This window comes from Globicephala melas, chromosome X (genome assembly GCF_963455315.2).
Source record: "Globicephala melas chromosome X, mGloMel1.2, whole genome shotgun sequence".
NCBI classification, from domain to species: Eukaryota; Metazoa; Chordata; class Mammalia; order Artiodactyla; family Delphinidae; genus Globicephala; species Globicephala melas.
In genome coordinates, this window is record NC_083335.1 from 23890900 (window position 1) to 24016476 (window position 125577).

A 125577-nucleotide genomic window follows, 5' to 3' on the forward strand; every position below is an offset into this window, starting at 1 on the left:
AAATATTTGAGTATAAACAGATGAAGCTGAGAAAAATGCAGACTCCAAGTCCCTTTGAACTTTCCTTGCCAGTGGAAGCAGTCCTCTCTTCCTTGTCTAACAGTACCAGCCTTCCTCTGCATAAAAACCTTTTTGTGATTTCCACTGGGGTGTTTGCCTCACAAGGAACGCTGATTCTCTTTAGGACCAACTCGCACAACACTTCATTGCCTGCACTCCCATAAGAATCGTTAGATTTTAGTATAGCCTGTAATGCCCATGGAGAAGGGAATGTTGAAGCGTATCTATTACGGGTGACCTGATCAGTGCCTTGCCTACCACCGACTACACTCATAGGGAGGACTATGCAGTAGAGTTTTCTGGGTTGTAGGATTTTCAGGGGTTTTTTTTGGCTGTGCCACATGACATGTGGGATCTTAGTTCTCCGACCAGGGATCGAGCCCGTGTCCCCTGCATTGGAAGCGTGAAGTCTTAATCACTGGACCGCTGGGGAAGTCCTAGATTTTCAGTTTTAAAACCGTGACAGTCCCAGGAAAATTGGGACAAGTTTGTCACCCTACTGGGAGGACACTCTACACTAAGCCTCAAGGTATACATTGATGAGAGGAGCACTGGCTCCGTGGAATATCCTCTGTAGGTCAGAGATGATGGCGAGAGATGCTTCAGTGGAACTGGGCTCCCTGATTTCTGTAGGAATAATAGGGTCTAAGTGGTAGAGTGCAAGTCATGGCACTTAACAGGCAGAACTAAGGTGGGTGCAATTAACATAATAAAGCACAAGAATAGAATGTTGTCAGAGTGTTTTGACATTCATCTGTTGGAGTGGATGATTGTTTATGGATTTCCCTAGGGATGAAATAGATGTGACCTACAGAAGCAAAAAAAAATTCTAGTTTTTTTAAAAAATAAATTTTTTTATTTTTGGCTGTGTTGTGTCTTCATCACTGCTCGCAGGCTTTCTCTAGTTGAGGCGAACAGGGGCTACTCTTCGTTGCGGTGTGCGGGCTTCTCAATGCGGTGGCTTCTCTTGTTGCGGAGCATGGGCTCTAGTCGCATGGGCTTCAGTAGTTGTGGCATGGAGGCTCAGTAGTTGTGGCTCTCTGGCTCTAGAGTGCAGGCTCAGTAGTTGTGGTGCACGGGCTTAGTTGCTCCGCGGCATGTGGGATCTTCCTGGACCAGGGCTCAAACCCATGTCCCCTGCCTTGGCAGGTGGATTCTTAACCCTTGCTCCAGCCGGGAAGTCCAAAAAGTTCTAGTTCTGATGGGCAGAAATTTTGCAGACTCCTTAACTTTTACTATGTTCCCGGATCTACTAAGCCAGTTCACAGATCTGGAGCCCCTTGATTAAGGGGGAGGCCAGATCTCTTTGAGAAAGGACCCTGCTGCTATGCTGTCACAGATATAATCTGCACATCTTCCAAGTCCTTCCTCAGACTGGGACCATGACCAGGGAAAAGGAAATATCCAGAATCTTCTGAAGATTATCAGATTCTGGCTCTGATTTCAGGCTAATTCTTGGAGGCCCAGTATGCTACTGTGGTCCATCTCCAGAGTGGGGACATATGGAGATGGGTGATAAATTAAGTCTTGGTCTGAGCTCGTTTCAGTGGGAATCTCAGCAGAATTACCACACGTTTTTTCTGACCTGCTGATCCATGGAGGGAGGGCTTTATGATAGGAAGGGTCAAGTAGCATCCCCTGGAAGTGTACTTTCCCCTCCTTTCACCCCTACTGCTAAGAAAGTAAACGAAAGCAATACTGAATTCCTGGTACAACTGAAAAGACTAGAGCCACCACCAAGGACTTGAAAATTGGAAGTGTGATGATTCCAACCACATGCCCCTGTATAACTTGCCTGTTTGGCCTGTGGGAAAAGCCATATAAGTTTTGTGGGATGCTGGGTTATTGTTAATTTAATCAGGTAGCGACACCAATCACAACTGTGTTTCCCACTATGGTATTTTTACTGGAGCACATCGACACAGCTTCTGGCACTTGTTGCCTTAGCAAATATTATCAGTAGAGATAATCAGACATAGTTTGCTCTCACTCTTACCTCAGGGCTATCTCAAATTATGCTGTTTTCTGTCATAATCTTCTCCAGAAGGAAGTTGGTTGTCTTTTTATCCCACAGACATAATGCTGGTCCATTACATTGATGGCATTATGCTAATGAATCTGAGGGGCAGTAAGAATCAAGCACCCTAGATGCCTTATGGCCAGAGGATGGGAGATAACCCCCATGAAATTTCATGGGCCTGCTACATGGATGACATTTTTAGGGGTCCAGTGATCCAGGCAATGTCAGGCTCTCTCTTCTAAGGAGATAAGTTGTTTTTTCCTTGTACAACCCACTACAAAGAAGGAAACCAATACTTGGTGGACCCCTTTGGACTTCAGAGGCAACGTATACCATATTTGGGCATGCTGCTCTGACCCATTTACTGAGCAACCTGTAAGGCTGCCAATTTCGAGTGGGATCTGAAGCAAGAAAAGCTACTGCAGCAGATCCAGGTTTCAGTGCATGCTGTCCTGTTACCTGGACCTTAGGACTCTGCAGACCCAACGGTTTTGGAGGAGTTTGTGGCAGAGATGTTCTGGAAGCTCTCTGTTCTAGAAGCGGCACAGTATAGACCCTTAGGGTATCTAAGTAAGGCCATGCTTTCCCTACTTGACAATTATTCTCCATTTGAAAGGTAATGTCTAGATTGCTACTAGGCCCTGGTAGTCATTGAATTCCTGACCATAGGACACCAAGAGACTATGTGACTTGAACTGCCCATTATGAACTGTGTGTTTTCTAATTCACTCAATCATCACATAGTCATGTGCAGCAGCATTCCACTGTTAAATGGAAATTGTGTATGAAATCAGATCCTAGCAGGTAAAAGTAAAGTGAATGAGGAAGTGGCTCAGACGCTCATGGTGTTTGCTCCTACTGCATAGTTTCCTCTCCATCAGCCCTCACATACGGCCTCAAGGAGAGTTCTCTATGATCATTTAGCAGAACAAGAAAATGTAGGCCCAAGGGTTTATACATGGGTCTCCATGGTAGGCTGGCACCTGGCAGAGGTGGGACACAGTTGTCTGACAGCACTACTCAGAGATGGCCCCTAAAAACAGAGGTAAAGGAAAATCCTCCCAAGTACTACATCTGATTGTCTATTTGGTGGAGAGAGAAATGCCCTAATAAACTGGTGCGGATTGATTCAAGGGCAGAGGCTAATGAATTGGCTGGATGGTGAAGCGTGTGGAAAGAAAAGGATCGAAATTTGTGATAGGTAGGCCTAGTAAAGAGGTTGGTGGATAAGATGAACTTTTCTGTTGATGTTAGCCTCTTCCTTCAGCTGCCCTAGTGCTGGCTTAGTTGGCCCATGTACAAAATGGCCACGGCAGCTGGGATGGGGGATATGTAGAGGGTCTTCCCTCACCAATGCTGATGTGTCTAACACCGCTTTGAATTGGCAACCTGCTTATCAGCAGACCAAACACTGAGGCACCAACCTGGCACCATTCCCCAGGAGGACCAGATAGTCATCTGTTGGCAGATTGGTTACACTGAACCCCTTCCATCACTGAGGAAAAAGCCAGTGTCTTCACAGGAATAGAGGCATATTCTGAATATGGATTTACTTTTCATGCTTGCAGTGCTTCTGCCAGCACCACCATGCGGACTCACAGGATGCCTGATTCATCATCATAGTATCCCACCTAAGTTGCTTCCAACAAAGGAACTCAGTTCAGCATAAAGGAAGTGTGGCGATAGGCTCATCTCTATGGAATTCATTGGTCTTATCACATGTCCCATCACCCAGAAACCACTGGCTTGATAGAGTGATGAAATTTCCTGCTGAAGGCTCAGTTATGGCACCACAGCTTGCAAGTTTGGGGTAGTGTCCTATAGAACCTAGTATATGCTTCAAACCAGTGGCCAATGTATCACATCATCTCCCTTGTAGCCAGAAGGTATGGGTCCAGGATTCAAGAGGTAGAGGTGGGAATGACCCCTCTCACTGGAGAAATATTTGCTTCCCATCCCTACATCTTGGACTCAGTGGGTTAAGAGGTTCTAATGCCCAAGGGAGAATTACTTCCACCAGGATTCCTATGTTTTAGAAGTTGATACTGCTCTCTGGCCATTTTGTGTTCCTCGTGTTTTTGAACTAACAGGCAGACAGGGGGTCACTTTATAGACCAGGGTGGTCTATCCTGATTACCAAAGGCAAATTAGGTCGCTGCTACACAACGGAGGCAAGGATGACTATGTCTAGAACCTAGGGGCTTCACTGGAGTGCCTCGTATCACTCCCTTGGCCAATGAAAACTGGTAACTCAGTCAAGCTAAGATTATAAGAATTCAGATCCTGTGGAGATGAAGGTTTAGGTCACTCCACCAGGTAATGTATCTTGTCCTACTGAGATGCTGACAGAGGGCAAGGGAAACATGGAGTGGGTGGCAGAAAAAGGAGGCTATGATTATCAACTTAGAGCTCGCTTCCAGCCACAGAAGCAGGGGCTACAGCAGCTATGTTTTCTCTTCTACTTTATATGCAAAGCACTGGTGGTGGCTAATATTTTAGATTTCATGTAGGAGTATGAATGAATCGACATCACCCTGCACTGATACAGTAGCTGATGGGGCTTTGTACATTTCTTTTGAGGGCATGGGTTTTTCATCTGGACAAAGGGCAAGAGTGGTGTGGAGGGGCAAAAGAAATGGTCAGTGCCGGAAATTCTATTTTCCCTTTCAAAATCCACTTTCTATCCTTCTCCATCCTGCTCTGTCCCCTGACCCATACTAAATGCATTTTCCAGGCTCCCTTGAATTATGGCTTGCAGTAGTCATCAGCCAATGGGAGGTATCAGCAGGAGATAAAATGGTAAAAGGAGAGAAAGGTCAGGGCATTTATTCCCCAGCCTCCTCCCTGCTGGGATGTGAGTTGGCAGTTATTCTTCTACAGAAGGCCACAGTTCCTGTTGAATGTTCCTTTCCTTATTATTTCATTTTTCCTTATTTCCTTAGTTTTTGGGAACCACTCCCTCCACTTGCCTCCTCAGGCTTAGGGCTGCTAATGTCTCTCAGTATCGCTGGCCCTGAGGTGCTTCACCATCCATTTTTGGTTTTCCTTAATCCTGCCCACACTCCTGTGCATGGTTCCTTTATTAAACTCTCTTTAATTATCCCCTATGAGTATGTCATCTGTCTCCTGTCATGAGCCCAACTGATACAATCCCTAATATTTGTTTATATGTACCTCTCTCTCTTTTATTTATAATCAGTTCTTGCCAGAGGTTTGTCAGTCTTATTAGACTTTTCAACCAAACAATTTTAGGTTCTATTGATTTTCTTTTGGATAGTTTCTTTTGATTAATATTTTCTATTTAAAAATGTCATTATTTCTGCTTTCTTTCATTTATTCTGTATTGTTTTTTGGAACTTCTTAAATTAGATGCTTAGCTTTTTAATTTCCAGTCTTGTTTCTTTAATAATACAAAGGTTGAAGAGCATAAATTTCTTTCTAAATACCACTTTAGCTGCAATGCATCATTTTTTCATTAGTTTTGATATGTAATATTTTCATTATTGCTCTGTTCTAAATATTTTCTAATTTTTAGTATGACTTTTTTCCTTGACCTGTGATTTACTTCAAAGTTTGTTTTTACATTTTCAAACATAGGGGTTTTCTTTATCTTTTTGTTATTGATTTCCAATTTAATTGCATTGTGGTCAGTAAATGTGAACTATATGAGACGAATTATTTAAAATTTGTTGTCATTTGCTTTTTTAAATCTAGTATATGTTTAACTTTCATAAATGTTCCGTGTGCTGGACCACCACTCGATGACACATTGCCTTTTTGTGAATTAGGAAACTGTGCCCTTTCTTCCAGGTAGATACAGCAGCACACCTGAGCATGTGGTCTGGCAAGTGGAGCATGGGATAAATTTTTGATCCCCACTTGTCCCTCTGGCTAGGTGTTTTGATCAGTGTGCAATCTGTACATGGTGCCCCATTCATGTGTTATTATAAAGGATATTTATTTTCCAGTTGCTAGGTACAGCGTTCTATGTATATCTACTAGATCAAACTTGTTCATTTGATGTTCAAATTTTCTACATCTTTACAGATTCTTTTTTGTCTGTTTCATCTATCAATATCTAGGAGAGATGAATTAAAGACTCACTGTGGTAGTGGATTTGTCTATTTCTCTTTGTAGTTCTGTTATATGCTTCATATATTTCAAAGTGGTTGATTACATTCAAGATTAGAATGGTTACATTTTCTTGGTGAATTGAAATTTTTATCAATATATGGTAACCGTCTTTAAATTTGGTAATTTTTTCCTCCCGTAAAGTCTAGTTTGCCTGATATTAATCTAGCTATAACAACTTAATTTTTGTTGATCTTAGTATTTGCCTGGTGTATTTTCCCCATTGTTTTTACTTTCAAACTTTCTGTGTCCCTGTGTTTTAGAGATGTCTCTTAAAAATAGCTAGCCTTCTTTAAACCCAGACTGATAATCTTTACTTTTAACTGGAGCATTTAGTTCATTTACATTTTATGCAATTTTTGATATAATTAAATTTAAATTGGTAGGTTTAAACTTCTTCCTCTATTCTCTCTGTTCCGCTTTTCCAAAAAATTTCCCTACCTTTCTTGCCTTTTTGGGATTGATTTTTTTCCTCTTTCTCTTTCAATTTTTTTCCCCCTCAGATAGTTTGGAAGATATATAATATCCTTATATATTTGTAGTGGTTATCGTAGAAATTTAATATGTATATTTAACATAACTAAGTCTTTGGTTAATAAAAACCCATTACCAATACTCAGCATTCACGAGACAGTCCCACAAAATGTACGGCTTTCGCATTCATTATTTATTTTATTTATTTTGTCTTGTTTTGCTATTATGTGCTTCCTTCTTGGTCCCATTATCTGTTGTCACTGAGATAATAAAAAGATTGCTTGACCTTACAATTACCTAGAATCAACCAATCACTCCATGCATCAGGCTGTCAATATTGAAACTACCCAATCCCTAGCCTTCACCACAGACCTCAGTCCCTGCCTAGTCCTTTGGTACCTGTGAGCCAGTGAAATCATCAGGGAACAGTACCCCCAGCTGCTGAGACAATACCAGATGCTGATAGCAAAGAAAAGGCAAGCCAACAAGGATGCGAAAGATATGATAGCTTTGCAATCTTATGGAGCAAAAAGCAATTAGCTGTGAGCAATTCCTAAAGGAGTTATCATACCATGTAAAAATAGTTCTGCAGGCTCTGGGAGAGGGGAAGAGCAAGGCCTCAAAGGGCATTACTGCAGTCAGGTCATACCACATTTGTGGCATACTGAGTAGCATGCATACTGCACACAGTTCAGTGTTTGGAAGAAGAAATCACTGTGATACAGTGGCAAGGTAAGCCACAATACAGCAGAATATTATAGCTCACTAGCTCTCAACAGGGGGCTATTTTACACTCCAGGAGACATTTAGCAATGTCTGGAGATACTGTTGTAACAACTGGTGTGGGAGGTGCTACCGACATCTAGTGGGTCCAGGCCAGGGATGTTGCTAAACATCCTACAGTGCACTGGATTCCCCCTGCCTTCTGCAAAGAATTATCTGATCCCAAATGTGGATAGTGCTCACTGCTGTAGATTATACAGTGAAGTATACATAAGCATCAGGATAGTTCTTCTTGTATCACAGAGGCCATCCTGTAACAATGATTTCAAACTCTTTAGGGAGGATGATGGTACAATGAAGATTCGCTATACCATTCTGTTCACTTTAAAAATATTTCATAATAAGAAAAATGAAAAGATCAGAGGGAACTCATCTCTCTGAACCTCCTTGAAGTGGCAAAAGATTTTTTTTGAGATGTCACTGAAACTGAACGGTGTATATTTTCTAATGGGTGGCTTTAGAATTTCAGAATCAGACAGGACATTAGACTAGATATAGCTGATGAAAAACAATCATAAACAATGTAGCATTTTCCCCAACTGATTCTAAATACAGCCTATCCCCTGAACAGTTTTTCAATGCAAATAAACCTGGTCCATTTGGTAAAACTTGCCAAATTTAGATATTAGTTCTAAAGTTCATACATTAATATATGTGTGGTAGGATTTCTTCATTTCATTTGTCTGTATTTTCTAAATTTTCAGCCAAACATGTATTTTTAAAACCTCTTTATTTTGAAAAGTTGCACAAATAGAACAGTTTTGAAAAGTTGCACAAATAGAACAGAGAATCTGTCAGTCCTTCACCCAGATTCCTAAAATGTTAATATTTTACATTTGCCTCATCATCCTATCGTTTTTTTCTGAAATATTTTAAAGTTGCAACATGGTTCACCATTATCTCTAAATACTTCATATTTTCTTAAATAAGGACTTTCACATAACCACAAAACGAGTATTAAACTCAAGAAATTAACATTGATACAATATTATTACTTAATCTACAGATATTCAAATTTGGTCAACTGTCCCAAGAATGCCCTTTTCAGCAAAATAAAAAAAATTTTTTTTTTTCTGGCTGGGGATCAGTTGTTCTGTTGTTTTCATTAATCTGGAAGAGTTCCTCAATCTCTCTTTGTCTTTAGTGACCTTGATGATTTTGAAGAGTGCAAGCCAGTAATTTTGTAGACTGTCTCTTAATATGGGCTTGTCTGATGTTCCCTCGTGATTAAATTCAGGTTATGCGAATTTTGGCATGATGAATACTACAAAATTGGTTAGTGTTTTTCTTAGCACCTCATCAGGAGGCATATGACGCCTATTTGTTTAATACATAAGGATGCTTATATTCATCAGAGTTAGGAGGGTGTCGGCCATGTTTTCCGACCGTAAAGTTTCTATTTCGCCCTTTGAAATACGAAGTTATCTCGTCGGGAGATACTTTCAGACTATGTAGTGTAAACAACTCGTTTCTCTTCATACTTGCGCCCCCTAGTTTTGCCTAAGGTTACAATGACAGCCGCAGACACAGTAGCTGTCAGCCCTGATGGTTGCAAGCGTTTCCCAGGGCCGATTTATCTTTCTCGTAAGATTGTATCCTTCGGATTAGCAGAATGCCTGGCACACAGTAATCGGCTGCCTCTTCCCCAATTTCTTTGATCTCAGCGGGGTGTATTGTAATTGATCTGTTTATATGTTTGTCTTCCCCACGGACTGAGCTCGTTGAGGGTAGGCATCATGGCTTATTATTTCTCTGTCCCCAGTGTCTAGCACATATTAGGTGCTTTAAAAAACACAATTTTGAATTAGCGGTCTGGAGTAGATGCTACGGAAGAAGATAAAGGCTACGAGTTGGCCTGGGGATGGCATTTTTCCTGTTCTAAAGGGAAGGGGGGGCAAGGTTTGCAGAGGGCCCGGCCAGCGTAGTCACTCTGCGATGGGACCCACGGGTCCCAGCCACCTGGTTAGCAACAGGGCCTCGGCCTTCCGCAGGGTGGGGTGGAAAGTGGGGCGGGAAATCGAAAACCGAACTCGCGACTCCCGGCATTCCTCGTGGGCGGTGCTCCCCTTTGACCCCTCGCTCGCGTGCTACACATCCGGGTTTCTGCTACTAGTGAGGGGAAGATGGCGGCCGCGACTGTCTTGGTTCCCGTAGAGTGGATAAAGAACTGGGAGAAATCAGGGAGAGGCGAATTGTGAGTGTCCGGGCTGGAGGCGGACGCACGGCCGGGCTGGGCTCGGGCGTCAGCCTTGCTCTCATATTTGTGGGGAGGTGGTGGTGGGGAAGAGGTGTCCCCTCCCCCATCCGGGTGGCGGGTGTGGATGGTTGTCTAGGAGTTTCGAACTCGGGGATGAGAGGTGCTGGTAGTCGCCGCCGACCTCCTGCCTTCCCCGGCTTCCCAGAAAGCCCCGCTGCCCGCCGGAGCTTGTCTTTTTTAGCCTCTTAGCGGAACTCTCGTTTTGTCCCTACGGGTCCCTGCGCTTTCGTTCCGTCTCTTTTTGTCCCCCTCATCGCTTGAGCTCACTTGGCTCCTTTCTCTTCACGGGGCCGCGCCGGGAGGGTTCGGAGTTTCAGTCTGTCCCATTTCTTTACTCTGCACCCGTTCGACTCCGCAGTTTGGAGCCCGGCGCCTCCTCTGCCCGAAGTCCGAACCGTCCCGGACTCCCTCCCCTCCTCTCCGCCCGCCGCCGCGAAGCCCGGGGCTTCGGGAAGAACCCCGCTTGGCACCTCTCGTCCTCTCCGGGAGCTGTCTCTCGGACTGTCCCGGCCTCGCGCGGCGCCGCTGCCCGTGGGCGAAGTGTAGCAAGGATTGCCGCTTTCCCCGAAGACCTACCGGCATTTCTTTGCTCCGTTTTTTCACCTTAGAGCCGTTTCGGGTTGGAATCAACTTTCATCATTAAATGTTCCTAAACCCCATTTTGTCCTGGGACTGCAACTAATTTTGGCAACTCTCCAAGGTTCTCGTGTACCTAGAATAACGCGTTTCCTGTAGACCCAAAACTTGGGTTTTTTTTTTTTTTTCCTTTCAGTAATACAGAAAACAGTAATTTGCTATAACCGCGGTTTCCTTGCCCCGAATTTCAGCTCTCCCTGTCTCGGGGGGAAAATTCTCTTAAGCGGCGGAACAAACCCCAGATTTTAAAACAAATAACTTACTGCAATTTTTTTCCTCTGAATCGCTTTATTAATTAAAGCTCAGCCCCGTCTTAGATTAACTCCTGTTAGCCGTTTTTGCCGTGGTTGCGCGCCGATCCCCGTAGTCAGTTTACGGTTGCTGGCGCGAGATACGGATCTTTGAAACTTCGTTACTTGGAACGAAACGTGGGGAATGCGTCGGCCGATCTTGCGCGTGTAATAGCGCCGGCCTATATGGCCCTCCCCACCCCGCTGCCGCGCTCGCGCTGCCTTATGAAGTCTTAGTGTGAGCGCTAGACTTGGATTGCCTGGGTAAGCGGCAGTTTTAGCCACTTAACTAGCCGAGTGACCTTGGGTAAGTTCCTTAACCACTTTGACCGTTTCCCCTTGAGTAAATTGGGAATAATAAGTACTCAAAGCATTGTTGTGAAGACTAAATAACGCCTGTAAAGCACTTGCCTTATAGTAAGTACTCAAGTGATAGCTATTAAAAGTAATATTATTATTCCAATCTTTAGATATTTAAACTTCTTTGGACAGCTCTTACACTTAAAGTCTGTACCACTCAGGTTAGCAATTAATTAGTCTCTGACTCTTTCATGTATACTCTTGTACTCTAACGAATTGAGAGACCCTTGAAGAGTGGGGACTGTCTCACGTTTTCTTTTGGTTCAACCCTCCCGTCCCCGTCCTTCCCCCACCCCCCATAGCCTTTCTAGCATATGCTTAGAGAGCTTATTTTGTTAACTGCCAGAGAAGTCTGTTTGATAAGCATTCATTTTTAACTGTTAGGAACATTTTCCAAATCCTTGTACTTGCTAGTTAACAAATAGCTATTAAGTCTCTTGTGTGCAAGGAAGGCAGGATGGGAAGTTACCAAACCAAACCATCATTTTCATCTATATTCGATTAGGATAACCCCCCAAAACGGATAAATCAGTTCATTGTTGTTTTGTTTACTTTTAAAGCCAACAGTTATTTAGGGACTGTCATCTGTAGATTGCTCAGCTTCCTCCTTCTAGCTAACTGTTTTTGACAGTTTTACTATGACTCCCACCTTAGAATGAGTGGTATTCAGGGTAGGAAATTCTGCTTGGCTTCTCACTGGCAGTGGTTGGAGAAAAAGTCATGTAGGAAGTCGAAATACCTAGTCAAAATGGAATTTTGGATTCACTTTATGTATATTTACATGATCCATGCTACCCATCATAATTTCTGTGTTTGAAGAGCTGCTTCAAAACTGCTATTAGGACTTAACGTTTATGTAGTTAGTGCATGGCTTGTGGAATGTAGTTTGAACTATAGTAGATCCAGATCAGTTTAGTCAGTTTTATAACTCTGTTCTGTTACATGAAGAGAGTTGTGTGACAATAATGAAATAGTGTAAATAGTTGTTAGATGTATGAAATAGTCAAACAAATCACCATCCAGTGCTTAGTCTTCATTTACTGGACCTCTTTTCCCTCTTTGAAAACTTTGTTGCATATAGTCTAACTTTGGAATTTTTGTATCTTGCTAAAGATAGAGTTAGCATTTTCATTTTATTAGAAAAAATGGTATTATAAATATATTACAAAAAATCCTTTCTTTTGTCTGAAAAACAGCTTCTTAAAATATAAACCAGCAGCTGGAAATGTTAAAAAAAAAGTGCCACCAAATTATTAATGAATCCATTTATATATTTGGCTTTTAAGGTATGACCAGTATTTAAAATTATATCTTGGGTGGATTTTTCCTTTTTAATGAGATAAATTAGCAGATGAGCTTTAACTTGACTGAAAGTTACCTTTTTAAAAAACTGCATGATATGTTTCATGAGGTATTAGTTCATTTCTTGTCTGTCTCAGCAGTGTAAGTCTGTATTCTGGGAGTTGTAGTCAACTTCAGCAGCATAGTGAACATATGCAATGTATGGGATATTTTATAACTTTGAGAGGGCAAATTCTTAATTGTGCCTCATGAAAAGCAACTGTCTATTAAGATGGAAAGTCTTGGCTTTGAAGAATAAATTTTGTTAAGTAACTAGGGAGAAAAGAAAAACTGTATTTTGCCTATCTGAATGGTCCATCACATACTTAGCTAATCTGTTGTTTCCAGAGATACTGATTATGTTTTTCATGGTAAATTACAGAATTCTTAAAATGATCTTTTCCAAGAGATAGCAAAAGGACAGAGGAGGACTACCAAAACATAATTGTCCTTTCCAGCAACACTTAGATCTGCTCTTCAGAGTTTCACATCTTAATACAAACTCTTTGAAATTCTGCGACATATGCAAGATATGGATTTAATCACTTTAATTTTGGAATTAGAGCTCTAGTTTCTTGATGATTTCATATTAGCATAGGGTTTGCCACGATTAAGCTAATAAACTTGCATGTACTGGTAGATCCAGGGGAGAATTTTGTTTTTAGTAGGCATGATTAACACAGTGAGCTCAGCATTTCTTTGTGTCACAAGCAACCTTAATGGAGGATTTATATTCCAAGCTCTTAATCTGAAGATGTTAGCCTCATGTCAATACTTAGTTTAATTTTGAAATACTTGTATTTGTTGAATATCATCTATTTGTCTGTTTAAAGAACTTAATTCTTTCTTTTAAAAAAATTATACATCAATTAGAAATTTTTGTTGGGTGTTACCTTATTAATTACTGGTAGTTAAAATAAAGTTTTAAAATTTAATCGCCAAATGTTTTGGTGCCATTCTTTTTCTTCTTCTGCTACTAGATGACATATTCCAGAACTTATGGAAGTACATTTGGATGTTCATTAAATGTTGTCTGTCCTGAATTTTTTGGAGGGAAGTTGGAGGAGGGAGTTTATAGCAAATAATAATTCTAAGAAACTTCAGTGTTAGTATTTAAGTCTTTTTTTTTCTTCAAAAGGTGCTCTAAGTTCAGCTGAAGCTTTATCTGAAACCATTTCTTTATGTCTTACTTTTCATTTGGCATTTGTTTTCTCATTTGACCTGTGTTCATAAGTCTTGGTCTTATTTCCCTGGTAAGAGAAATTCATTCTTCAGAAAATGTTATAGCAGTATCAGAACATTTTTCCAGGCTACTGCTTTCTTTGTTTGCTAGAAAAATTAAATTATTCTTTAGTTAAGGTAGTGTGAGTGCTATTAATGTACTTGTGAGCAGGAACTTCTGTTGTCTTTTTTAAGATTTCCTGTTCCCTTTCCTCCTCATAAGTGCATATTTTCATTTTCTTAAATGCATCTTTCAATATAAAACTACATGTCCCAATATTCATTTTTGTGGGTTATGTCTCTCTTCTATCAATGATAATAGAGGTAGCACTTGCTTAACAAAATGCAGCCTTTTCTGTTGTTTTGTTTTTAAAAATTAATTGAAGCACAGATTGACATCAATTTTTTATATGTAGAGCCAACTTTGAGATGTTGAACATAATCAAGTAGTGCAGGTTGTGTTGTGCTTTTTTTTTACTGGAAAATAGGACCAAGTAAGACGGAAAGCCAAATACTCATGTTAAAGAGTATTTGCAAAATAACATTAAGTTCTTGGAAGAACTTAAGACATTTTATTCAGTTTAAGATTCACAGGAATTTGACAGAAAGTATATTCTTTGTTCTCAGGGGCCTGAGATAGCATCTCCACAGTAGCACCAAACTGTTATAAAAGTGGAAAAAATGGTAAACTCAATTATTTGGAGGTTATTAAAGGACTAAAATAATCATTTGAATTTGTACCGAGGCAGAATATTTGATTATTTTTAAAACCACATTAAAATGGGCAACTGTTGGAGGTAGTTTTGTTTTCCTCCCTTTAAAATTTAGGGTAGAGAACTAAAACTGTATGAGAGCTGTAGTAAGACACCCAACATTCAGAAACAATTGTTTCTTTAAGGATACTTAAAGATACTTAGGATACTTAAGGATACTTCTGTTAGTGAATTACTTAGGGGAAGAGCTGGGACAAATCTACTGATTGGGGGAAAATTCTTAGTGATTGTTTTTAGCTTCCTCCAACAACTAAGGCAGAAGTGTTTTATACTAGGGAAATAAAAGTATCTGTTATACAAGTAAGTTGCCTTATCATAATAACCCATCAGTGATTCCTTACACAATTTGAGCAAATCTTTGAGATGCTTATTAATAGTTCATGATGACATTATCATCTGCATCCTTTAATGAATATGTTTGTGGCCTTGTGACTGACAAGATGAAATTACATTTCAATGATTTTTAAAAATTATGTAACAATGACTGTACCATTAGATTAAGTGGGATTTGGAACACTGACATTCCCCCCTCCCCACTGGAAGGATTATAACAAAAGACATTTGCATTAAGCTTATTAAAACAAATAGAAAATGAAGCTATTGAAAATGTGAATAAGCAAACACATTCATTGTAAGAAGGAATATTTGACCTTGCTTTTTAGTAGCCTGGGTACGAAGGGAAAGATGAGTTACTTGATGTCCCTTGCATTCTTCTGTCAAAGATACAGTATTTCCTGCTACTACATTCTAAAGGGAAACGAACCTCTGGGGACAGTGAGAACCACAAGGGGGAATTGTTTCAGTACTTTATAGCAAATATTGAAGCAGCCTTGATGCACCTTCTTATATATTTACTCTTAACAAAAAAGGAGCTAAGTATCAGACATTTTTAGGTTATATTCTCTGATGATAGTCTTGAAGCAGATATTTTTGTATTGCCTAATGTAATGAAGATTGATTTTTTTTTATCTGAGGTAAGTTTGTGGTAGATTTAACTTATTTTGAGAAATTAAAAGCTTACCCACTGTCTTAACACATTGGAAGGCCTATCTGGTTCTCAGAAGTAGTTGAAAGTACTTGGGGTCAAACTTAAATCAGCTTATTTAACCATTTCTAAGGTGCTGTCTGAAAAGTTTTTTTTTGTTCTTTTAATAGGAATTGGTTAAAAACTAATAACTAAATGAGATTTTCAAACTATGCAGATTTAATTTAGTAATTGTTCTTCAGTGGCAAGGTATTTTTGTTCTTTGGTTTTGAAAATAATTTTGTGAGACCTACAAATGAATTGTTGACTGGGAAAAGTTTATTGAACCGTACCCTGCTCATTCTGATGAAGAAGTATTGAAATAATCAAGACACGGAGAGGTGAACTGCAAGGGCATGCATAATCTGCAAAGTCGATAATCTCTCTGTGGATGATTGTCATGTGGCATCATATTTCACCTTAGATGTGATATATAAGCATATTCTGTAAGTCTTAAAGTTACTTGTTTTATTGACTATGGAAAGAGCATTGCTAGACATAAAAGAGTGAGAAACATGCGCATTCATTGGTTCTCTTCTTTTTCGTTAGAGCTTTGTACAGCTTGTAATAAGAATATTTCTTTTTCTGAAATGTGAAATTAAAAAAATACAGAAAAGTACATAAAATCTAAATAGAGCTTAAAGAATCACTGTAAGATGCACACCCATGTAACTCATATCCAGCTCTAGTCAACATAATCCCCCTTCCTGATTGCACCCTCTTTATCTCCCCTGTGGTAACTGACATTTATGGCTTTCTCTAGTTTTTATTTACAGTTTTGCTACCCAAATAAGTTTAAGTTTGCTCTTCTTGAATTTCATATAAATGGAATCATAGAGGGTGTATTCTATTGTATCTGGCTGCTTTTGCTCAACATTATGTCTTTAGGAATCATTCATATTTTTGCAAGTATTTGCAGTTCTTTGATTTTCATAGTTAAAAGATACTCCATTGTATAACTATACCACAATTTATCTCTTAGGCTACCAATGAACAATTTTGTTGTTTTGAGCTTTTGGCTGTTACCAACAGTGCCAATAGAACCATTCTTATACAGGTATCTTAGTGTACACAGCATGTGTTCTTGTGGGATATATACTGAACTGTAGAATACATACATTGTATGTGTGGCTAGGTTCTAGATTGTGATTAACTTTAGCTCTGCTAGATACTGCCAAACTATTTTAAAATATACTCCCACCAGCAGTGTATGAGAGTTCACCTTCACATCCTGGCTAACATTTAATATTGTCAGACTGTAAATTTTTGGTCAATATAATATGTATCTAATGTTATTTTCTTGGGGCTCATATTTTCATAGGCATTTTTCCCAATTTTTAAAATTGAAGTGTAGTTTATTTACAATATTATATTAGTTTTGGGGGTACAGCATAGTGATTCAGTATTTTTGCAGATTATACTCCATTACAGGTTATTATGAGGTAATGGCTATAATTCCCTGTGCTATACAGTATATCATTGTTGCTTATCTATTTTATACGTATTAGTTTGTATCTGTTAATCCCATACTCCTAAATTGTCTCCCCCTTCCCTCGCCCCCCGTCCCTCTCCCCTTTGGTAACCACAGTTTGTTTTCTATATCTGTGAGTCTGTTTGTTTTGCATATGCGTTCATTTGTAGTAGCATAGGCGTCTTTTTCTGTGTTATTGGCCATTTGGATTTCTGGTTTTTTGTGAAATGCCTCTTTATATCTTTTCCCCATTTTTCTGTTGGATTGTTTGCACTTCTTTCATTGATTTGTGGGAGTTCTTTCTGTAGTCTGTATTTGTCCCCTTTGTGGGTTACATTGTATGTGTGGCAAATATCTTTTGTTATTCTTAGGCTTGTACTTCCACTCTTATGGTGGTGACTTTTGATGAGCAGAAGTTGTTCATTTTAATGTAGTTAAATTTATCAATCTTTTACTTTTTGATTAGTACTTTTTTGGGTTTACTAGTTTCTCTCCATTTTCAGGTTAATGAACTTATCCTATGATTTTCTGGAAACATTATTTTGCTCTCCCTTTTTAAGTCTTATCTAACTGGAGTTGATTTTTATGTGTGCTGTGAAGTAGGGGTTGCAATATATTGTTGTGGTTGACGTATATGAAGAAAGTTCAGCCTCACACATAAATAGTTGGCAAAAGGAGGAGAATTTTAGTAACCTTTTCAGATAATTGTAGATATTCTTTGATATCATGTCAAAATTTGTCAGGTGGTAGTTTGTTAATGGTTTGTTGCAATGCCAAATCCAAAACCATATCAGTGTACTTTTTGTACTTTGTTAAATTGAAATCCAATTGTCTCTCTTTTACTTGGAATCTGTCTTTTACCCATGCATTATTTTGCAACATCATGCATTGGTCATTTGGAAAATATTGGTTCACTGAATGATGCAGCACTTCCAAATATTGACACAATACATTGTATAATATAAAAACCCCCCACATTCTTTAGTATCATCACTGAACTTATCGGGAAAGTTTTTATGAATTGGGAACTAGCCAAGTCCATGGTGCCAGATAAAAGTTTTCCAAAATTCTAATTTTTGTTTGAAACCTTACATTTTCTCATTGGCAACAAATACTCTCAGTTGTTTTTCTTGAAGTGACTGGCTCTCTTGGTTCATTTTTGAGAAAATGCCTGCCAAAGACCCAAATCCGAATAACCATAGTTTGTCATTTCTTTCAAGTAAAAATGGTGTTCTGTGAAAAAGCAGCTAGTTCAGCTCAGAATTCAAACAGTCGTATAGGTGATTTTCCTGGAGACAACCATGGTATTTTGGTGTGTGACAGAAATGTTTTATGTATACTTTCCAATTTGTCACATAGAATATTAAAAATATGTATTTTTAAAAAAGGCATGTTCTCAGGGCTAGGATTTATTAAAATTAATTTTCACTACTTCATTAAGGACATTTTCTTTATTGTAGATACAAACACATAACATCAGATAAATCTTAACACATTTTAAAGTGTACAGTACAGTATTGTTAACGATGAGCACAGTGTAGTACAACAGATCTTTAGATCTTTTTCATCTTGCTTGACTGAAGTTTTATACCCATTAAACAGCAAGTTTCCATTTCTCTTTCCCCCTAGCCCCTGGCAACCACCGAAATTCTACTTTTTGCTTCTATGAGCTTGATTACTTTAGATACCTCATATAAGTAAAATCATGCCATATTTATCCTTCTGTGACTGATTTACTTAGCATACTATCTTCAGGGCTCATCCATGTTGTATATGACAGGATTTCTTTGTGCCTGAGTAATGTTCCATTGTATGTATACACCATGTTTTCTTTATGTATTCATCTGTTGATGGACATTTAGGTTGTTTCTATCTCTTGGCTATTGTGAATAATGCTGCAGTGAACATGGGAGTGCAAATACCTCTTTGATATCCTCTTTTCAACTCTTATGAGTAAATACCTGGAAGTGGGATTGCTAGATTGTATGATAGTTCTATTTTTAATTTTTTGAGGAACTTCCGTACTGTTTACCATTTTACATTCCCACCAACAGTGCACAGGGTTTCCAGTTTCTTCATATCCTCCCTAACACTTATTTTCTGTTGGTTTTTAAAGAATTAATTTTTTTAAACAGGTGTTTTAAGGTTCACAGAAAAATTGAGAGGAGGTTACAGAAATTTCCCTTACCCCCTGCCCCCGCACATGCACAGCCTCCCCATTATCAACATCCCCCACCAGAGTGTTACATTTGTTACAACTGATGAACCTACATTGATAGATCATAATTGCCCCAAATTCAAAGTTTACCTCTGTGTTCACTCTTGGTGTTGTACATTCTATGCATTTGGACAAAGGTGTAATGATGTGTATCCATCATTATAGTATCAGAGTATTTTTACTGCCCTAAAAATCCTCTGTGCTCTGCCTATTCATCCTTCCTCCTAACCCCTGGCAACCATTGAACTTTTTACTGTCTCCATAGTTTTGCCTTTTCCAGAATGACATTTAGTTGGAAACATATACTATGTAGTTTTTTCAGATTGGCTTCTTTGACTTATTAGTGTTCATTTAAGGTTTCTCCATGTCTTTTCATGTCTTGATAGCTCATTTCTGTTTAGTGCTGAATAATATTCTATGGGGTCAGTGTACCAATTTATGTATCCATTCACCTACTGAAGTATATCCTGGTTTCTTCCAAGTTTTGGCAGTCATGAATAAAGCTGCTATAAATCCATGTGCAGGTTTTTGTGTGGACATAAGTTTTCACCTCCTTTGGGTAAATATCAAGGAGAGTGGGATTGCTGGATTGTAAGGTAAGAGTATGTTTAATTTTGTAAGAAACCACCAAACTGTGTTCCAGTGTGGCTGTACCATTTTTCATTCCCACCAGTGATGATTGAGAGTTACGTTGCACCACATCCTCACCAGCATCTGTCGTTGGCAGTGTTCCAGATTTTGGCCATTCTGATGGGTGTGTAGTGGTATCTCATTGTTTAAATTTCCATGTCCCTGATGATATTGATGTGGAACATCTTTTCATATGCTTATTTGCCATCTGTATATCCTCTTTGATGAGGTGTCAGTTAAGGTCTTTGCTCATGTTTAAATTGGGTTGTTTGTTTTCTTATTGTTGAGTTTTAAGTGTTATTCGTATATTTTGGATAATAGTCCTTTATCAGATGTCATTTCTGGGTTTTTTTGTTTGTTTGTTCGGGGTTTTTTAATAATGACCACCCTTACAAGTGTGAGGTGATGCCTTATTGTGGTTTTGATTTGCATTTCTCTGATGATAAGTGATGTTGAGCATCTTTTAATACACCTATTGGCCATTGGTATGTCTTCTTTGGAAAAATGTCTATTCAAATTCTTTGCTCATTTTTAAATCAGATTTTTTTTCTTGCTATTGAGATGTAGACGTTTCTTAAATATTTTGGATATTAGCCCCTTATCAGATACATGGCTGGTTTGCAAACATTTTTTTTTTCCATTTCGTAGGTTGCCTTTTCATTTTTTTTTTTTTTGGCCGCACCGTGTGGCACGCAGGGTCCTAGTTCCTTGACCAGGGTTGGAACCCATGCCCCCTGCAGTGGAAGCATGGAGTCTTAACCACTGGCCCACCAGGGTAGTCCCCTGCCTTTTCATTCTGTTCATTGTTTCTTTGCTGCGCACACAAGTTTTAGTTTGATGTCCCACTTGTCTGTTTTTGCTTTCATTGTGCTTTTGGTGTCATATCCAAGAAATCATTGCCAAGACCAATGTCATGAGGCTTTCCCCCTGTGTTTTTTTCTAGGAGTTTTACAGTTTCAGGTCTTATTTTTATGTATTTGATCTATTTTGAGTTGATTTTTGTATATGATGTAAGAAGTGTCCAATTTCATTCTTTTGTATATGACTATCCATAATGCTCTTGAATTATCCATAATGCTCTCTAGTGACTTTTTCAGTTTAGTTGTTACATTCTTTAGCTCCAAAATTTGGTTCTTTTAAAATTTTCTGTCCTTTTGTTAAAATTCTCATTTTGTTCATGCATCATTTTCCTGAGCTCATTGAGCATTTTTATGATGGTTATTTTAAATTCTTTGTCAGATAATTCATATGACTCCAATTCTTTAAGATCAGTTTCTGGAGACTAATTTTGTTTCTTGTATTGGGCCATTTTACCTGTTTCTTTATGTTCTTTGTAATTTGTGTTGGTATCCTTGCATTTGAAAAAACACTCTTATCCCAGTCTTTATGGACTGCTTTAGTACAGGGGAAGGCCTTTACCAATCAGCTTGGCTATAGATTCTGGGGGCCTCTCAATTTTTTTCTCTGGATATGTCTTCTCTGGACTCATGTGTAGATTCCAGATGAGAGGGATTTTCCAGTTTCTTTTTTTCCGGAAACTGGCACTCTCTTGCATTCTCTGGTGTCCATCTGTTGTACCATGGGTCCTGTGAAGCAGCAGCACAGCACCCAGCTCTTTTTGTTCTTAGTGGCTCCCAGGCAGCTAGAGTATGCTGGGTGCCATCAGTGCCCTAAGTCAGGCTAGACAGAAACCAGTCTCTCAGGCAGTCCCCCCTCCCCAAAGGCTGGGCTATTGGACACTCTTTTTTCTCTGTTGAGGGAGAGACTGCCAAGCTGTTGCCCACTCCCCCCCCCCCCAACCAATCAGAATGTTAGAGGTATATATAGTCCAGTCTCCTCTTTCCCTCCTCAGGGAGAATTTGGGAATTGGGAATTTCCTCCCAGTTGTGTGGTGGTGTGCCAGGAGGAGGGACTATGGTGAAAGAGTGTGTTGTGTTTTCCTACGAGCTTTGATGCAGCTGGTTTAGTCCTCGCCTGGGATGCAGGAGCCTCTTAACTGGTTTCTGAATTTCTCGTAAAGGGAATTGGATATGTGTATTGTTGAGTTGTGTTTCTATGGGAGGAAGGAAGGCCTGGGGCTTCCTATTTTGCCATCTTGCTGAGGTCACTCCTATCAAGGACATTCTTAAGTGCAACTGGCTTTTGTTTGTGAATGGTCATGAAATATATAATGAAACAGTTTGGTGACATCTTACATGAGACTGGCTATATTCTTTCCTTTGATTTCTTGATAATGAAGAATTCAATGAGACAGTTTGGTGCTACTGCCTTGATAAATGTTAAGGTGCTAACCGTCTTAACCTTCCTTTGCTTTTGAATTATTAGGGCAAATGTCATTACAGCAAAAGAAGGGAAATGAAGTCTTAGTATTATTATGAATATAGTTTTGAGCTTACAGAGCTCTAGAAAGTGTCTTGGGGATCAGGGGTTTGTGAACCACACTATCAGAACTGCTACTTTATCAAATTATAAGTTTTTTTCTATTCCTGATTTTCTAAAAGTCTTTTTAAAAAATAGTGAATGGAAGTTGAATTTGGTCAAATGTCTTTTATGCATAAAAGAACTTTTAGAAAATTAGGAATAGAACCTATTCCTGAATTATTGTGTTATTTTAAAAGTCAGTTTAATGTGGTGAGTTAATTTGAACCAACTTTGTGTATTTGGGATAAACCCACGTTAGCCTTGATGTATTTCAGTGTTTTTCCATTTATATATCTATCTCTCTATATTTAATACTACACATGTTTAAATACCATAAGTCACTATTATTATTATTCAGTTAATATTAAATTAGAATTACCTATATACTTAGCACTTTTTTCCCTCATTTCTTGCTGCAACTCTAAGGTTCTTTCTGGGATCATTTTTATCCCGCCTGAAGAATGTCCTCAAGCATTTCTTTTAGTATGTGAACTCAATTTTTATTAGTCTGAAGTTCAGTCCTTATTTTGTCTTTTCTTGGAACTGTGTTTTTTGGGTATAGAATTTTAGGTTGACAGGTACTTTGTTTTAGCACCTTGAATGTATCTTCCAGCTATCAAGTGTTCTTGTTGAGAAGTCATGAAGGTAATAATTGCCTTTTTTTCCTCAGGTGCTTAAATGATTTTGTCTTTGGTTTTCTGTAGTTTTACTATTGATATAACCAGATACGGATTTCACTTCAGTTCTGGAAAACTGAATTCTTAGCTATTATTTCTTCAAATACTGCTTTTGCCCTGTTCTCTCTTCTTTCTGGAATTCCAATTAAACATACCTCTTTTCACTGTATACTGTATATCTATCCTTTGCTGTATTTAAATTAGTGAAGAAATATTCACCATACAACAAGTATTTTTTTTAATTTTATGAAAAAATTTCAACTTTTTGTTTTTAAACTTTGTTATAGGAAAAAAGTCTCAGATGAGAAAGTAGATATAATAGCTCCCCAATGAAATCATCAACCAACTTAAATATTTATCAACTGCTAACCAGTCTTGTTTCATCTATAACCCTACCCATTTTCCCATACTTTTGAAGTAAATATTTCATGTGTAGATATTTCAGCATCTATCGTTTAAAAAGTTATAAAATATTCCAGTTGACTCATAAATGTTAATTTTTAAAATATTTGTTTGAAACAGGATCCAAATAAGGAGCCATACACTGTGATCGATACATCTCTTAAGCCTTTTTCACCCTAAGGATCCCACACCATCTTTTATTTTCCCTTGTAATATATTTGTTGAAGAGACTGGGCCATTGTCCTATAGAGTTTCTCACAGTTTGAATTTAAGTTATTGCCCCCCCCCCTTTAAAGACAACTTCATAGGTGGTGGTGTATTCTTGTATATCAGGATCAGGAGGCACATAATATCTGATTGTCTTTTGTGATGTGAACAGCCATTAATAGATGCCTAGATCCTTTAATTTATTAGGGACCTTAAAATGGTGCTGTTCTAATTCTACCATTCCTTTGTTTGTTAGCTGAAATACTAACAGAGGCATTTCTTATTAACTATTCGTTCATATACAAAAGGCAGAATAAGTGCTTGATTTTCATTCTTTTATTTACCAGTTTTCAAAATAATGACTTGATTCACTAGCATCCTCCAGTTCTGACCAATTAGGGTTTATAGGTTTATTTAAATTATAAACGAATAGATTTAAAAATATCTGATACATTTCCAGATATTTTTAGTTGATATAATTTGCTCTATAAGGATTATCTATGTTAGGATTAGAAATTAATACAGATTGTTTGTTTTATTCTAGTTTGCATTTATGCCGGATCCTCAGTGAAAATAAAAGCCATGATAGTTCAACTTCTAGAGGTAAGACTTTTAAAAGTATCATAGGACTTCCCTGGTGGCACAGTGGTTAAGAATCCTCCTGCCAATGCAGGGGGCATGGGTTTGATCCCTGGTCCGGGAAGATCCCACATGCCATGGAGCAACTAAGCCCGTGCGCCACAACTACTGAGCCTGCACTCTAGAGCCCGCGAGCCACAACTACTGAAGCCCGCGCACCCTATCACCTGTGCACCACAACTACTGAGCCCACGTGCCACTACTGAAGCCTGCGCAATCTAGGGCCCATGTGCTGCAACTACTGAGCCTGCTTGCTGTAGCTACTGAAGCCTGCATGCCTAGAGCCTGTGCTCTGCAACAAGAGAAGCCACCACAATGAGAAGCCCGTGCACCCCCATGAAGAGTAGCCCCCTCTCGCCACAGCTAGAGAAAGCCTGCGCGCTGCAACAAAGACCCAACGCAGCCCAAAAAAAAATAAATAAATAAAGTATCATAGCTATTATTTTTGGCTTGGTCAAAATTAATAAATATCCTGTTTTCCATTAAATTTTATGAATAAAAGCAAAAGGTCTAAGATATTCACATTATATAAAGCTTTTATATGAATATATTAGAATTGAGATTAAAACTATAGTTATAGTAAGACTATATATCTCTTTATATGGTTGTCTTTTGACCTGCATAATAGTCATATAACGTTGCTTGGCTTTTATAATTGTAACATGGTATATTTACCTACATTTCAGCAGTGGCTAGCTGTAGTAAAACTTATACAGGCTAGGTATCAATCATAAACAGAAGAGAAGAGCTAGCACGGAAAAAAAAAACTATTCTGATCTTTTTGGCACTAGGAAACTTCCAGAAACTGAGGTTCAGTGTTTTTACTAAAGCTGGTTATGTTTAGGTGGTATCTGGGGATCTTGTTAAAGGTAGTGTCATGGAAAACATTAAAAGGAACAGAGTTGTTTACTATTGCATATCACAAATATGGTATATTAAGTAAAATGTTATTAAACAGGGTGTAAATTTTTAGTTATGTTAATTTTAAAGGACTTGCTATTTAACTTTCATTAATTTAGAATTAGGTATATGGGGCTTCCCTGGTGGCGCAGTGGTTGAGAGTCCGCCTGCCGATGCAGGGGACACAGGTTCATGCCCCGGTCTGGGAAGATCCCACATGCCGCGGAGCGGCTGGGCCCATGAGCCATGGCTGCTGAGCCTGCGCGTCCGGAGCCTGTGCTCCGCAACGGGAGAGGCTGCAACAGTGAGAGGCCCGCATAACGCAAAAAAATAAAAAATAAAAAAAATAAATAAAATTAGGTATATGGATTTAGAAAAGGAGGGGCAAAAACAAAAGCAGTAATGCCCAGTAAGTTTAAAGCATTTTCATGTGTAGCTTTCATTGGGGATAGAACCCATAACATTTTTCTTTCAAATCTGGAAAAATAATTTATAGTCAATATTCTATTTTAAATAAAAAAATATGAGATAATTTTCTGTAGATAAGTTTACTTTTATCAGAAATTAAATATTACCTTAATATGAGCCCTTGCCTACTTCCTCAGTGCATAACACTCTTTGGCTGATATCTGCCAACAATCAAGCTTTGGTCTGAGGGCCCCAGTGGGTAGTCCATGCAGGGAATTGAATGTTGTTTCTTCAGAATTTCCTTCGTCTATCTCAGGAGGATTGAGTTTGGGTGGTGTTCCTTGTGCCCTTTTTTCCCTTTGTGCCTCTCCCTCAAATTGATTTCATTTCAGGCAGGCAGTTTCCCTTGCACACGCTGCTTCTCCTTGTTCTTTTTATAAGTCTCTTTCCCACACCCCCATAAAATAACGTTGTAAGGATGGCTGATAAACATGAGTAGTCTTAGTGATATTCGACATAACCAAGAACTAGTGTCTAAAATGTTCAAATTCCACAAAGAATGTCTAGAAGTCCCTTTTACTTGTGGCTGTTCTTAAAGCTGCTTTTTCTGAAACGTTAGCATTTATTCTTTTCTGTGTAATTATAAGGGTTGTAAGTTTTCCTCCCCATTGTAAATGTAAAGTTTTTCAGCTTTAGTGTAGATTTTGCAGGGCTTTTTCAGCTTTAGTGTAGATTTTGCAGGGCTTTTTTGCAGGGCTTTCAGCTTTAGTGTAGATTCTGCAGGGCTTTGTGGATTTTGCAGGGCTAGCCACTTAAATGGGCATTTAAATAACATGTGAATTGGGGACTGTCTTTGCTACTTTGTGGATTACACTGTGATTGTTTTTATGTCACTTAGTGTCAGCAAGATGACCTGGGCCATTTGTTCTCTACTTTAATCTCCTTTGATTAAGATTAGAATTCCCTCAGCCCCTGTGAGCCCATATTCTTACGGGAATTTAGTTTATGATGCTCAGCTGTTTTGTGCTTCTAAGAGTGATTGCTTTTTAAAAAATCTTAGTTAACTGGATAACTTCAAATGGCTATTATTCGTTATAAAAGCATTTTATTAATGGAAATTGAAAGCATGAAATTGACCTCATATTCCTACTGTACTAACAAATTTTTCCTTTGCATTTTAGTTTTTATATAGTTTACTATAAGCATAATGAAGGCATATTTGTGAAAAAGATAGAATATATTTAATGGATTCTTCATAAGGAATTGGGATAATCTGGCTGTATTTCTTTTGTGAATAATTTAATGGACGAATTTACTTCATTGTAAAATACTATTTTCATTGTTTAAAAGGGGATTGATAAACGTTTTGATTTCTGTTATGTTCCTTTTTTGTGGCTAGTAGTAGACCAAAGGAGAAGATTTTTAAATATTTGATTTCTCTTTTAACTTTTTATTTTTTGGCCGCGCTGCACAGCTTACAGGATCTCAGTTCCCCGACCAGGGATTGAACCCCGGCCACAGCAGTGAAATCACCGAATCCTAACCACTAGAACACCAGGGAACTCCCAGATATTTGATTTCTTAACTTGTTATATTGCCCTGAAAGATTTTTTGATTTATTTCAAAAGTGGATTATAAATTGACTTTATTTTACATTAATGTTTTTAGAGCTACTTGTTTTCCTACTTTTAATGAGAGGAAGGAGATAAAGATTTTAGTGTATGGGACTAAAGAAAAAGGTGGCTGAAAGGAGGTGTTCACCTGACCATTAACTCCTCCCCCCTCCTCAAATTCCTTCTCCAGGAAAGGGGGGCTATGCTGATTAATAGTGAATGAGACTACTGTACATGTGGTTGACAGTTCTCATAGGACTGATGTTTTATGTGTGTATGTACATATGTAACTACGATCATCCCTTAGTATCTGCAGGGGATTGGTTCCAGGAGCCCCCTCTGATACCAAAATCTGAGGATCCTCAAGTCCCTTATATAAAATGGCATTGTACAGTGACTAAAGTCAGCCCTCCATATCTGTGGATGCAGAACCTATGGATACAGAGGGCTGAACGTATTTTAGTTTGAATTCTGATGGAAATAGAGGAGAAAATGAGATTTTGGGGAGAAATTTCTCTGACAGTAGGATATGGGTAAAATTAAATTTTATATTTACTGCTATTCCTTATCTGTTGTCAGTGTAGCCCTGCGATTGAATTGACTATAATCTGAATATAGTTAGAAAAATCTGTGAATCTCCTGGCGAGAAGAATGGTTAGTTTATATTCACTTGCTAGAGTTCTATGCACTCACTAAAAATAATTTCGTAGACTTTGGTAGCACGAGAAAATGCTTTTAGAAATGTTTGTCAGGTAATCAGAATGCCAAATGATGTAAACTATGAATGCAAGTATGTAAAATATGTAGACATATAGAAAAAGATTGCAAGGAAGTGCTCAAGCAGTAGTTATGTTATAGTAGTGGAGTCAAGGTTAACTTTTTTCTACTCTAAGTATTGTTTTTGTGAAAATAAAAGGAAAAAGTCTGCTAGAGAGAAGCATTAGAAGTATAGTTTTCTTAATCATTATTGATGTTTATAATAATTCCGAGAAGTAGGAAATACGTAGATCTTCCCCTAGAGAGTCTACCTTTCATGTTCAAGAGACTGTGTCATTATACTCTTTCTTTTATGTTTGACAGATTTCCAGCAAGCTCTTTATGAGTTATCATGCCATGTCATTAAAGGAAATCTAAAGCATGAACAGGCATCTAATGTTCTTAATGACATTAGTGTAAGTATATATATGTTTTTTAAATTTGATAATTGTTACATATTTCTTTTTGCCTTTGATGCAAGGATCCCTGACGTGTATAACTTGTGTTTCATTTTATTCAAAATTATAGTAGTGAATGTTTTAAGATAATATTGGTAAGCCATTGTTGCTAGACAGAAATATAGGTATTTTAATCTTTTTCTCTGGTTGTGAGTAGAGCAGGAAATATTACGTAAGCTGGGAGGACAAAAAAAAAAAAGCTCCTATAAAAAAATAATTTGGTTAGACTGTTCTCCCAGTATAGCATAACAAGGCATTTTCTTTTGTTTGTGGTTATGTTTAGAAATTAAATGTATTAAAAAAATTGAGGATTAAATTATTTTAAATTGAGGTTGTATGATTCTAATGTTTGCTTGATGCTAATTTTCCTGTTGTTTGTTGTTTGCTTTAGAAAATGATAACTAGATTTTTCCCTAACCTTTAAGTGGATATTCTGTTTCACTCTTTTATTTATTAGAAAATTTAAGTTAGATTCAGACCAGATACTTTCCATGGTTGTTTGGTATTTGAATTGAAAGATGAACTCTCAAATTGTAAGGGTGTTTATTGTAAAGCAGGAGTTAAGTTTCATTTTATTACAAGTGGTGTATTATTCTATTATTATTAGGCTGGGTTTTACACTTGTATAAATAAAATTATCTGCCCAGTTGAGAACAGCTTTCATAATAAGTATTATTGAGGTGGTACCTGGAGTTTCTTGATGTCAGTATGAATTTCCCCTGTGCTGCTTTAAGCTTCTGTAGCCTTTTTCTTTGTATGATTTTTGTGCTTTCCTGAGGATGGTCTTAAGGACTTTCTATGTTTAGTAGTTGTGATTTTTTCCCCCCCCTCATGTTGAGATGTATTTGAACAGTAGAGGTTCAATATGAGTTTCTCCTTTACCTCTCAACTGTCTCTATCTGATTAGCTTGTGTTGGAGTAGTCTATTTCTTCAACAACTAATATTCCATGTTTGAAAACTCTTGTCTTGCTCTATTGTTTTGGAGCACTTGCATTCAAGTAGACATAGCCAAATTTCATAGCCCTTAGGAAGAGACTAATGTCTGATCGGCAATGAAGGTTATTTCATTCTGTAAATTGGGCATCAGTATAGGGTTTAGTGTGTTAATGGAATTTGATTCTAATACTTTTCCCATTTATTGAAAATGAATAGTCCAAATGAACTTAATGTGTGTTTTGTTCTTACTTACCTTCTCTTTCTTTGAGTCCTTAGTGATATATATACTTCTGCAGCTGGATTCTTTGTCGTGGCTAGATTCTCATAGTCCTATATTGCACTGTCCCATATCTTAGCCACAGAAACATATCTTGTCTGTCTCTTACAGCTACCAGTTTTTTCTTTAGAATTATATTTCTTTCCTTTACTCTCTGAAAGTAGGCTAATTTTAGGGTTGCTATAGTGCCAGCAAACTAATTGCAATAATTGAACTATGATCCTTACTAATGGAAAATGGCTCTAAAATTGGGTGTGGGAGTGGGAAGTCAGGAGACAAATCTAGGATAAATGCTGAAGTATTCATCCAGAAATGAGGGGAGAGTTTCGGGTCAGTTTCTCCAAAGGCTGCAAACATCAGTGCATAAAGAAAATAAAGATAGATTTTTGGTAATTATTTTCATCTTCAGAGAATCTTGAGTTATGAGACAACAGCTTGTAATTATTATTGCATTTTTTAGATTTTTGTTCTGATAATACTATGATCTTTGCATAGATCAGTGTTGACTCAGGCATGAGCACAACATTTAAAGTTTTAGATGAAAAATGTACCATATTTAACAGTCTTGCTTTAGGTAGGTGTAAGGTACTCCAAATTCCAGTGGTTTCTGACATGAAACTTCACTGGAAAAATGTTACTCATTTGTGTTCTTTATTATTTCCTGAGGTGCTTGTTTTAAGTTTCTTTTTTTTTTTAAACTCAAGTTATTTCTGGTAGACATTTAAACATTTTTTTCAACCATTATCTCCCTCTTAATTTTCTCTATATTATGAAACTTGAAAACTTTTATTTGTCAACATAGTGGTATTAGGGTTTTGTTTTTAAGTTTTACTGAAGAGTGTTTTTCTGAAACCATAATAATTGCTAGTGTGCTATTCCAGTATTTACTATGAATAATTGTATTTTTTAAAATTAGGAATTTCGTGAGGATATGCCCTCCATTCTTGCCGACGTATTCTGCATATTAGGTAGGTATTAATAAGCCTTTATTTCACCTGTAAAAAGTGTTGTTTGGTAAATTAATGTACTGTTTTAAATAAAATGCTGTCTTTCAAACTGCGGATTTTACAAATGTTTCTACAAATCTAGAATATATGTATATTTTACTTTACAGGGAATATATATTATAAGTCAGATGTGAGTTTAATTACTATTTATAAGCTAGCTTTAAATAGTTTTAGTTTATAATTCAAATAGTTTGAGTGTTTCAGAATGTATCTTTATATAAAATTGAGCTAAATTAAGTCATTTCAAGTAAAAAGGCCAAGTTTTCTGAAGATAAGTTAGTCTGAATTATTCAGATTTTAGTAACCACCTAATTAATATTATTCAGTGCAGATTATCAATGAATGTCAGAATCTCAAACTTAGGATACTCAAGAGGTATTTACTTTACTATTGTACTCTTTTGATTCTTCTTAATTTTAGAGAGAGCAAGAAGAGCCAAAGTAATCAAAAGTACTTTTGTTTTGAGGATGAGAAACCAACTTTGGAAATAGCAGCTTCTCTATTTGTCCAGAATAAATAAGAATTCATGCAAGATAAGAAAGGAATATTTCTTTGACTTAGAACAAAAGGTAGTGTCCCTCCATGGGAGGCATGGATTTAAAAAATAATGTATATTACAAATTTATTTCTCTGATTTTAAATCTGAATTAAAGTATCTTTGAGCACAGTTTTCCTCATCAGTCTTATGCTTTCTGTAACTTTGACCTGTTAGAAAACATTACCAAACATTATAATATTCGCTTTAAAATATGAGTTATCCTCTGAGACTTTGTCAAGTTGGAATGAATTACTTTAGCTCATTAATCTTAACTCTTAGAATTAGATAGGTTACTTAAATGTCTTACTGAGAATCCCAAATTTGACTGCAACAAATCTAAATGTCTGGTCCTTGATCCTTCAGGACGTTTAAGATTTTATAACAACAGTAAGGTTGGGAACAGGTCAAAATGTGTGTGGACCGTGAGTGATAAATGAAAAGACCATTGACTGGTGACCGTATGTCCCCTTTTTGTTTTGTTCTCCTGGCGTAATTATTAATTGTGCCTTCTTTCAATCTTAAAACTATCCTGGTTTAGATGATAAAGTATTTGTTCATGCTGTCTATTGGATTGATTGATTTATGCCAACAACAAAAACCTTTTAAGCTTAATTTTTAGAGCAGGCACTAAAGATATTATATTATGTTACTAATAAATATAACACGAGACAGGTTTCAATTTAGAAAATTGTTTGTTTTTACTATAAATTTGTAAGACTTAAAGAGTGATTTGTAGGTACCATTGTGTGGAAGCTGTTATTCATTGATAGTGTCAGGAGTACATTTTATATCTTTCTTTGGGTAATCGTCAATTATCAGCTTACTAGTAAGTTCTAGTAATTTTTTATATTGACTTATTTTATTAGGATATATTTTCCCTTCATAGTTATTTAGTTATATAATATGAATTATTATTACAAGTCATTGCTTTTTACTAGTAACATGAATTCATGAAGATGATGTTTGGTTGCTCTTGGGAAATTTCTTTTAGCCTATCCAGTCCATTTTTACGAGCAGGATCAGGACGGCAAACTTGGAAAGAGAATTTCCCTCACCTGCCCCTTCACTCACGTACCCCCACCCTTGGCAGAAAAAAAATGATCCAAGGGTGACCCCAGACCGAGGTAGGGGAATAGGAGTGAGAACGTGAGCTACCTCTAATAATGATGATGATAATTATAATGATGATCACAGTAATAATAATGTAGGTGCCATTTTGGAGCACCTTCTGTATGTTAAGCATTTAATTTCATTTAAATCCTCACAGCATTCTGTAAAGTAGATACATGGATCAGAAAATCGAAGCTCAGAAAAGTGATTTTTCAAGGCCACACAACTAGTATAAGGCAGGGTTTGAACCTGGGTTGTTTTGGTTCTAGAGTCCATGATCTTTCTAGTGTATCATGTTATCTTTCTAATATTTTAACAGGTATAAGAGAAATCAGTGCTGTACTTTCCTGGTTAAGATAACAATTTCCTTTAAAAGATTAATCATGTAAGGGTGAGGGGGCCTGAGAGCTATATTAACCCGAAAGGAGAGTCTGATGTGACTTGATGCACTGATGGGACCTCTGAGCTGGGTTAGGTGGTTGGTGATACTGGGCCTAGAGATGGAAATGGCTGAGGGCTTTTTAGGAAAATCAGAGGGAAATTAAAGAAAACTTACTAGGTGCTGATTTGGGGTTGAGGAGTCAGAAATAATGAATAAATAATGAATGATTTCGTAAGTTAGAACAAAAAGAATAAAGAAAACAGGGAAAGCATAATTGGAATAGTAGAGTCCTATATTGATTATTGAGATAGTTTAGCCAAGAAATTTACTGAGGTCCCATTAAGCATTTCCTAATATGGTCAGAACCCAGAGAGTTAATCAGGTCCGATGGCTGAGAGGAGAGTAGACTTTACTTGAAGAGGATGAACGTGCTACCCAAATGCTCTCATCTTGGGGACTTTGGAGGTAGATCTTAGGGACTGTAGGGCCTTTGAGGGTAGATGGATATTGGTTAAAAGAATAGGCCCACTTTAGTCCTGACCCCTCAAGATCAGTATCCTTGAAGTTCTAGGCTGAGGAGGGACCAGAAGACTAGATAATGAGGAGACAACTAGGAGTCCCTGGAAGGGATTGTTGAGATACACACAGATTAAAAGTCTTATTGATAGATTGAGATTGTACTGCAATTTACATTGTATAAATTACACCCTGAAATTCCCTTAATACGCTTGAGCTGACTGTGTGCTTAGCTGTAGTTGCCAGAATATTGGGAGATGGCACTGTCCAAGAAGGAAAAGTGGAGAAGGCCCCGGAAAATATGGATGTGTTTAATGATAAGTCCTCTTCTCTTTTGATTCTTAGTGATGGCAGTAGAAAGTAAACTGAAGCAAAGCAGTTGTAGGATGTCTGTCTGGGGGAGCCCTAGAACTTTTAGAGGGCAATTTTTATTACATCACTAAAATTGGTGCCGTTTTCTATAGCACATTCTAAATATGAATTGACTTTAAAAATAAGGTAATGGTGTGTAATCAGTTAAAACAATCCTGAGATCAATTTTGTAATCCTGCTAATCCTGGTTGAAGTTTTTGATGCTTACCATTTAGAGCTAATTGTTTATTTCCTCTATACTTTAGATCAGAAAATTGTTTGACAAATTTTTTGAATAATGTACTGAAACTCAAGGAGGTCTCAGTTTTTTAAAAAAATATTTCAGTAGGAAGAAAATGAAAATCTTGAGTGAAGTTTTGTTTGCTGACTAGAATTGTAATTCAAAATAGGATGTTAAAAATACCTTTTAATACAGTTTTCATAGAGTTGGTGACCAAGTAGCTTGGTTAGAACATGGTACCAAGGTGGCCAAAGTCAAGGGTTTGATCTTCTGAGTAATAGGATCTTTAGTATTAGAAGAGATCTTCGTTGTCACCCAGTTCAGCTTTTTACCTTAGCATCTCTGACATGTGGTTGTTTAAACTTTGCTTGAATGTTTCCCTTTTTTTTTTGGCCGTTCTGCGTGGCTTGTGGGATCTTAGTTCCCCAACTAGGGATTGAACCCTGGCCCTTGGCAGTGAAAGCGCCAAGTCCTAACCACTGGACCACCAGGGAATTCCCTAATGTTTCCATTTTTGAAAACAGTATTTTTTGGAAGCTTTGTTGCTTGCAGTGCCTTAGCACATAGCTCCATAATCAACTTACCATTTTATGGATATGCCATTGGTCACAAGGTCAGTTTTTCAGTATGAGGAGAAATTATAAGTATTTATATAAGTTTTTAATAAGTATTTATAAATTATAAGTATTTATAATTTATAATATATAATTTATAAAATTTATAAATCTTTAAGTATTCATATGCACATGAAGGACTGCTTATGCTTACCACAGTTTAAATTTTTTCCCCAAATTCAGAATGAGGAGTTTTAAATTTAGCTAGTTTTAAAGAAAACAGGTATCTTATTATAGTTGTGGAGTCTAGAAAAATCAAACTTTCATCTTTCTTTTTCTTCATCATTATAGATATTGAGACAAATTGTTTAGAAGAAAAAAGCAAGAGAGACTATTTTACACAATTGGTATTAACATGTTTGGTAAGTTTTAAAAAATACTTTCCATTTCTAAATTTTATGTGGAATGATTATAATCACAGATAATCATGTTAATGGAGGAGGGTATTGACATTCAGTTGACTGTTCATTATAAGGTGAGATTTGGGTTTTGAAATGGAATGCTTTGTAAAATTAGACATGCTAATTTTTTTCTATGAAATAGGCATGCTACCATATCACTTAAACTATCTATGCATAGAAAACCTCTGGTGATATTCCTGACCTAGTAAGTTCCTAACTAAGGAAAAGGTAAGCATCTATCAAGTGACTAGAAATGATATGGACAGCTTTTAAACTGAACAATTTTTCATAAACTGTTAGGCAAGGAGAAAAAGAATGGAGGTAGTTTAAAAATAATTAATTCTAGAGCTCATCATAATCATTGTCTAGCAAACCATTTTATGTTCATAAATTTAAAACCAAGGCGGAATGCCATTACTCAGACCTGGAAGAATGTCCTTGTCTTTGCTGCGAGGACAGACAATAGAATTTGACTTAAACAGTAGAAGCCAAAGAAGGCTGAAATGCTGCATTATCTTAAAGAAAATTCAGTTGACAGACTCAATTTTAATCAGAATTACATCTGTAGTTCTTGTCATTTTTAGGTTGTGTACAGCATGGCATATAATTTTTAGTGAAGTTTTAAAAAGCTGTATGTTTCAGTACTTGGAAAGTCATCATTTTTGTTAGATTGAAGTTCCAAGCCTTTTAATAAAGTTGTTGATGTATATATATAAGGTGATTTTAATATTCTTATTTGGGAAAATAATTTTGAATATGTTTTAATATTGTGAATGCATAGTTGGAATGCTGAGGAGTAAAATGGCCTTTAATATTTTTTAATACAGCATTTAGTTTCAGACACAGTTCTGAAGGAACGCTTGGATCCAGAAACATTGGAATCGTTAGGGCTTATCAAACAATCACAGCAATTCAATCAAAAGTCAGTTAAAATCAAGACAAAACTCTTGTAAGTACATGTATTTTTATGTTGCAGATCAAGTACCTGAGCATGCTTTTTAGTTCTCATGTTGAATACTAGAAGTTTCTAAAGGTGTTTTGAAGATTTTTGTTGTTGTTGCTGTTAGCGTGTGTCTTGTGTTTTTTCCTTTTAAGAGTAGCCTATGGTTATTGAGTCAGCAGTGAACTTTACCTGTGTGAAACCAATGTTAATTTTTTTCCGTGTTAGAAGTTAAAATAATATTCAGTGCTTTTATTACTACCAATAAAATAATTTACAACTGTGGCTTTAAGGTATATTCTTGTCAATGATGGAAATAGTGTTATGTTATTAGCGATATCCTTTCCTTGTGTAATTAACATTGGGGTGTCCCTTAAGAATCACTGTTATTTTCTATCCTAAAAGATAGACAAAGAGGTAAACTTTCAACAACTGTTCTTATGATTGTTTTATATAAGAGAGTAAGAAAATTCAGTGAGAAGAATACAATACTCTTATGCAAGCTTGTTAATTGAAATTAATTTTATCTGCTTTATGATGTTTAATTTCAGTTATAAGCAGCAAAAATTTAATTTGTTAAGAGAAGAAAATGAAGGTTATGCCAAGCTGATTGCTGAATTGGGGCAAGATTTATCTGGAAATACTACTAGTGATTTAATCTTAGAAAATATCAAATCTTTAATAGGTAAGACGTATATCTATATATACTATATGTTACTAAGATAAATTTTTTTAACTGTTGAAGAATATCCATAAAGACGAAACTAGTGCATTCCCTATAGTTTTTTGTTTTTAAGTTAAGAAACGAGAGAAGTGTCTAGCTTGTACTTTTAAGATTGTTATCAGTAATAAAAAAATTTGGGATGATATTTATAAGAAATCTTGTTACTCTTACCTTTGTGTTTGTATTAGTTTCTGCTCTCTAGTATTTCTATCTTTAATTTTTAAGTATTTTCCAATAATTTTATGGAGGGCAGAAAATAAGTAAGCAAATGTGAAACTTTAATAAAATCTTCGGTGAACTCTTGAAACGTGGAGATGTTTAGTTCTTTTGAACTTGATTTTAAAAATACCGAGCAACTTTGATACACATTTTATTTTATTTTTACAATAGTCTGTTAAAGTAAGTGCAGATGTTGTAAAAGTGTAACAAATAGGAAAGTGTTACTTTCCCTACCTTTTAAATAGAATTTCTTTAGCATTGTTCTTTTTATTTGCATTGAGCATTTGGAGGAAATAGTTGGCTTCTATAGAAAGGAGGAATGAATGATAGAAAAATAGGGTACTCCTGATTTTTCAAGAATGGAAAGAGTTTTTGCTATTTGTTAGGTGTTATGCTATCTCAGGGAAGATTTTGCAACACCTAGATGTCTTAAGTTTTGAGACCTGTTGGAAAAGTCATATTTCCTGCTTCACTGGTTATATTTTAGAGGATGCTTATGCTCAATTCTCAGTTCTTTCTCTGTTTTTGAAATTTATGGATGAGAAAGAGAGAGGAGGTGTCCCAATCCTTATCCCCTTTCTCCAGTGGGGACCCAGATAAAACCAGTTTTACTACAGTAATTTTTGTTTTTAGCTTAAGCTTTTGGTGGCCAACAGGTATAGAGGTAAGGAGCTTTTAGTTTAAATTTACCCTTTTCTTTGAAGTAAGTCTAGTTCTGGCAGCTGATTTAGTCTCTTTGCTACTTTCTTCCATTGTCAAATTAACACCAAGACTGGCAGTCCCCTAAGGCTGCAGGGCTCTTGCTTACCTGTGTAGCAGTGACCCATTAAAAAAAAATCCTCCTGTAGGGTTTCCTTTCTGTTCTTTCCAGGGTAGGCTCTACATTTTTCCTGCAGAATTTTGATCTAGTTTGAGATGTTTGTCAGTACTGCCTTGCTATAAGTTTGTCTTTCCTTATATCCTGCCATGTACTCTCTTAAGATGGTATCCCCCACAAAAAAATTCTCTGCTGTATAAGGTCCTCACTTTTTTTTTTTTTTTTTTTTTTTTTTTTTTACTTTATCTGCTTATTTGTTGACATCTCTTGTCTGGCCTTGTTTCTTCTATTTTTTTGTCCTTGTGAGTTTATACTTTTTTAGTCCTTTGTTATTTTGGGAACATTTCAAAGAGGGATTTTCTTGAAAGTGTGCTTTTATCTAACTGGGAAAAATGTATGCTGTGTACTTTCTTTTCTTGAACTTTGTCCCCATAGAGAACAGGTTATGTTACTGTCTCTGAAGAACAGTGTGACAGTCACAACTGCAAGCTCATAACTCACATGGATATTCCATGAGTATAAACAATTTGATTTCTTGGGCTAAACCTCTGTTCTAGTCCGTCGGGTGTGCTCCAAAGCACGCTAGCCCAGAAACACTCAAATGCCACCTCCTCAGTGTAGCCTTATATGGCCACCCCCCACCCCGACACTCCCTGTGGTTCACTGTCTTTCTTCTGAGCACTTAACACCATATAATGTGCACCGTATTTTATGCCACACCCCCACTGGAATGCAAGTAAGCTCCATGAGGACAAGGGTTTTTGTCTGTTTTGTTTAGTACCTCTAACCTCAGTGCCTGGTACGTAGGTGCTGGATAAATACTCATTGAAAAACGAATGAATGTTTCCCGCTTTCTAGTAGACTTTATAGTGATTCCTAGCCTCTTTTTTCCCTGACATAGAGGATTTGAGAAAGTTCATCTCCCTGGCTTAGTGTTTGTTTCTCTTTGACTAGCTGATTCCCTCCTCCCCCATTGTCTGAGAAAGGAATTTTTCATTGACATTAAAGTTGAGGTTAAGACTTCAATTCCAGTGAGTACTCACTCTTTAAGAGTTAGAATTTATCGGATTCCCCCTCAGTGCAGACTTCAGGTAGGCCTTGTCTCATCTGTCCAGAGCAGTTCACTAACATAGCATCCTGCTTTTCATGGCATCTTTGGATGAGTTTCCTCTTGTTTATTCCCATTGCTTTCTCTTTAGGAGCAACCTAGACAGATAATATCTTATACAAAGCTATCTCAGGTCTGATCTCCTTCACCAGCCATTGACAGAACTGATATCTGGTTTGGGAGGCATGCATTATTTAAAAAATAAATTTATTTATTTATTTGGCTGCGTTGGGTCTTCGTTGCTGCACGTGGGCTTTCTCTAGTTGTGTCGAGCAGGGGCTACTCTTCGTTGCAGTGCACGGGCTTCTCATTGCGGTGGCTTCTCTTGTGGAGGAAGGGCTCTAGGCTCGCAGGCTTCAGTACTTGTGGCACGTGGGCTCAGTAGTTGTGGCTTGTGGGCTCTCTAGAGCTCAGGCTCAGTAGTTGTGGCACATGGGCTTAGTTGTTCTGCGGCATGTGGGATCTTCCTGGACCAGGACTTGAACCCGTGTTCCCTGCATTGGCAGGCAGATTCTTAACCACTGTGCCACCAGGGAAGTCCCGAGGCATGCATTTTAGATACACTTATATTTCAGGGTACTTGGTCTGATCAGGAGAAATCCTTATTTATCATTCTATAGTTAAAAGATAGTCATTTGCTCCCTAAAAGATTCTGGCACATCAAAATGTTTATGTCCTAAATAAACAGTATATCCTATCAGATAACCTTGGGCTGTTTACTGCAAGAAAGCAAGGAATAGGAACCATTATAAGTCTGCCTGGTGTTTGTCTGACAGTAAGCTTGAAAAACTTAACAGGAATGGATAGTGATTATTAGTCCCTTGAGCTGCCATATCATAGATGCCTCACAAATGATCCCTGCATCAAGATGGCAAAAAGCATCTTTTAGAAATTAGAGGAAAGGATATCAGAGATGGACTCTTTGGCCGTGCCACGTGGCTTGTGGGATCTTAGTTCCCTGACCAGGGATTGAACCTGGGCCCTCGGCAGTGAAGGCGTAGAGTCCTAACCACTGGACCGCCAGGGAATTCCCAAAGATGGACTCCTTTGATTGCTGAACTAAACTATAAGCACCCTACTCTTCTGAATGCCCTTCAAAAAAGTAATAGCTAGGTGTTCTTTTCTTTCTTCTAAATTAGTGGTCAGCAAACCTTTTCTGTAAAGGATGAGATAGTAAATATCTTTTTCCTTTTGGGTCACATGGTTTTTGTTGCAGCTACTCACTTTTGCCATTGTAGTGTGAGAGCAGCCATGGACAACATGTAAATAAATGAGTGAGTCTGTGTTCCAGCACAACTTTATTTACAAACATCGAATGTATTTGACCCATAGGCCATGGTATGCTGATCGCTGCTCTAAATCAGAAGTTCTGGCTAAAAATTAGTCATGGAGCTAGCTTACTTGTGTGTGTTTGTTTGTTTGTTTGTTTATTTATTTAGCTGGCTGTGCTGGGTCTTAGTTGCGACACGTGGGATCGTTGCCATGTGCAGGATCTTTGTTGTTGTGTGTGGGATCTTCAGTTACGGCATGTGGGCTCTTAGTTGCAGCATGTGGGATCTAGTTCCCTGACCAGGGATCGAACCCGGGCCCCCTGCATTGGGACCGTGGTCTTATCCACTGGACCGTCAGGGAAGTTCCGAGTTTGGTTTTAGAGACTGAAAATGGTTCTTCCTGGTTTTGGGTTTAGTGGTCCAGGATCTTTTTGGCCTTGGCTCTCTGATCCTTTCCTTCTCACCCAGAATCAGAGCCCTCTTCACCAAACCTCAGGACCTTCATTTGTCGCCTGGTGTCCAAGATTGTAGATTTGGCTGGAGATGGGGAAGGGTGGGGTGAGAATCTCTCCTCCTTCAGTCTCACAAGTCCTCTTGGTTGCTTGTTAAGTGACCAGAGAAACATTAAAGACAAAATAAAATCCCCAGTCAAATGATTTTATTCTTTGGTAGATTATGGGACATTTAATCACTTTGACTACATTATCTTGAGTGTACTTAGTATTTTGTCTTTGGATCAGTATGGATATAAGAGCCATTAAGCCTTGAAGCTTCTTATCTTTTAGTCAACTCTCTCCTATCCCTTGGAAAGGGAAACCAGTTGACTGCTTCCTTTCCCTAAGGTTTTGCTTTATTGGAGTTTCTTTACTATACACTAGTTATGAAGAAGTTGTTTATCTCTACTATGAAAAAGAAGACAGCGATTGGTGTTCTCAAGCGTAGTTGTTTTTACAATTATACTTTTATTTTGTTGGGTGCATCTTGGCTCTCTGGTTCTTGCCTTGAGATGTGCAGTTTTTTGCAAATACTATTTCTTAGAAATAGTCTAGCATAAGTTATTAGTCTGTTTTAGTCCATTCAGGCTTCTGTAACAAAATACCACAGACTGGGGGGCTTATAAACAACAGAAACGTACTTCTCACGGTTTTGGGGGCTGGAAGTCCAAGATCAGAGTGCCAGAATGGTTGGGTTCTCATGAGGGCCCTCTTCCGGGTTGCAGACCGCTAACTTGTTGTATCCTCACATGGTAAAAGGGGCAATGGAGCTCTCTTTTTAAAGGGCATTAATCTGATTCATGAGACTATGCTCTTATGACCTATTCACCTTCCAAAGGCCCCACTTCCTAATACCATCACATTGGGCATTAGAATTTCAACATATGAATTTTGGGGGTACAAAAAACATTGAGACCATGGTATAGCCTGTTTCTAAAGTAATTCTACATGCCAGAGCCAGATCATGTCCTTTTGTTCAAAACATGGTTTTTCTTTGTCTTGTAAGGTTTATTCTGTCAGGAACATGATGGTTGACGCTATCATTCTGTTTTCTTGTCTGAAATGTACAGGCTGGACATCTCTCCAAGTCACGTTTACAATATTACCTTGGCCTTTTTGTTCCTGTTAAGAATCTCAATTTGACCTATTCCTAAAAGAACCGTTGTCACTTTTATCATATTTTTGGCCTCTAGTTGCAATTACTTGCTCTAATATACTGGCCATCTTGTCCATCTTTGGGGAGCCTTCAGTTACTTTTCAATGCATTTTTTCAAAGATGTATCATCCAAAAGGTGCGAACTCTCCTCAAGGGTAGGGAAGGCATTTTATTAATCTCTGTATCACAAGCACCTGGCACTTAGTGGGTAGTTATTTAATGTTTATTTAAATGAAGGAATGAATCCATGGCCATTACAAGTCTACCATTTAAAAATGTTTCCGCTTCCGATATGGTTCCCTGTTTGTCCCTCAAAAGGCATGTGTGTGTGTATATTCCTTAATGTAGCTGGTGGTAGAGGTAGGGAGCTAGGCTTATGATCTGTCTCAAGGTCACATGACTGTTGATGCTTGGGCTGGATAAAAGCCTTTTTTAAGATGTTTGAGCACAAGAGTGTCTGTTCTACCACAGCTGCCATTAGAAAAAAATTATTTTGGACGTTTCAAGCTTACTTATTGTTACTAAAATCTTGTATGTGAAATAGCTTAACTGTTATTTAGCAAATCTCTAAGGTTTCAAAAATGGTTTTCTAAGTCCTTGGTTTGGCTACTTTTTCCATATTATGTAGCATAGGTCATTCCAACTGATTGGACTAACCTATGGCACCTGAGACATATAATAGAAAATTCCTAAGCCAGTTTTTCTTTTGTGAAAGATACAAAGGTTATCTATTATAAATAAAAGTTGCATCCTTTTTGTGTAGGTTACTACCTTAAATTGCCTCTAGAAAGCAATTGGTAGTTAGTTGACTGTACAGATCACTGTTAAAATAGCCTTCATGGAATAATACTGTTTAAACAAAACGTAATGTCAATGGTTCATATTGTAGCACATTGAAAATACAAACTTTAAAGCAATGTGAATGAAACACATTTCCGTGTAACATGTTGCTGTTCTAGTCCTTATTCACAAGTTTTGTGGATGTAGCATAATGGGTAATTATAAGCCAGCCATTTTTTCAAAAGTGTATTCAGTGTATCTTTTGTCCTCTCTGACAGAGTAGAGCATTATTCATTTGTATTTAGTTGATTAAACTTTTATATTTAGTAAATATAGGAGCAGTTATAAGGTTGGAGAATTTGCTAGATCCTACTTCTATAATCTGTTGTCAGTGGCTTTTTTCCCCAGCTTTATCTAGGCATAATTGATATACAATAAAATGTGCATGTTTGAAGTGTACAGTTTGAGTTTTAACACATGTATACACCTGTGAAAACATCACCACAATCTAGATAATGCACATTTCTATCACTCCCCCCCCCCAGTTTCCTCTTGCCCATTTGTATTTCATTCCCCCCGTACTTCCTCTTTTCTCCTCCCCAGGTAATCAATGATCTGCTTTCTAAACTATAGATTAGTTTCCATTTTCTATAATTCTTTTATAAATGGAATCATATAGTGAGTTTTTTTGGGGGGGTCTGGCTTATTTCATTCAGCATAATTATTTTGTAATTCATCCATGTTGTTGCTTGTATTGGTAGTTCTTTCCTTGTTATTGTTGAGTAGTATTCCACTGTATATTCTACAAATATACTGTACTACAGTTTGTTTATCCATTCACATGTTGATGGCTATTTCAGTGTCCTATTATAAATAAAGCTGCTGTGAATATTTGTGTACAAGTCTTTGTATGGACATAGATATTTTTTCTCTTGAGGTAAATACCTAGGAATGAAATGGCTGGGTCATATGGTAGGTGTTAAGTTTAACTTTTAAGGAAACTGCCAATTTTACAAAGCAGTCGTACTGTTTTACATTTTTTATTTCCACCAGCAGCATTTAAAAATTCCAGTTGCTATTTTGGAGTCACTTGTACATTCATAAGCCATACTTTTTGGGGGTGCAAGGACAGGCAAAAATATTTAGACGTTTTCTTCCCAGAACTTTAGGTAAACATCTCTTTGGAGAATTTATGAAAGCCTGGAGCTCTTTTCAGTAAGAGATGATCACTGTGTTGTTCCTTTCTTTCCTTAGTATGAGAGAAATGGAAGAAAATATATTCTTAACTTTGCGTTTCACAAAAAGAGGAAAGAAATACTTCTTGTATTTGGAGAGTTTGGTTTTCTAAGTGATTGCTAAGATACTGCAAATTAGACATTAGTTTTATAGCATTTAATATACTTAAGTGTGGAGATAATAGAAGTAACTCTGGAAATCATTAATAGGATATATAAGAATTTTCTTTGAAAAATCCTCTAAGTCATCCATAAGGTGTATAGTGTTTAGACCTAACGTCTCTCCCTAAGTTAACACAGTTGTTCTTTTTCCTCCAGCATTAGAAGAAATCAGTGTTTATTTGCTTGCCCCAGATGAAGTGGTTAGCTTGCATTTAAGGGCTATGCCTAATGAAAAATACGTAATTAAAAATACTAGAATTCCATTCAGCTTGATGCACAAGGCATGAGGGAACTGATATAAACTGAGGGAACAGCCGATTGATATGCTCACTCTGGGTCATAAGCATACATTATATTGAGAGGAATGGTGGGTGGAATTGACTATATCATTTAAATTCTCTCTTTTGTTTATTTTGCTGTGTGTAAATGGTTGCATTCTCAAATTAAATGCACGTATGATGTGACTGTGCTATAATATAATTATGGTAACAGCTGAAGCTGAATGCAAATAGAGGTAATAATGTATTAATAGTAGGGTGGCTGATAGGAATGTTTATTAAATTCATGTCTGTTGGCCCTTTTTAGCTTACCCTAGGAGATTAGCAAGGATAAGTAGCCATCGGTACCTATTAAGTGCTTCTTTTCTTTCCCTTTCCTGCTCTACCTAGATTGTTTTCTTCCTTCTCTGTTTGCTTGTGTTTTGTCCCCAACTCCTTGTATTCTCATCTTTTTAGTATTAGCAGTATACCTGTTTTCCTTTAGAATGCTGCCCAAAACTATGAATGTACAATTACGTTTTGTTGTATATGTAAGATAAATTAAAAAATGATTATAAAAATCGTGCTCTACTTTCATGAACCTGAACTTTTAACTCATTTGTCAACATTCCAAGCACTTCTGCATAAAACATAAAAAAACCTTTAGTTGCCTAACTTGTATTGTTTGATTTTCATATTTTGCTAAGAATTAAAAATGTGAATCTCTTTCACTAGCGTGAGTAATCAAGAACTGATGAGATGATGTGGCATAGAAGAAATTTCACTTGACTTAGTGTCACAGGTCCTGGGCTCCAGCCTAAGCCCTGTCATTAACCCACTTTGCAATCCTGGGCAAGTCATATTTCTCATCTGTAACATGTGGGGAGTAGCCGTGATGACCTTGAAAATTATGAAGATTTCCCTCTGGGGCAGGGGAAGCAAACTTGTAAAAGAAGTTGTTTTTAAAAACATTTTTATTTTATGTATGTTGTCCCTGAAGGTTAATGGCTTTTCTAGAGATTATGTATAATCACTTTTGAATTTGTGTATATCCATCTGTTGCAGGATGCTTTAATCTGGATCCCAATAGAGTTCTGGATGTCATTTTAGAAGTGTTTGAATGCAGGCCAGAACACGATGACTTCTTTATATCTTTATTAGAATCTTACATGAGTATGTGTGAACCGCAAACACTGTGTCATATTCTTGGGTTCAAATTCAAGTTTTACCAGGTAAAGAACAATATGTGTGTGTGTGTGTGTGTGTGTGTGTATGTATGTTAATTTTGTGATTTTATATGTAAAATTTAATTTGAATTTTATTTCTTAATGACTGGTTTTAGCTCAGCCATTCTAGCAGAGGGGATAGAAAAAACTACATTAGTGGTATGAATGATGTGATGTGAAAGCCTAGAAGAAAGCATAATACATTTTTGCCTTGAGAGAGATGGAGTCAGGGAAGACTTCACAGATAGAACCTTTTTTAAACCTGGTCCTTGAAGGATGAGTAGGAGTTTGTTGAGAGTTGTCTGTGCAGAAGTAACAAATAGTGTGTCAGTGAAGACGTGGCAGTGTGAATGTACGTAACATATTGAAGAAATGGTACATAGTCTCATGTGGCTGGATTGTAAGATGTGGGGAAAAGAAAGGATAGGAAGTGAGGTTGGAAAGGTTGGCATAACTTTAGATTGTCAAGGGCCTTGAACACTGTGTTGACTTAAAATTTTATTGTACAGGTAGTTACCATTGGAATTTTTTATGGATGTGAATAAATTCTTGAGGCATATCTTACATCATTTTTCACTTAAACCACCACAGTAGTTATCTTGCAAATCTATGCCTCTGATTATTTCTCTTTCAATCCACCTTTCATATTATTAACTACTGTTACATTCTGAAAGAGATCGAATTGACTCACTGTTTAAAAACCATTACCTGCAGGATGAAATTCAGACTTTTAAATGTGGCAGAAAAGGCTCTTCCCCATCTAGCCCCATTCTTTCTTTCTAGCCTCATCTTTAATGATTTTTTCCCTCAAACCTCATATTCTAGTCATATTCAGTTACTAGCCATTTCCTGAACTTAGGTGGGGGCATTGCTATGTATAGACCTCTGTTTACATGCAGTTCTTTATAACTAGAAAACTGTTCTTACCCACCCCCTCTCGCCTATCTTTTCTTCATCTTGTAAACTCTTATTTATTCTTTAAGATCACGTGCTACTTGTGCTATAAAGTTTTGGTGGGCACTTCACCCGTGCATAATTAGTCACTTCTTAAACTCTGTTCTCATAAAACTTGACACAGGCTTCTAGCACTTATCAGGTTATATTAGAATAAACCATGTCTGTCTCCTTTGCTAGGTTGTTAGTCATTTAGGATGGTCTATATTTTACTAATTTCTCTGGATTAATTTATTGCTTAGCCTATGGTAAATGTTCACTAATTACTACAAATGAGTTATCTATGTTTTAGGAAGATAACTCTCTTGATAGCATGGAGGATTTTAATGTAATAAGGCCTCTGTTGCCTTTTTGGTATAGCTTTCCTAATTTGTCTACCTGCCTGGGATATTCAACTAGTCAAGAAATACTCATTTATTGAGTTTTTAGGGTATGTTGTTGCTTTGCTAAGCATTGAGGATACTCTGGTGAAGAGTGTCTATTCCTGTCCTCTGGAGCTCAAGTTCAGGATAGTAAGACAGTTTTCTTTTAGGATTCTCAAATATATACCACCTACTGCCTTTGCTTATCTTCAGTTTTCCATTTCTCTGGAATGCTCCAGAAGAGAAATTAGATCAGAACTAAAAGCATATAGCTTTGTGATACCAAACAAGATGAATGGCAGGGTTTTGGGGCAAGAGCATTTCACCTTGGTTCAAAAATTAGTGATGGCAGATGTTCCTATTCCTACCAGTAGCCAGGGAGTCTGCTCTTAGTACAGAGAAAGAGAAGTTCAAGTGTTTCATCACATTTTAAGAGGCACCTTGATTGTTTTGGGTTTGAGAACATGAAGCCGACTGCTAAAGTGACAGGGTAGCTGAAATTTAACTTGGGCACGATTAATTAGAATATAGGTTAGGGCTTTGCAGATTGAGGTTTTCAGAGCATATTGCAGTGAATATGGATGACCTACTGCTTAATATCAAGTATTGTTAGTTGAATGTGAGTTTCAGAATTAAAAATTTTTACATGAAAATATTCCTCATAATGGTAACACTTTTTGAGCTGAATTAAAATATCCATGGGGGTTGACCAATGTTAGAATGATCCTTTTTTTAGTAGATAATGGGGCCTTTGTCTTATATAAGAAATACCCAGCCAAGAAACATTTGATTTAGAAGTGACCTATTATTGGAAAGAGTAACCCTTGTATTGCTCTGTATAACACCATTCCCTTATTTCTCTTGCCTGAGCTATCTTGTTTTGAGAATCTGCAGTCTTAAGGACCACTGCGGGCAGGGGAAGAAATGTCAGGGATTTTAGGTAATTTGTGGTCTTGGGAGGTAAAGTAGGAAAAGCCATGAAAATAAAAAACTGCTTAGGGCATGTAACCTGGGGAATTGGCTCCTAGGCGTGTGTGCTCACCCTGTGTATTGGTCCCTTGCCTAACTCCACTCCCCCCTCCCCATCACTATCTGAAAATGTTTACTCCCACTGACCATAACCCATGTTTTCACCAGTTGGAAATTATTTGGATTAACAGGCTTCTTTTAATTTTTTCCCTTAATGCTTAGGACTTCTAGGCAAAGGTAATTATTTCTGCTATGAAGTCAGTGAGAGTGATTTTAATTCTGGCTTCAACCTGGGGTCAGCTATACTGGATGTTTTGACTTGGAAGGGTGGTACAGATGTAAACAGTTTTAGGGCACATGACCAGTTTGGAAAATTGGGCAGGTATGTCTGTTTGATTCTCCTAACAGGGATCGCTACAATAGAGGGTTTAGGGACAGCATGAAGGTCAGCACAAAGGGCAGGAAGAAAGGACTAACTAGAAAGTATGAGGGTATTGAAAGACAAACTTGGCTGGAGTTGTCTTGCCACAGGAAAGAGGAAGGAGATGATGACTCTCACCCTTGATTTCTGGATTCAAAACACAGTAATAGTACCATGGTCAGGCACCGTTATAACCCCACATTTATTCATTTAAGAAATATTGACTGAGTACCTCTTATGTGCCAGGTAGAGTGTTGTGGGTAGGAATCAGGAATTCAGTTTTGGGCATGTTAAGTTTGAGATACCTGTTAAAGATTTAGATATCCAAGTGGAGATGTTGAGTAAATAACTGGATATTTTTTTTATAAACTTATTTATTTGTTTATTTTAGTTTTGGCTGCATTGGGTCTTCGTTGCTGCGTGCTGGCTTTCTCTAGTTGCGGTGAGCGGGGGCTACTCTTCACTGTGGTGCGTGGGCTTCTCATTACGGTGGCTTCTCTTGTTGCGGAGCATGGGCTCTAGGCACACGGGCTTCAGTAGTTGTGGCTCGCGGGCTCTAGAGCACAGGCTCAGTAGTTGTGGCGCACAGGCTTAGTTGCTCTGCGGCATGTGGGATCTTCCCGGACCAGGGCTTGAACCCGTGTCCCCTGCATTGCAGGCAGATTCTTAACCACTGTGCCACCAGGGAAGTTCCAATAACTGGATATTTGGATCTGGTGTTCTAGAGAAAGGACTGGGCTAGAAATAGAAATGTGGGTGCCAAAAGCACATAGATGATATTTAAAGTTGTGATACTGGATGAAATCATCAAGTTGGATATAGAGACATAAGAGAACCAAGGGCTGAGCCTTGGGGCACTCTGATGTTAAAGGGCCTGGGAGAAGAGGAGGAACCAGCAAAGGAGGTATAGAAGGAACACATACATATAAGGAAAGAGGAAAACAAAAAGAATATAGCATCTTGGAAGCTAAATAGAAGAAGGAATGATCAATTCCGTTAAATATCTCTGATAGGTCATTTAAGATGAGGACTAAAAAATGGTCATTGGATTTATCAGCAGGGAGGTCAGAGCTAGCCATATTTGTAGAGTTTGGGTGGTGTTAAGAGAGAGAATGGGGAGAGTGGTATTGGAGACGATGAGAACAGACAACTCTGTAAAAGAGTTGCTACAAAGAGGCACAGACAAATGGGGTGATAGCTGGTAGAGGAAGTGAACTCAAGATTTTTTTTTTTGAAGATGGGAGAGAGAATACATTTATATGCTGATGGGAATGATTGCATAGAAAGGAAAACTGGTGATGTAGGAGAAAGAGGAGAGAATTATTGGATCAGTGTTCTTGAGTAGGATAGAGAGAATGCAGTTTATGGCATAAGTGATGGATGGAGTTTAAATAGGAGCATAGAGTAATAACAGGTGGAAAGGCAGCATATGTGGGTACAGTTGTTGGTAGGTGGGTAGATCTGATGGTGAGAATTTATAGAAGTCCTATTGATTGCTCCAGTTTTCGTGCTGAAATAGAAAGCAAGGTCATCAACTGAGAGAGAGGATGAGAAAGGAGGTATTGGAGCTTAGGAGAGAAAGTAGGAAATAGTTGTGTAAGAGAGTGGGAGAGTGAATGGACAAGAGAAATAGAGTATGATTGGCCAGCAGCATTAAGGACCCACTTAAGGGTGGATATGTGAAATTAGTACTTTGAGGAGTTGTAGCTATTGGTAATATTAAAGTTCAGGATATGGAGTGAATGGCTGAGATAGGGTACAGGAGATCTTTGGAAGAGTGGGATTCAAGGAACTGAGAGACCAAGATGATGGAAGAATCACTAACGTGTATTTGAAAATCTCCAAAAATTAAGAAAGGAATAGAGTTGGAGAAAGTGAAAGTGAATCAGAAGCTAAGATCATTCATTGCTAAGTGAAGGGCAGTGACCCAGGAGTCCACAGATGACAACAATAGGACATAAGTAAAAGTGGCAGAGTAGAGAACTCCAGAGCTCTGTCCCTTCATGAAAACAACTAATGAACTGGCAAAAAACTGAATCGACTTTTACAGAACTCTGGAATTTAGTAAAAACATAAAACAACTAAGGAAAGGTTTGATGAAGAAAGAAGCTGCTGTTTGGGGTAAGAGAGTACTGTGATATTTTAAATTGCCTGCCTACTATCCCTCACACCCAGATTGATGGTGGCTGTGAAGATAGAAGCCTGCACTCCTAGTACAGATTGCTAATGCCAGAGGATATAAAGAATTGTTTACAAAGAATTCAGCCTATCTGGCTGCTACCTGAAGGACTGGTGCAAGGGCCTGTCTTTTTTTTTGCCTGATTGGGAGCATCCCTAGGGCTGGGGTGGCTTTTTATTTTTAGTTTTTTATTTTATTTTATTTTTTTTGCGGTACGCGGGTCTCTCACTGTTGTGGCCTCTCCCGTTGCGGAGCACAGGCTCCGGACACGCAGGCTCAGCGGCTATGGCTCACGGGCCCAGCTGCTCCGTGGCATGTGGGATCTTCCCGGACCGGGGCACGAACCCGTGTCCCCTGCATAGGCAGGCGGACTCTCAACCACTGCGCCACCAGGGAAGCCCTGGGGTGGCTTTTGCCAAAAACATTTGAAGACACAACTATTGGCTTTAGCAGTCTGGAGTAAGAGACAACAGTCAGACAAGCAATAGAGAGACTGAAAACCTGGGAAGGAAGAAGTTGGATAAGGAGATACACAGGGGAATAAGGGCTTTAGAAAAGTTCCTGTATGTACCATGGAATCAGAAGAAAAAAAGGCCAAGCACATGCCCAGAACTGGATGCATGCTCAGAAAAGGGCTGAGAAGACCCTAAGCTTTTTCCTCTGGCTGGCCTTCAGGCTCTACACAAGCAGGAAGTGAAGACTAAGGCAGAATTGTAAATGGCCCAGCTAAGTGTTGAGGAGTGCCCTAACATAGAGCCAATGTGCAAAGACTGGAAGAGTATTTTTTTCTTTTTTCTCTTCAGGCCTTTAAGAAATGCAAAACACTAGCTGACCACTAAGCTAAAAAGAAACAGGTTTCAGTGGCCACACACAATAATAGTATAGACTTTACAAAATGAGTTTAGAGAAGTCACTAAACAAACAACAATAAACCACAGTAAGCAGCATCAACAAAGCCCATAGAGGGGGCAGAATCTGATTTTCAGAGTTGCCACACAGTATTCAAAATGTTCAGTTTTCTGCAAGAAATGATGAGTTACGCAAAGAAACAAAGTAAGGGTCATTCATAAGAAAAAGGAAATTAATAGAAACTGTCCCTGAGGAAGCCCAGGCAATGGACATACTAGATAAATAATTTAAATCAACAGTCCTAAATATGCTTATTATCTATAGGAAACCATGGGAAAAGAACTAAAGAAAACCAGGAAAGCACTGTCTCACCAGACAGAGAATATCAATAAAAAATACAGAAATTATTTTTTAAAAAAAGGAACCAAACAAATTCTGGAGCTAAAAGGTGTGATAACTGAAATGAAAATTCACTAGATGGGTACAACAGCAGATTTGAGAAGGCTGAAGAAACAATTAGACAACTTGATAAGTTAATTGAGGTTGAAAGGAGCAGAAACAGAAAAGAATGAAGAAAAATGAACAGAGACCTATAGGACACCATCAAGTGTACCAATATGTGGGGAGTTCCCTGGCGGTTCAGTGGTTAGGACTTGGCACTTTCACTGCCGTGGTCCTGGGTTCAGTCCCTGATTGGGGAACTAAGATCCTGCAAGCTGTGCAGGCGGCCAGAAAACCCCCCCAAAAACGTGTACCAATATGTACATTATGGAGTCCCAGAGGCAGAGGAGAGGGAGAAAAGGACAGAAAGTGTATTTGAGAAAGTAATGGTCGGAACCTTCCCAAATTTGATGAAAAATATGAATCTACACATCTAAGAGACTCTAGGAACACCAAGAGGGATAAACTCACCAGAGACCACACTGAGACACATTATAGTCAAATGTTGAAAGACAAAGAGAATCTTGAAAGCAGCAAAACAGATGTGACCCATTGCATACAAGAGATCCTCAATGAGATTGACAGCTGATTTCTCTTCAGAAGGCAGTGGGATGGCATATATAAAATGCTGAAAGAATGAAACCAAGAATTCTATATCCAACAAAACTATCCCTCAAAAATGAGAGATTATGATATTCTACGGTAAACAAAAGCTGGGGGAGTTCGTTGCTGGTAGACCTACTCTACAAGAAATGCTAAAGGGAGTCCTTTGGGCTGAAATGAAAGGACACTAAGCAGTAACTTGAAGTCATGTGAAGAAATAAAGAACACCGGTAAAGGAAACTTTATAGGTAAACTTTATATTTATATAGTAAATATAAAAGCCAGTATTACTGTATTTTTTGGTTTGTAACTCCTCCTTTTTACTTATATGATTTAAAAGACAAAGGAATAAAACAACAATTATAAATCTGATTGGCACACAATGTATAACACTATAAAAGGGGGAGGGATAGAGATTTATAGGTGCAGAGTTTTTGTATAATATTGAAGCTAAGTTTGGACTTCCCTGGTGGTCCAGTAGTTAAGATGCTGTGCTTCCAGTGCCGGGGAAGCGAGTTCGATCCTTGGTCAGGGAACTCAGATCCCACATGCCATGCTATATGGCCAAAAAAAAAATGAAGCTAAATTGATATTAATTCAAAATAGGTTATTATAAGTTTAAAATGTTAATTGTAAGACTCAAGATAACCAACCACTAAGAAAATACTTTAAAAAATAAATAGCAGAGGAAAGGAGAAGGGAATCAAAATGGCACACTACAAAAAAAGACAGTAATGGAGGAAATGAGAAACAAAAAATAATATAAGACATATAGAAAACAAATAACAAAATGGTGGAAGTCCTTCTTTGTCACTAATTATTTAAATGTAAATGGGTTAAACTTTATAATTAAAAAGCAGAGTTTGGCAGAATGTATAAAAAAGCATGATCCAGACCCACCAAGGTCACGTGACTTTTCTGTACTGTTAAAATTCATTGTAATAAAATGAGAGGGAAAAAAAAAGCATGATTCAACTATATGTTATCTATAAGAAACTTACTTTAAGATCCAAAGATATAAATATGTTGAAAGCGAAAGTATGGAAATAGATACCCCGTGCAAATAGTATCCAGGAGAGAGCTGGGGTGGCTATATAGACTTTAAGACAAAATTTTTTATAATAGATAACAAAAGGCATTATGTATTGATAAAAGGGTCAACCTATCAAGAACGTAACACACAACAGTTAATAAATGTATATGCACCAAACAGAGCCTTAAAATATATGAAGCAAAGATTAACAGAATTGAAAGGAGAAATAGACAGTTCTACAATAACTGTTGGATATTTCCATACCTTACTCTCATTAATGGATAGAACAACTAGACAAAAGATCAATAAGGAAATAGAGGACTTGAACAACACTATAAACCAGTTAGACTTAACAGACATATATAGAACACTCCACCCAACAACAATAGATTACACATTCTTCCTGAGTACACATGGAACATCCTCCAGGATAGACCTTATATTAGACCACAAAACAAGTCTCAATACATTTGTAACATTGAAATCATACAAAATATCTTCTTTGACCACAGCAGAATGAAACTAGATCACAGATGAAACTAGATCACAGCAATAGTGAGGGATAGTGAGTGATAGGAAATTCAGAGCTGGCTGAGCTTTAGGGAGCATGGAGGGAGAATAGTCTGAAAACAACTATAAAAAGCAGAGATGATTCATACCCCATCTCCAGGCCTAGTAGTGTGAGGGGTCTGGGGAAAAGAGCCACCACTTGACTGGGTTACAGTGGGAGTGGTGTTCCTAGTGAGTCTAGTCTTTGTTCAAGTGTCAAGGTGAAGGGGGGAGGAGGGGTTTAGAGGATATATTTAGAGGAGAGGTTCAGGATATATGGGGTTTTGCTGAGGATGGATCATGAATTCCAGAGGATTCCATGGAAGTTTTTTAAGAAGGCTATGGATAGGTAGGATAGGACAGAACAGGGATTGTGCAGAGCAATATGAAGATCAGTTTACGGGAGTTGACATTTGTCCTGAGAGTCAGGGGCTTCTTGTGACTCATTTAAACAGAGATAATGGGAAAAATGAGAATATTCCTGGTGGATTCAAGTCAGGTGGTGAGCTTTTGTGGGTTTGCTTCAAAAGTGTGACCACCATTTGTTTTTAACGGGAAAATGTTTTGATACTAAATAACCGTTTAAAAAACATTTAGAATCAAACTATTGCTAAGTTGAAGACTTATCTGTCTTAAAAATTACAGTGAAACAATGCCTTTTTTATATGATATCTATTAGTTTCGTTAGCTTCATATATTATGTACATAACACCTATCACAATTGTGGGGGGCGCTTACTTACAAAGATCTCATTTTCAGTGTTGAGTAGAAGCAGAACATAGTGTATTGTCACTGTTTGCTTTTTAGTTGCATTTTGCCATTTAATAATTGCTAGTTGTCCTCACATCATTCTTCTATTCATCTGACCCCAAGCAGTTTAAAAATTAGGAAAAAGTTTTCTTGATAGCATTCAAAGATCCTTCTGTTTCTCCGTAGGGTCCATAGGGCTGACCTGGAATTGACCATTCCTTGTTTAAAATGTTGAATTATTCATGTGTATTAAGTATAGACACCTGTTTTGAAGGGGAAATCAGCTGGCAAGCAGATATACTTAGCATAAACCCCAAGAAATAAAAGAATAGGAAGAAAAGTATAAAGCAGACACAGATGGTTCCGTACTTCCAGATTTGTCAGTCTTGTCTATCTGCATCTCCACTGAGAAGTACTTGAAAAACCAAGTTAAGAAAACACACATATAAACAGAAACCCAAAATAGATATTATGCAGTATAAAATCTCATTCTGTTCAAGTTTCAGATTTTATTCAAATATCAGCATGTATTGTAAAATGTGTCCATTTTTGAAACTGCTTTCCTTGTGTTCATCAGATGTGCTAGTGTGAAAAGGGATATTCACATAAATATCTTTGTCCTGAATTTGGATGTTATTTATGATCAGGAAGAGCAATGAAGCTTATTGTTGACCTAGAGTTATTTGATGTAATTGTTCTTAATTATTGGTAGATAAATGGATATGATTTTAGTTGTACTTTAGGCACTAAATAGAAACTTTTCTTTTGTTTTTCAAGGAACCAAATGGAGAGACTCCTTCATCTTTGTACAGAGTTGCAGCAGTACTTCTACAATTTAATCTTATTGATTTAGATGATCTTTATGTACATGTAAGTCCGTCCAGTGGGCTGCTAAGAATATTTGGTTGTTCGTCCCAGGGGTGGGGAAGAGGAGTAGGCAGCCATATATAGCACTCCAAGATTGGTTCTAGGCTCTCAAGTCTTAATTTTTGAAGCCCTATTGCATTACTGCTTTGTGTTTACCTTATAAAGCAAATGAATTTAGTTCATTGGAACCATGGAAATGAAATACCTTTTGTCACCGTTACAGAATTCAAGGTTGGCTATGAAATTAAAGTTCTTAATTGTCGTCAAGGCATACCTCATGGAGAGCGAGGCCAAGTTCTAATCAATGTGGTTTTAGACTTCAGTATTATACACAAATTAGGGGAAATATGAGATTACCTAAATAGTTCTTCCTTCTCACCCACATGTTAATTTTAGGCATTCAGTATGAATGGGGAACTTTTCATATACTTTAAAAAAATGGCTTCTTTTGTGTTTTTACTGGATAATAAATGACTGGTATTGTGCTTTTATTGCTGGATCTAGGATTTAGAGGAGTGTGTATGTGATTATGATTTATGATCTCTAGTTTAGCAACAGCTTAGCCTGTCAATTTGAAAACTCTAGGTTTGTAACATAGAAATTCCTGTTTTATTAAGTTGTGCATTAGGATATCTATGAACTGTCCAAAGCTGACATCATCTTCACCGCCTTTGAAATCACTTCCTTGCCTGTCATTGCATATTGTGGTTACAGAGTTGAATGAAACTTGATCACTACCTTGGAAGCAGTCATAGTCTAGCAAGGGAGAAAACATTTTGCATTATACAATAAGTACTTTATTGGAAGTATTCACAAAGTGCTGTGAGGGCCCAGAATAGATAGTGACCATCTCTGTCTTGGGGGGATTCTGGAAGGCTTTTCCAAACTACTGATGTTGAACTGGGAACTTGATAGATGAGTAGGTGTTGGCCAGGCTTAAAAGGTGGGAAGCTTTGTAGGTAGAATTAACCTAATATAAAGGCAGGAGGTTTGAAAAGGCTTCACTATCACCTTAGGGGAACAGCAGGAAGCTCAGAGTGGTTGGAGCCTCGGGTGGTATGTAGGAGAAATGAGGAGGGAGAAAGAATTAGGTTGGGGACCAAACTGTGAAGGGTTGTTAAGTGCCATGGTAAGGAGTTTGGATTTTTTTTCTTGTTGATAGTAGAGAGCCATTCAAGATTTAGAGTAGAGAAGGGATGTACAAACTGAAAACATGGAAACTTGGTCAGAAAAAGGAGAATCTGAAGACGTAGGTATGAGTTTATAGGCAAGTGTAGACTGGCAGGACAAATGGAAAGTACAAAAATGATGATACATTTATTACTGATATTTTTCAGTTTAACTTTAAATATAAGCAGACTAAGTGTTCCTGTTAAGGTGACAGAGATTTTCACATGGGATTAAAAACCAGTTTATTGTTTACATGAGACGTCTAAAACCTAAGGACAAAGAAAGGTTGAAAGTAAAATGGTGGGAAAAATATACTAGGGAAATTATTATTGTCAGGTAAAATAGAGATAGTCACTTTATAATAATAAAGTTCTGTTTATGGGAAGATATAATCGTTGTAACTTTATATACACCTAATAACATATTCTCAAAATACAGAAGACTAGAAATTGAGAGAACTATAATTAAAAACTTAGATTTAACCCATTGGGGTTAAATGGAGATTTTAGAGGCAATTGCAGTAGACTAGGTAAAAGATGAGGACCTGTGGTAGATATGTGATAGATATATAAATAAAGCAATAAAAATGGGTTTGATTGCCAGTGGAGAGAATAAAGAATGAGAAAAAGTCTCATTTACCTCCTTGTACCAGTCCATAATGCATTTTCTCCCACTCCCCTTTTTTGATTAATGGGATAAAGTCTATAGTATGTGGCTTAATATTTCACTGTGTTTCCTTTTATTATTTACTGATTGTTTACTTTGCATTAGACTTAGCTACTGAAATAGATTATGCATTTCTAGGGGCAGGAATGCTTCTTTTATAGCTCACCATAGTGCCTAGCAAAAGCTACTAAGTAATGGTTTGTTGGTTATGTGTCTAGGTTATTTTACGAAATGTCCACATTAGCCATCTTCCATTTATACAAGATGGCTGAACTTGAGATACTTGATCCTTTGTTCATAATGGAGGGTCAACTATCCACATACTACTTTTTCTTTTGTAATAAACTAGAAACTAGTTTGTGACTTAAGTCAAATAGGTATCTAGAAAATGAAAAGTGAGATGTCAAGCTGTTAATAATTTTTCGACTTGAGATTTTTCATTTATTTTTTTACTTATTTTTTTATAGACATGTAAAGTTTATTTCTAGATCCCATGGAAATTTAATGGAGTTTGTAGAGTTTTTTTTTTATATAACTAGAAGAAAATGTGTGTATTTTCTAAGCATGACAACAGAAGCAAGCAATAATAAAGGAAACCCGTATAAATTATCAGGGCTGCTCTGAGAGCTATACCCATAAGTATAATCTTTTTCTTTTTTGCAGGTTCTTATTATCTGTTTTATACATATTAGTGTATATATGTCAGTCCCAAGAGCTTTTTCATTTAGAGGAATCAACTTTGCCCCTTTATGTCAATCAGTAGTTTACCTCTTCCAAATTGGATCCGTATGTAGTACTTTATTTAATTTGGAGTTTGGCCTTTAAAGGGGAAATCTGTGATATTTTTAATGGAACAGGTACACATCTTCTTGGGTAAACTAATAAATTCAATGGTAAGCATCACTGTTGTAGTATTATATTAATTTAGGACCTCTGACAGACAGAAGAGATGAAACTTTGAATTGCTACCTGAGTTTAAAAGGTGTACAAAATTCAGGTACTTAATCCTGTCAGGTTATATGAAAATAATGGAGAGAGACCTATTTAGAAGGGAAATTATGGTCATAAATAGGCCAGGCTTCTTATTTAGTTTTATCAATAGAGAGTAGATAGTGCTTGCATTTTGGATGTGCAAATAGTATTAGCTGTTTTATGAAATTTTAATGAACCATTTTTAGCTTCTTCCAGCTGATAATTGCATTATGGATGAACACAAACGAGAAATTGTAGAAGCTAAGCAGATTGTTAGAAAACTTACAATGGTTGTACTGTCTTCCGATAAAATTGACGAGCGAGAGAAAGAAAAGGAAAAAGAAGAGGAGAAAGTGGAGAAGGTATATAGTTTATTCTGATAAAATTAACATTGTCTTCTGGATTTAGAATTATGAAATTTAACTTGTGATGGTTAATCAACTTATGGAAGGATAATTTCTTAGTTTTGATTGTGGTGAAACCTGGTTTTTGGAATACAAATTTGCAAAGGTGGTTTTGTTTTTAATCTGATTGGCACCTTCCCAAAAGAGGCTGCAATGTTTTTTCTTATATAAATTTCAGAGTGTATTCTAAATAAGATAACACACGTATTGACTATATTTGTGTTCTGTGTATTAATGTCTCTCCAGCCCTAAAGGGATTCTCAAAGATGGATGAATTCTAGTTCCCTGTGGCACAATAAAACATTAAGTAGGACCTAATTTAATTCCAAGTCTATAAACTGTCATGCTTTGGCTGCTAAATGAAAAAGCAGATCCTGTTGTTATTTTCCAATCACTAAAAAACTTGATTGTACTTTCAGGAAAATAGTGTTGCAGTTCCCATGAATGGCAGCTGTTGTTGACATACATTGTTGTATTGTTTGGCTTAATTTTTTAAATGAAATATATATAAAGATTTATTGGTGTCTGTATTCTGAGTATCTTTGCTGTAATTATTCCTTTTTAGCCACCTGACAACCAAAAACTTGGTTTGTTGGAAGCCTTGTTAAAGATCGGTGATTGGCAGCATGCACAGAACATTATGGATCAGATGCCTCCATACTATGCAGCTTCACATAAACTAATAGCCCTTGCTATTTGCAAGCTTATTCATATAACTATTGAGCCTCTCTACCGAAGGTATGTTTACTGTATGCTTTACTAATTGAGGTAGAAATAGTTTCGGACTACAAAAAAAAAATCTGCATGTTTATCTTGTCTCCTCAAACCAGGCATATATTTTAGTATGTTTTATCAGAAGATAAGAACTATTCACAGAGCATATCAGTTTGGCAGGTATTAATCAGTGAATTGTGTCCTATCATGTAGACCAGGTGTTGCAGAATTTGTGCTGCAGTGTTGTCTAAAAACTGTATGTTAGATTTCTAGGTTGGGTTTGCTCCGTTGAGAGTGAAAACTCCATTCTTCTGTTTTTGACTTTTCCTCCTCTCTTGGGGGGCAGAGAATTCCTAAGGTTTTTACTTAGTGTAATTTTCCTCTATCCTGGGTTGAGTGGCTCTGAGTGAGGACTTTGCCTCTCTGCTTGCCTTATCTCTCCTGGCATATAGGCTGCTGTTCTGGAAATTGGTAGTGCAGCCTCTCTCATCATCCCATAGTTACTGTGTCGACCAGTCCGCTAGCCCTCAGCCTACTTGCAGGATACTTAGGAGCAGTACTGGCAGCAGCTCTGGCTTCAGCCCCACAGATCAGAGCCTGCCTCAAAAGCCCCAGCCTTGTGACTCGTGCATAGCTGCTGGCTGCTGCCTTCAGTGCCACCTGGGCTGTGGACCATGAAGGCTTCTTCTCAGAGAGTGACCCCTGTGACTCCACAGCGGGACACCTGCTCAGCAGGTGAGAACTCTGGGCATGCTGTCCTTTTTAGTGTGACACACCCTCTTTCATTATGCTGCTCACCTTCCCTACCACCACCTACCTCATATTCAGTCTAGGTAGTGGAAGCCAGATTGAGAAATGTTTATTAACTTGAATCAGTGTTGTTATATCCATATTTTTCTGTTTCATCTTTGTGTCTCTGAGGTCCATCCCTTGTTCCCCATTCCCATATCCAGATTCCTGATATTGGCCAAATTTAACTAAAAACAAATTCATATGATGTATGTTAAATGTTACTTGGAATCTGCATTTCTCTGATTTCCTTTTCTTATGCAGTTAATTTGAAACAGTCTCTTAAGCTCTGATTTTTTTTTCAAATGAGTATTGTTTTTGTCTTTTTCTACCAGTTAAATTATTTGGTATAATGAAGTTAGGCACAGTTGAAATAGAGAAAGCAAATATAAGCAAGAAAAGTTTTACTTACTGATTAATATGATTGTGTTAACTTAAAATGGGGTATTGTATAGTTATATATATATAAATTTTCCTTCTTTTTGTAGAGTTGGCGTTCCTAAAGGTGCTAAAGGCTCACCTGTTAATGCTTTGCAAAATAAGAGAGCACCAAAACAAGCAGAGAGCTTTGAAGATTTGAGGAGAGACGTCTTCAATATGTTCTGTTACCTTGGTCCTCACCTTTCTCACGATCCCATTTTATTCGCAAAAGTGGTGCGGATAGGCAAGTCATTTATGAAGGAGGTTAGTAAGATTTTTTTTCTTCCAAGCAGAAAACTAAATTATGGAATGAAACTGTTCTGAGTATATTCTCTAGAAATAAAAAGAAAGTAAACTTCAGAAAAGGTTATGTTGAGTAAGGTTTGGGGAAAGTCAGTTGTGTCCCAACCATTTATATATAAAAACTTAAATCCAGCCAGATTATTAGTCAAGTCCTCCAGATAGGAAAATATGCTTTGGACGTGTGATTGCTTTTTGAATCCCCTTATAAATAGTGGTTAATTCAACATTCTTTCCTCTTGCTTTTCTTCTGCTCAGTTTTCTTGGCTGCAGTTTTGAATCATTGCCATTATTTGTGTGAAGTCCCTTCAACCTCAGACTGTTCAGGATCCATTCTTTTATTTTTTTTAGTAAACTTTTTATTGAAATAAAACATAATACAGAAGGCACACAAACCATAATTGTACAGCTCAGTGACATTTTCCAAACTAAACACCCATGTATCCACCATTTAGATCAAGAAATAGAACAGTACTAGCACCCCAGAGTTTTCCTTAAATGCCCTTCTAATCACTACCCCAAGGGTAACTTTATGTTATTGTTTTTTTTATTGATGTATAGTTGATTTACAAAATTGTGTTAGTTTCAGATGTAGAGCAAAGTGATTTGGCTCTACATATATATATATATATATATATATTTTCTTTTTTTGGGATTCTTTTCCATTATAGTTTATTACAAGATATTGAATATAGTTCCCTGTGCTATACAGTAAATCCTTATTGTTTGTCTATTTTATATATGGTAGTGTGCATCTGTTAATCCCATACTCCCAATTTATCCCTCCTCCCCCTTCCCCTTTGGTAACTATAAGTTTGTTTTCTATGCCTGTGAGTCTGTTTCTGTTTTGTAAATAAGTTCATTTGTATCATCTTTTTAGATTCCACATATAAGTGATATCATATAGTTGTCTTTCTCTGTCTGACTTACTTCGCTTAGTATGGTAATCTCTGGGTCCATCCATGTTGCTGCAAATGGCATTATTTCATTCTTTTTTATGGCTGAGTGATATATTCCATTGTGTGTGTGTGTATATATATATCTATATATACATATATAGATATATATATATACACACACATATATATATCTATATGTCTATATAGATATATATATAGATATATACACATACACACACCACATCTTTTTTATCCATTCATCTGTTGATGGACACAGGTTGCTTCCATGTTTGACTTATTATTTTTTAAAATTAGCTTCAAGTTATAATTTACATACAATAAACCTCACTTATTTTAAGTGTACAATTTGATGAGTTTTGACAGATGTATACAGTTGTGTGTCCACCACCGCAATCATGATATAGGATATTTTCATCATCCCAGCAAGTTCCCTCTTGCCCCTTTGCCATCAGTTCCCTCCCTTCATTGCTGGTTCCTGGCAACCACTGGTAGGCTTTCTGTCACTGTTGTTTTGCTTTTTCTAGAACTTCACATAAATGGGATAGTATAGAATGTACTCTTTTTTTGTCTGATTTCTTCCACTTAATGCTTTTGAGAGTCATTTCAGTTGTTGCACATGTCAGTAGTTCTTTATTGCTGTGTAATATTTCATTATATAGATATAACAGAGTTTATCCATTCACCAGTTGATGGGCATTTGGGTTGTTTCTAGTTGGGGGCCATTATAAATAAAGCTGCTATGGATATTCTTGTACAAGTCTTTTTTGGGGGGGGTGCATATGTTTTTGTTTCCCCAGGAATGGGATTGCTGGGCCATATGGGTAAGTGTATGTTTAACTTTTTGTCAAACTTTTCCAACATGTGTGTACCATTTTGCATTCCTGGGAGCAATGTATATGACTTCCATTTGCTCTACATCCTCATCAACACTTGGTGTTGTCAGTCTTTTAAATTTTAGTCACTCTAATGGGTGTGTAGTTCTATCTTTTGTGCTTTTAATTTACATTTCCCTGATGATCAGTGATGTTGAGCATCTTTTCATGCCCTTATTTGCCATTTGTAATCATCTTTGTTGAAATGTCTATTCAAATCTCTTGCCCATTTTAAATTCAGTTGTCTTTTATTCTCAGTCTGATTTGCCTTGTCATTTTGTTTACTGTCTTTTGAAAAGCAAAAATTTAAAATTTTGATCGATTCCAATTTAACAGCACTTCTCTTTTATAGTTTGCTCTTTGTGTTCTATGAGATCTTTGCCTAACCAAGGTCTTAAAGTTGAAAAGAATACACAATTTCTTTTCAATTGTAAAGCAACGTAAGCAAAAGAATCTAGAAATCCTTACAAGCACAAATGCAGTTTTCTCCAGTGTTTGGCGATTGCACCTAATTTTAATTTTCGACTACAGTAACTATATAGAAAATTTAACAACTGTTGTGTATTAATCACTTGAGACCTGAGATGTTTGATTTGGCTTTAAATACTTAGCTGGTAGATAAATTTTTTTAATGTTAACAAATTTATATTGTGTAAAGGTATGCTGAAGAAATCTGCTAAGTAGTTCATTACTATACATAGTATTTATTATATAGCATATATCCATATAAAAAAGAAGTATAACAGTGTTTCATTATCTTGATCCTTATCGTCTGAAAGGGATGTCATGTTAACTAGTACTTGTTTTTCCCATTGAATCGTATTGGGAAGCATGTGAAGTCAATTTGTCCCATTACTGGTGCTGTTAACATCCATCACTTGGTTAAGGTGATGGCTGCCAGGTTTCTCCAGTGTAGTTATTCTTTTTCTCTTTGTTGTTAATGTGTATCCTGTGGGGAGATACTTTGAGACAATGTAAACAGCCTCTTTTTCATCTTACCTTTACCCACTAATGGTATTCTTTTTTTTTATGCTATTCTTTTTCATTGAAAATCTTAATGTTCAGATCTCTTGTTCTGAAATTCTTTCTTTGGCTACAAATATCATAAACTTGTAAGCAGGAGACCGAACATCAAACTTGTAGAAGTCCCGTATACAGACATATGTATAAACATATACAGATACAATATTGTTATCAAGATACACAGGTGCTAAAGCTGTTACTCTTCCACTCTGCCATCTCCATTGCAGCCCTCATTTATCTCTGTTCTATCAGAATTGTGTCTGGTGCCTGCCCCTAACTCTAGTCTCTATTTTTGCAGAGGTAGAAGGGCAGAAGGGAAGCAGAAAAAGTTTATTTTGATCCCAGTGTGGGAAGAAATCTGTCTTCTCTCATTGCTAAGGTTGTGGTAGGAAAAGTGAATCTTTCCAGTGATCTGACTTAGAATTTTGGTTCATTGTTTTTACCCTAAAAACATTTCACTATAACAAATCATTATGTGTTTATAGGTTTAAAAGGCTTATGTTGCCTAGCTAGGAATTTAACACGAGTTTTTAAGATTGCTTCTAAAGGGGGAATATGACCTTAGTTCCAAATAATGTATTTACAATGAACAAATCTTTAACAAATCTCTCATTCATAAGCTTGAGGTTGCTTGTATATATAAATTATGCATATTAAAAAAATAGCTTATGTTAGATATCACTTAACAGAATAGTCTTTTCAGCCTATAGTTATTTGAAATCATTTATGTCTCTGATTGTGTGTGTGTATGTGTATGTGGTTATGTATTTCTGAAATTTGAGGTATGTAGTATAGGACTATCTAGTACAGTGAACCTCAAACTTTACATGCATCAGGATCACCTGGGGGTCTTCTTAAAATACAGATTGTTGGGCTCCACCCTCAGTTTCTGATTCAGTAGGTCTGGGTGGGACCCGAGAATTTGCATTTCTAACATGTTTCCAGGTGCTACTGATCCAAAGAGCAAACTTTAAGAACTGTTGTTCTAGTATATTAACCAATTTTGGTCCTTATTTCAGGCTTAAAAGAGGGAGGTGGCTCTATAGAATATTTCTATATGAATGCACACGTTTTGGTATCTTTAAAATTTTCTTTAATTATAAAGCACAGCTTTAACATGCTCACCTGACATACTTAAATGTTTTTGATAGCACCTACACACATAAAGATGAATTCCTTGGTGCTTTTTTGCATCCAGCTGATGTTAGTGGATTAAGTTGTTTCTGATAGTGATTACTAATATTGAGCTCTTACTCTGTGTCAGGCCCTATTTTAGTACCTTACATGCATCAGCTCATTTAATCTTTACCAAGCCTTTTGTGTTCTAGGTTAAGTAACTCGTCCCAGGTCACACAGCTAGTATGGGACAGATATGCGAGTTCAATCCAGGCAGTCTGGCTTCAGAGGCCAAGCTCAAAATCACCATGCCCTACTGCCTATACAAATGTAGTGTGTCTAAAATGGAAGAAATGATTGGTTGTCTAAATTTTTCAATTCTTGAAATTCCTTGCTATTTTAAATTATATCTGTATCAGTGGTGTTTTATTTTATCTCTGCAGTCTCTGTTTTCATCTCATTCTGTGTATCTCATATCCAAGCTTTTCTTGTCTTACTGAGTTCATAATATTTTTTTCTATGACAATATGCAGATACTTTTGGAGAATCTGTCTGTCCTCTGTGTTCTACTTTCTTCCAGACTTAAGTTCATTTGTCTTTTATATGATTTTTTTAGGCTATTTATGTTTCCATAGTAGCCACAGCATTTCTTTTCATCTTAATATGGACAACTTCTTTTTGATATAGTGTGAGTGAATCCTCACACCCTTCCTACCTTATTTATGACCAGTCCTTCTCCCCTCAAGCTACAGTTTGAGTATTGGGTTCTCTTTTCAATCTTTTCTGTAGTCTGGAATAGGGGAGTGAATAAGCTCAGTGAGGCTGAGTATAGCCCCCAGTTTAGGGAACCTCTGCTTTGTCTTCTGAGATCATGTTACCCATCCTATGCTAGGCATGCCCAACCAAGTGGGTATCCAACTCCCTTGGAGTTTGATTCTCTCATCCATCTGAGCACAGTTCCTTTGAGAGACAGCAAGCCTTAGTAGCCAGAATCCTGCTGGGCTTCTACTCACAAGGGTTTTTCCTCAGGCTACTTATTTACCTTGCAGGCCACATTGCCTAAAGGATTTTGTTGACTTACCTTCCTTGCTCGATACTTCTGGGGATTGGGTTAAGGTCAGGCGCCATACCACACTGTCTGTAGTTCAGAATCTTATGTGTGTTTGTGTGTGCATCACCTTGAAGTTAATAGCATAATTTCCTCTTTTTTTGCTTGGTTGGTGGTGAATTTGGGAGATTAAAAACAAATAGGAAGACGTACTTTGTTCATTGCATTAGGGATTGGGGGAGAGAAATTATGTGTTCATGCTTCACTCTGTCATCTTAATTCAGTTATCTCACTGTCTCTTTATATGGCTATTTCTTATGTTGGCCTTTGGTAAAGAGCCAAAGTGCACTAAATTGATTCACAGATAAAGCTTAGAGAAACCTAGAGTCAAAGGGTCAGGATATATACCTTAGATTGGGTACTAGATGATATTCGGAATAGTTGTGATTATGATAATTGTGGTAATGTGGAAGAATGTCCTTATTCTTTTTTTTTAATTAATTTATTTTTGGTTGTGTTGGGTCTTCGCTGCTGCGCGCGGGCTTTCTCTAGTTGTGGTGAGCAGGGGCTACTCTTGGTTGCGGTATGCGGGCTTCTCATTGCGGTAGCTTCTCCTGTTGCGGAGCATGGGCTCTAGGTGCACGGGCTTCAGTACTTGTGGCACGTGGGCTCTAGAGCACAGGCTCAGTAGTTGTGGCACACGGGCTTAGTTGCTCCAGGGCATGTGGGATCTTCCTGGACCACGGCTCGAACCCCTGCGTTGGCAGGCAGACTCTTAACCACTGCGCCACCAGGGAAGTCCCTGTCCTTATTCTTAGGAGATGCACACTGAATTTTTTTGAGATAAAGTATCATGTCTGCATTTTATTTGGTCAAGAAAAAAAGGCAAAATATTAATTGTTGAATCTACATGGTAGATATATAGGTGTTTATGGATAAGTATACTATCCATTCAACTTTTATGTAAACTTGAAATTTTTCATAATAAAAATTTGGGTTCCTAGGGAGAGAATGTACCTTAATACCATTGATCCTGAAACTCTAGTTTATGAACCAGCTACTTTAGAATTTTGACTTGATGTTTGTTGTTTTTTGTTAGCTATTAGGGGAGGGAGAGCCTGTGATCCTGCTTCAGTCCATTTATTTCTTTTCAAAATTGAAGATCTAACTTGGTTGTGTGGGTTAGAGCTCAAAATTAATATTCCTTTTGGATGAAGGTATGGGAGTCAGTCAAGTACAGTGAAATTACACCATACCTGTGCTTAGTTTATGTGAATGTGGCCAGACTTGTTCCATCAAAATACTGTGTGTATGTCTAGGAGCAAGGGTGAAATTGGAGAAATTTTTTTCTTTCATTTTGGTTCAGTTTCTCAGGTGTCTTAGAGAGTATCTCACCACATTCAGTTAGTCTAGTTTTTAAACTGTGTTTTCGTGTGACATGGCCCCCTAAATGCAAGCCAGTCACTTTATTTCATGTTCACATCTCGTGGTCACTTAGTGATTTCTCCTAATATTAGAGGGGAAAAACAGAGTCTTGAGTTGGACTTAAATGAAAGGTAATGTGTCTGTATACTTTATAGATGATATAAGGGATTTTTGTAGGGTAATTGTGAGTATATGTAATTTTTACTTTATGTGTTGACTTTGGAACCTACCTTGCCCACAGATTCTTCATTTAAGGCTGTCCCCCAAACAGAGTAATTAAAGCATTAGAAATTGATAATTAGGTGAACTAGTTTCATCAGGATGAGCTGCTAGCTACTTGCTAGTAATGTGACCTTAAGCTGGTCACTTTTCTAAGCCAGAGATTCGTGGTAATAATATTTGGCTTATCTAGCTCCTGGGGTTGCAATATGGATCAAATGAGATATGTCTAAACATGAATTAGATACTAATAATTAGGTATTCAATTTTAGTTAAAAAAATAGTCATGAATTTTTTAGATCATAATAAGTTATCACTTATGTAAGCTATCACTACACTAGCTTTTGATGATTTTTTAAAAAGCGTTAATAATATACTTTAATCTATTTCTGTCTTTAAATATAAGATGCCACTTTAAAGTAGCAGTTTCACTTCCCTCAAGAGTAGATTTGATTTTATGTAGGAATGCCTTTAGCTTCTTTACGTTGTAGTGATAGATGTTTTTTTCCCTCTCATTTTTGAAATTTGTTATAAATTAGTAACAAATCAAAGAATTTTTATCAAATAAAGGAAATTTTTGTTGCTGGGGTTTCATGAGTGAACTAGTCAAGGGTAGTATGGACACATATCTCTCCACTTTTTAAAAAAAAAACATCTTTATTGGAGTATAATTGCTTCACAATGCTGTGTTAGTTTCTGTTGTACAACAAAGTGAATCAGCCATATGCGTACATATATCCCCATATACCCTCCCTATCCCACCCTCTAGGTCGTCGAAAAGCACCGAGCTGATCTCCTTGTGCTGTGCTGCTGTTTCCCACTAGCTAGCTATCTTACATTTGGTAGTGTATATATGTCGATGCTACTCTCACTTCGCCCCAGCTTTCCCCTCCCCCCTGTGTCCTCAAGTCCGTTCTCTATGTGTATGTCTTTATTCCTGCCCTGCCACTGGGTTCATAAGTACCATTTTGGTTTTTTGTTTTTTTTTTAGATTTCATATATATGCGTTAGCATACGGTATTTGTTTTTCTCTTTCTGACTTCACTGTGTATGACAGACTCTAGGTCCATCCACCTCACTAGAGATAACTCAATTTTGTTTCTTTTTATAGCTGAGTAATATTCCATTGTATATATGTGCCACATCTTCTTTATCCATTCATCTGTTGATGGACATTTAGGTTGCTTCCATGACCTGGCTATTGTAAATGGGGCTGCAATGAACATTGTGGTACATGTCTCTTTTTGAATTATGGTTTTCTCTGGGTATATGCCCAGTAGTGGGACTGCTGGGTCATATGGTAGTTCTATTTTAGTTTTTTAAGGAATCTCCATACTGTTCTCCATAGTGGTCAGTTTACATTCCCACCAACAGTGCAGGAGGGTTCCCTTTTCACCACACTCTTTCCAGCATTTATTGTTTCTAGATTTTGTGATAATGGCCATTCTGACTGCTGTGAGGTGATACCTCATTGTAGTTTTGATATGCATTTTTCTAATAATTAGTGATGTTGAGCAGCTTTTCCTGTGCCTCTTGGCCATCTGTATGTCTTCTTTGGAGAAATGTCTATTTAGGTCTTCTGCCCGTTTTTTGATTGGGTTGTTTGTTTTTTTGATAATGAACTGCTTGTATATTTTAGAGATTAATCCTTTGTCCGTTGATTCATTTGCAGATATTTTCTGCCTTTCTGAGGATTGTCTTTTCATCTTGTTTGTAGTTTGCTTTGCAAAAGCGTTGAAGTTTCATTAGGTCCCATTTGTTTATTTTTGTTTCTATTTCCATTACTCTAGGAGGTGGATCAAAAAAGATCTTGCTGTGATTTATGTCAAAGAGTGTTCTTCCTATGTTTTCCTCTAAGAGTTTTAGAGTGTCCGGCCTTACATTTAGGTCTTTTTAATCCATTTTGAGTTTATTTTTGTGTATGGTGTTAGGGAGTGTTCTAATTTCATTCTTTTACATGTAGCTGTCCAGTTTTCCCAGCACCACTTATTGAAGAGACTGTCTTTTCTCCATTGTATATCCTTGCCTCCTTTGTCATAGATTAGTTGATCATAGGTGTGTGGGTTTATCTCTGGGCTTTCTAACCTGTTCCATTGATCTATATTTCTGTTTTTCTGTCAGTACCAGAGTGTCTTGATTACTGTAGCTTTGTAGTATAGTCTGAAGTCAGGGAGTCTGATTCCTCCAGCTCCATTTTTTTCCCTCAAGACTGCTTTGGCTAGGTTCCCATAACTTTTATCTTATAGGTTATATTTTCCTATTTCTAAGTTATTTTGATGGGTCTTATTTAGACCCTAACAAAAAGATTCTTCTATTAGAGTAGTTTTAAGACATAAATGCGTAGTTCTTAGCCTGTTATATGGCATGTAGTACTCAATGAATGATAGTTAATAAGGACGGTGACAATAATGCCATAATTTACTTAGATGTAGTCTAAGTCACAAATTTAAATATTTTTCATTTTTTTCCCTTTTCATTTTTTCCATGGATGTTGGTGGGGGGGATGGGGAACAGCAGATGAGGCTTCACTCGCTCGCCTGCTGCTCACCTCCTGCTGTGCGACCCAGTTCCTAACAGGCCACGGACCGGTACTGGTCCTCGGCCTGGGGCTTGGGGACCCCTGCTCTTGAAACATTTGAAACATTCATGGGTTAGAGGTACTAAAAATAGGACATTAGTAATAAAAAAGTAATTTATCTAGTTATATCTATGACTTACTCCAGCCTTTATTTCTCAACTCTCCAAAAGCCCCTTCTTGATGAACCTGCTTTTTTGGGGGGGAGGGCAGTGCTCAGTAGTGTTATGCAGCCCTGTCAGCTGCTCTGTTGTTACAGGGCAAGATTGGAACCTGCTTGGGGTCATTTATAGCTGATGGTCTGTGTAGACATAATTGTGAGTGCTCAATTTTATTCAAACTTAAAATTCAGTTCCTAACAGTACATTGGTAAGTGTAGTCTTGATCTTAAAGAGATCCTGAAAGATCTCTCTTTTCTAGATTCTTACTGACAGATTCTTACTGATTTTCTAGATTCTTACTGACAAGTAGCCTTGTCAGTTCCTCAAAGATAGGAACTCTCTACTGTTCATCTTTGAATTCCCAGTGCCTGGCACATAGTAAACAAATGAATGAATGTCTTTTGTCCCTCCCCATCCTTTCTTTCTTCAACTTCTGCCTGGCCATTCAATAAAACTTTTAGTATTCTATTGTGGGAATGGAGAGTTTTGTATGTGCTCTGAATTAAAAAGCAAATTAAGTTAAACTAAAAAGAAAGCATCAGGGGAGTGGAATGTGTAAAGAAAATCACTTTTACATGCATGTACATCTTGTTTTGTTGTTGTTGTTCGTCTTGGTTATAATTAGCCTTTGATAGAAACCTTTTCTTACTGCTCTTCTAGATAGTTTCCTTGTGCTTTCCATATTTCTTTCTCTCTTTCAAATTTTCCTGCTTGTGAAATCTAGAGAATTGACAAACAGACATTAGAAACTAATATAAGTATCTAGTAAGAGGAATTAGGACAGCTTAGTAACTAAGAAAATGTTTTATTTGTATGGAGGAAACTATTTATAGCTTTATTAGGTTAATTTGAATCATAGTATGCTAGCAAAGGAGTAGCGTAACTGCCTTTATCCCCAACACAATACCCTATAAACTGGATTCTTCCAATTATGACATACCGTTATTTCTGCCTCCCAGTGTACACACAGTATGCCACCAGAATTACCATCCCCTTCCAACAAAATAAAAGCAACTATATAGTTTGTTTTCTGCCAGGCCACTCCTTCATAACCTGACTCCTTATTTGCTGACCAGGATGTATGTTGACTTAATAATCGTTTCTGTGAAAGGGAACCATATCTTTTTAACCTGCCAGTTAAAAAAGTGTGATTCTGTATGTTTTCCCATCAAGGTAACATGGCCGTCCCTGAATTAGTCTTATGTGAAAATATTGCACAGAAGTTAGACTTCCCTGTAGTAACACCCATTAACTTACTCAAGCATGAAAACATACATGCACAAAATATCCTTATCTACCAATAAGGTATGTTAGCTGCATATTAGCTTTTCCCTTTCTCATACTTGGTATTGAGCTAAATACATTCCAGGAATCTAGATTGTCCTTGAGTATCAGTGCTTCACCTGTCCTTTTGGCCTTTGTGTACTCCCCCAACACTCCACCTGCCTATACACACACAAATGTTACTCACAATTTCATTTTGTATGTATAGACAGCATTGTCAAACATGGCACTTCAGCAGCCCACCTGCAAATCACTGATAAAATAATGACCCATGCTTTTTCATTCAGTCTGTCCAAGTTAGGAAGTGGTTTGGTCTTTGTCAGCAATGGTATTAATATTTTGGGCCTATTTCTTAGGGCTTAAGTGGTGGTGAATTAAAACATAGCTTTGGATTTCTTTGGGTTTAATTTTTGTTGTCGTTGCTTTAGTGTTAGATTTTACCAATTCTGAGGGGGAAAACTAGAACATCTCGAAGGAGAAATGCAAATGAATTATAACTAAATTGTGCTGGCTACAATTTTATAATAAATACTCAGATCAGTTTTAGGATGCTTTGGTTTGTGATAATGAGGTTGAGAAAAGAATTGGCTTATAAAACTGGCATTTAAAGTTCATGAATGTCACAAATTATTTGGAGGTTAGAAATGTAGATGAGAATTTAAAATGTTAATTGGTAATACTGACTGTATGTAAAATCTACATGTGTGTAACAAGTAACGAAATAATTCACAACTACGTGCAAGTTAATTTTTTTTCAAATTAGAAACGAAATTGTGACAGCATAATCTTAACCTTTTTGCATTTTATTTATAGTTTTTTTTAATTTTAGTTTCAGTCTGATGGAAGCAAACAAGAAGATAAAGAGAAGACGGTAAGAGACTAGAAAAATCCAATGTGTCTAATGTTTGTCTAGGTACAGCATACTGTAAATTTTACTGTGAACAAGCTTTAATCACCTATGTGAATAACTATTTTATACTTTACATGTTGAATGTAGCTTTTGGCATATCGTACAAAGTATCTTTTAAGATTGACAGCCTCCTGTTTTTGAGGATTACCATGTTGAGAAAGGAAAAGGGATAAAAAGTCCCTCATTCTTGCTACCCCTTTCCTTCCCTCACCTCATTTGCTTTCTTAGATGGAGAAACACAAATAACCATTGTGAAACGTACAGTGATAGTGTGGGGAATTAGATATGGTGTGTTATTAAATCAAGGAATGGCAATTTTTCCAAGGCTTACATAAATTTGTTGGGGGGGGTTAATATGCACCTCTTAACTGAAATAATTTTTCCTCCATTTTTCGTAGGAAGTTATCCTTAGCTGCTTGCTTAGCATTACTGACCAGGTATTACTTCCATCTCTTTCTTTGATGGACTGCAATGCTTGTATGTCTGAGGAACTGTGGGGAATGTTTAAAACATTTCCATATCAGCATAGGTAAATACATAATATTTTTGTATTTTTAGCTACTATTCTAGTGCACTAACCTCTAAGTGTTTAACTTTTCCTAATTCTTCATCTCATCATTTTCAAGATATCGTCTGTATGGCCAGTGGAAGAATGAAACTTACAACAGTCATCCACTTTTAGTAAAAGTTAAAGCTCAAACAATAGACAGAGCCAAATATATCATGAAGTAAGTTTTAATTTATTTTTCTTCTTAATATCTGGATCTGATTTACTGTCTTTCAGCCAGCTTATGTCTGAGCCTCAGTTTTGAGGAAGCCCAGGAGTATTTGCTAATGGTGTAGCTAATTATATACTACACATAGAGTGACTATCAATTTTTGTGGTTCTTAGCTCATTTTGACTACCATGTTAGTTTTTGTAGTTGTCATGTTTGCCCAGCTATAAAATCTGATAAAAATCCTCTTCAGGATGCATTATATTATAGGATGACGTGTTTTTTTTTTTAAAGGAGAGCATACTGTGTAGCCTTTGCTCAGTTTGCATAATACATTCGGTGGCTTGTACAAGGTAGTCAAAGTTCTAGGAATTTCTGTTGAAAGTTATAATAAAGATTTATTTTTTCTTTCTGGAAGATCTAGTAGAATCATGCAGAACTATCTCCTTAGGGAGTCAACTTTTGAAAAATTTCTAGTTTTTTCATTTGTGTGCTTTATTTTCATGTCATTAAAAACATAAGAGTGGGGCTTCCCTGGTGGCGCGGTGGTTGAGATTCCGCCTGCCGATGCAGGGGACACGAGTTCTTGCCCTGGTCCGGGAAGATCCCACATGCCGAGGAGCGGCTAGGCCCGTGAGCCATGGCTGCTGAGCCTGCACGTCCGGAGCCTGTGCTCCGCAACGGGAGAGGTCACAACAGTGAGAGGCCCGCGTACCGCAAAAAAAACCAAAACAAAACAAAAGAGTGATGTTAATCTATTGATACTTCCTGATAAACTGTTTGAAGTTTAATTATGAAAATTGTATACTTCAGATCAGTATTGGTTTAGATACTAATTACACTGCTGTATTGCAAGGGTTTTCAGCAAGGCTGTTCATTATCATTTCTTTTACATTTGTGCAGTTGTATGGTTATTCTAATTAGAAGTAGTACATTCACTGGTTTAACTAACAGTATGCAGTGACACTTTTTTTTTAAATAATAAATTTATTCATTTATTTATTTATGGCTGCGTTGGGTCTTCGTTGCTGTGCACGGGCTTTCTCTAGTTGCGGCGAGCAGGGGCTGCTCTTCGTTGTGGTGCACGGGCTTCTCATTGTGGTGGCTTCTCTTGTTGTGGAGCACAGGCTCTAGGCATGCGAGGTTCAGTAGTTGTGGCTCGCAGGCTCTAGAGCGCAGGGTCAGCAGTTGTGGCACACAGGCTTAGTTGCTCTGTGGCATGTGGAATCTTCCCAGACTAGGGCTCGAACCCATGTCCCCTGCATTGTCAGGCAGATTCTTAACCACTGTGCCACCAGGGAAGCCCCCAGTGATACTTTCTTTGCTGAGTGATATTGTCGTAAGTCACAGTCTACCAGGGAAACAGGTGTGTGCACAATCACAGTCTGGTTTAATAGATGCTGTTATACAATATGTATAAAGTTCTATGGGATGATAGAGAGGAGAATGAATATTTCACCCCTTGGAAGTTGGGGAAGGCATGGAAAGAGATGATATTAGAACTGGTCCTTCCAAAAGAGTTCTAGGCTTAAAAATTCCCCAAGTAGAGTTTCTAGCTTAACAACAACGAATATTTTTGAAGCCATTACTATGTGTGGTGGGCGCTGAACTAAGTGCTTTATATGGATTATTTAATGATACATTAAATTTTTTTTGATAAATTTATTTAATTTTGGCTGTGTTGGGTCTTCGTTGCAGCACGCGGGCTTTCTCTAGTTGCGGCGAGCAGGGGCTATTCTTCATTGCAGTGCTGTGGCTTCTCTCGTCGTGGAGCACGGGCTCCAGGTGCACGGGCTCAGTAGTTGTGGCTCACGGGCTCTAGAGCACAGGCTCAGTAGTTGTGGCGCACGGGCTTAGTTGCTCCGAGGCATGTGGGATCTTCCTGGACCAGGGATCAAACCCGTGTCCCCTGCATTGACAGGCGTATTCTCAACCACTGCACCACCAGGGAAGCCCCGATACATTAAATATTGAATCTGTCTCTTCCACTCTCTACCACCACTAACTTAGTTCTTTTATCTGGAGTGTTATAGTGCCTTGTATTATTCTCTTTCTTCAAAATCCTTTGGTGACTAAGCATTGCCTGCAGGTTTTATGTCAGACTTTATGGCTTGCTGATACAAGAGAACCTTCATGATCTGTCTCTCCCTATTTCCATCCTCATTTCCCGCCAATTCTACCTCTAGCTGTACTGAGCCCACTTATGTTTCCCTGAGTGTGCTATGGTCTCCTTTTCCTTTGCATATAATTTTTTGTTTCTTTTGTTTGTACAGGTTTTCCCTTACCTCTTTTTCCTCTCTCCATCTGGTGACCTCATCATTGGACAGTGGGCTCCAGTGTCACCTCTGTGAAGCCTTCCCTTGCACATACCACCAAGCACAATTGATTGTTCTTTATTTGTGCTACCACTATGTCATATGCATATAACTACTATCATACCGCTTATGTATATTGCTATGATTATTTTTCTTTTTAAAGTTATCTAATTTTTTGACTATTTTATATATTCACACGGTTTAAATTGTAGTAGATATGAAAAGGTAGACAGTAAAAAGTCTCTCACCCTGTCCACTCAGTTCTCCCAAGGGAAAAAAAAAGCGGTCACTGTTTAGTTTCTTATTTATCATTCCGGCTATTTTTATGTATATGCAAGTGAATACAAATATATTATTCCCTCCCTTTTTATACTATTGATAGCATATAATAAGTACTGTTCTATAAGTTGCTCTATTTGTTTAAGAATATAAAAATTTTAAAAGTGGTTTTAAATCTACCTCCCCAGCTGGACTGAGCTTGAGAGCAGGTGCTGTTACTCATCCTTGTATTCCTGGTGCTTAGCACTTTGCCTGTCACAGAAGACGTTAATATGAATTAATGAATAAGTAAATTAATACAAATGTTTATCACAGAAGAATATGTGCAGAATTTTTAATGTACTCGGATTTTTGTTATATTTGTAAGCTCAGCTATTTCACCAGCCTTGAATAATATGATTTTGATATTGATTGAACTTTTTAAGTTGAGAATGGAATGTATTAATTTATTGCTTGGGAATTTCACAAGTTTTGATTACTGTTTAAAACATGAATTTTCTATAGGGCATCCAGTAATTCATGCCACAAATGTTCATTGATTGTGTTCCATATGCCAAGCACCATGGTTGCTTGAGAGGAGGACATAATCAAGAGAATATTCCTTTTATTTATTTTTTTTGGTGTTGGGGGAGAGGAAGCAGAAGGGAATGGGATAAAAAATATGGAAAGGAAGGGTTGGCTTTGGCAAGTAGGAGGGCTTGCCTGAAATAGTAGGGTTAGAAGTAAGGGCAGGTGGTGGTAGAACTTTATTTGTGCTTCAAATAAAGCTTCAAAGTAGAACAGAGTATAGCCAAAGTTTAAAACTGATGGGTCTCTCTTTTCCGTGGGACAAAAAGAAACTGGGCCATGCAGAATGGGAAAGGGAAGCAGTTGTTGATGAAATAATTTTGATTATTGGATCAGTTTTGTCATAAGTTTCTTAAGATAATTATATCAAGTTTGTCACTTCCAGAATGGTCACATTCCTTGAATTGTCAACTAAATTCATTATTTGCTTCATTACATTTTCACTCTAGAAAGCTTCCTGTCACTTGTTAGTTTTTCAGGTTTCTAGATTTATTATGTAGTAATTTCATCAGAAGAGTTTAAGATCCTGTGTAATAATTGTTTTGAATTTGTAAGCATTTCGTAGATATAAATTTCCAAAATGTTAGTAAAAGAATACTGAGTAGAGGGAGAATTAAAGAGGAAGGACAAGAGTAGAATTGATTTTTCAAGAATTGTTTACTTTGAATATGAAAACCAGAGAACTTCTTGTATCAAGGAGTGAGTGCAGCATTAGCTGTTACTCTGTTAGGGTCACTGACACAGATGGCATGAGGCATTTCAAAGTATTACACCAAATTTGATATCTTAATCCCTAAAGTGATAATGAGCCCTTCTAAATCTAAAATAATTATTCTCTGTAAGAAGAGTTTTATGTACTTGTAGAGTACGTTAAGAGTTTTAATGCTTATTAGACTATTACTATAAAATGAACATGTGTATATTGTAAATGTTAAGCATTAATACAAAATTTTAATACCCTCTTGGAGAATGCCTAATCAAAATAGCCCAAGTCCTGTAGTAAAGCATATGATGAGGGTGGTTGTTTACATGGATCCATTTTGGATATTTGGGAAATAAAATTTTTTTCATGATGTAACAAAGCTACCAACATTAAAAGGGAAATTACTTAAGATGATCCCTGCCACCTTTTTCTCCCCTTGTAGGCGTCTAACCAAGGAAAATGTGAAGCCTTCTGGAAGACAAATTGGGAAGTTGAGCCACAGCAATCCAACCATTTTGTTTGATTATGTATGTTTTGAGGTTAATACTATTTTCAGGGATTTTTCTTTTTGTAGTCTTTAAATCAGCACAAGTGGAAATAGAATGATGTAGTTTAAAAATGTTTGATAGTTTTAGGGGACAAAAACTTTAGCAAATGAAACATTGTATGGTTATTCTAAAAACAAAATTTAGTATGTAATATGTTTAACACATTGATCTACTTTTCTAACAATAAGTGACAGTGCTACTGTTATTAAACAGACTGACATTGTCTTGTGTACCACATTTTGAGTTATAAAAACATTAATAAAGTGATGCATTATTTGTTGATTTTAGTTTTTAGAAACATTTGAACAGCATTTCATTGTGATTCAGATGTAACACTTTCATGTTTAGAAAGAGATTTCTAAAACACATTTGACATAAGTCTAGCCTCTATAATTCCAAAATTCAAGTTTGGATGCCCTGGAATTATTTCCTAATTGGAAATTGTAGCCTAAGAAAATATTTTCTAAGGAAATGATAGAATAGTAGGTTTTATATAAATACACAATGGAAGGAAACTAATTTTAAGCATTATTTCTTTTGAAAAAAAAGTGTAGCCATTATTTAGTTAGCACGGTAAAAGTTCTCTTTTGATTAGTCAATGCCTTTTATTCTTTGTTGCTGTCTTCCAGATCTTGTCACAAATACAGAAGTATGATAACTTAATAACACCTGTAGTAGATTCATTGAAATACCTCACTTCGTTGAATTATGACGTCTTGGCCTGTATCCTTTCAGGTGAAGTAATAACATAGATTTCACGTTTCATAGATCTTAGTGGTGAATGTTTTATTTTCATTCTAAGTTCCTTTAGCAACCATCTGAGGTTGATTCAGTTGGCTGATCGAGAGGTTGACCAGTTGGGAGTTTGTGTGTGTGTCTGTGTTGTATACTGAGAAAGACAATGTTAAGATTACTAAATATCTTTGATATAGTTAGAATCTGCTTGCTGAAAGCTGGGAAAGAGGCTAAAAAAGAAAAGTTGGTACTACAGTGAGTGTATTTTTCCATAATTGGTAATAAATTGGAGCTAACAATTTATTTTCCAAGGGGTGGCTTTTTGTTGTTGTTGTTTTAGCGGTCTTTGTTAGGGATGTGGTGACAAAATTTTTTCTTAATTATATGAAAGATTGTATTATTGAAGCTTTAGCTAATCCAGAAAAGGAGAGAATGAAACATGACGACACAACCATCTCAAGCTGGCTTCAGAGTAAGTATTTTTATTTTTCCAAGGATGAAATTTCCATCTTTTGTCATTGCTATGCTATGTATTCTGTTACCTATGCTAAGAGCCTATTTGTCAAGTGCTCTTGAGAATATCTAGCCACTCAACTTGTTCTACAGAGGGTCCATGTCCTTGGCTGTGTAAGGAGGTTCATATGGTACTTAATTCATTTTCTAACTCAAGAGGCCAGTATTGGCTGTGATAGCATTTGGGCAAGCATTACTGGGGAGATGAAAGTTCCCATCCATTCTATTACTTTAGAAGAATTAATCTTTTTTTTTAAGATTTTTTTCTTGATGTGGACCAATTTTAAAGTCTTTATTGAATTTGTTACAATATTGCTTCTGTTTTATGTTTTGGTTTTTTGGCTGTGAGGCATGTGGGCTCTTAGCTCTCCAACCAGGGATCGAACCTGCACCCCCTACATTTGAAGGTGAAGTCTTAACCAGTGGACTGCCAGGGAAGTCCCTAGAAGAATTAATCTTAAGGGAACTATTCTCCCTTCTCTCCTTTCCATCCTGAGGTTCCAGTCACCTTAAAAGAACAAAAACTTGGTTGTTTAACAAAAAGCCCTAGCCTTGTTTTTTTTCCTTGTACCTTTGATTTCTAGCAGCCAGTTACATTTTCTTTCAACCTGTTGTGTCTCTGATAGCTGAATCTTGCAGTAGCTTCCCATTGCTCTTTGAAGTCTGCAATCTGTAATAAATCATACAAGTAAGTTCTTTTGGGATCAGGTCCTTTCTATACTAGCCTCATCTTTTGCCCCTCCCTAATATTCTAGGTTCCGTTAATGCTGAACTTCTTGCACTTTCTTTTGCACATGTTATTCCCTCTTCTTGGGGTACCCTTGGGATACCCTTCTATGCCCACTCATCTCTTCCAACACATTTTCTACTTATTCATTAGATTTTAGCTTAGAGGTCACTTTCTTTGGAAAGCTTTCCCTGTTAACAACCCAAAAGTCAGAATAAGGTGCCCCTCTTCTGTACTTCTATGGAACTTTTTATTCATCATAGTTATTTTAGTTTAGTTTTCTATATCTCTCTGGACTGTAAGTTCCTTGAGGGCAGGACCTGTGTTTTGTCCATTGTCCTTTAGGTGCTCAGCAAATAATTCTTGAAAAGGCTGCAGATCACTTGACTTTACTGGGGTCTCCTCCTCTTTTTTTTTTTTTTAAAAAGGCCACGCCGTGCTGCATGCAGGATCTTGGTTTCCTGACCAGGGATTGAACCCATGCCCCCTGCATTGGGCGTGCCAAGTCTTAACAATTGGATGGCCAGGGAAGTCCCTCCTGCTCTTGTCTTGAGTGGGGTTTTCTCCCTACTAATGTGATAAGGACTCTTGGCTAAAATTGGTCTTTTGATTGCCTCTTGGTCTGGCAATGTTTCCTTGCCCCTCCACAACTAGTGGCATGTTCCTAGATAAAATGAGATTTTTTTGTGTGACTCAGACATTTGAGGGGCAGGTGTTTTGTTGATCATTCAAGTTTACTGAGTTATCTGCAAGATTTTGTTGTGGCCTAATTAACGTCACAAGTTATGGAATCAGGCCGTATAAGTTTGAATCACTGTTCTACCTCATACCAACTGTGTGTCCATGAGCAAGTTACGTGACCTGTCTGTTCGGAATTTCCCTCATCGATAGGTTTATACCAACCTGAGATAATTACTGCAAAGGTTAAATGAGATAATTACATAAAGAGCTTAATAGACTGCTTGGCATATGTATGGTCAATAAATATTAGCTATTATTAATTATAAAATTCTGTTCAGTGGCATCAGCAATACAATTTTTCCCACCTCATTTTGTTTGGGAAATTTCGTTGAAATAACACTTAATATTGTGCTTTTTGTTTTATGAACTGTTTTTTAAAAAGCCCTATTCCTTTTTTATCTCATATAGGTCTGGCTAGTTTCTGTGGTGCAGTTTTTCGTAAATATCCAATTGATCTTGCTGGTCTTCTTCAATATGTGGCTAATCAGCTAAAGGCAGGCAAAAGGTATTCATAGCAAATTATATGTAAATGAAATTCAGTAATTAGAGTACTTCTGCCGGTATTGGGATACTGACATTACTATTATGTTGAAAAACTGTTTGTTGGTTGTAGGCTTAAGAAAATAATTGCTCACTTATTTATATGGAATTCTTTAATTAAAAGAAATAACTTAAAATATGCAGAAAGAAATGTAATATTTGGCTATATGTGTAACTCATTAAAGTAACTAACTCACTTTGACTACCAGTTAGGCTTTTGAATAAATGGTTGATATGGTATATTGTAAATCCTCTTATGGCAAAACTCATTGCACTATTGATTATGCTACTGGACAGTAATTGGCCTTTACATTGAACATTTGGTAGGAATGTGTTTATTTTGAGGGTATATATAGTATCTTTAAAACACAACTATTTTTTGAATTTAAACTTCAGAGATAGGTAACACTAATGCACCTTTTGGACATTGTCTTCTTTTCTTTATAAATACTGAGTTTTATTATTTTATTCTGGACCAATATCAGTGCTTAGAGTTTGAATTGGAATGTATATTAAACCCCATCAGCAATAGACTGACTAGACTCAAAAGAACTGGAAATGGTTTTCAAAAGCTTTCTGGTAGAAAGCAAACAGAAATCTGTAAAGCTATCTGGTGCTCCAAACAAGTATTACCTAAGTAATTCTTGACAGATTATTTTGGTTTAGGGAAAGCTTAAAAAAAATTAGGTTTGGGATTTAATCCGCATATATCACTTGCTTTATACTCCTCTATTGGCCATTCGTATACATTTTACTCTTCTGTGTCTGTATAGGCCAGGAAAACATCACATTACTTTTAAATCTCTAGTTCAGTTTTCTGTACTGTGATATAGTTTTTGTGACCATCTAATGAAAAGATTGTTTAAAGGAAAAACAAAATATTTCATTGGTACTTGTTGCATACTTATTTGAAGAGGGCCCTCTTGTTTTCAAAAACTATGTTTAGAGAAGCGAGGCAAGTTGAGAGAGTAAGCACTTAATAAGAATCTTAGAAAACTGTTCCTTTGTCTATTAACTTGTGTCTTGGGTATACCTAGCTTTACCTTTCTTTGGAAAAACATCTGTATTTGTTCTGTAGGAAAGAATGTTTTTCCTTATCTTCATTACTTAACAAAGTAAGGAAGATCTTGGAAGTCATAAGGTGTTATTTCCATTGACAGTCCTAAACTTTGAGAATTCAAATGAATAACTGTTGGCACAGTAATAAATATGTGTAAGGCAGGCCACTAAACTGTCATCTTAGGCTCAAATATCACAACTTGGAATTTGCATTTCCTTCCTTTTTTCTTTTCTCCTCTCCCTCCCTCCATTCCTCCTAAGTGTGTGTGATTGTTTAAAGAGATGGCTCTATACTATCAAAAAATATATATTGAGCATCCTGTACTGGAGGATAAAAAAAAAATGTTATGAAGGGCATTATTGGGTTGGCTGCTAAAAATGAAATATGACCGTATATTAGATAAAAGTATTGCATCAGTGTTAGGTTTACTAAAGTTGATAACTATTGCTGTGGTTATGTAAGAGAATAGCGATAGTCTTAGGAAACACATTAGCAATTTTAGGGGTAATTAGGAATTTTAGGTACCTCTAAAATGATGTTACTTACTAGATAAGTTACTCTCACATAGTTCAAGAAAATTGTGAGAGAGAGAGAGAGAGAGTGTGTGTGTGTGTGTGTGTGAGAGAGAGAGAGAGAGAGAGAGAGAGAGAAGATGGGGGAGAGAGAGAGAAAGCAGAAATGATAAAGTGAACGGGATGTTCACAATGTTAATAACAGGTGAAGTAGGGATAAAGGCTATGTGGGTGTGCTTTGTACTGTTCTTATCTTTGTATCCTATCTGTAAGTTTGAAATTACTTCCAAGTAAAAAGTTAAACATACTACATGCCCCAAATATTTATATACAAATAATTTAGGGATTCTTAGTATATTAATTACAATTCATTTTTACTTTTATGTTTGAAGTTTCAACTATAGACTATTTCTTATTTTTCCTAAATAGTTTTGACCTGCTTATATTGAAAGAAGTGGTACAAAAAATGGCAGGAATAGAAATTACAGAAGAAATGACAATGGAGCAACTAGAGGCCATGACTGGTGGAGAGCAACTAAAAGCTGAGGTGAGAATTGCTCTTTTTGTTTAGTGACTCAAAATTCAAAATGTATGCATGCTCCCTTTTAAAATCGCATCAAAAAAAATAAAATACTTGGGAATAAACATCACCAAGGAGGTGAAAGACTTATAAGCTGAAAACTACAAAACATTAATAAAGGAAATTGAAGATGATTCAAAGAAATGGAAAGATATCCCATGCTCTTAGATTGGAAGAGTTAACATTGTTAAAATGGCCATGCTACCCAAAGCAATCTATAGATTGAATGCAATACCTATCAAATTACCCATGACATTTTTTACAGAACTAGAACAAATAATCCTAAAATTTATATGGAACCATAAAAGACCCAAAATTGCCAAAGCAATCCTGAGGAAAAAGAACAAAGCAGTAGGCATAACCCTCCCAGACTTCAGACAGTGTTACAAAGCTGCAGTAATCAAAATGTACGCATGTTCATAATAAAGAATTTAAACAGCACATAAGTACATAAAGCTAAGTGTCAAAGCCATACATACCCTCCTCTTAAAATCGCCCCCACCTCCCTTTTAAAAATTGCGATATACTAGTTATTTTAACCTTTTTAAAAAAGCTGAAACAAAGTGTAAAAGACAGTAAGTAATACATCTGGAGGGAAATAAATATCAAATCTTCTGTGGTCCTTGATACCCCAATGGGCATAAATCTGACAGTTGTTGACTCTGCCCCACACTGACTAAAGGATAATCCTTTATAAGGGACTGCATGGTAGAAAGTGAAAAATATGTAGAAGTTTAAAGACAGTTGACAGTTATCTTTAAGCCAGTGACTAAAGCCAGTGGCAGTAATAGTGTCAGTAAAATAAATTTGTAAAGAGAGGGAAGGAATGTAGAGTGTGTGGGTTTGTTATCTTCAGGATTGTAACCAAACCCTTTCTGTGTTTTTTCTTCAAATCAGATGGCATGTTTTATGTACTGGTACACTGGTAAAGTTATGTCTTCTCTTTTGCAGGGTGGTTACTTTGGCCAGATAAGAAACACTAAAAAATCCTCCCAGAGATTAAAGGATGCACTATTAGACCATGACCTTGCTCTTCCTCTCTGTTTGCTTATGGCTCAGCAGAGGAATGGGGTAATCTTTCAGGAAGGTGGAGAGAAACATTTGAAACTCGTGGGAAAGCTCTATGATCAGGCAAGTTAAAGTGGCCTTTGTGTTTCTGTGGGTTTTTAAATCTTGATAGTGGAAAATATAGAATGTGATACAATTTGAAAAATGTCATTTTGCACATCATATATATATCATATGATATATATTATATACAATATATAATATGTAATTATATATATAATAGACATTCTGGAAATTGGGACTCTTTGCAAATTATGATATTTAAGAGATGGATCTAGGGGATATAATAATATGTATAATGTTTTCAGTTAAGTAGATAACGTCAAGTTGTTTGCTCTCATCTTTTCTGATCTCTGGAAATCTGGAATTTCAGCCACAACAAAGTAGATATGATCTTCATTTATAAAATATATTTAAAAATATTAAGCACCAAAACCTATGGTTAGCCTACAAGATGTGTTTAACTGTCACCAACTATATTACAAGGAAATAAAAAACATCATATTTTATAAAGTTTTCGACTTTTAAGGGCCAAGAAAATTGACTTGCATATACATAAAATTGTTCTATGTGATTTAGATAAATATATTCTGCTACTAAAGGTGGTGAACAATAGCTTGGAACTTGAGACCTTGGTTGACTATTAAAGTCTTAGATTAGTCAACTTTTCAGGACTTGGGTATCTTTTTTGTAGTATGATATATGATTAAGTTTGTAGATTGTCTCCAAAGTTCTTTCAAGTAGTAAAATTTGAATTCTTAATTGTTAATCAAAATATTGTTAAAATATATCTTAGTCATTTTGGAAAATGTTATATTGGTTTAGTAAAATGGTAGCACATTTGTGTTTTTTGTCTTATTTTTTAAATTTAGTGTCATGATACCCTGGTACAGTTTGGTGGGTTTTTAGCATCTAATCTAAGCACAGAAGATTACATAAAGCGAGTGCCTTCAATTGATGTGCTCTGTAATGAATTTCACACACCCCATGATGCAGCATTTTTCCTGTCTAGGCCAATGTATGCACACCATATTTCGGTAAGTATAAGTATCTTTGCTGCCATTCAGGAATGATTCCACATTACTACTTAACTGTTTTATTTGTAAATGCATTTTAATTTGACATAGATAGAGAGAGTTGCTCTTTTGTTAATACTCAGCTCTGTGCAGTGGGCAATGAAAATATCCCCTTTAAAAAGTAAGTCTTACTAGTTCTATAATTTTATTGTTACTACACCACCAGTTGTCCAAGTTGATGTCTTATGGGCCCTCTAGAACTATAGTTCTCCAACATTAGTGCAGCTCATCAGGGAATTATTAGAGAATCACCAAGGAAGCATCTTAAAAACTCAACCCCATGTCCATAAATTCTAATTTAGTAATTTGAATGGTACCTGGGGATTTTTGTTTTGTTTTTGTTTTTTTAACAAGCACTAGATGATTCTGATGCAGGCGAATGTGGTACGTCATTCTGAGAAACACTCCTCTTGAATACAGAGAATCCTGTTTCCTCAGTGACAGTATCACTGTCAGACAGTTGACTTGCTATTACGTACTGCCTTGAAAGAAATAAAGACTGACAGACTTAACCACCCCCAAACATTCTAAATACTCTTGCACTCTCTGTTGTGTAACTTCTAGGAAAGGTATATTCATGGCTCTTGTTTTATTTCTCTCCACCTAAATGAAACAACTGACAACAAACAACAACAAAAAGCAAACTAGAGCGAGCCCTCCCAAGCAGGGTATCCTGTTAGTGACTGTATTGAAATTCAAGTAAGGTTGTGGGGGAAGAGAAGACAGCCCTCCTTCCTTTTCTCTATCTGCCACCTGGACTCTTCCCTTTAAACCAGTTACCTCTAATAGGAATTTACTTTTCCTTTTCCCTCAGGGCCATGGTCAGTACTCTGTTTGGAAACTGTGGTACTTCCCCACTCTGACTGGAGCCCAAGCATATTCTTCATTTTTCTGTAGGCTTAGATTCTGGCCCTTCTGTTTATCTGTTGTTGTTTTTTAAGTCTATGCTATGCAAGGCTTTCACTACAGATTTTGAGGAAGATCTTGTTCCCTTATCTTTAAGTAGGCTCCCTTCTTGTTCCCAGTGGGGATACAGGGCTGTGTAGTAGAGTGGGGGAAAAGGTGCTGAGAAATTTGGGATCTAATTGATCATTTAATCAACCATCAGCTGTTAGTGTTTACATATCAACTGCTACAGTCTCACACTTACCCTCTAACAACTAACTAAATGTTAATTGATTCAGTTATCACTTGTAATACTGTGCTGTACTCTCTAGAGGGAAAAAGGGAATAAGGGAGTAGGATTGGGCTGCTTCTTCTCCTTTAGACTCTCTCAATCCAGAAAATTGTTATGCTCTCTTTGTGTAGTTATGCTTTGTGTTGTCGCCCCACCCCACAGTAGATCAGTCTCAGCTATACAACAGGGGACCTGATTTCTTGAAGGACTGAGGTGGGAGAATTGCTTCATCTCAGAAATTCTGACCTGCCCTGTGCTATACTGAGAAGTGACACACTAATCAGCGCTATTGAACCCTAGCAAACAGGAACACCTGGTTGCCTGAGGTTGGCTGAACTTTTCCAGGTCAGAAAATGGAGCAGGTCATTCATACCAACAGCTACTTTTTCCGTAGCCTGTGTAAAATATTGTGTCTTTGTCATTTAAGAGATAAAAATATCTAAACAAAGAAATGTCATTTTCCTTTCAAGTTTGAGGAGAAAAACAGAGAACTATACAGAGGTGGCTATACAACCAAATCAGGGGTAGGCCACATGCCACCCTCTAGAAAGGGAATTCCTCGGCAACCTTGGTTACACTGGATTGGGCATCCAGGCTTTCCTAGGGATCCTTACTTTTGCCTCTTGGGTGAAAGCCCCTCTTGAAGAACCTTTGATGAGAGAGTATGAGTATTAGAGGGCTGCTAGGTCCCTTCCATAAATTGACTATTGGCAGGCTCTCATGGGAATAACATTGTTAGGCCAAGAGCTTTTTGAACAGTAATTAGAAGTACAGCGGGGAATTCCCTGGCGGTCCAGTGGTTAGGACTCTGCACTTCCACTGCAGGGGGCATGGGTTCGATCCCTGGTTGAGGAACTAAGATACCGCATGCTGCATGGCACGGCCAAAAACAACAAAAAAAAGTACAGTAACAGTGGGTATCAGTTCTATTCCGTAGGTCTAGTTCCCCAGGTGACTTTGTAGAGCTGTTATACTTATCTACTTGACTGAAGATGTGAGCTTGAAGAAGGGTTAAACTGACTTTAGGCAAGGAAATATTTGTCCTAGGCAAATATGCAGTATAGCTGTCTTTTCTGATCAAGCTTTTTTTTCAACTAGATAGGAATGAGGGGGGTGCCTGGAAATAGAAGTCACAGATTCAGAACCAAAGGATTAGGGAGACTGGGGCTATTCTATAACACTGTCATACCTGTAACCTAATTTTCAGTTTTAATTGCTGAGAGCCACCTTGCAGCACTGGTCTAAAAGAAAGGCTTTTCCCCTAGTTCATATTCTGAATATGACCAAATCAGGTAGATAAGCTATCTTATTTAGGTAGTTTCATCACTGTTTTATTCTGTGTTTTGTTAGAACCTCAACAGCTGTCTTTCTGTTCACATAGATTCATATTAGTTGCCTTCAATAGGACCCACCCTCAAAAATTTAAAAGCCTTTCTTATCCCAGCTGCTATTCTCTCAGGTCTCTGGTGTAATTGGACCTCTCTCCTAAGTAATGTTCTTTATATTTATAGCTTTGCCACCTATGTGGCCTCAGTAGTTACCAGCATGCTCTCTAAAATGGGGAAGACAGGAGATAATTTTTCCCACTTCTAAAGTAATTGTATGATTCTCAGAGCCTGTTTGAGATACCCTGTGGAACAAAGAGTACTTGGCATGCCTTCAATCCAGTGAGCCTGGGGTATGGAGCGCTCAGGAGGGACGGCAGCTGGACTGTAGGAGCCAAGACTCTTTTTGCCTATCACGATGCAGAACTGGAAGTGGGACCTTTGACTTCAGACCTTCTAGTTCTGGGCTCCATGTTTAGCACAAACTGTAAATGATTTAAGTGCTTTCTAGCATAAAGAAGAAGCTAGTTTTAGATCTCCTCTTAGGTTCATCTTCAGGGATGATGCCTAACCCAGACAGTTTTCTGGGTGAGAGCTCTTTCGTCTCAAAGAGACTGAAGGACATGAGATAATAGCAACAACTCCACTTTGTATTGTTTTCTTTTTTATGTTTGACACACATTCTATGAACTAATATGTAGTCCCTCCCATTGTACTAACAGATTCTTTTTCTCATACAATTAAGGGTATGGCCTTCCTCTGACTCTTCCCCCAAATTAGGATAAACCAATCAGGCCAAAAAAAGCTGTCGTTTAAGTCAGTTCCCACATGCTTTAAACTCCAGTATACCATAGCCATTCAGAGAAAATCATAATTTAGCTTAGCAATAGGGTTACCAGTTGGTCCTGGTTTGCCTGAGACTTTCCCGGTTTTAGCACTACAGTCTTGCATCCTGGGAAACCCCTCAATCACTGGAAAACCTGGACAGTTGGTCCCCCTACTTAGCGGTCTTATGGTAACGTTCTCATAACCTTTCTTTGTGTTGATCCAGCTTCTTAATTGACAAATCGTAACAGATGATAGGGGCTACATGTAGTGATAAAACATTCTGTTTTGGTTGGCTGTTACTAGTTCCATTCTGCCTCTTTACTAGTGTTAAGACCCTCTACTTGGTTCCCTTGAATATCTCAAAAGCAGGAGTGGAAACCCTGCATGTTCAATCCTTCATGCAACAGCAAGAGAGAGTAGGGTGGGGGAAATGGACAGGGGGCCCACATACCCTATTCACTTACTCAACAGGTCAGATGCAATAAGAATCTTTGGAAAAGCTCATAGTAAGCACACAGGGCTAAATATTGAAACAGCTTCCAGGGATGATTTATCTTAAAAGAAATGTTGTTGGTAAGAAATTAGAATTCCTGCAACAGTTTTGATTGGTCATCTTCTGATTCTTGAAAAGGGAACCTAGGTTTTTATACTATGAAAATCAGTGCTATAAATTATATTGTATGTGTGTGTTTTTACTTTTTATCTCCAGTCAAAGTATGATGAACTTAAAAAATCAGAGAAGGGAAATAAACAGCAACATAAAGTTCACAAGTACATTACATCATGTGAAATGGTGATGGCTCCTGTCCATGAAGCAGTGGTTTCCTTACATGTTTCCAAAGTCTGGGACGACATCAGCCCTCAATTCTATGCCACATTCTGGTCATTGACAATGTATGACCTTGCAGTTCCACATACCAGCTATGAACGGGAAGTCAATAAACTTAAAGTCCAGATGAAAGCAATTGATGACAATCAGGAAATGGTAGGTTTTTGGTCTAGTAGCTCAAGTACAATAACTTCATGGTATTAATTCAACATTATCCATACTTTGGAATTGTATTAGCTCAGGTTCCTATCTTGTTGTTACACATAATGTTTTTCTAAGTGGGTTTAGAGGTTATCCTCTCCATGGGTGGGGCAGGGGCTTGGTGAGTACGTGGAGGTTATGACCAATCAAAAGGTATTTGAGGGCTGTGTTAGCAACTTAAAATAATCTACTTAACTCCAATTGCAAGAGCAATAGGAATTCCCCAAAGGAGAATCCTTTAGGAGAAAGCTTTATTGAAGAGGTGAGTCTTGAACTGGATAGGCCTTGAAGATAGGTTAAGTTTGGAAATATGGAGGCAAATTGGTGACTGTAAAGCTTCAGCAAAGGTATGAAGTAGTCTGAGGTTTAAAGAGACCACTTTTACTGTGGCGATTGGGCTTAGTGATAAATTTGAAAGGTTAGGTTGGGGCCAGGTGATGTAGAGCGATGAAAGTTAGAAAGGAAGGCTTGAGGGACTTCCCTGGGGGTCCAGTGGTTAAGACTCTGCGCTCCAAATATAGGAGGCCGGGGTTTGATCCCTGGTTGGGGAACTAGATCCTGCACGCATGCCGCAACTAAAAGTCCACATGCCGCAACTAAAGATCCCGTGTGCTGCAACGAAGATCCCATGTGCCTCAACTAAGACCCGGCGCAGCCAAATAAATAATTAGTTTTTAAAAATGCACTTAAAAAAAAAAGGAAGGCTTGATAAAATTGAGAGCTATTTTAGATTCCTCAGTGGGGAAGTGATAATGGTAAAAATGGTACTTTAGGCAGATTGCTTGTGACGGTGATATGAAGGATACGTTTGATAGGGCAAGGGACTGGCATTAGGCGGGAGACCAACTAGGTGGCTTTTTGGGTAATTCATTATGAAGTACTGAGAGCATAGACTATGGTGGAGGTAGTAGGAATGCAAAAGACTTGTAAGCAGTTAGAATATTGGAACAGAGAAGGAAGGATCAAAGATGATTCCATGCCTCAGAGTAAAAGTACCAGTGTTGAGAAGGTATCCTGTTTTGATAGTGTACGAAGACTGACTTTGTCTTGGATTTGTTGAATGGAGGTCAAAGCACATCCAAGTGGACTCCTAAACATCCCTGTTGAAGTAATTAGTATAAGATATCAGCATTTATCTCCTCAAATTTTTTAATTAAAAGAAGGAGAGGTAATGTGCCTGTAGTTAGAAAAGTATCCAACTTATACTTTGTAGCCTCCAAATAAAAAGAAAAAAGAGAAGGAGCGATGTACTGCCCTTCAGGACAAGCTTCTTGAAGAAGAAAAGAAGCAGATGGAACATGTACAGCGAGTGCTACAGAGACTGAAACTGGAAAAGGACAATTGGCTTTTAGCAAGTAAGTTGTTGGAATTGTTACATTTCTACCACTGCTACATTAAAAAAGCAAACTTTTATAACTTTGGAGGTATTGAAGTATATTATGTTTGTATTTCAACTCAGTGTTCACTATCCCATTCTTTGGTTATTCATTAACGCAGAGTCGACTTCACATGTTCACTGAAGGAACAGATTTAATTTGCTGGTGAAATTAATTAACTTAAAACTACAATATTGGCAGCTTATCATTCAACTTTTCTGTATAAAATCTTATCTCTGGAGAAATTATAGGTAGAAAAATGTCCACAGAGTGAAAATGAAAGTCTTATCCCAGGCATGACCTTTTGGTTACAAACTATAAATAGTTTGTGGTTTTATATCATTCTCTACACTAAAGTTTATGTTGTCATGTTTAGTGGCCTTGAGGCACTTGAGGAAGAAGTTTACCACTTAATATATTCTTCCCTTATTTTTAGAATCTACCAAAAATGAGACCATCACAAAATTTCTACAGCTGTGTATATTTCCTCGATGTATTTTTTCAGCAATTGATGCTGTTTACTGTGCTCGTTTTGTTGAATTGGTACATCAACAGAAAACTCCAAATTTTTCCACACTTCTTTGCTATGATCGAGTAAGTTCTTTTTATTGCAACCTTTAAAAAAAAGTCTCACACAAAGATAGCTAAACATTATATATAATCTATAGAGGTATTATTGTGTGTGTGGTTAAAAGCATGAACTCAAGAGCCAAGTGCCTGAACTTGAATCCTAGCTCTGCTACTTTCTAGCTATATGATCTTTGGCAAGTTTTTTTTAACCTCTCTGTGCCTCAGTTTTCTATCTGTAAAACGGGATAATAGTACCTGCTTCATAAGATTGTTATGAGGAATAAATGAGTCACTATACACAAAAGCACTTTGAGTAGTGCCTGATATATAATAAGCACCCCTAGTTAATCCATTAACTCAACATTTGGGTTTATATGTTTGTCATAATAGGCAGAACTCTCTTCTCCATTTTTAACCTTCACCCCCTCAAGAAGCAATGAAAAAGCTTACACTTTTGCACATATATAAAAGCAGGGATGCTTTTCAATGTGGTCACATTCACATATTTTTGCATCTGGCTTTTTTCATAATAATAAGTTGCTGCATTTTGTGGTCTAAAAACATGACGTATGTTACAGCCTCTCAGCTGCCTATTTCTAGTTTCTATCAGCCTCGCCTCTGCTTACTGTCCCCTTAACCCCAGTAATATCTATGGCTAAGTCTTTGTTAAATAAGTTACGTTGTAATAATAATGATAGTTTTTTTCTTCCCTCATTGTAAATCCGCTTTCTTTATAAAAGTGGTTTTTTTTTGTTGTTGTTGTTGTTATTGTTGCTTTATGAATGTGCTATTTCCTCACAAAAGCCAGAATCTTTAAAGGTCTCTGGAATTGTGAATATAAAAGGGGAAGATGCATTTTGACTAAACTTACCTGTTTAGTTTATTATGATTTGCTATTACATGATCTTTTAATATTTTGAACTAATTTTGACCTTGATTTGTTTTTATTTTTCACACATTGTTTTCTGTAGGTTTTCTCTGATATAATTTACACAGTCGCAAGCTGTACTGAAAATGAAGCTAGTCGATATGGGAGATTTCTTTGCTGCATGTTAGAGACTGTGACCAGGTGGCACAGTGATAGAGCCACATATGAAAAGGTATGACAAATACTCTTACATTTTACCCATTTACCATGTATATAATGACCGCTTCCAGTAAGCTCTGGGTTCAGTTTTAAAAGGGAAGCTGAGTTTAAGATTCAGTTGTACAACAATGTTTAAAATTTAAGCACAATTCATTCATTATTAAAAAACATGCTATATTTTTATCCTATCTCAAACTGACATTTCAAATTAATGTCATTGAATAAGGTGGATCTTTCTGTGAAAACTACCTATCATTGAAAATACACATTATATTTTCACATGGAATCATTAATCTAGTCTACTTAAGTTTCAGCTTCTACTATTTTGGAGGACAGAATTTTTCTTTAAAAGTGACAGCCTATTTTTTGCCCTTAGGAATGTGGAAATTATCCAGGATTTCTTACTATATTACGGGCAACTGGTTTTGATGGTGGAAATAAAGCTGATCAATTAGACTATGAAAATTTTCGACACGTTGTACATAAATGGCATTACAAACTAACCAAGGTAAGAAAAAATTGTATTTCTCAAAGGTGGTTTTTTCTCTTCATACTTATACTTTTTTAATAACAGATCTTAAAATGTTTGTTGTAGGCATCGGTACATTGCCTTGAAACAGGCGAATATACTCACATCAGGAATATCTTGATTGTGCTAACAAAAATACTTCCTTGGTACCCAAAAGTTTTGAATCTGGGTCAGGCTTTGGAAAGAAGAGTGCATAAAATCTGCCAAGAGGAAAAAGAGAAGAGGCCAGATCTATATGCATTGGCTATGGGGTAACACAATTATACTTTAATGTGATTTATGAGACTAGATTACAGAAGGATTCTGAAGACTTTAAAATGTCTTACAGTGTTGAAGTTTATCTTCTGCCTTACTTCAGGAGATTATGGGAGATTATGCGATCATGTTCCCACAGGCTGGTGAGAGTTGTCACTTCTGATTATCAGCTTCCGGTCTATACTGGATGATAGTTTCAAAAATCATATATAGTATATCCTGGTTTGGAGGAAATGTAATTTTATCATCAGTTGAGTTATCAAATCTTCAATAGTGGAAAAAAGGCATTTTAGTTGAAGGATTAGTTTACATTGAAATTTTTAAGAAAGCATCTAGGTTCTCTTATAAAGACATTCAGGAACTTACTGAAAATTAATATTTTTTATTCTCTGGAATCAAGTAGCAGAGTGAATAACTTGCTAATTTTATTCTTTTAAACCCCATGTTTGTGCCTTTTGACTTGTATTTGTATATTTAAACACTTTGTGCGACTTTCAGCTACTCTGGGCAGTTGAAAAGTAGAAAGTCATACATGATACCTGAAAATGAGTTTCATCACAAAGACCCCCCTCCGAGGAATGCAATTGCCAGTGTACAAAATGGGCCTGGCGGTGGGCCTTCTTCATCGTCAGTAGGAAGTGCATCTAAATCGGATGAAAGCAGTAATGAGGAGACTGGTATGCTTATTTGTAGAAATTTATAAGTAATACATTTTGTTTCAGCAAACTGAAATGTTTTGTATCACATGACAAGTAAAATGCTGGCTTAGTGTTACTTTTTTAATCCCTAAGTAGGAGTACGTAACTGTCAAGAAGTGATCAGCCCTTTGTTTCTTTCTATCTAGTCTCTAATCATTTTGCTGTGCAATTGTAGCTTATTTACATCTAGGGGCTTGTCAAATAAAACCTTACCTTTATTTCAGATAAATCAAGGGAGAGATCTCAGTGTGGTGTGAAAGCAGTTAATAAAGCTTCTAGTGCCACACCAAAAGGGAATTCAAGCAATGGAAATAGTGGCTCTAACAGGTAGGAACACTGTGCTGTATGTCAGAATTCTGAATTCTTACATGATTAAGCAACCTCATTAGACATGAATGACAGAGGGTGATAGATGAATACTATGGAAGTCATTTTTGTTGGACTGAGAAATTTTGTCTATACTGCTGTTTTGATGATGTGCTTACCATTCTCACATTTTGTATAATGCTGAGACTGACTTTGTTTCCTCTGCTGGGATATGCAGGGGAATGTATGTGGTGAAGTTAAAAAAAAATTTTAGGATTGAGTGTTTGCTGTGTACAATCTGGGTAAGAATAATTAACATGAGAGAAGCCTACTAATTTAGACCAGTGGTCCATCCAGCCAAGTAATCCAGTTCCTGATGGTAGCACCCTTGGTTGGCTTATGGGATAGTTTTGGGTTGTTACTTTGTAATCCTCAAAGGTTATGAACATGTACAAAAAAAGGGCCTAACATCACTTTAATTATTCTTTTTTAATCTGCTATTTGTGAATTTGGTTATTATTTACTGGATAAAGAAGTACTTGCTTTTTACTTGTCTTAAAGTTGTCCTTTAGTTTTTAAAGGGCTACTCATAGTTCTAGAATTTTTGAAGTCAGTAAGAAACGCTTTATGATTTATAACATTGAATGTATTTTATGACCATTTGTCTTAAAATGTCATGTTTTTATTCTTAAGCAGCAAAGCTGTTAAAGAAAATGACAAAGAAAAAGGGAAAGAGAAAGAAAAAGAGAAAAAAGAAAAGACTCCAGCTACTACTCCAGAGGCCCGAGTACTTGGTGGTAAAGATGGTAAAGAAAAACCGAAGGAAGAACGGCCAAATAAAGATGAAAAAGCAAGAGAGACGAAGGAAAGAACACCTAAGTCTGACAAAGAGAAAGAAAAATTCAAGAAGGAAGAAAAAGTTAAAGATGAGAAATTCAAGACCACTGTCCCCAATGCAGAATCAAAGTCGACTCAAGAAAAGGAAAGAGAGAAGGAGCCATCCAGAGAAAGAGATATAGCAAAGGAAATGAAATTAAAGGAAAACGTTAAAGGAGAGAAAACACCAGTTTCTGGGTCCTTGAAGTCACCTGTTCCCCGATCAGATATTGCAGAGCCTGAAAGGGGCAAGTTTGATTTATATTTGTTTACCTTTGGTTGTTGTAATATAAAGTTGGTTCTTGTCTTGTTATTATGGCAAGTTATCTAGGGACTTTAGTAGGGGGAACTAATACTTGATAACCTTAGAAGTTGGTGATTTTTTTTTAAGTGTGTGGAAAAAAGTGGAAACATACCTTATTGTGACTATTTCTTTTCATCCCAACAGAACAAAAACGTCGCAAAATTGATACCTACCCTTCTCCATCACATTCCGCAACAGTAAAGGTTAGTATAGCCTGAGGAAGGCAGCGTCCATGTTAGGCTCACCTGTTTGGAATACGTGTCCTGACTTCCTTCAAGTCTTGTGCCAAGTATTCACTGGAGCCACTGGAGGTTTTATGTTGCATTAGAAAATGAATTTTTTACATATTGGTGGACTGATATTTTTTTCCTATTGAGTATTTTTCTTATAAAAATATTAAAACTTCAAGGACCTAGCACTAATTTTGTAGTGTTTCAAAGTGCAAGAGAAATTTTACCCAGAAGTGCCTCACTGCTTTACGCAGTCTTTTTTGGAGTGCAATGGTAGCTACAAGCAAATGAATCTTTTCAGCAGAATGAAGCCTATTTTTCGGCATAAATATTGAAGAATATATAGCACTGAAGACTTCCTGGATGATACAGGATAAACAAGATACCTCTGAATTCATCAAGCTTCTTGATGAGCATCATACCGATGTGTGCCTTCTAAGAAGGAGTCTTGAAAGGAGTTCCATTTTAAAGTCTCCTTGGTGATCAGTTCTCCTGTAGTTGTGTATATTCAGTGAGCATGCAGCTTCTGTTGTATCTTCCCTTGGAGGTTTGTTTATACCCATTGGGTTCCCAACAAGTTGAACCTTGCGTTACGATAAAAGCAGATGTGGCATCCAATTCTACCACCCAGCAAAGAGAAACCCCAGGCATTCAACTGCAGCACAAAATCGTGGGTGTAGCCTTCTTGAAGACTCAGGGTAGCCATTCCTTGCTCCATATTTAATTTTAATTCTAAACTCATCTAATTTCATGGAATCTTTGAATTTGCAGTACGTTGAACTTTTAAACCTGTAAGTTAACTAATTCTTCATCAAGAGCACTGTGGTTGAATACCATAATTGATTTCATTTTCTTTCTTTTTTTAAGTGCTTTTTTTTGTGGGAGGTATGAGATTCACTGTTAGAGGCACTTCGCAAAAAAAAAAAAGTGATTACTCTTTTATAAATACATTTTGTTTTCTTGTTAATGTAATGCCACTGAGTTTTCTGGCTAGGATAAAATGTGTATATATTTATGGTGGAGTCACAAGTAAAGGAAAATTTGAAACCTCCCTATTAAAGAAAAACTATGAAAATATAAGGCAATATTGTTCTTCCACAGTGACCTCCACTATTTAAAACTTTTTGTGGAGAAAAAATGTTTTGCTTTCTTAAGCCTTTTACCATTATCTGTAGTTTAAATGCAGTGTTATGAAAAATGTGGCATTGACATTTATTTTAAAGTTCTGAGCAGAGAAAGATTTTTGTTTATTACAATGAGTACATATAATTTAGTTTTTTTTAAACATTACAATTCCATTACATAGTTTTGCTTTTGTTTTTTACTGTTGATATTCATATAACAATGACATCACGAGATTTATCCTCACAAGAAGTAGCTGGTTTATTTCCAGGTTACAGCCATACTTCCCAAAGTTCCTCTGGGTTCTGAGAACTATGCCAGCTCACCTGTCATCTCCATTCATTTTCTACAGGACAGTCTCATCGAACTCAAGGAGTCTTCAGCAAAGGTTTGAGTCTTTTAAAATCATCATGCCTAAGTAAAACAAAGAAAAATTCTTTACTTCATTTATTGAGTAGGTACCCTCACCCTAGTAAATTCAGTAAGTTAGTGGAATAACCTTTAAAAATACCTATCACAAACTGAAACAATGGATGACAATGGTCCCTTTTAATGAAATTGTTATAAAATGTGTGTAATGTGGCAACCTTTCTATAATCTCTCCTTGCTGTTATGCATTATCCTTTTATGCTTCAAAATCTGAAAGTAAGTTTAAGATTTGAGGAAGGAGTTGTTGGTTTCTTTTGAGGAGTAGGCTTATTTAATTTCTCAAAACAAATCTGTCAGGCTGTTTTCTAACTTTTTTAGATAACCCAAAAGGCCAAAAAATATATCTGATGCATTCACATAACTGTTCTAAAAACTGAGCCCATCTTAACCCATAAAAATCTTTATATCGCCTCTGCTGAGCTACCTTTTTGGTAGTTGTAGCATATTATCAAGAAGTATGGTTAATGTAAACTAATCATTCTCCTGGAGGGGAATACTCAACTTGATGGTTGTGTTTACATGTCAGTATTAATTCTTGCCTATTACTCTACTTTCTTGAGGATTCTGCTACTAAAAATCATGTGCAGTTTGTGTATCTTATTACAGAGTTCATTCATTTCATGGTTATAGTTGAATTGTCCAATGTTCATGTTATTTTGTCTTTATTATTATAAAATTTGTACCCTGTTTCACTTTGATTTTCTACTTTGCCTCCTCTTATAGCTGCTAAGTATGATTCCTTACTGGTGGACCAGTAAAAAATGATATTTTGAAACAAAGCCAGTTGACAGTACTAACTGCTTTTAGAACTGTTAGCTTTATAATGAAATGTCTGTGGCTTTTGGGCAAGTAAGCACTAATTTTTAACAGTTTAGATTAGCTGATGTGCCTGTGTCCTAAAATTATAGCATTGTTTTTAGAATATACTGTATTAATCAAAAGAGAATCAGTTGAACTGTGAATGCTTTCTTTTAAAGTAAAACTTTTTATTTGCTAAATTGAATATGTATTCCAGTATAGTAGGTTTTCATAACCAGAGTGGGATTGTGTATGTATGTCAGTCTTAACCATCAGTGGCTTGTGTGGACTATTTTAAATTCATGGGTTAACAATGTTACCTTGTGAATATTTATTTCCTGAAACATATTTTGAAGCAGTTGAAAACCTGCTGTTATAGTTAACTGGATTTTCTAAGCAATGATGAAGATTATGGTTCCTTACATTTGTGAAAGCCTTTTGAAAATAAAACATATGAGATAAACATATGTTATCTCATCTCATATTCATCACAGTGCTGTGAGGTAGGTAGGGCAGGTGGCAGTGTCTTTTTTAACAAATAAGAGACTAAAGTTCTTGATCTTTTCCCAGTGGCATATAACTTGTTAGTACCAAAACTTGGACTAAAATTAAGGTTCCTCAAGTGTTCCTACCACAATGAAAACAAAAATTCCAAAAAAAAATATGGTTCCTTGATTCTTAGCACCCATTTCAATAGTAGTTGAAAGGGTTCTTAACTTCTTTCGTGTGTTTGTCTTATTTTTTAAATTACAGTGATCCCCCCACCCCGCTTAAAAAAAAAGGATGGTGATTTTGTGGGCATTTAAAATTCAATGGATTTATTCCACATTCAACCAGAAAATTTTGAAAATGGCATATGAATACCCTTGTAAAAATTGCAACTCATACCACTTTTCAGATCCTTAGTGCTTAGTATGGTACCTGGCAATATGATTAGGTATTCAGTAAATATTCGAAATGAACTCTTATGCCTTTGGACTTGGTAAAGCATAGTAGTTGATGTTGATTTTTTGTGTGTCTAAGAAAGTTTAATAGCATATGAATGTTTTAGAAAAAAAATTTCACTGGACTTTGCTCTCTAAAATTAATGATCTATAATTTAAACTTTCTGTGGTAGCTTTTACTTTTTAGAGGATTTGAAAGGTATGTGTCTATTTTTTCAGGTTACTTTGTCATCATACATATAAAAATGTTTCCCTGCTCTAGTTTGACCTTTTAGCTATACTTTGCCCCTAGGATCCTCCTTTTTACTAAACTAGTTACTATTTTCACTTTGTAATACACATGGACTTGGCTTTTCAAGTGGGATTCTAGTTTAGTGTCCAAATCTTTTCTGTCAGTTCACCTTGCTCCTTTTTTTTTTTTTGCGGTACGCGGGCCTCTCACTGTTGTGGCCTCTCCCGTTGCGGAGCACAGTCTCCGGACGCACAGGCCCAGCGGCCATGGCTCATGGGCCCAGCCGCTCCGCGGCATGTGGGATCCTCCCGGACTGGGGCACGAACCCGTCACCCCTGCATTGGCAGGCAGACTCCCAACCACTGCGCCACCAGAGAAGCCCAAAAGCATGCTCCTTTAAACCAAGCTTCTCTGTAGTTTCAGAGGGCAGCAATAACCACCTCAGTAAAATTCAGCTTTTAATTCTGTTCATCATCTTAAAACAAGGATTTACAACCAACCAAACCTGAACCTACATGTGAGGCCATCTTTATATATTGTATCCTTAAAAGGGTCAGTGTGGCAGTGGTCTCTTAAACAGAATTTGAAGATCAGTCAAATTGTTTTTTTGGATCTAATGATCTCAATGTCAAGGATAAAAGCCAGTAAAAAACAGGATCCAGTAGTATCAGGAATAAAAGTAAATTAAAAAAAACCCAAATCCAACAACGCTACATGCAGATCAGTTTAACAAATCATTAATTTTATTCATCAAACACGTATTGAGTACTCACTATGTGTACAAGACACTAGGAAGTGTGTAAAAGTAGAAAAAGCACATTAGCTCCCCTACTATCCTGTAAACTATGTTATGGACAAAAATAAATGACATGAAATTAATTGGGAATTCCTGCCACAAAAAAAAGGTTAATATAAAATAAGAGTTCACTGGACAGTGATTTGTGGAGTTGAGGGAATGTTGAAGTGCTGATGGCTTTCGATCTGTCTTTGAAGGCAAAGTAGGAGTTTAAGAGATTAAGATAAAAATGAGCGACCGTTCTGGTGAAGAGAACTGCTGGGAAGCACAGGGTGTTAGGGAGCAGCGGTAGCCGCAGCCTAGAGTACATTGGGTCACTCCATAGTAGGGTAGAATTGTGCAAGGGTTGTGAAGAGCTTGGAATACCCAAGCTAAGGAATATGCATTTTATTCCGTACTCAATGAGAGACTGTATGTTTTTGTGGAAAAGAGTATTGTGATCAGAACTATTCTTAGAAGGGTAGAAAGAAGGAATAGAATTGGTACATTTCTAAACTAAGAATTTCTAGGATTCCCAATTCTCTGCAATACAGAATTCAAGTTAGGTACACTTAAAAACTTCATTCTTGTGGAGGGGTGTATGTGTGTGTGTGTGTGTGTGTGTATGTATGTGTGTACACGTGCTTATTTGTAATCACAAACAAAAAAAATTTTTTACTGGAAGAATTAAGCAATACTTCCCTAAGATAAGTCTTCTTTGAGTATTGTAATAACATATTACTTTCTTTGTCTTGTCAGTTTCATAAATAGTATTGACTTAAGATGTGAATAAACCTCACAATTAGAAAATATTAAAGTGTCATTTAGGGCATATACCCAGCAAGAGTACCTTTTGGACAAGCACTTTATGGTTGTTTCTCATTCTCTTGCTCTTTGTTATTAATAAACATTTTGTCTATTTCAGTTGATCATCAACTTTTAAACATTGAAATTTTAAAGAATCTACTTATGCATTGCTATGGCAGTATTTCTGAGCAAACTGAATTGAAAATATTTGGTGGTGTTAAAAAAACAAGTGTTAATTTAATTCTCAAACTGATGGCTGTCTTTTTTCATGTATTCCTTTGAATACCAAAGGATTTCTTTGTGTAAAAATATATGACTTTTGACTCACTGTTCTTTTCATTCCCAAGTTATATCTAGAATTGTGTAGTTATGTAATGAGTTATATTCAGTATTCTGCTGCCTAACATTTTTAATGTCTTAAGTTAAACGTAAGCTTGTAGCACAGTTATAAATGCCGTAAGGTTAGGTGTCTTATTATTTCCTTAATATTTTGTTTTAGAATGGATTTCCATATTTACAACTTGCATAAGTAAGGTTACCTCTTAATTATTTAGAATTAGCATATCCTTGATCTTTGGCTGTTTTATTGTCTATGGGCCTTTCATTGGAGAAAGAATAGGTAAAAGAGAATATTGGTTTATCATTTTTCAGTCTGAGTTGTTTTATCAACCTTAACTGACAATATGGCTTTCTGAGCTATTTAGAACCAGTAAGACAAATTTTACAATCAGTTGTGATTATTTGACAGAAATTGGAGCGCTTTTAGAAGTAGTGAATATGCAGCCTTTATTATAACAGTATTTAGGATAATCTATGCATGGTATACACTGAGGCAGAAAAGACTTATTAGTAAAGTCAAGGCTAGGTTTTATTTTATACTTTTGCTCACTGTCATCAATTGCTTATCAGTGGATGGTAAAACTATTTTAAATTTCCATGATTGTGTAGAGGTTTGTATTTTTTTGTTTGTTTGCAGTAGAGAAAATTCAGTCACTATTTTTCACATATGGACTCTTGTAATAATGGTGGTTATGGGTCTTCACAATAGAGCTATATAAGGAACTGTAGCTTGTGAATTTACTAATAAAAATCTCAGTTGAGGCAGAAATGAACTGGTTGAGTTAAAAAAATGATAATTTTTATAAGGTCAAGAATTGAATTCTTTGCGTAATTTGTGCCATGCTCTTTTATTTTACCTCTCATAATCCAGACAGCTGACCAGTTTTGACTTTGGGTCTACTACCAAATGTCTTTCATTAAATAAACAATCAAGCAAATGATGCCAATACTGGAAAACTAATAATCTTTAGTAATATTGCCTTAATTTAACAGCTCTACATTAATCATACTCCTCCACCACTGTCCAAGAGTAAGGAGAGAGAAATGGACAAGAAAGATTTGGACAAGTCGAGGGAAAGATCCAGAGAAAGAGAAAAAAAAGATGAAAAGGACAGGAAAGACCGGAAAAGGGTTTGTAATTTTTTAAAAATTAGTTTGGAAAGCTCATTATCATGTCCAGTAGTGTGTTTGTTGCCTTTTTTAAAGTACTAGTTTGTTGCATGACAGTCTATTATTTAGTGTTTTAACTGGTATTTTCACTGTAGTCAGTAATAAGGATCTTCAGCCTAATAATCTCTACCAGCTCTGCTTGTCTTTCATGTCATTTTACCAAGTATGTGAAAGCACCACAGATATTCTCCAATGCTAGTTACTAGCTATTCTCTTCTTGTATAAAAGTAATACTTTAAAACAAAAACTCTTGATCAATGTAGTTCACAATTCTTGGTTCTAGGATCACTCAAACAATGACCGAGAAGTGCCACCGGACTTAACCAAGAGGCGGAAAGAGGAAAATGGAACAAGTAGGTAGACTTATTAATACTTCCCAAGCAGTCATCAAACTGAATTGGAAAAGGCTTTCATGATTCTCTTTTATAATTTTAGTGGGGGTTTCAAAACACAAAAGTGAGAGTCCGTGTGAGTCTCCTTATCCAAATGAGAAAGACAAGGAAAAAAATAAGTCAAAATCGTCAGGCAAAGAAAAAGGCGGTGACTCATTTAAATCTGAAAAAATGGATAAAATCTCCTCTGGTGGCAAAAAGGTAAATTACAAGAACAAAAAGAACAATATACTTTTTCTTAGAAAATCACCCATTAGAAAATTTAGCAAATACTGAGGTTTTTTTGTAGTCAAGTAGTCTTTTGTTAATTATTTGGGGGCAGGAAGAGGAGGCTTTGGGGGAGGGCAGGTTATCTTGGAGAACTTGAGCCAGTTCAGTCCCAAATTACTGGGAGGGTGGAATTAGTTTACCTCTGAAATTCCCTTCCTCTCCATTCCACTCCCAGCTACTTCTTTTCATTGAGTTTCAGCCTTTCTTTTCGTGTTTTCTTTTTTCTCTGACAACAGTTCTTTTAGTTTCTCTTCATTCATGAGGTTAAAATATGGTCGCATGTATTCTCCCTGATCATCACACTGTTATAAAGTCTTTATTAATTCTGATTTTTAAACACATTTTTATAACATTTTTTCCTAATAAACTTATGTGTTCACAACTCATATTTGATTTTAAAATTAAGTATAGTGTGCATTCTCTTAGATACTAATGGATGATAGAATACATCTGATGCATCTGCCATAAAGTAAGCAAGCCATTACTAAAGTGTAAAGTGTTTACAAAGCATCATTATGATATATATTCAACATATATGCCATATATTCATAGTTCTTAAAAGCAGTTTTGGAAAATTATAAGGTGATCGTTTTAAAAGGGAGGCTGCTCCTTTTAAATAAGTATTTTTTAAATTGAGGTAAAATTCACATAAAATTAACCATTTTAAAATGTACCATTCAGTGGCATTTAGTATATTTGCAGTGTTTGCACTCATCATTTCTGTCTAGTTCAAGAACATTTTCATCACCCCAAAGGGAAACCACATACTCATTAAGCAGTCATTCTCCATCACCCCTTCCCCACCCCCACCCCCCGGCAACTATGAATCTGCTTTCTGTCTCTGTGGACTTATCAAAAACTTTGGCTGTTTCATATAAGTGGAACTGTATTATAATGTGGCCTTTTGTGTCTGACTTCTTTCACTTAGCATAATGTTTTTGAGATTCTTCATGGTGTTACATGTATCAGTACTTCATTTCTTTTCATGGCTAAGTAATATTCCATTTTACGAATATACCATACTTGTTCATCCACTCGTCACTTGATGGACTTTTGTCTTGTTTTCCACCTTTTGGCTATTGTGAATTGTGCTGCTATGAACATTGGTGTGTTGCTATGAAGTATTTGTTTGAATACCTGTTTTCAATGATCTTGTGTATATACCCAGGAGTGGAATATCTGGGTTATATGGTAATGCTATGTTTAGCTTTTTGAGGAACCGCCAAACTGTTTTCCACAGTGGCTGCACAGTTTACATTTCTACCAGCAATGTATGAGGGTGCCAATTTCCCTACATCCTTGCCAACACTTGTTATTTTCTGTTTCTGTTTTTATTTTTATTTATTTAGTTTTTATTGTAGCCATCCTAGTGGGTGTAAAGTAGTATCTCATTGTTGTTTTGATTTTGTATTTTCTTAATGACTAATGATGTCGAGCATCTTTTCATGTACTTGTTGGCCATTTGTATATCTTCTTTGGAGAAATCTATTCAGATGCTTTGGCCATTTTTTAATTGGATTGTTTGTCTTTTTGTTGCTCAGTTGTAAGAATTCTTTACGTAGTCTTGATATTAGACACTTATGAGATATATGATATGCAAATATTTTCTCCTGTTCTGTAGGTTGTGTTTTCACTTTCTTGATAGTGTTCTTTGATGCATGAAAGTTTTTACTTTTGATGAAGTCCAGTTTTTTTCTTTTGTTGCTTGTGCTTTTGGTGTCATATTAAATAAGTTTGAAGAAAAATTTATGACTGGTGAGTGATGAAAAGAGATTTTGAGCTGATTTTTATATTTGGTTTTCCCTTCCCCAACTAATTCCACCATTCGTTATAGGAGTCCAGGCATGATAAAGAAAAGATAGAAAAGAAAGAGAAACGGGACAGTTCAGGAGGAAAGGAAGAGAAGAAACAATATCCTTTTCATCTTATTGATGTTTTTAATCAGTATAATGGAAAGCTTTGATACTGGTCTTATTTAGAATTGTACCCTAGTATGTGGTATGTGGTCTAAATGCTCAAGGACTTACTACCTTTTAAATGGTCTCTCCAGTTAACCCTCTCAGATGTACAAAACGTGGAAATGGGAGACTTGATTGTTTTTTAAACTTCTTTGGTGACTGAGATTGTTTTATGCCATCAAGGGATTTAAAGTCCCTCTGGCTCTACCACCGAGAGGAAGAAAGGGAACAGAGGGTCCCTTGGGCTGGGGGCATGGGGAGTAGCAGGGCAAGATGATGTGGCAGATGAGAAGAGCTGGTAGAGTTTGAGGCTACCAGGCTGGTAAGAGCCAATTAGGCCTGCAAGCTGAGGGATTATACTAAAAGATGAGACAGCATTCTTTTTTTCCCCCCAAAAGTTGTTTTCCCTTAATTTGTCATCTACTCATAAGTCCTCGGACAAGCACAGATAATGAAGACTTTCAATCAAGGTGAGTGTTCTCTCACCTCTTTTCATTTAAAGATAGAAATATAAAATGAGGTCTGATAATGTTGAAGAAACTAGATCCATTTTGCAAGATACAGCTAGAGTTTTTCACCTAAATATAATGGTCAGGTCTTTGGGTAAAGATGCGAGACAAGATTCCCGGTTATTTTTAAGCTGTTTTCATTTTAAGCTTGCTGTTAGCTATGCCTTTTTTTTTTTTTTAAAGCACCAAGATGTATTTAAAAACATCTGGCTTTCTCTTCACCACTCATTCCCATCTTCTCTGGATAGTTACTTTTTTAAAGTACCTTGTAGGTGATGGTGGTATCTGCATTTTACAGATGAAGAAACTGAGACTCTAAGAGGTTAAGTAGAAGAGGGTGACAGAGATATTAGCTGACACACCAATATGCAAACATAGGTCTTCTTGCCCTTCAGTGTTCTCTGATCTTTTTGCCTTTCATGCAGACACGTTATCCAGAGTTTTGTTTTAAGTTTCCTGCCTCTCTTTCTACCACTGCCCATGTTTTGCAAAGCCAAAAATATGGTCTGTGCTTTTAGTTCTGGAATTTAAAATATGCAACTTTGTTTTCAAAGTAGTTATGCCTTATGTGAGATTTTAAAAGTGTTTTATCCATCTTAAATAAATTGTATGTGGACGGACTGTTCAGAACCTTAATATAATCTTTTCTGAGCACTCAGATCATCACTTGAATAGTTATTGTTTGGTGTGATGCCTTAGGATTATTGAGGTGTATGTAGGATGATTTGCCCTCTACATTTAATGGTTTGAGATGGCTGTATTAGAAGTTGTTGAAGAATCAACAATTTTCTGGTTTCCATATTAGCTGTCACTTTTTAATGATATCAAGTATACTTGCTTTCTCTACCCTCCTCCTAATATTATTTGCTGCTTCTAATCTTCTAATGAAACTGGATAGATAGCCAAGGCGGTTTACAGTTGTTTAAGAGTGAGAAATGTCTGAGAGCCTGTTTTGTATAAAGGTGTGAGCTTTAGAGTATGGATTTTGTCCTGTTTATTTTGGCTGCAAAGCAGGGATTTGAGGTTGCCAGGTAGGTAACTTCTTGACAAATAGTGTGCTTTTTCTGTTCTGTTATTTTGTGCTTGTTATCTAAGTATTACAGAAGGGTGGATGAGAATTATGAGAGAGCATTTAGAATTCAGTAGATTTTTTAAAATTAGAAAGATTATAAAAGAAATATTATTACCTATTCTTAAATTCTAGCCATTGCCCACCCTAACCACTAGCTGTCTTCCCCAGTGAACCATAAACTCTTAATCTTCTTTTTTTATTCTTCACCATAACCTTTGTTTCAGTTTGGCATTTTGCTTTTTACTTCTTGCTTTCACCTGGTCCCCTTATTAAAGAAAACAAAAACACTCTGCCTCTTATATCTTCATTAGCAGTGGGCCAGTCATGGTCGTCGACAATTTCATTGTGATGTTGGACATCTCTCTTTACTCTCTTCTTGGGTAGACTCTTTGTGAGGCACCGGTTGATTTTTTCCCTTTTTTTGGGCTGTCTGTGGCTGCCTTCTGTTGGATACCTTCTAGGGTTGGTCAAGTCTTTATGTGGTTCTTCCTTTTCATTTAGAGGTCTCATCATTTCTTATTGGCACCATTTACCTTTAGGCTACTTCAAATCTGCTGCTCCCTGCTCCCTTTTTAATTTATTTTATATTCTACAGAAAGGAGAACTGCTACACATGTCACATTTCCATGAGTCAGAGATGTCATTAATTGTAAGATTCATTGTTGGTTTCTAGAACTGTTTTTTGAGAAAAGTGGATAGAGAAATGACATTGATTTGTATGTATCACCTTGATTTCAAAAACATTAAAATGATCATGTTAGAGTTAAGAAAATACAATATATAAATGTGACCCAGATTAAATTCCTTCCAGAGTCTTCTTTTCCTGTTTCATAATGTTTTGTTGCAAAATCCTTTTTGCTTGTTCTCTGTATCTCCTGTTACTCGTTATTGCTAATGTCTTCGTCCAAATTCATCTACTCTTTCCTTGATTTAGTCTCTTGAACACTACTAGCTGCTTTGCCTTTAACTGTTTCCCCTAGTTTAATCTTCAAAAATTCCTGTCTATGAAAAATTTCCACTTAGAAGCATTCTTTAGCTTCGCAATTGTAAATTGATATGTGTGGTCCTCAATTCACTGAGTTCAGCTAACTTTTGAGAGTCCTTTTGTGAACTAGACACTGCTAAACTGAGACTTGCTTCTAGGTTTTGAGAAGCTCAGTCTTCTTGCACTTTGATTCTGGATTCTTGGCTCTTAATTTCAAAGAATATTAGCAATTAACTCTATCCTATCCATCTGCATTTGTAGTATACTACATTCCTATTCTAATACTCCAGTGAAGCCTAATAATATATTTTACAGGTCTGTCTCTCACCTCTGGTCTCTTACGTGTAACCTAACTCTTATCGTTTAAACCCAGGGTTGCAAATTCTCAGCCCTTAGGCAGAATGTGGCTTATTAGACATACCTTCTTGGCCTTGCACAATATTTAACATTAAAAAAAAAGTTGCCTTTAAAAATCAGAAGAGTTGACAAAATCCAAATTTCATTTTCTTTTGAAGAACTGGAACATCTGGCAACATTGTGTCCTGATTTCTGCATGGCAACAGTCAGCTAGACCTGCCTAGGTGCTTGTTCCCCTTAAATAGAGTGGGTCTTTTTTTGTAGTTTACCTCATTCAGGCCCCACCCAGCTCACTTCCATTTGTTTCCATTTTATAGTAGCCCCTGTAAGCAATCGATTTTGTAATTCCTGTTCTGAGCCTTTCTTCTTCAGTCCATACTTGGAAACTGACCTCCTAACTGCTCCAAGTTTGCTTATTTTAGGAATGTGTTACCATGTTGAGACACAGTCCTAGATGCTGGTAATAATATGTGTTGGAGTAGGAAGTGTTCAATTAAGTATCTTCCTCAGTAGTTTCCCATTGCTTACACGTGTGTGTCAGCTTGCCTATAGAGTCCTAGTCACTGATTCCTATGTATATATGAATGTGTTACATATCCCTCTCCTTAGATTGTGGTCTTGTTGAAGGCAGTAACTTCATCTCTTCCTTCTAATCAAACAATCAAGTATTTTTCTTTATTACCTGCTATGTTTCAGATACTCTTAACTTTACATGGAGAGCTATGTACTGGAGTATTAACTATATCTCTTTGGAATTGAGGAGAAACATCACTGACTATTTTTGCCCCCAGAAGAAGGTTCAGTGTATTTATAGCATTTGATAGTATACTGTTTAAGAAGTTGCTTTGTGTGCTGCAACATATTTTTTGAGGGCAGGTTTATTATACTTTCATCTGGGTCTGTATGTAGCAATCATTAAATGTGTAAAAAAGTCTTGTTAGGAGATTGAAATGATAGACCTAAACTATTTTTCTCTTCATTATCATCCTTTAAAGTATCAGTGAGTTCTGTACACTGATATTCATAGGCACCAAACAGTTGGAGAGAACAGGAGGAATTTTCTATTTCCTTTCTTCCACTTAAGGCAGACCAAATTTTCACTCAGGTGCTGTGCTGTTCTTTATCTGGATGTAGGCATGAGCACTTCCAAAAGGCTCCCATGCCACATTTACCCTTGAGTGTGACACATATTCCTCACACACACATTTATCTTGAGAGGCACCCCTGGGTATGCTGAGATTCAGTTCAGTAGAATCCTAGTTTTAACTGTTCCATTTTATCCACTTGGGATACCTCAGGAAGTGTGTTTGCTATGATAAGAATTGCTAGGCAGCAGTTTAAGGGTAAATGAAGGAGTAAAGTGGAATTAGGATGGCTGTCCCTATATCTTTCTCCTGTAACTTCTTTCTTTCTTGTAAATGTTCATTGGACTCTTCTGTCAACTTCATCCATGTGTACCTTTGTACTTGGCATGTGCGTGCCTGTGTGTGTATGTGTACACGTACTAGGATTAACCAGGAATAATTTTTTAATTCACTGGGCTTGTATTTTATAGTTTCTCTAAATAAATTTTGTTGCCATCCAGAGGGTTCTTTTTTTTTTTTTTTTTTTTCGCGGTACGCAGGCCTCTCACTGTTGTGGCCTCTCCCGTTGCGGAGCACAGGCTCCGGACGCGCAGGCTCAGCGGCAATGGCTCACGGGCCCAGCTGCTCCGCGGCATGTGGGATCCTCCCGGACCGGGGCACGAACCCGTGTCCCCTGCATCGGCAGGCGGACTCTCAACCACTGCGCCACCAGGGAAGCCCCAGAGGGTTCTTTTATGAGGAGTCTATGAACTATTGAAACATTTCTTAGGACCTTTTTGATCATAAAAATAGAAAGTGTGTGTGTGTTTATAAAGGCATGGCTCTGATAATAAGGCTGATTTTCTATTTGCCTTTCTTCTCTATTTTGATCACCAGTCTAGCTGCTCTTTCACCCAGACCTAACGTTTCAGACTTCGTTCTTGCTGTCACAGCTGTCTATAAAGTAACATCATTTAAAATCAACTTCCTCAACCCTGAAAGGGTACTCTTTGAGGGCATTTCATGCATAGTTTTCTGATGCCCTGACAAAGGAGGAGGGCATGGTGGAACAGAGGGAAATGATAACCTTACTAAAAGTTGTCCAGATAATTCCCAATAGGAAGTGATGTTTACAAATGTAATCTTGTCTTAGCATAGTGGAAGGCCACCTTTTGTTGGAGTGTATCCTGCACAGATGGTATTACCAATGCAGTTTATAGCACTGAGAGAGTAGAGGTGTCTAGGATGGGGGACAGTCAACTCTGAACTGAGCCTGAAGTAGAAACCCTTTGAGAAACATAAACAGTCCTAGATGTGAAAAGATAGATTTGAGGGATCTCTTGCATTTAGAACCTGTGCTTTCTTATTACAATGGTTAAAGTTGCACATATTTAAAAAACTAGTTAATAAACAAGAAGAAGAATATTCCAGGTAAGGTGATATAAACTTATTATTAATGAGAATAAAATATTACTCTGCTGGAAGATAGAGTCCTGAAGTCTGAATTTGGTGCTGTTTCATCACTATGTGACTTTCTTCTTGATGGCAGTTCTTTCTGAAGTTCACTGAACTTGGGGTGGTTTTCAAGTTTGTAATCCCAAGACATCATTATTTTATAAATATGTTCTGGTTACTGCTGAGAGACTGACATCTAGTATCTTCTTTCCACTTGCTCTTGTGCTTGCTGATTTGTCATTCCAGGGTATGGACAGACCCCTAAGCTGAAGGTCTCCTAGAGGAGGATGCCACAGCTCCATGCGTCACTCTCAGAACGATATCTCCTATAATTAAGAGCTTCTGGTGCTGTCCATTTAATGGGAATCTGCTTTAAATCAGAAGATGAATACACACTACCATCCTCTTGATGAGACATTCCAAAGTCACTGATTTTCAGAACATTATTTTCACCTCCAGGCAGTTTCTTGCAGCAAGGTTCCTGTGTATACAATGTTTACTCGAGATTTGCCATCCAGAAGCAGCATCTAATGAAAATGTCACTAACTGTTTTAGTTCATCCTTCTTTCTCAGAAAGGAGAGGAAATCGACTCCTGGAACCAGTTCCTTAATCATGTAGATAGACTGTATTTGTGTGCGAACTTTGATAAGTTTGACAATATTGGGATGATTATATTGCTTGAGGATTTTGGCTTCTTGTAAAAATTTTAATTTCAGTTCCTGGGAAAGATCATCTTCACATGTTTTAACAGCAATAGCAGTTTTATCCTTTAATGTGCCCTTAAATGTGTCATCAGAATTTCCCTTGCCCAGTAATTATGACATTTTCATAATAGGCATTTTTTATTCTAATTATGATCATGCTGATACCGTGATTCTCTTTATTGGAACATTGACTTTTTTTGCAGCTAAAAAAAATTGAGATGAAGTTCTTATAAAATATTCCATTTAAAAGTGGTTTTTCGTATATCCCTGTGTTGTAACCATCACCAGTAATTCCAGAACATCTCCATCACCCTCAGAAGAGACCCTGCATCTGTTAGCAGTCACCTGCAATTCTCTCCTTCCTGCAGCCTCTGGAAACAACTAATGTATTTTCTGTCTCGATGGATTTGCCTGTTTTGGACATTTCATAAAAATGGAATCATGCAATATGTGGCCTTTTGTTATATGTGGCTTCTTTCACTTAGCATCATGTTTTCAAGGTTCATCCATGTTGTAGCATGTATCAGAAATTGATTTCTTTTTATAACTGAATACTATTCCATTGTATGGATGTGTACCACATTTTGTTTATCCATTCATCAGTGATGAACAGGAACAATGATTTTTAAGTATTAAAACTGTAAGTTCAACATTAATGTATCTATAATTATAATTGGTAATGTCAAGATTATACATGGTGTGAACAGAATACTGTATAGAAACGATATGTAAATTATTTGTCAGCATATCATGCAAGTGTGATTATTTTCTAAGGCCCTTCTAGCTCTGGTTTTAATGAAATATGTGAATGTAGTATTTTCATCAATAAAGTTTAATGCGTTAAGCATTAGATTAAAATTTGAATGAGAACAATGTTAGGCAGATATGAAACTATTTGCCACATGTTGTAATGATCATGTTTTGAATTTATTTCAATATGCAGTATTTGAAAAATGTCAATACATAAAGGAAAGGAAATGAGTATAATTAAGTCAATATATTTTTAAAGCAATTTTTATAATTTAGCAGACATTGCATCTTAATATAAGTAACTATTAAAATCATGTCCTTGTGAAAAATGTGATGTCATTTTTCTCTTTTTTTGTTGATCAGGTAAAATTGGTTCCTTTTCACGGTTATGTGTTCTGTTTACTTTTGACAAGCTATTGCTTGTCCCTGTGGAATTCTATTTCATTTTTTCCTCCCTCCCCTCCCCCCACTCCCCCTTTCCCTCTCTCACAGACAAAATGTTCTGTGGTTTGTTTTTTTTTAAATTCATCATAATGTACCTATCTTTAGTGGTTTCTAAGAATAGGCAATAAGAAATACACAAATATTTCATCCTTATTTAGGGACTTAATTCAAGCCTTTGTTATTGACAGAACTCATTGATTTTCTTAAATCTTCCTTCCTTCCTCCTCCTCCTCTCCTCCCTTCTTCCCTCCCTCCCTCCCTCCTCCTTTCATCTGTCGCTCCTTCCCCCTTCCATCCATCCCCTCTCCTTCCTCCCTGCCCCCTACCAATGCCTTTCTTATCTATCAATATAATCACTTTGTTTCTTTCAGATGAGATTGGAATGAAATTGTTCAGCTGTGACCAGAAATTTATTGTCCTGAGTAGATTGCCAAGAATTATGAACGAAGAGGGCCCGTTTGCATCTCCTTAAATTATTCAGTGATCTGCTCTATTGCTCCATGCCGAAAACTTAAAATTGTTGAGTTGTGCATTATTGTATTTAACTTGTTGCTTAGTTTCTACATGTTTATTTTCAGTAAATGGCTGAAAGTATTAACTTCCATATTTTTAGCACAATGTGCTGTATACAGTTTCCAAGAAGCAAATAAGGTTACATATGTACAGAATTTCCCTTTAGGTTAACTAAATATTGCCTGAGTTTAGTTTTTTTTTTTTCAATTTGAAATGCTTCCTTTTTATTGTTTGAAATGGAAAATAAACAATTATTGAACCCTCTTGAATTTACCTCATTTAAAAACTCAGTTTTAATTTATTATTTGGCCTGTTTTTAATATTAGTAAAAATCAAAGTGGGAGCAGTGTCTTATGCAATGCCTAGGAATCATTTTATATACTATGTGTAAGACATTAAAACCTGTTAGAAAAAAAAAGGTACCAGCACTCCCTTGTCCCTTGCCATTTTTTCTTGTAATTATGTTAGAAAAATCTGGGCGGGGGGATCGAAAATTAATTGTCTTTTAAGTCTACAGCTACAGGAGCTTTGTATTGCTTAACTTTAATCTGGAAAAGTTTCACAGTGACATTTTTAAAATAAAGTTTTTTTATCTAATGAATTCTACCCATGTAACCCTTTTTCTAAATAAACAATAGTTTTCTCAAATGATTGTATATCATTGTGTATATTGTTGCTTATTCAAAATAACTTAGCAAAGATAAGATTCCTAGCTCTTTCTTCTTATTTGTGTCTTAGTCCATGGACTACAATGTTTCCAAATAACAGACATCTTATCCAATAATATGAGAAAATCCTATTTGCTTACCTCTGTACCTGGGGTAGACAGTGGGCTGAAATGATGCCGAGAATTATTCATTTATTCTTCAGTTCCTTAGAACCAATGATAACTATGCAAATTAATTTTTTTAAGAGAAAGAATGACAATAAAGGCTTTATTTTTAAAAAAGATTGAGACATTCTGAGTGTATTTTAGAATTCGCAAAGGGATATAAATCTTTTTTTTTTTTTTTTTTTGCGGTACGTGGGCCTCTCACTGTTGTGGCCTCTCCCGTTGCGGAGCACAGGCTCCGGACGCGCAGGCTTAGCGGCCATGGCTCACGGGCCCAGCCGGTCCGCGGCATGTGGGATCCTCCCGGAGCGGGGCACGAACCTGTGTCCCATGCATCGGTAGGCGGACTCTCAGCCACTGCGCCACCAGGGAAGCCCAGGGATATAAATCTTGATGCCCCTTTTCAGGTAATTATAATTTGCAAAAATTGATGAGCACAGTGATTATTTATGGGAGAGTGATCCATTCAATGACTGTTGTGCACCCATAATGTGCCTGGCATTAAAAACATGATACATTGTTAGAATGATTTTTACAATGAGAAAATAACTATGGTTCACCTCAAAATCATTTGTTAGAAACATATCAGGGAATAGCTTTCCAGTTGTTATGTTGCATTCACATTTTAAAGATGTCATGATTGTGAAAATTTGCTGCTACTTAGCATCAGAATCTCTCCTCTCTCTCCCCCAAATTATTGAACACAGGTAACCTTTGCTTTTGGCCTTGCTAGAAATGCACTGAGGATGGAAAATGCTAACTTTGAATTTAACTGAGCAGAAATAATTTATGTTGGAAGAAGAAAATCTATTCGATAGCTATTTTAAAGGTTTTCTGTTTTACATACACAGGAGTATTAAGACCTAACTCCTGTGCCTAGAGCACTTGCAGTTTAACTTCAGAAATGAAGGACAAGTGAGTGCTGTTGGGGGTCAGCAATCATTCTGTAAGGAGCCAGATAGTAAATATTTGAGACTTTGAATAAATATTTGAGACTTTGTGGGCTTACGTGGACCCTTTCGGACTTCCTCAGCTCTGCATTATAGTGTGAAAGCAGCCATAGATGATATGGAAATGAATGAGCATGACTGAATTCCAGTAAAATTTTACTTACAAAAAACCTGCTATAGAGAATCCTATGAAAGATTTAATCAAAAAATATTTGAGTGCCTCTTAAGCACCAGATGTACAACCTTTAGCAAAACAAACTCTGCTCTCGTGGAAGTTCATTCTAGTCAATGGAGGCAAACAAACATCGGAGGGAGGGGAGAGACCTTCAGGATGGTGGAGGAGTGAGATGTGGAGATCACCTTCCTCCCCACAGATACATCAGAAATACATCTACATGTGGAGCAACTCCTACAGAACACCCACTGAACGCTGGTAGGAGACCTCAGACCTCCCAAAAGGCAAGAAACTCCCCCACGTACCTGGGTAGGGCAAAAGAAAAAAGAATAAACAGAGACAAAAGAATAGGGATGGGACCTGCACCAGTGGGAGGGAGCTGTGAAGGAGGAAAGGTGTCCACACACTAGGAAGCCCCTTCGCGGGCGGAGACTGCGGGTGGCGGAGGAGGGAAGCTTCGGGGCTGCAGAGGAGAGCGCAGAAACGGGTGCGGAGGGCAAAGCGGAGAGATTCCCCCACAGAGGATCAGGGCGACCACCACTCACCAGCCCGAGAGGCTTGTCTGCTCACCCGCCGGCGCGGGCGGGGCTGGGAGCTGAGGCTCTGGCTTCGGTCAGAGCGCAGGGAGAGGACTGGGATTGGCTGTGTGAACACAGCCTGAAGGGGTTAGTGCGCCATGGCTAGCCTAGCCGGGAGGGAGTCCGGGAAAAAGTCTGGAGCTGCCGAAGAGGCAAGAGACTTTTTCTTGCCTCTTTGTTTACTGGTGCGCGAGGAGAGGGGATTAAGAGCGCTGCTTAATGGAGCCCCAGAGACGGGCATGAGACGCTAAGGCTGCTGCCGCCGCCACCGAGAAGCCTGTGTGCAAGCACAGGTCACTCACTATCCACACCCCCCTTCTGGGGAGCCTGTGCAGCCCGCCACTGCCAGGGTCCCGTGATCCAGGGACAACTTCCCCGGGAGAACGCACGGCGCGCCTCAGGCTGGTGCAACGTCACGCCGGCCTCTACCGCCACAGGCTCGCCCCACATCCGTACCCTTCCCTCCCCCCGGCCTGAGTGAGCCTGGCCCCCGAAGCAGCTGCTTCTTTAACCGCGTCCTGTCTGAGCGAAGAACAGGCGCCCTCAGTCGACCTACATGCAGAGGCGGGTCCAAATCCAAAGCTGAATCCCGGGAGCTGTGCGAACAAAGAAGAGAAAGGGAAATCTCTCCCAGCAGCCTCAGGAGCAGCGGATTAAATCTCCACAATCAACTTGATGCACCCTGCATCTGTGGAATACCTGAAGAGACAACACATCATCCCAAAATTGAGGCAGTGGACTTTGGGAGCAACTGTAGAAATGGGGTTTGCTTTCTGCATCTAATTTGTTTCTGGTCTTATGTTTACCTTAGATTAGTATTTAGAGTTCATTGTCATTGGTAGATTTGTTTATTGATTTGGTTGTTCTCTTCCTTTTTTTTATATATACGTATATATATTTTTCCTCCTCTTTTTGTGAGTGTGTATGCTTCCTTGTGTGATTTTGTCTGTATAGCTTTGCTTTTACCATTTGTCCTAGGGTTCTGTCTGTCCGTTTTTTTTTTCTTAGTATAGTTTTTAGCGCTAGCTATCATTGGTGGATTTGTTTTTTGGTTTGGATGCCCTCTTCTTTCTTTCTTTTTTTTAAATTATGTTTTAATTTTTTTATTTTTAATAATTTAAATTTTTTAAGTTTTAATAACTTTCTTTTCTTTCTTCTTATTTTCTTTCTTTTTTTCTCCCTTTTTTTCTGAGCCATGTGGCTGACAGGGTCTTGGTGCTCTGGCTGGGTGTCAGGCCTGTGCCTCTGAGGTGGGAGAGCCGAGTTCAGGACATTGGTCCATCAGAGACCACCCGGCTCCACATAATATCAAATGGCGAAAGCTCTCCCAGAGATCTCCACCTCAACGCTAAGACCCACCTCCACTCAACGACCAGCAAGCTCCAGTGCTGGGCACCCTATGCCAAACATTTAGCAAGACAGGAACACAACCCCACCCATTAGCAGAGAGGCTGCCTAAAATCATAATAAGGTCACAGACACCCCCAAGAAACACCACTGGACGCAGTCCTGCCCACCAGAAAGACAAGATCCAGCCTCATTCACCAGAACACAGGCACCAGTCCCCTGTACCAGGAAGCCTAACCAACCCACTGAACCAACCTTAGCCACTGGGGGCAGACACCAAAAACAATGGGAACAAAGAACCTGCAGCCTGCGAAAAGGAGACCGAAAACACACTAATTTAAGCAAAATGAGAAGACAGAGAAACACACAGCAGATGAAGGAGCAAGGTAAAAACCCACCAGACCAAACAAGTGAAGCGGAAATAGGCATTCTACTTGAAAAAGAGTTCAGAGTAATGACAAAGCCATAAAAGGGGAAATTGACAGTAACACAATCATGGTAGGGAACTGTAACACCCCACTTTCACCCATGGACAGATCATCCAAAATGAAAATAAATAAGGAAACACAAGCTTTAAATGATACATTAAACAAGATGGACTTAATTGATATTTATAGGACATTCCATCCAAAAACAACAGAATACACATTCTTCTCAAGTGCTCATGGAACATTCTCCAGAATAGATCATATCTTGGGTCAGAAACCAAGCCTTGGTAAATTTAAGAAAATTGAAATCCTGTCAAGTATCTTTTCTGACCAGAACGCTATGAGACTAGATATCAATTACAGGAAAAAATCTGTAAAAAATACAAACACATGGAGGCTAAACAATATGCTACTAAATAACTAAACAACTAAGAGGTCACTGAAGAAATCAAAGGGGAAATCAAAAAATACCTAGAAACAAATGACAATGAAAACACGACAACCAAAAATCTATGGGATGCAGCAAAAGCAGTTCTAAGAGGGAAGTTTATAGCAACACAATCCTACCTCAAGAAACAAGAAACACCTCAAATAAACAACCTAACCTTACACCTAAAGCAATTAGAGAAAGAAGAACAAAAAACCCTAAAGTTAGCAGAAGGAAAGAAATCATAAAGATCAGATCAGAAATAAATGAAAAAGGAATGAAGGAAACAATAGCAAAGAACAGTAAAACTAAAAGCTGTTTTTTTGAGAAGATAAACAAGATTGATAAACCATCAGCAAGACTCATCAAGAAAAAAAGGGAGAAGACTCAAATTAATAGAATTAGAACAGAAAAAGGAGAAGTAACAACTGACACTGCAGAAATACAAAGGATCATGAAAGACTACTACAAGCAACTATATGCCAATAAAATGGACAACCTGCAAGAAATGGACAAATTCTTAGAAAAGTACAACCTACTGAGACTGAACCAGGGAGAAAAAAGAAAATATCAACAGACCAATCACAAGCACTGAAATTGAGACTGTGATTAAAAATATGCCAACAAACAAAAGCCCAGGACCAGATGGTGAATTCTATCAAACATTTAGAGAAGAGCTAACACCTATCCTGTTCAAACTCTTCCAAAATATAGCAGAGGGAGCAACACTCCCAAACTCATTCTACGAGGCCACCATCATCCTGATACCAAAACCACAAAAAGTTGTCGCAAAGGAAGACAACTACATGCCAATGTCACTGATGAACATAGATGCAAAAATCCTCAACAAAATACTAGCAAACAGAATCCAACAGCACATTAAAAGGATCACACACCATGATCAAGTGGGGTTTATCCCAGGAATGCAAGGATTCTTCAATATACGCAAATCAATCAATGTGATACACCATATTAACAAATTGAAGGAGACAAACCATATGATCATCTCAATAGATGCAGAAAAAGCTTTCAACAAAATTCAACACCCATTTATGATTAAAAAAAAACCCTCCCGAAAGTAGGCATAGAGGGAACTTACCTCAACATAATAAAGGCCATATATGACAAACCCACAGCCAACATCGTTCTCAATGGTGAAAAACTGAAACCATTTCCACTAAAATCAGGAACAAGACAAGGTTGTCCACTCTCACCACTAGTTTTGGAAGTTTTAGCTATAGCAGTCAGAGAAGGAAAAGAAATAAAATGAATCCAAATCAGAAAAGAAGAAGTAAAGCTGTCACTGTTTGCAGATGACATGATACTGTACATAGAGAATCCTAAAGACTCTACCAGAAAACTACTAGAGCTAATCAATGAATTTGGTAAAGTAGCAGGATACAAAATTAATGCACAGAAAACTCTTGCATTCCTATACACTGATGATGAAAAATCTGAAAGAGAAATTAAGGAAACACTCCCATTTGCCATTGCAACATAAGGAATAAAATATCTCGGAATAAACCTACCTAAGGAGACAAAAGACGTGTATGCAGAAAACTATAAGACAGTGATGAAAGAAATTAAAGATGATACAAACAGATGGAGAGATATACCATGTTCTTGGATTGGAAGAATCAACATTGTGAAATGAGTCTACCATCCAAAGCAATCTACAGATTCAATGCAATCCCTATCAAACTACCAATGTCATTTTCCACAGAACTAGAACAAAAAATTTCACAATTTGTATGGAAACACTAAAGATCCCGAATAGCCAAAGCAATCTTGAGAAAGAAAAACGGAGCTGGAGGAATCAGACTTCCGGACTTCAGACTATAATACAAAGCTACAGTAATCAAGACAGTATGGTACTGGCACAAAAACAGAAAGATAGATCAATGGAACAGGATAGAAAGCCCAGAGATAAACCCACACTCATATGGTCACCTTATTTTTAATAAAGGAGGCAAGAATAAACAATGGAGAAAAGACAGCCTCTTCAATAAGTGGTGCTGGGAAAACTGGACAGCTACATGTAAAAGCATGAGATTAGATCACTCCCTAACACCATACACAAAAATAAGCTCAAAATGGATTAAAGAGCTAAATGTAAGGCCAGAAACTATCAAACTCTTAGAGAAAAACATAGGCAGAACACTCTATGACATAAATCACAGCAGGATCCTTTTTGGCCCACCTCCTAGAGAAATGGAAATAAAAACAAAAATAAACAAATGGGACCTAATGAAACTTAAAAGCTTTTGCACAGCAAAGGAAACCATAAACCAGACCAAAAGACAACCCTCAGAATGGGAGAAAATATTTGGAAATGAAGCAACTGACAAAGGATTAATTTCCAAAATTTACAAGCAGCTCATGCAGCTCAAGAACAAAAAAACAAACGGCGCAATCCAAAAATGGGCAGAAGACCTAAATAGACATTTCTCCAAAGAAGATATAGACTGCCAACAAACACATGAAAGAATGCTCAACATCATTAATCATTAGAGAAATGCAAATCAGAACTACAATGAGGTATCAGCTCACACCAGTCAGAATGGCCATTATCAAAAAATCTACAAACAATAAATGCTGGAGAGGGTGTGGAGAAAAGGGAATCCTCTTGCAATGTTGGTGGGAATGTAAATTGATACAGCCGCTATGGAGAAAAGTATGGAGTTTCCTTAAAATACTAAAAATAGTACTACCATACGACCCAGCAATCCCACTACTGGGCATATACCCTGAGAAAACCATAATTCAAAAAGAGTCATGTACCACAATGTTCATTGCAGCTCTATTTACAATAGCAAGGACATGGAAGCAACCTAAGTGTCCATCGACAGATGAATGGATAAAGAAGATGTGGCACATATATACAATGGAGTATTACTCAGCCATAAAAAGAAACGAAATTGAGCTATTTGTAGTGAGGTGGATGGACCTAGAGTCTGTCATACAGAGTGAAGTAAGTCAGAAAGAGAAAGACAAATACCGTATGCTAACACATATATATGGAATTTAAGGAAAAAAAATGTCATGAAGAACCTAGGGGTAAGACAGGAATAAAGACACAGACCTACTGGAGAACGGACTTGAGGCTATGGGGAGGGGGAAGGGTGAGCTGTGACAAAGCGAGAGAGAGGCATGGACGTATATACACTAACAAAGGTAAGGTAGATAGCTAGTGGGAAGCAGCCGCATGGCACAGGGATATCGGCTCGGTGCTTTGTGACTGCCTGGAGGGGTGGGATAGGGAGGGTGGGAGGGAGGGAGACGCAAGAGGGAAGAGATGTGGGAACATATGTATATGTATAACTGATTCACTTTGTTGTAAAGCAAAAACTAACACACCATTGTAAAGCAATTATACCCCAATAAAGATGTTAAAAAAAAAAAAGATGTGGCACATATATACAATGGAATATTACTCGGCCACAAAAAGAAATGAAATTGAGTTATTTTTAGTGAGGTGGATGGACCTAGAGTCTGTCATACAGAGTGAAGTAAGTCTGAAAGAGAAAAACAAATACCGTATGCTAACATATATATATGGAACCTAAAAAAACAAATCTTCTGAAGAACGTAGGGGCAGGACAGGAATAAAGACGCAGACATAGAGAATGGACTTGAGGACATGGCGAGGGGGGAGGGTAACCTGGGATGAAGTGAGAGAGTGGCATGGACATATATACACTACCAAACGTAAACTAGATAGCTAGTGGCAAGCAGCCGCATAGCACAGGGAGATCAGCTTGGTGCTTTGTGACCACCTAGAGAGGTGGCATAGGGAGAGTGAGAGGGCGATGCAAGAGGGAGGAGATATGGGGATATATGTATATGTATAGCTGATTCAGTTTGTTATAAATCAGAAACTAACACACCATTGTAAAGCAATTATACTCCAGTAAAGATGTTAAAAAATAAATGGGCCACACTCTTCAAAATGTTAAAGAAAAAAAAAATAAAAGTAAAGAAGAAAATTTGATTTCTGAGTGAAACTAATGCCCCAAGTGAGGCCAATACCCCCAAATGTTGTGTACACTTGTGTCATGAATTGGCTCTGAAAAACCTGTCAGGCCACACAGAGAAGGTAATGTGGTCAGTTACAGGAATTACAGTGTCCGTAAATAAAAAGCCAGTCGTGATGGAGAATAACATTTTCTGGCAATGAAGCCTAAAGAAACTTCTCCTTTGCATTCTCATAAAGAAGTGGTCCTGTCTTTTCAGTAAATAAAACAAAGGGGTGTATCAATATCTTGTAATGGACCTCAATGTTAGCTGATGGCCAACACCTCAGCTCATTCAAGTTAAGAATATCTCTACAATGACACCAAAATATGCATCTCAGGCACCCAGGTCTCTGATGCTTTGGTTTAGTCCAGGAAAACATTTTTGAATATTTGGGACCAGGTTCTTAAACTGGGATTTATGATGGCCTTACTTTTTATAAGCATGTTTGTAAAGATCAGAAAACTCATGTGATCATTGTTTGGTTTCCATGATCCCAGCAACATAAGATCTCATTAGTTTAAAAGCTGTGCCTGGCCTTTGATTTTTTTTTTTACGTTTTTGTGGATACTGATCTCTAAAGGTTGCCTCTTAGGTAGAATGAAGCTTATAATATTACAATATTATATTATTCTATCTTATCACATAATATATTCTATCTTATTACTTATCAGAAGCAAGTTTAAATGTTTAATTTTTTAATTGAAATTTTTAATAACATTCCTAGATATCCTGTCAGGTCCAAAGAGATTTTAGTTGGTGTAAACTTGAGAATAAAAGGACGACTTCTTTAAAAGATGCTAATTCATGCTAATTGAATACAGATTTTGTTGTAGTTATAAACACAAATTGACGTGATAATTGAGAATAACAATAGGAGAGATATTGGAAATAGTGACTAAAGGAAGTGTGTGGCAACCTGAGAAGATACACATTAATGTAAGAAGAATTGCTCTTTGTTTCTGATTCTTAGGTTCCGTTTTAAGCTATAATGACCATTTCTACATAGGTCAGGCTAACAAAGCTTAATTCCTTTGATGCGGTATTAAATGGAGGTGTTTAATGGAGGAAGAAGGAAAGGAGAAGATTTTGACTGAGCACAGAGCACATAAACTTGAGAAATGCATCATTGCAAATGGGAAATAGCCTTCCTTTCAGGGATAGGAGCTAGAAAATGATCTGGTACTTAAACTCTAACTTAGACAATGTCTGGTTTTTGTCAGATGATAGATGTCCTTGGACTTGAGTATCAGACTGATAAAGAGCTATTCCCCTGTCCTCACAAAATTTTAACCAGAATGGTATTATTGTACTATATTCAAGGCTTTCAGGATCTTTATTTCAATGCAGTGTGTATCTTCTAGGGTTACATATATTATCATCAAAGAACATTTATAAACTGTAATTAGGTATACCACTGCCAGGTACTATTATGCAGGCACCTTTTGTGCTTTCCAGGATAATTGATCCAAGACATCAATAATACAGACAAAAGATCATGCTTACAAGATATACAAGCAGGAAATGAGATGTAAAATGAGTAAGGTATTCATACCACATGCCATCTGAGGTCCAGTTACATTTTAAGATGATGGTGAGTACTCAGAGGAAGAATGACCTCAGACTGTGTGATTTGGGAAGTTTTGTTCTCAACAGGTTGATCTGGGAAGACTTCATGAAGGATTTAGATGTTCAGGAAGCCAACCTATTTCTACTCAGATCTAGAGGGTGTAGGTCTTTTTGGATCTGGTTTAATCCTAATTTGGCACTGGAGGAGAAAGAATGTTGAACAGATTGAGAATTCAGACCAATTTTGGTAGAGCTCAGAATCCTTGAAGCCAACCTGTTATCACACTAGCCCAGGATTGGATCATACCTCTGTATACTATTCCATGTTGCCTCAAGACTTTTTCAGTCTTGTTTTCATGACTAAGCCTGATGTCACCAGTCCTTCTATCACCTTAATCTGTGTTAATCATATTTTTTGTATATTTACAGATCATTGAAAAGTTATTGCCTCGAGGTCAAGATGATTTTCCTTGTCTGTTTCCTCTGAGTGGGGTGAACTCCACTTACACTTCCTCACCTGGTCTTCACAGTGCCCTTTTGTTCATGAATTAAATCTCACAATACATGTAAAGCACGTAAAGAGGACCTAGTACGTGGCAGGTACTCAGTAACTGTTAGCAATTGTTATTAGTGGTAATATTTATACCAGTATGCAAACTGGGAATCATCAGAATCAGAATTAATCAAAAACATTAGGCTCCACTCCCCACTCTAAATATACTGAATCAGATTCTCCTGGCGATGCAGGCCTGGAGTAGTTTTTAAAAACAACAGTCCCTCAGGTGATTATAATATGGGGATGATATCTGGGAATTAACAAGAGTTTAACGAGCTTACAATCCCAGCATCTTTAATCTTCCGTCAATTAGGGACAGAACCCATCCAGAGGCTATTTCTGGGGGAGATAAGTGTATTAGGCCTCAGGGAAAACCCATCCTTAGCAAGAAATATTTTAAAATCAAGAGTAACAGCCTCTGTCCTGGGATCAGAGTTCAACTCTGCTAGCACATGCTGCTCTTGTTCACTCTGACTCCCCTGCCTTCTCCAGCCTACCTTCACTGAACTTCCTGGATCTAACCTCTTACTAGCCTAGTTGTGAATCGTCAGCAAGCATCTACTACTAAGGTAAGCAGTTTGGAGTTCAGACCTACTTTTGATACCACTTAAACCTTCTCCTCTTATCTGCAGTGGTTCACTTTTCTATGATTGGAGTTGCATTCAGAGCTGGGTTTTGTCCTCTGTTCTTTACTTTTCCTTGCATAATATTCTGATGTTGGTGAGTGGGGGGTCGTATAAACATTTAATAATTCAATGCTATAAATTTCTCTCTAACCCCTGCTCTAGCTGCATCTCACAAATTTGCTGTGTGGTATTTTCATTTTCATTCAGCTCAAAATATTTTCCAACTTCCCTTGTGATTTATTCTTTGACCCATGTGGTATTTAGAAGTTTGTTGCTTAATTTCCAAATATTTGCAGTATTTCCAGATATCCTTCTGTTATTGGTATATAGTTTAGTTGTGCTGTGGTCAAAGAACTTACTTTGAATTATTTAAATCCTCTTAAATTTACTGAGACTTGTTTTATGACACAGCAGCTGGCCTACCATGGTGAATATTCCACATGCACTTGAAAAGAATGTGTATTCTGTTTTAGTCGGACGCAGTGTTCTATAAATGCCAATTAGGTCAGGTCGGTTGGTGGCGTTCCAAATCTTCTGTATCCTTGCTGATTTTTCTGTCTGCTTGGTCTGTCGATTACTGAGAGAGGTGTTTTGAAATTTACAAATATAATTGTGATAATTATTTCTTCTTTTAGCTTGTCAGTTTTTGCTTCAAGTATTTTGAACATTTGTGATTAGGTGCATGCTCACTTAGGATTATATATTCTTGGTGAATCGACCCCTTTATCAAAATGAAGTATTCTTCTTTACCCCTGATACTATTCCTTATTCTAAAATCTACTTTAATATTAATATAGCTTCTCAAGCTTTCTTTTGATTGCATTTGCATGGTATATTTTTTCCATCCTTTTCCTTTATATTTAAAGTGGATTTTCTTGTTTTTGAATCCAATTTTACAATCTCTGCCTTTTAATTGGGGTGTCTAGACCATACATTTAATGTCATTATTGGATGGCTAAGTTTAAATCTGACATCTTGCTATTTGTTTTCTGTTTGTCCTGTTGTCTCTTCCTTTTTTACTTTTTCCCTGCCTTTTTTTTTTTAGATGGATTGGGCCTCTTTTTCCTTATTGGTAAAGTGAGGCTAATAATGACAACCATTTCATAAGGTAGTCCTAAGGATTAAGTGAGATAATTTATACAGTGGTGCTTGGCCCATATTTATATAGAGCTCAATAAATGGTTGTTTTTAAAATCAGAGGATGGAGATTTCCTGGGGATATCAACTCTCCAGAGGTTTTTGGTTCTAGGCCTGGTATGTACATATATAGGTGAGGTAGGTAGTTGTCTATAGGTATAGTTTAAGTGGACACTGAAAGGCCCTGGTTCCAAAATACCCACCCTACTGGATAGCTGTGGTGTATGAAATTCTCACAGTTAAGCACTTTACAAGCACTTCTGGAGTTGTGCATATTCATTAAGCTAAGGCATTGTGGGAGGAGGCAATCAATTCTCTCACTAGCACGGAAGCACACGTGATTTCTGATGGTAGTGCATCATGCTCTCATATTCCCTAGGAAAGCACTGAGAGATTTTACCTAGGCAAAAGTCAGAGAAAGGCACATGGCCTGATCTTGGGAGAGTGCCACAGTAGGCAACTCAGATGGCCACTTGAAGGTGAAAGAAGGGGTGGGAAAGTTGCCAAAAAGGACCTGGCCCACTTGGTGGTTTTACCTTGGGCTGATTTGTGAAGTTAAGCTTCTGGATTTTGTGTTTGCTTGTTTCCTCCAGTTTCATTGTAGGATTATGTCACAACTGATATTTAATTTTTTGATTCTTGCAATAGTTGACTAGCCACCTTGCCCCTTATGGCTAGT

At 37.1% G+C, this 125577-nt stretch overlaps 1 protein-coding gene and 1 pseudogene across 9 annotated transcripts; one reads left to right on the forward strand and one right to left on the reverse strand.

The window, feature by feature from the left end:
* The first annotated feature begins 9576 nt into the window (after nt 1–9576).
* THOC2 (THO complex subunit 2) lies at nt 9577–113109 on the forward strand. 9 transcript variants are annotated; one of them, XM_030844917.2, is made up of 40 exons: nt 9577–9662; nt 23941–23999; nt 28037–28128; nt 30301–30352; nt 34435–34505; nt 35372–35493; nt 36036–36169; nt 44773–44939; nt 48031–48081; nt 54821–54913; nt 57925–58080; nt 58688–58860; nt 60114–60309; nt 71818–71859; nt 72297–72427; nt 72525–72626; nt 76921–77005; nt 77656–77749; nt 78153–78233; nt 80151–80247; nt 82284–82401; nt 83386–83565; nt 84375–84539; nt 88618–88893; nt 90152–90293; nt 90751–90908; nt 91856–91984; nt 92348–92479; nt 92567–92751; nt 93254–93432; nt 93678–93780; nt 94453–94883; nt 95084–95142; nt 96563–96679; nt 101609–101746; nt 102069–102138; nt 102221–102378; nt 104282–104358; nt 104830–104875; nt 110094–113109. In XM_030844917.2, the coding sequence occupies exons 1-39, from the start codon at nt 9592–9594 to the stop codon at nt 104855–104857; spliced, it is 4914 nt and encodes a 1637-aa protein (XP_030700777.1). In that variant the 5' UTR covers nt 9577–9591; the 3' UTR covers nt 104858–104875; nt 110094–113109. The 9 variants fall into 9 exon arrangements, with proteins under 9 accessions (XP_030700777.1, XP_060147955.1, XP_030700779.1 ...); XM_060291972.1 differs by having other exon boundaries at nt 104282–104357; nt 104835–104875; XM_030844919.2 differs by having other exon boundaries at nt 96644–96679.
* On the reverse strand, nt 110044–110663 carry LOC115846312 (tyrosine-protein kinase Fer pseudogene; annotated as a pseudogene).
* Nucleotides 113110–125577: the final 12468 nt, after the last annotated feature.

What these genes read in the sequence shown, in the direction of transcription:
- THOC2 (XM_030844917.2), top strand. Translation starts at nt 9,592, where the DNA reads ATGGCGGCCGCGACTGTCTTGGTTCCCGTAGAGTGGATAAAGAACTGG. An exon ending in AAATATCAAATCTTTAATAG is followed by an intron (nt 36,170 to 44,772) that starts GTAAGACGTATA and finishes CATCTGTTGCAG; the next exon opens with GATGCTTTAATCTGGATCCC. An exon ending in AGAGCCAAATATATCATGAA is followed by an intron (nt 72,627 to 76,920) that starts GTAAGTTTTAAT and finishes CTCCCCTTGTAG; the next exon opens with GCGTCTAACCAAGGAAAATG.